Source organism: Aquarana catesbeiana, linkage group LG11, assembly GCF_042186555.1.
Source record: "Aquarana catesbeiana isolate 2022-GZ linkage group LG11, ASM4218655v1, whole genome shotgun sequence".
Lineage (NCBI taxonomy): Eukaryota > Metazoa > Chordata > Amphibia > Anura > Ranidae > Aquarana > Aquarana catesbeiana.
Window position 1 is genome coordinate 114,237,765 of NC_133334.1, and position 144,179 is coordinate 114,381,943.

The following is a 144,179-nucleotide window of genomic DNA, read 5'->3' on the forward strand; positions in this document are numbered from 1 at the left end:
ACAGCAAAACAAATGTCACAGGGGTGATAACCCTTCCCTATGTTTTCCAAAAAGCTTAAAAAAGATTTTTTGGCTGGAGCTAAACACGTTAAAAATGTACCCGTTAAAAATTACAAACAGATTCTACTTAACAACAAACCTACAGTCCCTGTCTTGTTTGCACCGCCTGTATACTGCTGTTCAGAGTATATAGGGCCTGGTGGCCCCACACCTTTCCTTATTTTAATTTGGGTGCGGGGTTCCCCTTAATATCCATACAAGACCCATAGGGGCTGGTAATGGTCTGGGGGGTACCCATGCCGTTTGTCTCACTGATTTTCATCCATATTGCCAGGACCCGACATTACATTAAACCCGCAAGCAGTTTTAAATGAGATTTTTTCCTTTAAAAATGACATTTTGTGCAGGGACTGTTCTAAACACGGGAAACACGCGCCATTTTACAGGCATACTACAGACACACCCCAGGTACGATATTTAAAGGAATATTTCACTTTATTTTTTTTTACTTTAAGCATTATTAAAATCACTGCTCCCGAAAAAACGGCCGTTTTTAAAAGTTTTTTTTGCATCGATACAAGTCCCTTGGGGTAGGACCCGGGTCCCCAAACCCTTTTTAGGACAATACCATGCAAATTAGCCTTTAAAATGAGCACTTTTGATTTCGAATGTTCGAGTCCCATAGACGTCAATGGGGTTCTAACATTCGTGCGAATTTTCGGTCCGTTCGCAGGTTCTGGTGCGAACCGAACCGGGGGGTGTTCGGCTCATCCCTAATGACCACAAAAGAGGTAGGTATAGTGTGTTTGGTTTTGGCAAAGTAAGCTGATAGAGTATTGGTATCGGTTGACTTAGCGGTTGGGGGGAGGGGGGGTTCCAAATGAGTTTGGGACCCAAAAAAAAGCCTCTGGCCAGAATTTAAGGACACAAATAACATTTTTACACATTTTAGGGGGTGTTTAGGGTAAATCACTACAATGGAGCTCACAAAATACATTGTTAAGTGACTAGGCAAGGTGGATATGGGCCCAGGAGAGCATGCTGGGGAGGTAAGTGAAGGCAAATATGCATGAAGGACAAAAAAAAAAAAACTTTAAAAATTCCAGCATGCATGAGGACAAAGGGGACATTCACAGCATATTGCAATCATGGTAATTAGGGAATGATGAAAGAAATACAATATATTATCAAACATTAAATACAATAAAATGTGATGTTAAAGGATAAATCTTACCTCAATATAGTCCTTCTGCAGGACCTGGATGATGGCAGAACAGATCTCTGGGATAATGATCCCCAGAGCCTGGGGGGAGATGCCTGTTGAGAACTTGAGGTCCTGCAGGCTTCTCCCCATCGCCAAGTACCTCAGGGTGGCGACTAACCTCTGCTCTGGAGTGATGGCTTGCCTCATGCAGGTGTCCTGCCTGCTGATATAAGGGGTCAGAAAAGCCAACAAACGGTGAAATACGGGGTTCGTCATCCAGAGAAAAATCCTGAAATCATCAGGATTATTCTCACGGATCTCACAGAGCAAAGGCACGTGACAGAATTGGTCACGGTGGAGCAACCAATTCTTGGTCCATGAACTCCTCCCCACCCTGTTCATGGACTGGGCTTGTGTCAAGGTAAGAATCCCAACACCAAGCCCCCGCACAGCACGAACTCTACGATGAGTACGTACAGGCAACATGGCTTCAAAGCGGTCGGCTGGTCAGAACGAAGTAACAGAACACACTGAAGAACAGCAAGGCCTGTGAAGAGCGACCTGAAAATCAGTAACGAGCGGACAAGAACACACTGAATAAACCAATGGGAACTTACTGCATGCACTGAAGACCAGATACAAACCCACAGCAGAAAAATGATCTGAAAATCACGAGTCTGAAAAAGCGCGAATCGCCTCTCACCAAACTTTTACAAACACGAGATTAGCAAAAGGAGCCCAAAGGGTGGGGCGCTTGGTATTGAACTGCCCTTTTATAGTCTCGTCGTACGTGGTGTACGTCACCGCGTTCTTGATGTTTGGAAATTCAGACAACTTTGTGCGACCGTGTGTATGCAAGACAAGTTTGAGCCAATATCCGTCAGAAAAAATCTAATGGATTTTGTTGTCGGAATGTCCGATTAATGTCCGATCGTGTGTACAGGGCATTAATGTACAAGTCCCTGTTCTTTCCCGAATATAGCTGAACACTTGATATTTTCTCTTCCTGAAGCTATCCTATGTGAAATCTTCATCTGCCTGTGGGCAAGAAATGGCAAATGACCGCGAGAGCACCAATAGCCTCCGTGCGGCCACGGGGATAAGAAATCAGATCTTGATCCTGTATGGAGGACATGTCACAAGCACAGAGTGGTCTCTCCCCCACTATTGAACAGTAAGGTGTGGAGGGATAGGAAAAAGTCACACGACTGCTGTATTATTACTTTAAAAAAAAAATAAAATAAAAAACTAGAGTAAAATACTAAAATCTATGCACCGATATTCTTAAGCTGCCATCAAATGCTAATATTCAGAAAGTTGGTCTAAAAATGTATATTCACTTTAAGATATCAAAATTCATCAACAAAATCCATGACCTTTTCACCGAAGGGCTCCATACGAGAGCCATCAGCAGTAGCTATTAGTATGGAAGTTTGGGCTAAACAAAGGTTTGTTTGTTTGTTTTCTGTGGAGCGTCTAATTAACTGAAAGAACATTAGTAGCAGAGAAAGTAGGACGGGAAGCTGCTTGGGATAAAAGGTAAAATACAATAAATGTGTGCTCAGATCTAGAGCAGGCATACGATTGTCAGCAGTCATTGGCTGCGAAGGATCTTTTCAACTAAATCACAGAGAGACGGCGGAAAACTGCCACTTATCTGGGATTTATTTTGATATCTAACCCTCCCATAGAATGTAATATATTATCGCTTATTTGGCCTTAGATGTGGTGGCTGCATCACTTTTTTTTTTAAAAAAAGGGTTAGTTCACCTTTACAAAAAAACTGCCTATGCAGGTAAGGAGTATCTGAAGATAGAAGCAAACTGTGCAGCTTTGACCAAAATTGAAAATGATCACATTTGTCATTTTCTGTTCCAGAGGAAGTAAACCACTGCCTCTTTTTTTTCTTTTTCCTGACCTGCAGAATAAAGGCATACTAGCACATTATGTGAAACTTACCTGCAAACGAAGCCCTCGTTGTCACTGCTGGAGGCCGTGTCCATCTTCGCCCGTCTTCCTTCCGGGTCCATGAAGCATGGTCGAAAAACTCTCAGAGGTGGCATCATTCCATCCTGCCTTGCTGCTAGGATTTTGCTAAGATACTCCCAGCCAATTCAAACCCCCTTGCACGTACTCCTTGTCTCCTGCGACAGAGGACATAGTGGACCACACGTGTGCTGGGGTTCGACAGCTCGCACCTGTGATGGTGGGGGTGAGCAGCAATGGCTATGATTATCTTAGATATGTCCTAGCAGGCTAGCAACAAGACAGGATGGGGGGTGTCATCCCTGGTTGTTTTCCAGCCAGGTTTCAGGAGGTACATAAATAGGCTACACCTGTAGCTAGAGCACTTTAGTCAAAGCTGATTTGTTTTTCCCTTCCCCTTACCTACATAGGCAGTTTTTGGTAAAAGTGAACTAATCCTTTAGGGCTTTTTTCCCCCTTTATTTTCACCTGGAGATCCTGCCAGTAACACACTTTTTGTTCTAGGGTGACAACGCTCACTTGTTATACTGTATCTATGGAGGGGCAATGTTGTCATGTTAAGCTCCTCTTCTAATTTGGACTGCTAGCACCTCCCCGTCTCCTCATCTCTATTGCATAGGCAGTGAGGTTTGTGTAGTTAAAGAGGAAGTAAACTTCCATGGATTGTTTTTATCTATAGGTAAGCCTATAATAAGACTTACCTATAGATGCTGTAAATATCTCCTAAATGTGCACCGTTTAGGAGATATTTACTGTATATGCAGTGGATGATGTCATTGGCGCATGCGCTCTGAAGGAATGGCCACGTGTGCCGTTTCTTCATAGCCCTTTGCCGTGACCAGTGGCTCCTGCACGCATGCGAGGGAGTGACGTGTCGCTGCTCCGGCCAGTCACACAGCCGGAATCCGCGGACCCTGGAAGGAAGATGGGTGAAGATGGATGCGGCCTCCAGCGGTGACAACGCAAGCTTCGTTTGCAGGTAAGTTTCACATAATGTGCTAGTATGCTATGCATACTAGCACATTATGCCTTTACTTTGCGGGTCAGGAAAAAGAAAAGAAAAAGAGGCAGTGGTTTTCTTCCTCTTTAACAGAAAATAGCTAGTGCAGCCAGCACATTTAAGGACTGGTAAGCTGTAATGTTTTATTTTTGTCCTTGGGTTTAGATATACTCTAATCTCTCTACACTTGTGGTGGACAAATCTGTACATATATCAGGGTGACAAGTCCTCCTGCTGTACAGAATATTCTGGCCAATAGGCATACCTCCCAACATTTTGAGATAGGAATGAGGGACACCTACAAGCAAAGGTATGTAGGCATAGGACATGCCCCCTGCCACACCCCCTTAAAGGAGAATTAACCCCCCAAAAAAGGTTAATCAAATCCACAAGGGCTTTTTTTTACCACTACTATTCCTTGTTATTGGCTTTTAAAATTTACAAATGCAGCAATTTAGAATTTGGATGAAAGGTTTAGCACTGGGAAACACTTTTTGAAAGATAAATAGTGCATTTTATATATAATTATATAGATCAGACCAAAATGAGGGACAAATGAGGAGGAAAGAGGGACAGAGAGGGACAGAGAGACAGTTGGAAGCTATGCAATAGGACATATTCCAGCAATGCTTTCTACAGGGGTTGTTCTATATAAAACTAACATTTCTAAATAGGCTGTTGGAAAGGCAAGCAGGACGCAGAAAAATGTGGATGGTCACTGCATGTCACCAGGAACTACAAGTGACAAAACTTTTGAAGTAAGTCACCAAAAGTTTCCAGATATTCACCTGAAACGAACTGACACAATTACAGTTTGTGCGGATCAATATGCTCAACTGTTTCAGAATATGCTCTGCATGTAATTAAGAGGTCTTAGGGTGAACCCTGTACTCCATGTAAGGTTCACATTTTTAGTATGACTCCTCCCTATTATATGTGGTGTACACACTTACATACTGTGCCTGGTATTGTTACAATGTAAACAAATAGTTTAGTTTACTTTTTTTTTTACTTTATTGAAAGGTCACACATAACATTTCCTTCAATCCTTTGTACCTCAGCCACTGCAACTTGGTGACCAGCGATGACACTGCCTGGTGCAGCATGTCTACAACCTTAAAGTATAACTAAAGGCAAAACTTTATTTTTTTTAGTTTTGGATAGAGTGAAGAGGGATTAAAACACCTGTCAGTTTTTATCACCCGTGTCCATTCAGGTTCATGTTCAGGTCCTTTTTTTTTTTTTTTTTTTAAATGGAACAAGGCTGGTGAACATGGTGTGGGAAACGCATGCTTCATGTTCAAAATGCACTACAGTTGCAATCTGCAGCAGGTATCAATGTCAACTTAAAGTGTTACTACACCCAGGACCCTGCATTCACTATATCTGGTCTCCCACCTAACACAGAACATGGAAATGCAATTATTTTAGTAAATATAAACTACTAAATACCTTTTCTCATCTGCAGTATATACCAGTCTTGTGACATCTATCAGTGTCTGGTTAAAGCTTGTAGAAGGAGTTTTCTTTCTCCTGTCTGTCTGTCTGATGAGGCTGCAGGACCCCTGACCTTCTGTTTGGACAGTGCTGATTGGCCTTGTGCTGATCACATGTACTTTCCAATAAAATAAAAAAACTCTCCAGCAATACACACCAAACTGAGCAAAGTGCCCCCAAGGCTCTGTACTGTCGGGAGATGGATTGGGGACAGTAAAAGAAGGGGAGGATGAGAGAAGACAGGATCAAACAGCCTTTTTTACACAGTGCAGAGGATTAACCCCTCAGAGCCCCAGCGGTTATAACAAGCATGCTTTCCTGCATATACAGACCAGTGGCGGCGGGTGGTATATTTTTTTGGGGGGCAAACAATGCACCCACAGACACCCCCCCCCCCCCGGTGGGTCAGTCGGTGCCAGTCGGGTTACCAGCCTTGTGCTAACCCCATCTATGGCGCGGGCAGCGCTGCCCTCTGGGCGACAGACGGCTTCCCCTGCGTCTCCTCCTTGGCATCATTACGGCCGTGCGTCTCCTCCCTCCTCATCCTAGGCCAATAGGATCGCTTCTCCTTTCGGACACTCAGGAAATGGGTCTCAAGACCACTCAAGAATGGCCTGGAGGAGAATCAGTGTGACCATAGCGAATATTCATTTGCTATTGTCACACAAGTGGGTCGGCCTGGGGCGCAGTGCTCTGTGCTCCCTGAGTCCACCCTTTTTTGAAGCCTATAAGGGCCTCAGGCTCTAATCACATGCTTCAAAAGAAATAAAAAACCCCAATGGAATCCATGCCCCCTAAGGCACATGCAGGGTGCTGAGCGCATGGATAGGGCCCCCGTGCCCTGCATTATGGGCAGCCACTGATACTAAACACACAACAGAAAAGTCAGTCTGTAACACTTTAATGACACCCAAAATGAGGGGTTGCAAATGTAGTACCTTGTACCAGATCCTGTAATTTTATAAAGCATGTACTACTTTTGGTGTGGTCCAGCGTGATTTCAGCCCATTCAAATGAATGGGCTGAAATTGCATTGCACCCCGATTGCAGGTTCATGGTGTTAACCTGGTCCGACAGCAATTAAAACTTTTGTCTTTGGGTATACTTCGAAAAATGATGTGTAAATAATGTGCTGCCTTAAATAAAATATATAATCTTGATGAATCCTGCCAAGCTGCTGTGTGCAAAAACATTTTAAAAGTTATACTTTAATATCTTTATATTTAATACATTATATCAGAATACATTTACGTGCAATACATCAATCAATAAATGTTATTAATGATAATTCTTTCAGTTAATATTATGTTGAGGTTGTAGTAGTTTCTGTCTCGTGTCCTGGAAAGTTTCTGTTGTCTTATCTCTGCCTGCCTTCTCTTCTTATGCTGCTTTGATGCTTTTGGTTTACAGGACCTTTCCCCCCAGACCTTTTCACAGTGCCCCCTCACCCTCCTCCACTCCCATCCATCCTCCTGCACACATTGTTGTCCCCCCACACAAATACAACCTCACACACTCACATCTTTTCTGATTGGTCACCAACTTCTTTTTAAATCCTGGGTGTCCCTGGTAACCACAAGCCCCCTCTTACAAAGTGATGCCCACCCACCACTCTGAGTAACAAGTGGCACGCTAGACAGCCGAGCTGAATAAAACTCAAGTTTGCACGCTGATTTCAGATAGACGACTTATTCCCTGACTAGGTAAGTAAAGACATTCAGCATGATATTTCCTTTAAATGTGGGTTTAGGGGTTTAGTACTTTCCTCCGTTGGCAGCTTTTTTTCTTTTGCACTGCTAAAAGATAGCTAAAGACTGTCAAGTGTCTTCGTGGGCTCTACAGGTATGCTGGGAAGTGTAGTACCACAAGAACTGCCGAACCACTGAGTTCCTCCTAATCATATATAGTGGAAAGTACAATAATACATAGCCTTCCTCATGTGCCCTCTCTGTGGTGATTGGTTCATATGGGTACTTCGCTCTTTAAAAAGTAATACATTTTAGTAATTCATTTTTTTTAGTTTTGAATAGACTAGAATAGTTAATCACACCCATCTAAATCTGATAACCCATCTAACATTCCCCTCTGCCCAGATATTAACAATGCTTCTGTCCAAAGGTAACCCCTGTGCTCCTTCATCTAGTGTGGAGGCACTCTAATAAAGGAGGTGTGTTACTGGTCAGATCACCAGGTAAAAATAGAGGTAAAAAAAGCCTAAAAAAAAAAAAAAAAAAAAAATTTATATAGCCACCATACCTAATGATTGGTAAGCTGCGATATATTATATTTTTGGTTTGGGGTTTAATACTGCTTTACCTCTAAACTGATAACCTATACATGTGTTTAAAGCGCTGCCTATAGCGAAATCTGAGTATTGTAATTTTTTATGATTTTATGTGAGCATGCATTTTTTAAGGCTTGACATGTTTGAGATATATTTTCAATGCAACTTCATTTTTTTATGCTTTACCAAAAAATTGGATATGCTATTGTTTCTTTGCAATAAAATGTTATTGTTTGATAAATAGCTACACAAACATCGTGCTATATAAAAAATTGTAACTGCCACCATTTTATTCTCCACAGTCTCTGCTTTCAGGAAATATACAATTGTATGGTGTTTAAAGTCGTTTTTAGCAAAAAAAAAAAAAAAATACAGATTTTAACATATGTGTATAATATGTAAAAAATTGCCCCGATAGGCAAGTGGTTAAAGTGTGCTAATGTGAAACTTTTCATTTGTTGGACAGTGCGATCTGTTGGTTTCTAAAAGGTAGCTTCTGCAACACAGGGTTTGACTGTAAACAAGGACTCTGATTGGTTGCCATGGTAACATTTTTTTTTTCTTGTGCGCATTCCTTTTAAGAATGAGACCTAAACCAACCTGACTTCAGTAATTGAAAAGTAAATGGTTGCTATGGGTGACAACTCTTGGCACAGTTTAGCACGTCTAATACGTATGTTTGTTGGTTTATTACAAATGAACTCTCTATAGGTGGCCCGTCTATGAGAGTAGTGTGGGAGTTGCACTTAGTCATTGGAAGCGCTGTGACCTTTACAATCAGTGTTGTGGAATGTTTTCTTTTAAACCCTGAAAGTTGCATTGTTGGAGGAACTTGATTTCCGGGACTTCTGTAGATGCTGAATATGCAGAGTTCACCAAACTGGTCTTTTTTCTTTTTAAATAACAGACCTGTTCTTTTTGGCTCTACACCCTCCCCAATAAACCAGCTTTACCTCTTACATACTTTTAACACTTTAAGTGATCTGTAAATGTGTATTCCAATGCACATTTATTATTTCATTAATGTGGATACATTTTTCAGGAGGTGGACTATGCCAAGCCCACCCTGACCCACATACACTCACCATCACAGCACTCCCCCACCACACCTGCTTGTCATAGCCATCATAGAACAGCCAGTGGTTCCATATTGGGGAGCATGTTACCTCCTCCCATCATGCTTAGCAGCCAATCATGAGGCACCAACATTACCACATTATGGAGGGGGTGATGTCATCAGTTTCAAAGCCAGTCAACAACAATGTATTGCAACAGCTGCATCGGAGAAAGGGGGGGCGGGGTAAGGAAACTCTGTGAAGGCAAGTATAGCTAGGTTAAGTAACGGGCCTTCAATGGCCAAAGTAACAGGGGCTCTTTAACTTTGGTTAGGCGCGGAAGGGTTAGAACTTCTGTCAGGTTTATATTATCATCTGTGTCCTTATTGGGGAGATTTCCCCTTACTTGTTCCAGTGAAACCTATTTTAGGGACAGAAAGTAGGAGAAATATCTCCAAGAGGTAGACAGACAATAAAAACCTGACAAAGGTCCTCAATCTCTGTGTCCCCATAGGAGAGATGTCCACTTATTTCCTGTCCCAATGGGGCCACAGTGCCAATGAGGCAAATTGCCGTTTGGCGCCAATCTGCCTATTTAGGTCAGCTACACTCTCTGCTTGGTGCTGCCTAATCAACAGCTCTTCCGTGCATTCTTCCTATTTCCTGTGCCTGTGCCTTGATCTCCTGACAAACCCGGCTTGCTTCTTGGACTCCTCTGAACTCTGCCCGCACCTGACCTCTGGCCTGTTTTCACTACTCTTTTGCCTGCTCCACTGTACCTCGTTGCCTGCCTGTTGCCGAACCCAGCCTGTATCCGGACCTCCCTGCTCAGCTCCCATCTGCCTGTGTTCCAGCTCTCATCTTGCTGCCCTAGGACTGTCTACCTACCAGCATTTGGACTCTATTACCAGGCTCCCATACCACTCCGCACTCCTGTGCCTCCTGTATACTCTACCAGGGGGCCGCGAGTCGGACACGTAAGAGAGCCTACCCTCTGCCCTAGTGGACTCGCTGGTCAGGTACGTAGTAGTCTGATACACTCATGAAGATTCTGTGGGGCATTAAGACCGGAGTGTCCACACCAGTAAAAATTGCTGCCTCGGGTGGCATCCGCCCTTAGCATGGCCCTGGGAACAACAATAAATGAGGAGTGAACACCAATAAGCCGCTGTACTGCCAGACATCTCAAGTCTCCTGCGAGGTGCGGGAGACTCCCGCATTTCTGCGGCAGCTCCCGTACACCCGCAAGTGCCTCCCGATCTCCCGGGAATGATCGGTGCAGGGAACAGCTATGAAGACAGACTCTGTCCCTGCAGACATCTCTGCAAACAACTTCCGCTCCTAGCATTCCCATCAACACTAAACAATCTGTCCTTGTAATTAGGGCTCTGGCTGGCGGACATTTTGTGGTGGACCAAATTGCATTGATTTTAACGGGAGAATTCTCAAACGCTAGAGAACAAACGTTCTTCTTGTATTGAGTCTCCTTACAGCACAGGACGAAAAAAATAAATAAAATATGTGTGTGTGTGTGTATATAATATATATATATATATATATATATATATATATATATATATATATATATATGTGTATATATATATATATATATATATACACACACACATAATATATATATATATATATATATAATATATATATATATATATATATAAATTATATAAAAAAAAATTATAACAATGTTTTTTAAAGTGTAAAAAAAAAAAAAAAAAAATACTACTGACACCACTCCCCCCTGCCCTACCAACACTGTCCACTGCCCCAACCCTCTCCCCCCAAAAAGCATTGTGAAAAAAAAAAAATAAGAAACAAAATTAAATTGTAAAAAAATCAATTATTCAAAATAAAAAACTACTTACACCATCCACTGCCACATACCACCCACCCCCTTCCCTAGAAGCACTGTGGAAAAATATTAAAAAGGTGAGTTAAAAAATATTTTGCCGCGGGCGGGGGGGGATGGGGGGAGGGGTGTTGCGGGCATGAGGCGCCACCTCCCTGTAATGAGTTTACCACCTTCCTGAAATGAGTTTTTGCAGGTTGGGATGTCTGTACTGCCCATAGGTGAATGATACTATCTAATAATATCTAATGGAGATGGTTAGTTATGAGTGACATGGGGAGTGAATGAAGGATGTAAGGAGAGCTCCATTCATCTCTGGGATGAACATAGAATGTCTGCACACAAAACTCAGCTCAGACCTATAAAAGTGTATAGCAGTGGTTCTCAACTCCTGTCCTCAGGACCCACCAACAGGCCAGATTTTAAGTATTACCTTGGGGAGAATACTGCAATCACTGAGCAGCAAACGATATCACCTGTGATGTATTTCAGTTATCTTGCAAACCTGGCCTGTTAATGGGTCCTGAGGACAGTAGTTGAGAACCACTGGTGTATAGGAATACAGAACTGCATTGCAGCAATGATGTGACCAACAACCCTCATTACCATAGAGGTGAACAGCCTGTGCATCAAGAAGTGCTCTGTGTTCAATATTAGCTAATAAGAAGCTACATGGCAGCATCCACCCAAAGCTGAAACACATTTCCCATCAGTTTTCTGTTGTGTTCATATTCTAGCACAGCTTGAGCTTAGCAGTTCCCAGCACATGCCATAGTCAGCTACATCAGAAGAATTGCACAAGACCCCGAATACGAATCAATCAGATCCTTGACCCCTTCTGCCTCGGCCTCATTTTAAAAAGTTATGAACACTTGGAAGCAAGGAAGATCAGCCAATCACAGCGGTCACCTGATCCAGCCGGCTACCTGCCTCACTGGCTACCGGTCACTAGCAGGGACCAGGAACTGCTTTTCAGAGCATGGTCTCTGTGCTGGGAACACGCAATGAGCGCACTCTCGGCACAGAAACATCAGCTGCCCAGTGAAGTATATGAGCGGTGTGTGGATGTTAATACCCGCCTTTTGTCCCCACACAATTGTGTTAGCCAGTCGTAAAGGTGTTAAACTGGGTGCATCTTTTTTTTTTTCTTAAAATAATAAGTATGTTATACTTAGCTGCTCTGAACCTCCTCTTCTGGGGTCCAACACTAGAACTGTCTGCTCATTCTCTTCTCTGAGTGTCCCCATTGCAAGCTGTGTGCTATGGGGGCACTCATGCAGGCTCACTCCAGAGCCAGGCTGTGTGTATCTACTAACACACACAGCACGGCTCCGCCCCTGTTCCTTCCTCACAGTATTTAATTAACAGCAGCAGTAGCCAATGGCTCCCACTGCTGCCTTTGTGAGAGCAGCACTGCTGCCGACAAGCACAGTGCTAGATTGAGGCTGGGTTCACACAATTGGGAATTGAGATGTTTCCCTGCATCCAATTCACATGTCAGGACTGGAGATTGTGACTGGCTCTCAACGGACGGCTTCGGACTGAATTGCACAGGAGTCCTGTCCGTCTTCTGGTCTGTTTCAGGTCCAAATTCAGCCCAAAATTTGGACCGAAATCGAACCTGAAACGGTAAACAGGGACGCACCAGACCCCTGCTGTCAGCCGCTCTGTATGGCAGTGTGAACCAAACCTGAAAGAGCAGTGAGGTAAGTATTCAAGGGGGGCTGATCATTCCTTTTTGTCTTAAACCTTAAACTAAAACTAAAGGCAAAACTTTGGAGTGGAGAAGGGTTAGAACCCCTGTCAGTTTTTATTGCTGCCTGTGCCCCGTTAAGGAGATTTACCCTCTCTATTTGTCCTTTTTATCATTATCGTTGAAAAGTGTCACCAGAAAAGTAATAGAGGGGAAATCTTTTAAAGGGGGCACTAGTTCTGGTGGTCTGGGGGTCCCCAAGGAATTCCCTTAATTTGCAGGGATTTCTCCTCACTTCCTGTTTGGCTATGAGACAGAAAGTAAAGGAAAATCTCGGCAATCGGACACAAATGGTGAAAAAAAAAATTTGACCGGTTGTATAACTAGGGTTGCCACCTCATCCTTTTAAAACTGAACACATATGGATTACACAGGTCCTGAGGCTTAATTAACCGCTTAAGGACCAGCCACCACAGTTGTACTGTGGCATGTTGGCCCCCCTGCGCAAATCGCCATCATTATATGTCAGCCGCTTTAAGAGGGGCCTGCGGTGCGACAACGGAGCCAATGCACGTGCCTGGTGGCCGCAATATCTGCTGGGCACCCACGATAGCTTCTAAGAGAGACAGAACGGAGATCTGTCAATGTAAAACAGACAGATCTCCGTTCTGTCAGGAGAAAGGAGACAGATCTGCTGTTCATACTGATTATGAACAGCGATTGGTCTCCTCCTCCAGGCAGTCCCATCCCCCCACAGTTAGAAGCACTCCCTAGGACACACATTTAACCCCTTGATCGCCCCCTAGTGTTAACCCCTTCCATGCCAATGACAATTACACAGTAATCAGTGGCTATTTTTAGCTCTGCTCGTTGTATAAATGTCAATGGTCCCAAAAAAGTGTCCAATATGTCTGCCGCACTGTCGCAGTCCCGCAAAAAAAAACAAAAACGCAGATCACCGCCATTACCAGTAGAAAAAAAATGAATAATAAAATTGCCATAAATCTATACCCTATTTTGTAGACACTATAACTTTCGTGCAAACCAATCAATATATGCTTATTGTGATTTTTTTAACAAAAATATGTAGAAGAATACATATCGGCCTAAACTGAGGAAGAAATGTGTTATTTTTTTAGTTTTTTGGGGGGATATTTAATAGAGAAAGTAAAAAATATTGTTTTTTTTTTTCAAAATTGTAGTTCTTTTTATGTTTATAGCAAAAAAATAAAAACCACATAGGTGATCAAACACCACCAAAAGAAAGCTCTATTTGTGGTAAAAAAAGAACATACATTTTGTTTGGCTACAGCATCGCACAACATCGCAATTGTCAGTTAAAGGAACGCAGTGCTGTATCGAAAAAAATGGCCTGGTCATTAAGGGGGCAAATCCTTCCGGTCCTTAAGTGGTTAATGCAGATAAGGCACCAAGTGAGTTTAATTACCACCTTAATCAGCCGCAGAACCTGTGTAATTATTATGTGTTCAGGTTTTAAAGGGATGAGGTGGCAACCCCAGCTATAACCCTCCCTTGCTCTATCCAAAATGGAAAAAAAAAAAAAGTTTTGCCCATAGCTTACTTTAATGTAAAGAATGCATTAAGGTAAAAAAATGTTATGCCTTTAAAACAGAAGGCTTTAAAATGCCTTTAAAACAGAAACGTGTATACTCACCTTTCTGTAATTTTCCTTTCCTGGTGCATCTTCATGGCAGCATGCACATGGGTTGCGACTCTGCCCTCACAACCTGATAGGACTGGTTAACTATAAATCAAAGACAGGCATTCTCTGTAACTCTCACCATTTGGGTGGGTATCTGTGTGCTGCCATGAAGATGCACCAGGAAAGGAAAATTACTGAAAGGTGAGTATATAATTTTCAGTTTTCTTGGTGCATCATGGCAGCATACACATGGGAACTAACTCGTCATATAGGAGGGTGCAAGAAAAATGTTGTAATCATCAGTAGTGTAAGTATGTACCATGAATTTCCCAAATTTTACGGTTGTGAGGTGGGTCCACCTATTAAAGTGTAATGAAAGTGTCCTGAGAGGACCATATTGCTGACTTGCAAATAGCCTTAGGAGACTCAGCGCTGAGCTGTCCACAGAGCTGGCACTGCCCTAGTTAATGTGCTGTTAAGCCCTCCGAAACAGGAAGGCCTTGTAAAGAGTAGGCTTTTTTAGTTGTCTTAACAATCTAGGAGGTGACTGAACGTGTTGATGCTGACTGACCCTGCCTTAAGCCACGCTGGAACCAAGTACAGATTTCAGCTTTCCTGCATGAAAAGGTAGCTGCCAAGTAGGTCACCAGTATTAGCTCAACATCCAGGGGATGTGGTTCTCACTCAACCAAGACAGTAAATTGACTTACTGGTTAAATTGGAAGGAGAAAGACACGCCATGGATAAAGGCAGTCTGGAGTTTTAGGACTATTCTTTCCTTGAGTACAAAGCCTGCAGTTCTGACACCCATTTTCACAGAGGTTGTAGCAACCAGAAATATGGTCTTTAGAGATAGATTGCAGAATGAAGCCAATTCTGTAGGATAGAAATGAGGCCTTGATAGAAATGAGAGCCATAAGCAAGTTCCACATAGGGAACAATAGTTTCCTGGGAGGTCTATAACTTCATGCAAGCCTTTTAAGAATTGCATTACTAAAGGGTTAAGGACGCCTTAAACTCTTGTAATTGCAGACAAGGCTGAACTTTGAGCTTTAAACATATTTGAACCTAGGCCGCTGATCAGCCCCAGTTGTAAGAACTGTAGAATCTTGGCTGGTTTAGGTGATAAAGAACTCCAGGCTTTTCCTGTGTGAGATCTGCTTAATTTTCCCATACTGTATTCTTTGGTAAGTCTTATTCATGAAGACCTCTCTGGTTTGACACAAGGTAGGCACTACCTGCACTGAGCATGCTTGACTTGGTAGCCACAGCCTCTCAACTTCCATGCCATCAAAAGTAGTCTCTTGGAGCTGGATGGCAAAATTGTCCATGAGAGAGCAGATCTGTCATCACTGGAAGTGTCAGTAGTGATTCAATGCTTAAGAGTATGAGAGAGGCACTAGAGCAGTGGTTCTCAACCTTTCTAGTGCCGTGACCCCTTGATAAAATTTCCCAAGTTGTGGGGACCCCTAACAGTAAAATTATTTTCGTTGGTCGCGTTTGCTGGCACAGTGGCGGCGTTTGCTGGCACAGTGCTGACAATTGATGGGCACAGTGGCTGCACAGTGGGACGTTTGCTGGCACAGTGGCGACAATTTATGGGCACAGTGGCTGCGCTTGGCACAGTGGCAACAATTAAAGGGCACAGTGGCTGCGTTTGCTGGCACAGGTGGCGACGTTTGCTGGCACAGTAGCGACAATTTATGGGCACAGTGGTTGCGTTTGGCACAGTGGCAACAATTAAAGGGCACAGTGGCTGCGTTTGATGGCACAGTGGCTGCGTTTGATGGCACAGTGGCTGCGTTTGATGGCACAGTGATGACAATTGACGAGCACAGTGGCTGCATTTGATGGCACAGTGGCGGCATTTGCTGGCACAGTGGTGACAATTGATGGGCACAATGGCTGCATTTGATGGCACAGTGGCGGTGTTGCTGGCAGTGGTGACAATTGATGGGCACAATGGCTGCATTTGATGGCACAGTGGCGGTGTTGCTGGCAGTGGTGACAATTGATGGGCACAGTGGCTGTGTTTGATGGCACAGTGGCGACAATTGATGGGCACAGTGGCTGCACAGCGGCAACGTTTGCTGGCACAGTGGCGACAATTGATGGGCACAGTGGCTGCGTTTGGCACAGTGGCAACAATTAAAGGGCACAGTTCCTGCGTTTAATGGCACAGTGGCGACAATTGATGAGCACAGTGGCTGCATTTGATGGCACAGTGGCGGCGTTTGCTGGCAGAGTGGCGACAATTGATGGGCCCAGTGGCGACAATTGATGGGCACAGTGGCTGCACAGTGGCGACGTTTGCTGGCACAGTAGCGACAATTGATGGGCACAGTGGCTGCATTTGATGGCACAGTGGCGGCGTTTGCTGGCACAGTGGCGGCAATTGATGGGCACAGTGGCGACAATTGATGGGCACAGTGGCGACAATTGATGGGCACAGTGGCTGCGTTTGCTGGCACAGTGGCGACAATTGATGAGTACAGTGGCTGCATTTGATGGCACAGTGGCGGCGTTTGCTGGCACAGTGGCGACAATTGATGGGCACAGTGGCTGCACAGTGGCAATGTTTGCTGGCACAGTGGCGACAATTGATGGCACAGTGGCGACAATTAATGGGCACAGTGGCTGCACAGTGGCGACGTTTGCTGGCACAGTGGCGACAATTGATGGGCACAGTGGCTGTGTTTGGCACAGTGGCAACAATTAAAGGGCACAGTGGCTGCGTTTGATGGCACAGTGGCGACAATTGATGGGCACAGTGGCTGCATTTAAAGGCACAGTTGCAGCGTTTTAATGGGGGTTTTTATTTTCAGATTTTTTCAGTTTGTTTGCGCCCCCACCACTTATTTATATATAAACGTCCCGGTTGGTTCCTCAAAAGTGGTTATTCCGTGCCAGTGCTAGATACACAAAGTGTATAGCACCCAAACATGTATCTAGCACTGGCACGGAATAAACACTTTTGAGGAACCAACTGAGACATTATATATATATATATATATATATATATATATATATATATATATACACATATACGTTTATATATATATAAATGTTAAGTAACATAATGAAAAAAATGTTATCTTGTCAGCTTTTCCTGTGTGTCTGACTTACCAGATGTCACAGTGACACAGGTGTTCTTCTTCAGGTAGTCGTTGCCTCCCTCTTGGTACACTCATCCACAGCAAGCGGACTTCGGTGGGTGTAACAAGATGTCCGCTTGCCGACTTCTAAGTCTAAGCATTACTGTGGACGAGAGTACCAAGATGGCGGCGACGGAACGTCACTTCCGTGCAGTCTCTCCTCTGCAGGAAGTGACATCTCGCTGGCCGAGACGGACGGACTCCGGCAGTAACTTCGGGTCCGTCTCGGCCAGCATCTCAGGCAGCATCTCGGCCAGCATCCGCGACCCCCTGGAGAATCGGCAATCGACCCCCCAGGGGGTCGCGACCCCCAGGTTGAGAACCGATGCACTAGAGCCTCCTAAGCCAAAAATGGTATATTTGCAATTATTGAGACAGGAAGCTCCAATGACAGCCTAAGAATTCTACCCTTCCACTGCTGTCTAGGCACAGTACAAATCTTGCTCCTCTTTCTAAAAAGGAGTGAATGACAGAAGTGCTTTGAACACTACTCTCAGTTCAAGAGCATTCAATACTAGGCCTCACAAGCATAACATCCCATGACCTTCAGCAGCCTGCTCTTTGAAATGCATCCGCCAACCTTTCTAGCTGGGGTCTGATGTGATAATGTTCCATCTGAAAACAACTGATCAGTTACGAAGAACCAAGGATACTCCGGCACTGTTCTGCTGGGAGAGACTTCACTCCCAAAGCACCTTTGGCTTTCTCTATCAGAGGACGGATATTCCCTTGTGGAAGTTCTACTGAACTTTTCTCATCGCTATTGCAGACAGTAAGACCTTTGTGAATGCCCTGGGGGTGATGTACAGACCGAAGGGGAGGCACTCAAACTGGTAGAGGAATTGAGGATGAATTTGGACAAGTAGGTGTCTGATAAACCTACAGAGCAATCCAGTCTTCCAGATTTATGAATAATATAATTGATTGGAGGTTTTCCATCTTGCACGACTCCAACTTCCTATGCTTTGTCGAGTTTTTTTTTTTTCTTTCAACTTTAGCACTGGGCACAGATTACCTGATTTTTATTTTTTATTTTTTTGTTAGGAACAGAGGTGAACCGAATCATCTCCTCTGGCCTGGAGACCACTCTGATAGGAAGTTATGACACGTACTCAAAACATGCAATTCTCAGAGTGATCTGACGATTTATTTCCGGACTTCAACTTATATAAGCAAAATGACATCACAATAAAGGTCCAACCCTTCTTACATTAATATATGGTAAAGATACAGACATACAGGCTGTTCTAAAACAAGCAAAGATAGAACATTACTGAGTACATGCAGAAAACAATATGACACCCTAATAACTCATATAGACACAAATAACAGGAAAAGGCTAGCACATCATTTTGGGGAAATCATATATTTTACAGAAACATGAAACTTAACTTCTCATAAACATCACGTATACATATTTATTCTAAAATGGATACACAGTTTTACAAGGGTGTACAGCTAAAATGGTGGACAGCAAGCTAAAATATCACTTCACACAATTGTTCTTTTTTTTATTTTTTAAATTTAATCAAGCTACAAACTGGACCAGATTTTTTTACTTTTCCATCAACTTTGGTAGCCTGGCTGACTGGAAGAGATTGAAAGGTGGACTTCCCACTTGTCAATGTTATATGATTGTTATGCTCGTTGAATTATGCCCTGCATGGGTGAACGTTTGTCATGTAATACTTTTTCAATGAAAATTATTGTACCAGAAGGTGGACCTCCTTTAAACTTCCACCAATGTCATGCCAATATAGCTGATGTGGCCCACTGATCCTGAATATTTTCCATCCAGGTGTGTGCGCAAAGCTTCATACAGGCAACCCCTTGGATTATATGCACCCTTAAAAGGACTTCCGCTGTTCTCCCAAGACAGGTGTCTTAGATCTTTAAGACTTCAATAATGAAGATTGGGTACTTCTCCAGTTCGTTTACTAATCTTTTCCCAGTCCGTAGGATTTTGCCTCCTGATATCTACTTGGGAGCCACCTGTACGCTGGACCTTTTTGAGTTTTCTGTTTTTTGTCAGATGATATTCGCCCTGACCTGCTAGTGGTCACCCTTGAGATGGCTGTATCCTGTCTACTTCCAAATAGATTGGATTCGTTGTGTGGTGTCTTCCACCATTTTTTTTGGCAGGATCCGCCAACCATGGCCTCAGCCATAATGTACTCCTTGCCGTGACCGTGGGGAACATCGCTCTTGAAAAACATCAATTGACGTCTGACACATCCACCACACAGTATGCCACCAATTTCAGCTCTTACAAAGCTGTTACCACCTTGTCTCTTCACTTCTTCCAGAAGGGCTTATTTAAAGGGTTACTCCACTTTTTTTTTCATCTGCAGGGCTGCAATTTTCTGTAAAATGCAATGAAACATGACTATATGGAGGTGCGCTCTACACAAAATGTACAGAACACCCCCCTGAAAAATAATTTCCTGCTTGTATGACTAGCTCACTGATTTTTACCAGAAGTCTGCACCAAGATAAAAGTCAGATTTTTGGCATCCGCTGCAATAAAAGTTATTTGATAAAATACTCCCAATAGGGAATCACGTCTAAAGGATTGCAGACCCTGCCACTTTCCTTAGAGTCCTGGTGACGCAGCTGGTTAATAATTATAAAACCACTCCCATTAGATTCACTCAGCACATGGGTTGGTTATTGCTGGTCTGGCGATACCTGCAGATGCTACAGTATGTAGAAGCACTTCAGATCTAGATCTAATTTTCGGACTAGAACCTCCTTGAATGTGACGGCAAAGTGACATGTCTTGACAGCTACATTAATGATGCATCCACCATCAGAGGAGACTGCAGCAGGTTGACCTTTAGCTTTTTCAGGATATACAGTTTTGACAACCTGTTTATATGGGCATTTTTCTCTGACTCCTTAAATTCTTCCTGGATTAACTCCTCCAGTTGTTCAGTGAAGGAAATGAGTACTTTCTGACCTTGTGGAGAGTTTCATCCACTTCACCCCAGGCAACTGCGTCCTTAGCTGCCCTGGCAAAAAAGACTCTACTGGGCAATCTTCAAGTATTGTGGCCCCTTTAACGCTTTCTTCCCATTCCAATTTGGACATCACCTACTGGCTCTGGTTGGAAGTGCTAGGCATTTCATGCACTGTAGCTTGTCAAGCAATGACTTTCCACCACGAATGCAGCAACCATTAGGGCTGGTAACCTGTGGTTTTTGTAAACGGGGAGCAAAAATAATGAGAGGTGAGATGATGACATAGATCAACTTTGCCTGGGTGTCTGCGCTTGGTGACTGTTCTGGCTTTTAGCAGGCTCCCTCCATCTTGAGGTCCTTGTAGGGCTGTATAGTGCTTGTTCCAGGCAGATTTGACATACTAGCTTGGCCGGCAATGACTTTCCACCACAACTGCAGTGATTATTAGGGCTTAAGGATGAGCTCAGGCGTGTTCAGACAATCCACGTGCAGAGCCCGCCAGAAAGTCGGCACTGCGCTGCGCTAATCACAGGCGGTGAGACATTTCCCCATCTCTGCAGCCGCGCATCGGGACAATGTCTCACTGAGATGATGTGGAATCCTCCGCTCAAAGAGGGGCTTAAACCAGAGTGCTTGTGTCTCATTACCTCCAGGAAGAGAAGAGCCCCAGGTGCTGGCTAAATGCTGATGCAAGTAGAAGAGAACAAGAAGACCTGGACAGCCGCACACCGGAATGGATAAATCCGCCTTTTTATTCAAAATACAGGATTGTGGGGTGGTACAAAAGTAGCTGACGCGTTTCGCACTTACACCAAGTGCTTGCTCATAGATTGACAATAGACATTGATAGACAATGTCTCACTGCCTGTGATTAGCGCAGCGCAGTGCCGACTTCATGGCGGGCTCTGCACATGAAGGAGCTCATCCTTATTAGGGCTGGTAACTTGTGATTTTATTTAACCGCTTGCCGACCGCCTCACGCAGATATACTGCGGCAGAAGGGCTCGTACCTGTATGTTGCCCTTTAAGAGGCGGCGCGTGCCAAGCTCCGTGGGTCGGGTCGCGGGGATACCCAATATCGCCTCACGGGGAGGAAGAACGGAGAGATGCTGATGTAAACAGCATCTCCCTGTTCTGCCTAGTGACAGTGTCACTCGATCTCTGCTCCCTGTCATCGGAGCAGAGATCAGTGACGTCACACACACAGACCATTCCCCTGACAGTTAGAAACACGCTCCAGGACACACTTAACCCCTACACTGCCACCTAGTGGTTAACCCCTTCACTGCCAGTGTCATTTACACAGGAATCAGTTCATTTTTTATAGCACTGATTGCTGTATAAATGATAATGGTCCCAAAAATGTGTCAAAAATGTCCGATGTGTCTGCCATAATGTTGCAGTCATGTTAAAAATCGCTGCTCGCCGACATTAAAAAAAAAAAAAATTATTAATAATAATGCCATAAAACTATCCTCATTATGGAATTTGCTACATTACTATTGTACTTGGATGAATATATCCTGCTGTCTACTGATTACCAGCTTGATTGTCCGCCAGATGTACTTTTCTTGCGATTTAAAAAACTTTTGTATCTATATATATTTGTAACTAATAAAAACTGTTATTTGAAAAAAAAAAAAAACTATCCCCTATTTTGAAAACGCTATAACTTTTGCACAAACCGATCAACAATTGCTTATTGCGATTTTTTTTACCAAAAATATGTAGAAGAATACGTATCGGCTTAAACTGAGGGAAAAAATTGCTTTTTTTATATATTTTTGGGGGATATTTATTATAGCAAAAAGTAAAAAATAATGCGTCTTTTTCAAAATTGTCGCTCTATTTTTGTTTATAGCGCAAAAAATAAAAAACGCAGAGGCGATCAAATACCACCATAAGAAAACTCTATTTGTGGGAAAAAAAGGACGTCGATTTTGTTTGGGAGCCTAGTTGCACGACCGCGCAATTGTCAGTTAAAGCGACGCAGTGCCGAATCGCAAAAAGTGCTCTGGTCAGGAAGGGGGTAAATTCTTCCAGGGCTGAAGTGGTTGAACAGGGAGCAATGATAATGAGGGGTGAAATGATGACTTTAATCAACATTGCCTGGATGTCTGTTCTTAGATGGTGACTTGTCTTGACCTTCAGAAGGCTCCCTCCATCTTGTGGTCCCTAAAGGACTATAGATATTGGTTCTCTTTTTCTCAATCTTCACTACTTACCTAATCCCTGTACCTTAAAAGCAATGGGTGGTCTGACTGAGCAGCGTTCCCCATAGAAACAGAGCAAAGCAGCAGACTGAAATTAAAAACAGCATACGGCTAAGTCTCCACTATTGCGACCCAAAAGTCGCACGATTTTGCCACAAATTTTATGCGACTTGAAGCAATGCCTGTGTATTCTTGAGGTCTATGGACACAGATATGAATGGTACTCATTGGAAATAATGGGGTATGGCTTGTCATGCGACTTTGCAGTGACAAGTCACACTAGTGGAAACTGAGCCCAACACAAGCATTGAGAAGGAGATAGGAACAGCCCAGGTGAATGCCATAAAAAAGGGAAAACATATCTGCAAAATTGGAAATGGCAAACGCCCATAACACAGAGAAAAGAATTAAAAAGAATATGGAAAGCAAAGGGAAACACTGTCACTTACTTCAAAGCTTGTTTAAAGCTTTCTTTGACAAGCCTGCACCACCAGAATGGTGGTAGCTCAATTAGAGACTGTAGAGGAAGGACTTCCACCCAGGAGAGGCTGAACCTGGCTGGGGTGACAAACGGTAAGGCATACCTTGCAATTCCGGTCCTAATCAGGTGAGGGAAAAAAGGAGAATGCCGTAAGCTGGGTCTGTCTTTGATTTATAGTTAACCAGTCCTATCAGTTGTGGGGGTGGAGTCACAACCCATGTGTATGCTGCCATGAAGATGCACCAGGAAAACGACTTTAAGGGCCTACTGACACGGTTATGTGTTGCAGCATGCTAAATGGATATGTTCAGCTTCCCCATAATAAAAACAGTGTCTATTCCTATCTGTATCTCAGTGTGGCAGAACAATTTTAAAAATACATGCCCCGTATTTCTGCATTTTAGTGGGTTGGATGTCTCATAGAAGTCAATGACAACACATCACAATGCATATTACACATGTGTTATGTAGGTTTTTTCAACTGCTGTTAGCGCTATACAACAAAAATCCACAGCGACGGCAATACATGTCAATGCACAAAGGAAACACACCTGCATGCATAACAGCACACCTGCCTAGTGTTAAAAAACACACCTCTACGAAATATGCATATGCAGTGGCGAAAATAATAATTTGATCCCCTGCAGATTTTGTAAGTTTGCACACTTACAAAGAAATGAAGGGTCTATCATTTTTATCATAGGTATATTTTAAATGATAGAGACAAAATATCAACCAAAAATCCTGAAAAACCACGATACAAATATTATAAATTGAGTTGCAGTTCAAAGAAAATAAGTACTATATTTGATCCCCTATCAACAAACAATAATTTTGGCTCCTACATTATGTGCTCATGTAGTACACAGATTAGTCCTGTCAATTTAAGAAGGTGCTCCTAATGACAACTCATTATGTGTATAAAAGACACCTGTCCACAGAATTGCTTTCTTCCATTTAAACCTCACCATCATGGGCCTGACCACAGAGCTGTCAAAGGACGTCAGGGACAAGATTGTAGACCTGCACAAGGCTGGCATGGGCTACAAAACCATTATATATAATTTAATTATTCTGCACTTACCAAACTGATAATGTGATCAATATTGTATGTAATACAATATTATATGTGATACAAAAAAAGGTGAAAAAAAGTATGTGTATGTGAATGCTGCTACCTCCAAGAAGTAAATGCTCAATTCACAAACCTATAAAGAAAAAAAGAAGATTGCGCAAACCTTAAACACATTATTGAATAATCTTACAAAACACATAACCATGTGAGTGAATCGGTCAATGTGAATCAATTAATATTGTGTTAAAAAGTCCCAAACACATAGTGAAGTAATAATGAATGCAACTTTCGATGCAGCACTTAAAAATCTGCAATGGCAACTAGTCAGTATTTTATATCCCAGCGGAGAAGTAAGCCAGATGGCCTCTTACCGGACAGGATGGGCCCCAAATTATAGGGATCAAGCTCACCTGATATGCACGGTAACCAGCTGTGATTTTCCACCTAGTCCGCTTCAAGCACTACCCACTCTCCTCCACCTCAGACAACGAGACCTTTAGTAAGTTTCCAACCTTCCAGTCACTCTGCCTGATGCTCCTCCAGTAAGTATAATAGATTTGGAAAAAAAGGAACTTCATGGTGCAGTAAAACGTGGTAGTTTATTCCAAAATTTTGCATAAGCACAGCAAAGAAATATGGTGCAAAACACAGCCGCAAGATTTCAGACTGCCAGCTGGTGCGTGGTGACGTCACAAGGTTCTCTCAAACCGACGCGTTTCCCTGTAACAAGCATCGATAGGGTTTACAAAACCATTAGCAAGAAGCTTGGTGAGAAGGAGACAATAGTTGGAGCGATTATTTGCAAATGGAAGAAATACAAAATAACCATCAATCGCCCTTGGTCTGGAGCTCCATACAAGATTTTGCCTCATGGGATAAGGATGATCATGAGAAAAGTAAGGGATCAGCCCAGAACTACACGGGAGGAGCTTGTGAATGATCTCAAGGCAGTTGGGATCACAGTCACCAAACAAACTATTGGCAACACAATACACCACCATGAATTGAAATCCTGCAGCGCCCACAAGGCCCCCCTTCTCAAGAAGGCCCGTCTGAAGTTTGCCAATAAACATCTAAATGATTGGGAGACAGTGCTGTGTCAGATGAAACCAAAATTGAGCTCTTTGGCATTAATTCGGCTCGCTGTGTTTGGATGAAGATAAATGCTGACTATGACCCTAAGAACACCATCCCTACAGTCAAGCACGGAGGTGGAAGCATTATGCTTTGGTGCTGTTTCTCTACTAAAGGTACAGGTCGGCTTTTCTGCATTGAAGGGCCATATATTATAAAATCTTGGATGAGAATCTTCTTCCCTCAGCCAGAACACTGAAAATGAAAACAATATAATGCCAGCGCTAAACATAAAAACCAATCACTAAAAGTTCACTAAGTCCATTTAAGAGTCCATGTGGTAGATGAACGCCTGTCAATTAGCAGGCTTAGGGTGGACACATACACAAATGGCAAGCTCTTCTCTGTAGTGAAGCCAACACTGGGAAAATACATAAAAAGGAAATAGAAGAGAGCCTCTAAGTGTAATATTTATTGATACATAAAATGATCCATGAAATCAAATGTTTCCAGGATCTCTTCAGGATGCACCCGAGCCCCAGCGCGGTGCAGGGTCACCGCCCCCCCCCAGACTGGGGAGCTCCCCGTGGGCCCCGACAGCCTCCACATTCTCTCACTCCAGTTCTTCCACCCGACAACTCCTCCCCAACTGGGCTGACCCCAGGCATTTTAAGGAGGCCTGCCCCCTGCCAATCCAAGTTGGCAGGGGGCAAGGCTCCTTAAGATACCCTAGGCAGCTCCACCTCTCTTCCCCTCCTCTCCTTTCAGCACTTTCTAGAAGGAAAAGGGAGGTGACAGAGAAGTGACGCTGCTTGTGAGTCATCAGCTGCTACCCTGCGTCACTCCCAGCCCAGAATGAAAACAAACAGGCCTAGCAACCAGCTAGACCTGCCTAAATTTACCTACACAACCAGAGAAAAAACCTCACTCTAGAACCTCACTACCTAGAGGGTGCTACATATGTATGGCTCCAGTGTACACATAGATATGTGCGTGCTTATCATGCTTTTTATCATATCGATACCGTAGATGGATCCAGGCCATTTCTTAATATATTAAATATGATTTGTCATTTTAGCCTCCTCACATACTAATATCCTTTTTAGGCTCAGTTACATTCCACTATTACTCCAATTACTCCATAATTAACTGCCATCCTCAGCACGCACATACTTGCGTTACACCATACTTTATATTCAGTTTTTTGCCATTATCTACTGTTCATTCTATTATTTTAGCCATCAGAATCCTGTCTTGAACAAACCAATAGTGTTAAGTCTCATAAATAGTTAATTACACGGCAGTGTTATTTAGTGTATTTAAATCCGCCTCTCCCCCATCCCTGTATCGCTTGAGAAAGGAGCACGCTTGCTCTGAGACTTGCACATGCTCTGAAACGCGTTGTGGTTCCCCTTCACTCTAGTGATGTCACACACCTGCTGGTGCTGCGTTCCAAGCCGCTCTGTGTCCACCTACATCCGGAAACAACTCGGACTTGCCGGCTCTCATCCCAACCATCTCCTTGCCATACCGCGTCTGATTACCATCTTGTATCAGAAGCGCTGGAAATACATTTCCCTGATTGTCACCTTAGATGAGCCTTTTACCTTCCTAATCCATGTGAGTGTCCATTTTATGGATCATTTTATGTATCAATAAATATTACACTTATAGACGCTCTTCTGTTTCCTTTTTAGAACACTGAAGATGGGTCGTGGATGGGTCTTCCAGCATGACTATGACAAAAAACGTTGACAACGCCAAGGCAACAAAGGAGTGGCTCAGGAAAAAGCACATTAAGGTCAAGGAGTGGCCTAGCCAGTCTCCAGACCTTAATCCTATAGAAATTATATAGAGGAAGCTGAAACTTTGTCATTGTGATTGAATCTCAAGTGATTGTGATGTCTCAACACATGACAGCACTTTGAACTCAATAGGCCAAAATCAGTGGTGGACGCTCATAAGGGGTGCAGGGGTACCGCCCCCCTAATTCATGCGCCCGGGACCTAATTGCCAGAATCATGGATTTAATTTTTTTTTTTTAAGCACATGATTAGAGCCTGAAGCTTCTAATTGACTTAAAAAAGGGTGGGCTCGGGACGCAGAGCACTGCACCCCGAGCCCACCCGCTTGTGTGACATTAGCGAATTAATATGTTATAATGTCTTCCTGCTTCTCCTTCCGGCCAATGAGGAAGTGGGTCCTGAGACCCGATTGGCCGGGAGGAGATGCGTCCACCTGGGCTTGGGAGGAAATGCAGGGGGAAGCCACCGAAGCCACGACCTGGATGGGGTGAGTGCAGGGCTGGTGGGCGACAGACAAAGGGCGAGCAAAGTGGAGATCAAGAGTTTTTTTAGAGTGCACAACTTTGTAGCAATAAATCTATGAACAAAAGTAGAACTAAAGGTAACACTTTTATTTTTTTTTCATTTTGGATAGAACAATGGAGGTTTACAGCCCCTGTTGAGTTTATTTTTGCCATCTGTGTCCCATTGGGAAGACTTTCCTTGACTTCCTGTCCCATAGACAAAATATTAAGTGAGGGGGAATATCTGGTTGTTGTCACCAGAAATAGTTTCCCTTTTGGAAGATTTCCTCTTGATCACTGTTCTGGTGACAACCGAAAATGTAAGATTTGGTATCACATTCACTCTAGGTGATCATGGTAAACAGAACAAACATAGAGGGTGAATCTCCCCAACAGAGGCACAGATATAGCAATAAAAACCGGACGGGGGTCTAGTCTCTCTCTCCATTTTATCCAAAACTAAAGAAAAAAAAAAGTTTTGCTTTTACTTCTACTTTATTGGATCCATGTATTTCCAGACCACGGAATAGGTTCTCAGCTATGCTGCAAGTCTCTCTGGCCATAACTTTCATAAGGATCATTCGGTGAGTTTGCTTAGGGAAATCCTGGTAGTAGTTGTACCTGGAGATGAAGGGTTAACACACCTCTGCTCTCCAGAGAATGACATCACCCTCCAGATGACACCTGGCCCCGCCCACACCTGCACACAGAGGCTCCGAGCTGAGGAAGTGCTAAGGTGACAGGGCTGTAGTAGGGTGGGTGTGGTCAGGAGGCCGGGGCTGGCCAATCCGAGCTTCGAGAGATGATGCAGGCAGGTTGCTTCCTGGCTCATTCCAAGGTATTGCAGGGTGGGGGAAGGATCAGCTGATCTGTACTGCTAGACCGAGGAGCTGGAGTGACATTAGGACAGAGATCAGCCGGGATCTACACACAGACACTCAGCACAGGTATGAATATCGCCTCCACATACTATGGAGGGGAAGGGTGACCACTGACTTTATCTCTAAACTTATACTAAGCTGGCAGACTCAGTAACCTTGCAGTGACAGGAGCTGATTGTGATTGGTGAGCCTGGCATGATTCTGCAGTACAGCAGGTGACAGTACAGTCAGTATATATATAATATATACTGTACACCGTGATTGTGTTCACTTATAGAGACCTTGTCATTTGGCTGTACTGCTGTACAGTAAGGTGGGGTGTCGTCATAGTACAGAGTAAATGTCACCATCAATGTTCTCTGAAATGTAGAGGTCACAGCTGACACTGTAGGTTTATAGATTCTGATCTGGATAATACAAAGTCTGGGTTCTGGAAGATTTGTAGGCTTATTGTGACATGTTTGGGATTTGTAGTTTTCAACCAGAACCAGGTGTAAATATTTGGAGTTGCCTTAGACAGTCATAGGGGAGGTGAGATATTATTACTGCTAGAAGGGGAAGCTGCAGGCAGAGGAAGCCAGGAGCAGCTGCATGTATTGTTGGTGAGAGGCAGCCAGGAGCAGCTGCATGTATTGTTGGTGAGAGGCAGCCAGGAGCAGCTGCATGTATTGTTGGTGAGAGGCAGGTAGTATGAGGCAGAGGCAGCCAGGGGTTAGCTGCAGGTAGAGCAAGCCAGAGGCAGCTGCAAGTAGTGCGAACCAGAGGAAGCCAGGGGTAGCCACAGATAATGTGAGACAGTGGTAGCCAGGGGAAGATGAAGGTAGTGTGGGCCAGATTAAGCCAAGAACAGCCACAGATTGTATGAGCTGGAGGCAGCCAGCAATAGCTGCAAGTAATGTGAGCTGGAGGAAGCCAGGAACAACTGCAGGTAGAACAAGCCAGGAGCAGTTGCAGGTAGTGTGAACTGAAGGCAGCCAGGAGTAGTTGCAGGTAATGCAAAGCCAGAGACCCGCAGATGTCAGATCCTGGAGAGCGTGTGTCCCCCCCCCCCCCCCCCCAAGCAGTTTGGTTACTTTGTAATGATGTGGGTTTGTATCAGGATTATTTCCTATGGACTCTCTATCTATATACTGTACTGTATATTTTACACATCTATAGTGGTTTCCTATGGCTTGCTCTGCTCTAGCACTTGTATGTTGCAATACATTGCTGGATACAAATATGAGAAAAGTCCTCTAACCATAACATATGGATCTCCTTCTGACTCCTGGGTATTGTAAAGGCTGCAGCTTCCACACTAAATAATTCCTCATCGGTATTCTGTTCCTTCTTGCTCTGACAGGTTGTAACTTTACAACAGCTGGTGATCAGGGGCCGTCTTAGCCAATTGTATATCATTGGGCTCTGTAGAGTGAATGGTGACATCTAATATGCTTACAGGATAGCCTGTGTGATCAGGGTCTACTGCCCAGGGCAATCCAAGGGATTCCTCTAAAAAGAGATATGAGACAACAACGTGATCTGATATGAAGTTGTAGGTGTGGAATTCCCATCAATGCTATGGCTGCTAATATAGATATATCATGTAGCTGAACTCCACACTAGAACAAAACTCTAAGGTCACTATGTACTGGTTTTCTTTTTATAGAAATAAAGGGGCACATTCAAGCTATACCCAATGTATCATACATGCTGGGACCTGTAGTTCTTCTCCTTCTGAAGAGATCTGGCCCAAAAATGCAGTTATTAAAATGTGTATGCATGGAAATATATGCACATTTTACAGCCAAACTCCAGCTGAGGCTTGATTCACATTGTGTTTTTTTGTGTTTTAGCATGTGGTAAAGCTCGCTAAATGCACTTGAGTTAATGTGTTGACATGCTTGTGTGTGTGTGGTGTGTTTTTTTTTTTTTTGGGCCACTTTTGAGTGATTCAGTCCAGGGGCCATGGTGGCAGGCCTCTGGTGGTAGGCCATAAAGCCTATTTTGTTTAGATTTGTGTAGAATGGTGGCGGTTATACTGTATTGTTAGCTGTCTTCCTGTTGTGGAGATTTCGCTTAATTTCCTGTCCAGGTGAAAAAGCAGAAAGTGAGGACATCGCACAAAAAGACAGCAGTAAAAACCTAGAAGAGCCTTTCACATTTCCCAACTTTTCTTACCACAGGTATTGTGCATGCAGCCCTGATGCCCACCCTAGGGATGCCACCTTTTCTTCAAGCCAAACACTTTAGCAGCCTAGGACACCTTTGGCTGCCCCAGGAGAGTAGTACAGCAGTGTGCATAGCGTTCTGCAGCGAGCAGTGGGTGTGGCCAAATTGCTCTTGCTGACATCATCACCCTGCCATCTATTAATGCCAGACAGCTGCCCGCAGCTCCAGAATGGCAACAGATTTGTGTGTGATTATCTTGGTTACTTGGAGAGCCACAGCCTGGTCTAAAGCATGTGTCTGGGTTTCAGTCCACTTGAAACCTGGACACATGATTCAAAACCCGGACTGTCCGGGTGAATCCCAGACAGATGGCAACACTAGCCCACCCTGAGGTCCTTTGGTATTGGATGTATGACCCTCAGACCCCAGCAGTCTGTAATGGGAAGCACTGGTCTCTGTTAGCAGCATGTAACATGTTCCCCATGTTGTATGGTCTTCTGCAGTACACCCCCAGCCAAATGTATCCTGTCCTCACTCTCTGACCCTTCTTTCTGACAGTCTTCCTAAGCATGGCATATACTAAACATTATGTGTGGCCCTTTGGTTATATCAGGGGCCACATTTGAGGCCCACTGTAGCTCATACGTTGATAGCCACGGTTGTACAGCTTCTCTTACTTGGTTACTCTTTGTATATTTCCAATATTTTATTTTTTTGTATCTTTTGTTTGTAAATTTTGTAGCAAAATGTCACTATAGAAAGTACACTGATAAAAAAGGAATCTTAAGGCTCCATGCACACTGACTTAAAAATCGCTGCTTGTACAGGAGTGTTGGGTTCTGCCTGTAGAAGCATCTCAATGTTATCCTATGTGTCCATGTACATTAGGATGATTACAGGCATTTTTTGAGCTCAACGTTTAGGGGCAGGAAAAAAACCCTTCTGGTTTGCATTTCTGATTGGAGCTTACTGGCAGAAAAATGTAAAACTTGTCTAAACTTTGTACAAAAAATGCTCAATATGAGCGTTTTTTACTCACAAGAGAACAGACGTTTTTTAAGCCCAGTGTGCATGGAGCCTTTTTTTTTTTGCGAACATGACACCTTACTGTAATGGCCAGTTTTGCATTTGAAATGTATTACCTGTTGTCCATGGATGAGTGTGTCCCTCCTATATTACCCTAGCAAAGACAAAATAATATATTGCTATGATGTTGGATTGAATTTGTTGCATTACGCTGAATAATGAAGAGGACAACCTCACAAACACAGAGCTAACATTTTGTTATGTTACAACCCTATTCCAAAATTCATTAAGTTTGTTTGAAATCTTTGCAAATTTATTAAAAATAAAAAATCCCATGTACCTAAGTATCACAGCCTTTGCTCAATTCTTTGTTGAAGCACCTTTTGGCGCCAATTGCAGCCTCAAGTCTTTGAGTATGATGCTACAAGCTTGGCACACCTATTTTTGGGCCGTTTCTCCCATTCTTCTTTGCAGGACCTCTGATGCTCCATCAGGTTGGATGGGGAGCGTTGGTGCACAGCCATTTTCAGATCTCTCCAGAGATGTTCAATCGAGTTCAAGTCTGGGCCACTCAAGAACATTCACTGAATTGTCCCGTAGTCACTCCTTTTGTTATCTTTGCTGTGTGCTTGGGGTCATTGTCCTGTTGGAATTTTGGAAAATTAATGAATTTAATCCATTTTGGCATAAGGCTGTAACATAACAAAAAAATGAATGAATCCTTGAATCCTTCCCAGATGCACTGTTAAGTCTGATGTCAATGAACCCGGACCCCCAGTGCTACATGAGTACAAAGCCGCTGTGCTCTCTTTAACCGCTTAGCGACCACTCACCGTAGATGTACTGCGGCAGGGCGGCCGCTCTGCGCCAGATCACGTACCTGGTGCATGGTCGGACTGTTCCGGGTCTGGGGCACGTGTGTCCACCGGGACCCGCTGATTTTTCATGAGAAAGGCAGAACAGTAGTCTGGCTTATGTAAACAAGGAAGGCCGCCGTTCTGTGAGAGGGGAATGTGCTGATCTTGTGTTCCTGCTAAGCAGGAACACTGATCTTTACATTCCCTCAGTCAAAGAACCCCCCCCCCCCCCCGCCCCACAGTTAGTGAATACTCTTAGAGCCCTTTCACACTGGGGCGGTTTGCAGGCGCTATTGCGCTAATAATAGCGCCTGCAAACCGACCCGAAAGTGCCGCTGCCTTAATTCCAGTGTGAAAGCCCAGAGGGCTTTCATACTGGAGTGATGCGCTGGCAGGACGATAAAAAAAAAGTCCTGCTAGCAGCATCTTCGGAGCGGTGAAGGAGCGGAGTGTATACCGCTCCTTTACCGCTCCTGCCCATTGAAATCAATGGGACGGCGTGGCTATACCGCCGGCAAAGCGCCTCTGCAGAGGCGCTTTGCGGTGGTTTATAACCATTTCTCGGCCGCTAGCGGGGTGTAAAACCACCCCGCTAGCGGCCGCATACCGACGGTAAAGCGCCGCTTTCAATAGCGGCGCTTTACCGCCGATGCCCGCCCCAGTGTGAAAGGGCTCTTAGGGAACACATTTAACCCTTTGATCGCCCCTGTTAACCCCTTTCCTGCCAGTGTCATTAGTACAGTAACAGTATATATATATATATATATATATATATATATATATTATACATTTTTTTTTTTTTTTTTTGGGAATGTTTTATAGCAGAGCAAAGTACACAATATTGTGTGTGGTGGTTTTTTTTTTGATTGTCTAAATGGTCTTTTTTGTATATAGCGCAGAAAATAAAAACTGCAGAGGTGATCAAATACCACCAAAAGGAAGCTCTATTTGTGGGGGGGGGAAAGGACATAAATTTTATTAGGGTACATCGTCGCATGCCCTGTGCAATTGTCATTAAAGTAAGGCAGTGCCATATTGCAAAAAATGGCCTGGTCATGAAGGGGGGTAAACCTTCCACGGCTGAAGTGGTTAAAATAGAACTAAAAGCAAAACTTTTCTCTAATCTTGGACAGAGTGGAGAGGCATTAGAGCATCTTTTTATTGCTGTCTGTGCCCCCCGTTTGAGAAATTCACCCTCTCTGTTAGTCTTGTTTACTGCCATCATTGAGAGTTAAAGAAAATCTAAAAATTTGGGTTGTCGCCAGAAGAGGAATAAAGGGGAAATCTTCCAATAGGGACACTAGTTCTGGTAACAGCCAGGCATTCCCTCACTTTGGAGGGATCTCACTTCCTGTTGTGAAGTAAAGGTGAAGTACAGGAAGTAAAGGGAAATTTTCACAACGGGACACAGATGGCAAACAAAGCTGACTGGGGTCCTAACCCTCCCATACTCTACCTAAAATGAAAGAGAAAATGTTTTGCCTTTTTCTTTTCAGTTCTACTTTAAGCTGGGTTCACACTATTGCAAATTGGATGCAGGTTTCCCCGCATCCAATTCGCATGTCAGGAGATTGTGACTGGCTCTCAATGGAGCCAGTTCGCACATCTCTGGGGTGGCTGCGGAGTGAATTGTACAGTCCTGTGCGTCTTCTGGTCTGTTTCTGGTCTGAATTCAGCCAAAAATTCGGACCAAAATCAGACCTGAAATGATGACCAGGGACACACAGGACCGCTACTGTCAGCCGCTCCATACGGCAGTGTGAACCCAGCCTAATACTTTCTTCACCTCTGTGGAAGGGACATGTTGGATAATTTTGCATCAATCAGCAGCTATAGCTAATGTCTTGGCGGGGTTTTTTTCCATCCAGTTTGTGTTTAGATGGAGGAATCTGTTAAGGCGGCCATGCATGGATTTTTTTTGATTAACAATGCTTTCTTTATTTTTTATTTTATTTTGGGGGGGGAGGGGGTGAACGGTGTCTGTGTGTGTGTTTTTTTTTTTTTTTTTTTTTTTTTTATTTTATTTACATTTTTATTTTTTTTTACAATTTTTTTTTTTTTTTTTTTTAATTATTTATTGCAATATGTGTTTGGTTTTGTTTTGTTTTGTTTTTTTTTTTTTTTTTTTTTGTTTTTTAATCAGCCCTGTTGGGGGGCTGATATCAGTCTCTTTCTCTGCAGCCTCAGCTGCACTGAGAATGAATGAAGTCAGCGGCTCCTCTCCATTCATAAACTGAGACATCGTAATCACAGGAGATTACAATGTTTCAGTTATGTGAATGGACAGAGTCAGCTGACTCTGTCTATTCACAAAGGAGGACATGGAGGGAGGGGGACGGCAGAGGAAGGGAGGGGGACAGCGGAACAGAGGGGGCATGGAGGATGCGGTGACAGTCAGCAGTGATCGCGTGTGGGGGAGTTACAAGCACCGATCACCGCTGTATGTCACTAAAGCAGCTGAAAGCGGGGGGGGGGGGGGAGAAGCTTGTAACTCCCCCACGTGCCGATCACTGCTGACTTTCAAGGTATCGGGTGAAGCATCGGGAGCATTTGCCCGAGTACAAGTACTTGGGCAAATGCTTGGTATCGGTGCCGATACCGATACTAGTATCGGGACAACCCTAATACAAATTGAAAGTGTTTAGGTTTGACCTCATATTGTATGGTTTTGGTAAATCTACAGAAGAAAATTGTATTTTGTGTGTGTGTGTGTGTGTTTGTGTCTAGCATAACGGGGTATGTGGTTTTATGTTTTATGTCCAATGTTGAAGGCAAACAAAAATTTTTCGAATGAGATTTGTCCAGTCATCAAATCTAAAGAATCTTCCTACAAATGTTTTGTAGAAATATTTTCTGCGAACGTTCATTCGAAAATGACCAATTTAAGCCCCATACACAAGGGCTGAATTTGGCCCATGTGTACAGATCCCTGCCCGACACAAGCCGATCTCTTGACCGGCTTCTCTCAAATGAGCATGCTGGAGAACCAGCAGCCAATTGGCATCCAATCAGTGCTTGCAGCCAATGGCGGCGAGCGCTGACCGGTGTGTTCTGGCAGGAATGGGGAGGCCAGTGACCCTGTCAGAACACAATAGCTCAGTGGGGAGATCGCTGTACTAACATTTGCATAGTTAGTACAGCAAGCTTTTTGTGATCTCCTCTGTGTTTTTGGGGTGTTTTTTTTATTTCAGCTCGCTGGGTTGAATGGAAAAAAAAACTTACTGTGTATACCAGGCATTACACCTTTTATTACCTTACCCATAAATTTAATGAGCATTCACCTTTGCAGTGTGGTGGGTATTTTATTCTTGTGCGGAGGTGGGCTTGTGAAATTAGATAATTTTAGGTCATATAAGCCCTCTATTTCCAGGATAGCAAGGATAGCAATGTAGTTTGTTTAAAAAAAAAAAAAAAAAAATGACGTCCAGCAAATGAAGGTGGAGCTTGGCAGGTGTTTGAACATTGAGAAATGTATCATCTCTTCTCCATTTGTCTGTCTTTAGAGAGGCTGGTAGAGCCAGGCACAGGGTGGAATTCCTGGCATTCCTATGAGCTGGCCTTCCTTCCACAAAGCCCAGGAAGATCCTTCTTTCTTCTTTGTCAGTTGCAGAAAATCTATTTCTATTTCTATTACGTTTGTGATGAATAAGTAGTAGTATCATTTCCTTTTGGTATATTTTTAGGTAGCTTGTTATGTAACATATTTTCTCAGAAGAAAATACTTGAAGTGATTGAGGACATAAATATGGGAGCTGCCATGATGTGATTGATTTTATAGGTACAGGCGCAGGGACTGTCCTCCTGATCCTGGCTTTACTACCTGGTGAGTCACTGACATCTTCAAACGTCTTTTATCCTGCATGCTTGTACTAGGTTGGTGGTGTATCTCTAGGCAGTGCAGCCAGGACCCCGATGACAGCCTTGAAACCTACACCTTTAAATCTCTACATTAGGCCAATAAAAAGACACAAATGACTGCAGCTCTGTGATCATTAAAGCGGAGTTCCCGTCATTTTTTGTGTTTTATTAATTATTTATTACACAAAAAGTGTAGCTGCTGACTTTTAATTAACACACACTTACCTGTCCTATGATCCAGCGATGTGGTCGCCCATACAGAGGAGAACTTTGGCTCAGATCGCCTAGGTGGCCTGAGCAGAAGTGGGAGCGGGTACCTGTCAAAACTATCAATCTATCGCTACTTTGAAAGCCAAATCTCTGAGTACAGAGCCTTGAGAGAAATTCAGACATTTCCACAGTCTAATTAAGAAAATCCATTCTGACATATTACCGAAGAATTGGTTATAATATATTATCAGTTTTGGCTAAGATGCGTTTATAAATGTCTTATCTGTAATAATGCTAATTGGAATTATACTGTTAATATCCTGCAGATGTCTATGTAACAGTGTTATTATGGCCATGGTACCCATATGTTTCTGCATGTGAACTATAATATGTACCGCCTGTAAAAGTTTTAGAAATTTGCAAACCAAAATCAGTTTTAATTAAAACCTATATGCGTCCAAGATATTTTATAACATAGATAATTTTATGTGAGATGACCTTTTGTGTATCAAAAAATCTACTCATACAACCATTTTTATTGCCTTACCTTAAGTTCAGTGAATTATTGAATTTTATTTATTTTTTTTATCTTCAACAAAAGAGAATACTTGCCAAATTTTCACATCACTCTCAAATACAGATCACATACATTTTCCCCCTTTTTTTTTTTTTTTTATATCAGGACCACTTACTGTAAGTATTTTGGACAGATTTGTACACCTCTATATATGTACATATGGATGTGTATATACAGTATCTCACAAAAGTGAGTACACCCCTCACATTTTAGTAAATATTTTATTATATCTTTTCATGTGACAACACTGAAGAAATTACACTTTGCTACAATGTAAAGTAGTGAGTGTACAGCTTGTATAACAGTGTAAATTTGCTGTCCCCTCAAAATAACTCAACACACAGCCATTAATGTCTAAACCGCTGGCAACAAAAGTGAGTACACCCCTAAGTGAAAATGTACAAATTGGGGCCCAATTAGCCATTTTCCCTCCCCGGTGTCATGTGACTTGTTACAAGGTCGCAGGTGTTTTAAATTTGGTGTTATCGCTCTCATTCCCTCATACTGGTCACTGAAAGTTCAACATGGCACCTCATGGCAAAGAACTCTCTGAGGATCTGAAAAAAGAATTGTTGCTCTACATAAAGATGGCCTAGGCTATAGGAAGATTGCCACGACCCTGAAACTGAGCTGCAGCATGATGGCCAAGACCATAAAGCAGTTTAACAGGACAGGTTCCACTCAGAACCGGACTCGTCACGGTCGACCAAAAAAGTTGGGTGCACGTGCACAGCGTCATATCCAGAGGTTTTCTTTGGGAAATAGACATATGAGTGGTGCCAGTATTGCTGCAGAGGTTGAAGAGGTAGGGGTGAGCCTGTCAGTGCTCAGACCATACGCGACACACTGTATCAAATTGATCTGCATGGCTGTCGTCCCAGAAGGAAGCCTCTTCTAAAGGTGATGCACAAGAAATCCCACAAACAGTTTGCTGAAGACAAGCAGACTAAGGACATGGATTACTGGAATCATGTCCTGTGGTCTGATGAGAGCAAGATAAACTTATTTGGTTCAGATGGTGTCAAGCATGTGTGGCGGCAACCAGGTGAGGTGTACAAAGACAAAGTGTGACTTGACCACAGTCAAGCATGGTGGCGGGAGTGTCATGGTCTGTGGCTGCATGAGTGCTGCTGGCACTGGGGAGCTACAAATCATTGAGAGAACCATGAATACCAACGTGTACTGTGACATACTGATGCAGAGCATGATCCCCTCTCTTCGGAGACTGGGCCGAAAGGCAGTATTCCAACATAACGACCCCAAACACACGTCCACTGCCTTGCTAAAGAAGCTGAGGGTAAAGGTGATGGACTGGCCAAGCATGTCTCCAGACCTAAACCCTATATTATATATATATATATATATTCACTCTTTGTTATATTGCAGCCATTTGCTAAAATCATATAAGTTTAATTTTTTTTCCTCATTAATGTACATACAGCACCCCATATTGACAGAAAAACACAGAATTGTTAACATTTTTGCAGATTTATTAAAAAAGAATAACTGAAATATCACATGGTCCTAAGTATTCAGACCCTTTGCTGTGACACTCATATATTTAACTCAGGTGCTGTCCATTTCTTCTCATCATCCTTGAGATGGTTCTACGCCTTCATTTGAGTCCAGCTGTGTTTGATTATACTGATTGGACTTGATTAGGAAAGCCACACACCTGTCTGTATAAGACCTTACAGCTCACAGTGCATATCAGAGCAAATGAGGATCATGAGGTCAAAGGAACTGCCTGAAGAGCTCAGAGACAGAATTGTGGCAAGGCACAGATCTGGCCAAGGTTACAAAAAATATCTGCTGCACTTAAGGTTCCTAAGAGCACAGTAGCCACCTTAATCCTTTAATGGAAGACGTTTAGGATGACCAGAACCCTTCCTAGAGCTGGCCGTCTGGCCAAACTGAGCTATCGAGGGAGAAGAGCCTTGGTGAGGGAGGTAAAGAAGAACCCAAAGATAACTGTGGCTGAGCTCCAGAGATGCAGTTGGGAGATGGGAGAAAGTTGTAGAAAGTCAACCATCACTGCAGCCCTCCACCAGTCGGGGCTTTATGGCAGAGTGGGAAGCCTCTCCTCAGTGCAAGACACATTAAAGCCCGCATGTAGTTTGGTAAAAAAACACCTGAAGGACTCCAAGATGGTGAGAAATAAGATTCTCTGGTCTGATGAGACCAAGATAGAACTTTTTGGCCTTAATTCTAAGCGGTATGTGTGGAGAAAACCAGGCACTGCTCATCACCTGTCCAATACAGTCCCAACAATGAAGCATGGTGGTGGCAGCATCATGCTGTGGGAGTGTTTTTCAGCTGCAGGGACAGGACGACTGGTTGCAATCGAGGGAAAGATGAAAGCGGCCAAGTACAGGGATATCCTGGACGAAAACCTTCTCCAGAGTGCTCAGGACCTCAGCCTGGGCCGAAGGTTTACCTTCCAACAGACAATGACCCTAAGCACACAGCTAAAATAACGAAGGAGTTGCTTCACAACAACTCCGTGACTGTTTTTGAATGGCCCAGCCAGAGCCCTGACTTAAACCCAATTGAGCATCTCTGGAGAGACCTAAAAATGGCTGTCCACCAACGTTTACCATCCAACCTGACAGAACTGGAGAGGATCTGCAAGGAGGAATGGCAGAGGATCCCCAAATCCAGGTGTGAAAAACTTGTTGTATCTTTCCCAAAAAGACTCATGGCTGTATTAGATCAAAAGGGAGCTTCTACTAAATACTGAGCAAAGGGTCTGAATACTTAGGACCATGTGATATTTCTTTTTTAATAAATCTGCAAAAATGTCAACAATTTGTGTTTTTCTGTCAATATGGGGTGCTGTGTGTACATTAATGGGGAAAAAATGAACTTAAAGAGGAGTTCCAGTCAAAAAAAAAAAATATAAAAAAATAAAATAAAAGTCAGCAGCTACAAATACTGCAGCTGCTGACTTTTAATTGGACACATTCCTGTCCCTGGGTCCAGCGATGCGGGGGATCGAAGCCCCGCTCGTCTCCCCCTCCGTTCGGCAGCGCTGACATTGCAACTGTGGGCGCCGGGCTGTGGCTTCACAGCCTGGCACCCACTGCGCATGTGCGAGCGGCGTCGAGCGCCGTGATTGGCCGCTCAGTCACCTGGGACCTGTAATGGGTCCCAGATGATTGACAGGAGGGAGGGAGCAGAGCTGAGCCCTTCCTGTGCTGAGGGGGAAGTGATGTCACCAGCCCAGGCACGGGAAGAGGCAGCCTACGAGGGACCCCCTAGCAACAGGCATTTAGAGGTGAGTTAAAAAAAAAAAAAAAATATCCAATGGATATATCCAACGGGAGCGGTTGCCTGTGAGTTATGGGTCCTGGTCGCAGAAACCGTCCAGGGCCAATCACGCCATGAGTGATTACATGCATGTTGCTGTTATTGGCTGTGGGAACTGTCAGCTTCCCAATGCTTTCAATGGGGCTGCCTCCTGCTTGGAATCACTGCTGGATACAGCAATAACGCATGATATTCACATGTCCAAGACTTATCAACCTCATTACAATCTTTCACTATGTACACTTGGTCACAACTGATGATGGCTGTCAGGAAACCTCTTCCTGCATGATGAATAGCTAGTTATTATGGACATCGGACATGTTCTGTGGAATACTTAAATGAAAACTATTCCATGCATGATAATTGCAGCGATAAAAATATAATTATTTCCATTCTGATGAGGGCTGCAAAAACAATAGAAATGCTGAAAGGTTCTAAAAGCTTTTCAACACCGTTGTATTGCAGCACCATGCTCTTATAGGCCAGTTTAATTAGATTTTTATTTCAGCAAAACGTAAGGTCTGCTTATTAGATTGGGGCCCCCTCACCCTGTAAAAATCACGATAGTTTATAACGGGGTCTCCAAACTACAGCCGTGGACCTGGCTGCAAGATTTTTATCCAGCCCACAACATGGGTCATTGGCCTCTAACGTGTCTCCCACGTGGTTTTCAGGTCAGCCTATAGTCTCCATTACTCCCAAGATCCACAATCTCCCTCCCACAGACTCCAGTGCAGATTCCCCCTAAATTCCCTGCCATTATAGTGTTGTTGGTTGCTAGGACAGCCGGCATCCTAACAACCAATCATTTGTTTTGCCCCAGCATTTGCAGGAGGACAATCCTTCCTCTGTCCAGACCTGCTGCTACAGCCATGCTCCCAGGTTCTACAGACTTCAATATAAGCTGTGTGTGAAATAAAGGTGGACTTTGATGTAAGGGATAGTGGGTTAAATGGGGACACCTTGCAGTAAGGAGGACTCTGATGGGCACACTGATTGAAAAGGTGTAATTTGATGAGGACTGTGATGTAAGGGGGGACTCTGGGCTCAAGATTTTTGGAATTTCTTTACTTTATTTTGCTGAAGGTTGTTGTGTTTTTTTTTTTTTTTTTTTTTTTCCTCTGGTGCGTCTCCCAGGGAATGACTACCCCCAAATCTCATGAGCAGACATTCCAGCCCAGTGTAAGAGCATCTTCATAAAATATTTTACTTACAAATTCAATTTTGCCCATATAAAACTTTTTTACAGGGGAAGAGTCCCTAATTTAATTGGTGCACTTTGCAGAGATAACAGCCTCCATGTTTTTCCCATAAGAGGCTTTAGATATAAGTTTGTACTAAATAAGCAGGTGCTGTCATCTGTGAACCAGTGCTATTACTAAGGAACAAGGTGTTGCCCCAGTGGCCCAGCCTGCATCAGTATGGGGCTGGTGCTGCCTTTATATATCTTCATTTAGAAGGTAGACACTGACCTTAGGATAAAACCAGGGAGGCTGCGCTGAGCAAGAGTATCGGAGAATGTGTAGACTGTACTGCCCTTATAGCTAGATCAACTCTTTTTTACTGTGGTCTTGTGCTTTATGGTAGTAACATACAGGCTGGTAAAGCAGAAATATTTTATGTTGTTCAAAATGCACCTATATCATCTGACTTTTAAGTTTATCTGAAGTACTAATTTAGTGAGCCATTAGAGTAAGAGATACTGAACACCTGTTAAGGGGTCATTGCAAACAAAGACAAATATGACCAAGAGCCACATGGGGTCAACAACCATTGATTGGGATGATATTGTTTGCTGTCCAGATATTTAGGAACTACAGATCCCAGCATGCCCTCTTAGTAGCCAAAACTCATTTTTTTTTTTTTTTTTTGTAGCTTTCCATCTTTTAGCTATCGTTTGCTAACACTTTTATAGTGTGTGTGTGGTTTTTGTTTTTTTTTTTTTGTTTTTTTTTTATACCAGATACAAATATATAATAATGTTATGGAGTGGGTGATCCAATAAATTATGCTATCAGCAAATTGCTTGTAATATATTTACTTTAGTATTTGGACTTTATTGGTAGTAAAATGGGGAAAAAAATGTCACTCCCCTGGACGCTTGGCTTTCATCAATCCTCTTTTTCCTGTAGTCACACCTGCAGATCAAAGTGGTGACTCCCTTTATGGGGCGAGCAGGCAGCCTCCTTGCCTTTCATCATGATCTGCTCTGATGCACTGAATGAAGCTCTCTACTTACAGGTGCACCCGGGATCTCCATTCCTCCTCCGGCCACAATACACACCTCACTTTTGTATTGGCTTTTGTCTTCTGAGTGTTTAATGTACAATAGCCCTTCTTGTTATAAATAAAGCTCTGTTTGTCTAAAATGCCTTCATTTTTATCTGGCACTGCCAGAGAGCAGAAGCCTGTGTGTCCTTGATAACAGGATGGGTTATGTAGGAAACAAAAGGCCAGATTGACAACAAATCACATAACACAAAGAACTGACTGCAGAATACAATATGGAGAACGTTGAATTACTGCTATTGGGCTACAAAAGCTTTTCCCAAAATACATTTTTATGTGTTCCTTGTAAGTGATGAATTTAAGTATGGCCTTGTGCACATGAGCGTCTTGGGCTATACAAGGTAAAATGTGGGTGTATTTTTCTATTCAAGAGCCATAGGTGCCGCATAAAGCCACCTAAAGAAGTCAAGGGCAGTACATGGGTATACGCTGGTACTTCTAGTAACACACCCTTGTTACAGACATACACCCCTAGACACAGACAGTCTGCATCCAGGATCATACATCCATACACATGCACGTATTTATAAAAGTGCCAGCGTATCCCCATGTATAGCTGCGTAAAGCCATTCATCTCTATAGGCAGCTTTACTCTGGACTTATAGTTCCCTGGTGGGGGAAAAATTCACTTGCATTTCACATTGTGTGGCTCCAGGTACCCATGTGCATGAGTCCTATATGCAAACCAGATGACTAAAATCTCAAACAAGCTTATCATTTGCAGCTTTCTTTAAAATACTTGGTGATGCTGCCATGAAGGTCCTTGTTCAGGAATTTCCTGTTATTGGATGCAGTGGCAGCCACTCCATTAGGGGCGCCACCCCCCATATCCATGCGCCCGGCCCCTAATCTTCATGCAAGGCGCCAGGCGCATGGATTTCAATCACATTATTTTTTGGGGGTTTTTTTTGGGGTTTTTTGTTGGAAGCACGATTAAAGCCTAAGATGGGCCCACCCAGTTGTGTGACATTCGCGAATTTAATATTTGCTAATGCCTTCCTGCTTCTCCTCCTAACACCCAATTGGCTGGGAGGAGACAGTTGACATATATATTAGCGCAACCAATTATTATTATTATTTTTTTTTTTTTTCCCTGGGAGGAGAAGCAACCACTGGGACTCCGGAGGAGAGGGGGGTGGGGAGGAGGAGGACAGGCGAGGCATCCTCTTCACTACTCCCAGCACTAGGATCCCACCCCTCCCCGTCCTCAGAGCCCACAGCCAGGACTTCCGCTGCCACTTCTCCTGCCTGTCAGTGCGCTGCTGTGTGGCCCTTGCCACTCTGACCCTGCACCACCCCAGGAGGAAACCCGGTGCAAGAGGAGGCATTGCTTTGAATATCAAAAATGAATTAATTTTGTGCTTTTGGTTTGTGGTGCTCAGATGCAAATCTGCTTTAATTTTCTGGTATGCAGCATACTGGCTCCCAATCAGAAGCCTGGACTGAGAGCCCTCCATGAGTGCTCTTTCAGGGTGCTGTGAGGTTGTCAGCACACAACCCCATACTACCGTGGATGCATAAGTGCATCAGTTGGGCATTCAGGTCCACCTTTCCTGCCATTGCATATATGCAATCTACTTTTTTTGAAGTGAGACCTCTCACTTCAGTTTTTTTCAGTGGTTTGTCCCCCAGGGAACAGGTACATGTAGTCATTTTGTCCCTTGTTCCTACATGCTTTGTAAGCCTGTTTACAAGGTCAGACAGGACCCACCCCCCTTAACCTTGGCCATCCAACAATCTAGCTAGCAGTTTAGCTCCACAGTAGATTTCCCCACACTACACAATGGGGATGGAGGAATCTCTGCTGCTCGCTATTGTATTCAGACAGTCGTTTCTCCCACGGCTGTCAGAATATCCGAACAGTGACTGGATCTTATTGGCTGCAGGTGCTTTTTGGTTGACCACTTTCTGCCTGGTTCTTTTTGATTTTTTTAGATTGCAGCCTGTCGAGGTGGGTGGTACCAACAAGGCCACTTGTGGCTCACATTTTGGCTGATTTAGTACTAAACTTTAAATTGGTATTATATTATTTTTCTGGCCGTGTATGGCTAGCATATAAGGCTCTAATATTAGAAAGTGGTTGGGACTTTAAATTAAACCATGACCTGATGTGGTCATGCGTTTCCATCCCTGTACTAGTCTAAGAGAAAAGGGTGGGACTTTAAATGAATTGCGTGAATGCTCAGAAACAAAATCGATGAACAACTAGGAAAATTTATTCAATTCATAAAAATATAACATGCATAAAATAAAAATATATCAATCATAAATGGAAAGAAATATTGGCAATAATAGCAGCAATTATACATGATTATATGAATACAACAATTCTCCATGGTACACCAATTGGATATTAATACACAACCATATAATAAAAGGTATACAAAAAAGCCTCCAAAAGGTTCCAAATAAAAATTAGAAATGCATGACGCAGTATATATAATATACTTATTTTTGTTCCTTGCTCCAGAAAGCATCTTCCACTCCATTCCTCTTTTACCAGTTGTGCGCCCACTCCTCTCCAACAATACAATGCAGGACCAGCGAATATGCCATGTTCAATGGACTGAAGAGTTAGGAGCCAAGACACAGGTGTCCTTAGCTTGTGTTTTTCTCAGACTGTAAAAAAAGCTCAACCCCAGCATTTACTTCAGAGGATAATAGATTGGTATCGTGCTTTCTTTAATTTATCTAAAAGTGTTCAAAGACGGTTTATAAATGAATCATTGTCACTCGTCTCTTTGCCGTACAAATGCTGTTTGATCCTTTTGTGGAACTTGCAGTTTATGAACCTGTTCAAGGTAGCTTTGAATATAATTTTTTGCTTAATGTTTTCTTGGAATTGTTTTCCCTAACTAAGTAAAATGAATATTTATTATGTAATTTAGGTGTAGAAAGCCGAACTAAACCTGTGAAAAAATCTTTTATCTCTGGCTAGATATAATAATGTCATTACTCATACATTACATCTGGTAAATGCACATTTTAGTTACCTCTAACCATCGCCTTGTCCTTTATTCATGTATGCTGACTAAGGCTCGATTCACACCTATGCATGTTGCTTTTGAGCGTTTTTGGAGGTTTTTTTTTTTCATGCTTGGCACGTTTTTGAGCCGCGTTTTTGCCGCGTTTTTGCCGCGATTTGCGTTTTGCGTTTTTTTTTTTTTCATTTTTTTTTACAGTCTTAAAAAAAAATTACAAAAAAAAAAAAAATAAAAAAAAAAACGGCAAAAACGCACCAAAAACGCTGCAAAAATGGTGCACTTGCGTTTTTGATGCTTGTCCATTGAAAACCATTACATGCAAAACGCTGCTTTTTGCATGAAAAAAAGTCCCCGACCCTTTCCAAAAACGCAGAGATACAAAAAAGCATTGATGTGAACATGTTCCATAGGAACCCATGTTAAAAAATTCCCGTGCATTTCTGCAAAATGCAAAATGCATCAAAAAACGCGCTAGTGTGAATGGGGCCTAATTGGCAATAGGTATACATATCTCAGTTAGGAGAAGGGGGCGGTTCAGTGATCTTCCAAGCTCCATTTTTCTTATCAGCCTACTGTGTATTTTGTAAAGGTGAAATCAAATTTTTATGCACTGTGTAATACGTTGTGATCGAGAGATCAGTCCCTATTGACAGTTGTCACTTTTCAGCTATACAATATTAAACGGAAGCTATAATGGTTTTAGGTAATTGTAAAATGTAATACTATTATTTAATATCTGTATTTTTTACTCTATGTATACTATATTTGTTGTAGGGGGGAATTTTTTTTTTTTTTTCATACCTAACAAAGGGTTCCCAGAGCACTAGGGGTTAGACAGAGCGACAGGAGTAATAGCCTGCCTTGTAGCTGGCTTTATCTGATTGAAAATAGAAACTGAACCTTCGGATAAGGGATTAATCACTAGGATGCATTATCGCTGCGTAACATTCAGCTGTGTGTAAATTTCACTTTTAAACAACTGAGGTTTGTAAACAGGATTTTTTTCATCAAGTTGTAACTAAATCATGGAAAAAATAAAAAGGAACAAAGTATGTCAACTACTGGTTAAAAAAAACCTGTGCTATGTGACAGGGGCTCCCTAATTTTATAGCGCTTGCTAAACAGAATTCCATATGTATTTTTAAATGTGTATTTAGCTGCTAAAGATTGGAAGTGTATGGGTTAAAGCAGAACACTAGGAACACTGCAGCAAGTTTGGCACTAGGGAGGCACCCAAACGTGCCCATTCCAGTTGGGTCCCGCGGCGGGCTGTATGCATCTAAAGAGTCGCACAGCACTGGAAAGCCATGCTCCCTCTCTCCTTGCAGAAGTTTGACTGATGGCAGCAGGCACCTAGGTGTCAGCTGTGAAACCAGGAAGTGAGAGGAGGGAGTCTGGAGCAGACAGTGATGACATTGAGCCAGGTAAGTGTTAAGGGATGGTGGAGGGGTAGGACGGGTAATGGGGTTTTCCTTTTTTTTTTTTTTTTTTTTTTTAACTTTTATTGCAGGGAATTTTAAGGAAAAAACCTTTAGACCTAAGTACTGGTTTACCAGAATGTGTGACCCTCTGTGTATCGGTACACTCCAGCTATAATCCAACTTATTTATAGTTTGTAAGCCTATAAAGTCTGGTACGGCAGGATACAAAAAAAATATGCGTTTCACACTATAGCTCACGCCTAAGGCATTATTCACACTATAGTGTACACCTGTGCGAGGGCCGCGTTTGCCCACACAGGGATGCCCAGGCAGTCCCATTGATTGGAATGCAGCAGCTTGATGTAAAATTGGCAGCAATGGCTGGCTGTGTCTCTGCAGGTGCTGCTTCCCAATTAAAATGAATGAGACCTGGAGCAGTATTCCGTTTATGCATATAGACTCGACTGTGTTGTTGCAAGTGCACTAATATGGCTACAATCGCCTTAAACCGGAATTACAAAAGCATTATCCAACTTTTATGTATTTTTATTTAATGTATATCTATCTTCCCTTTTTTTTTTTTTTTTGACACATATTTGATGCTATTTACCAACTTGTATGTATTTTCGCATTATTTGTTTTGTTCACAGCAATAAATGCACATTATATTTAAGATACTGTGTTTTTGGATATGATAGCGCTGCACAGTTTGTTTATGATTCTCTTTGGCACACATTTGGGATTGTGATTAGCGTCAGCGGCTTTTTTTAGTTTTGTAGCCCCAACATTGAGTAGTGGTGCATAGGTTTATTTTGTTATCATCATCCTCATATCTATTAAATATATAGCCACCATATGTCTTCAGAAGTACATGAATATAGTCCTGTTTTCTGAAACAGTTTTATTGTTTTGGTTATAGATCTTTATTGTGTATACAAAACCTTCCTCCTGGTTTGTATATATTCTCAGGTTGAACGGTATCTTCTCTGAGAACTGTGGTCAAATATGGATGTTGTATACTCCAGAGAGATCTGAAAAAACTTGTTGGAACATGGAAGTATGAAGATCAGTTTGGTCTCTGGACCCACACCTGGGTGGGGCACATTAGAGACCTACGGATCCGTTCTGGTCTCCAAATCCATGACTGTGTGGGGCCTAGGAAATATCTTTGCCCACACGGGTGAATTGCAGTATTTATAGTCTTTCTACAAATTTATTAACCTCTGCAGTAAAACGGTGCAAGCACACCACATGGTGCTATAAATATGAATTTTGGTTACAATTAAATCCAAATTGACTATAGATGTCTTATTTGTTTGACCTTTTTGAATGATTTTCCCTGACCAAATGCTGTGCCTTTTAACACATTTTGAAAATTGGTAGTACAGTAAAACTTTGGATTGCGAACATAATTTGTTCTGGAAACATGCTTGTAATACAAAGCACTCGTATATCAAAGCAAATTTTCCCATAAGAAATTATGGAAACGCAGATGATTCGTTCCACAACCATTTATTCATAAGTCCTTCCGTTTTTTTATAGTCCCATATAAAAAGATTATAGCAATGTGACACAATGCAGGGTTGTTGTAACCATAAAATGTCCATCCACTAATGGCAGCCTCCATAAGGGGATTAGAAGCAAAATCTGTTTTATTCATCAACCATGTGAGTTGCTAAATGTAACCATATTGCTACGTTTCGAGGCACCTCTTCTCTTTTTATATTCAGTTGTGACGTGACGCTACTTGTATATCAAGACATCGCTCGTTTATCAAGTCAAAAGTTATAAAAAAAAAATGTTGCTTGTCTTGCAAAACACTCTCAGACCAAGTTACTCTCAATCCAAGGTTTTACTGTATTGGGTATCTTTCCTTGAATGTTCTATACATAATATTCTTTCTGTACACCTTGGATGTCCTATTCTCTTTTTAAGGGTCCTTTTAAGAAGGGCGGTCCACCCGGCGGACCCTGTTTTGCTCCGCTGAGCAGGAGGATGACCGGTCCATCTCGGCTCACTGTGCAGAGGCAGACTGGTCAGAGCCCCACTCTCCTCTGTGGGGAGATCGGATGAAAATGGACCGCCTGTCAGTTTTCATCCAATCCACCAGACGGATGGAAATAGGGTCACCATCTGTATGGATTTGGCAGATCGGATAAGATAGTAGTGGGTGTCGATGGACACGCCACCGCTGACATCTGCTGCCCCATGAAGGTGAATGGAGTGTCTGATCAGGTCCGCCTGAAAAACTAACAGGTGGACCTGATCAGAAAGCCCGTATGAAAGGGCCCTAACTCTTTGGGCCTGTTACTATGAACATTTAGCATTTTTTTGAAAGGTTGCCAAAATCTTTAGACCTAAGCAATTGTTTCATCAGTCGGGATGGATAACACACAGTGCTTTGAAAATCTCCAGCATGCAGCATTTTCTGAATAAACATTTTCAACTTCCATTGTAGTTACCGGACCTGCAAAAATTAAGTTTGCTTAGAAAGATGATATTAGGAAAGAGACTGACACCCCCCCCCCCCCAAAAAAAAGTGGCAGTCGTACTTGTAGTTCTGCATATTACAGATTCCTAAAACACTCAATGCAAGCCTTTCCTCTATTTTAAAGCTCATGATATGGTCCCAAATTGAGTACTGCTTTTGAAATTCTCTTAACATCCAAACAAAACAAAACAAAAAACAGAAAAACTTTTTCATTATGCTTGTAAATGGCAATATAAAACCGCTAGTATATGCTTGGTGTGTTCAAGTTTTGTGGGCATGATGTGGCTCTTTAAAACTTGGCTGGTTATTGGGTATGCTGATTGAGAGCTTATCATGTGTATGTGTGTTTCTGTAGTACATACATGTCATGTAAGCTAAAAGTCCTTGGACTTTTGTAATGTTTTGTGCTCACCAATGGGGAATGTACAGAACAAACATTGGTAGACTGGTTGTGCTTGCTCTGTGTGCTATTTAAAGTATCGAGCAATGGATGAAATATAATAAGGAAGTGCACCGAGAAGGGTTGGAATAATGCAGCAACAATAGCAAGCAATGTGACTTTGTTGGTTAGACAACAAATTCTGGTAGGATATATGGTGCAGGGGAGGTCTCAGAATCTTGATCTGGGTCTGCTGTGGGCCCCACCAATGGACTTCTAGTGAACCTGAATGGCCATACATGGATTGAAGTTCAGCTGAATTTCGATTCATGGATGGCCAGCTTAAATTAGCACCCAGATTTTTTTCTTCTATGTGCAACTGATATCTAGACATGTGAAAATTTATTTTTAGTTTCATCTATGTGTTTTTGTTTGTTTTTTCGGGGCATCTGTTATGATCGCAATTCGTAAATTCAAAAAAAAAAAAAAAAAAATTTGAAAGAATAACTAACAATATCTAACTATTTAAATGATTAGGTATTGGAATTTCCTTTCAAATTTGGCTGTTGGTGAACATAACGAATACAAATTTATCTGAAGTTAGAAATTATCCCAAATAACGAATGTCACATCTGAACAACTGGAACGGAACAAATTAAATAATAATTTTTTATTATTATTAATTAGTTACGTTCCATTCGTTATTCCGAATAATTCGTAACTTTGGATAAATTCGTATCCGTTACGTTCACTGACAGCCAAATTTAAAAGGAAATTCCAATACCTATAATTTTAATAGTTATTATTTCAGATTTTCGAGTTTCCGAATTTACAAATATTCGGAAAAATTTGTGAAACAGGTTTTCTGTGTTACAGCCTTTTTTTCTTGCACTGGGATTATTATTTTGGGTTCATAAGGGAGATGCATCGGGGTTCACATAGAGGTCTTTGAGTATCATTTCCTTCTATTTCTGATAGCCAGCAGTTAACTGGAGCCCCTTTCTCGGGAAGCTGGACCCCAACAGGGAGTATCAAACCATTTAAAGGCTATGTAATAGGATTAGGGAAATCGATACTGGTAACGCAGGAAGTAGTGAACCTGATAAAAGTGACAGCGGTGGATCTATTTGAAAATTTGAATTTTTGAGCAGCATTAGGTTGTCTATATTGATTGGCAGCCTATTTGTTCCCATTTGATTTCTGAAAACTAGTAAACAATTGCGTGGTTAAAGTTCTCCTAATTTTCACAAAATTGCATAGTGTATGTAAAGAACTGGCATATTCAACTAAATGAAAAATATTTTAATTGCATATAGGTTATGCAAAGGAGAAAATAAACACTATTTCACATACTATATTTTACTTGCAGTGAAAATTGGTACAATATTTGTATCTTACTTTTGGAAGAAAAAAGCCTGAAAATAATTAAATCCATTTTGAATGGGACTCCCTGGTATTATAACATGGGTATGCAGAGTGCTGTATGTGCTTTATCTAATATGTTTTCTGAAGGTGCTACTAGTACAGTAGCACCATTCATGTCTTGCTGAATTAATAGTTTTCCCTATAGTCACTGGGAATAACATTGTAACATTGTCTCCCCCCCCCCCCCCCCCCCCAAACAAAAGACCCTTTTAGTGTCAGGTACAAGATGAGAGATAGAGGCAGTGCTTGGCAGAGGGAGAGGACTGGGAAAATGGGGGAGGGGGATAAAGAAATGCCAGGTTATGTGAAACAAGCAGAAAGAAACCTCAAGAGCAACAAATATGACAGCAGAACATGTTTTTTTGTTTTTTTTTTTTTTTGTTGTTTTTGTTTTTCCTTTTACAAGTGTTTTTTTTTAGGTTGTTTTTTTTTTTTTTTTTTTTTTTTTTTTTTAATGCTGCCTAAAGTATGACAGGATTAGAACACCTGTCATGTTTTTATGTCTGTCTGTCCCCTTTTAGGGTGATTCACCCTCTCTATTTGTACTGTTATCAACAAAAGTGAAAGAAGATCACAAATTTTGGGTTGTCGCCAGAACAGGAACAGAGGGTAAATCTTCCAGTGACTCCCTCTCTGTGGAGGGATTTCCTGTTTTGATTGTGGGATTAGAAGTGAAAGGAAATTTCCCAATGGGTCATTATAAATTAATAAATTAACAGGAGATATAACCCTCCCTTACTCTATCCAAAATTAAACAAAGTTCTACTTTTAATATTATTCTATTTCTACTTTAAGGTTTCCTTACTAGATTGATGGATAGATCTCCCAAAAGCTTGTCCTAGACGAGTGCAAATAAAGAAAACGTACAGTACTCATTGGAAGGTTTGTGGATCTGTTAAAGAGGAAGTAAACCCTGATGGGTTTTACTTCCTCTTTTGCTCGCTGCAAAGCCTGCAAGTGAAAAGCATAATGGGCTAGTATGCATTGCATACTAGCCCATTATGTGCCACTTGCCTGCAAAAGAATCCAACGATGTCCCCTGTGTAGGCAGCGTCCATCTTCTGGCCCCTCTTCCTTCCGGGCCACGGACTCCGGCTCTGTGATTCGCCGGAGCAGTATGACGTCACTCCCACACATGCGCACGGGAGCCGCGGCACTTAGTTTCGTTTCTTCCCCGCGCATGCGCCGTTGGAATTTTTGGCGGACTACAAGTGAAATATCTCCTAAACGGCGCATGTTTAGGAGATATTTCCACTACCTATTATTCAGGCTTACCTATAGGGAGAAGTCCAAAAAGTGGGTTTACAACCACTTTAAGGTGCTCATAGGTATAGCTACCTTCCAGGTTAAAGTGTTACTAAACCCACAACAGTAAAATCAGTCTGTATATGCAGTAAAGCATGCTTGTTATACTCACTGTGGAACCTAAGGGGTTAATCCTTTGCATTGTGTAAGAAGGCTGTTAGATCCTGTATGCACAGATTCTCCCTACCTTCCACTGCCCCCTCATAATTTCCCAATAACACAGAGCCTATAGAGTCAGGCTGCACATGCTCAGTTTGGTGTGTATTGCTAGAGGGTTTTTTTTTTTTTTCCTTTGGGAGAATGCATGTGGTCAGCACAGGGCCAATTGGCTCTGTCCAGACAGAGGTTCATTGCTCCTGCAGTTTCATAGGACAGTCAGAAAACGTCTCCTACAAGCTTTAACTAGTGCTTGGCTGGACACTGGTATTGGTCCCAAGACGGTTCTAACTGCTGATGAGAAAAGGTTTTTAGCAGTTTTTTTTTCTTTCAATAATATAATTGCATTTCTGTGTACTGTGGAAGACCAGATATATTGAATTCAGGGTCCTGGGTTTAGTAACACTCTAAAGTTAACCTGTACATCATTTTAAACAATGAAAAGTCTTACTTGAGAACAGACCGTATAAGATGCCTGCTATTGCATTACATTTATTAGGGAGAAAAGCTTCTTCTGGTCACCTCTCATATTTATGGGGCTTGGCTTTCCCAAACTTTCACGCTAAGCCCTGTACACTGCCATTCCACTTCCCAATGGAATATCAACAGTTGGCAGGCATGGTGCCATCATTAAACAGAAGAATGAAAGTTGGTGGCACTTACAAATAGTCAGGCCCCAATTACAAATTGAAATGAAAATGTAGGGGATTTAAAAAAAAAAAAAAAAAGGTTTGCAGTTAATAGCGGGCATCATGTCTTGTCTGGGTTTAGCCAGAAAGTTTAAAAGTTAACATGAAACCAAAACTAAACGTACATCTAACGTGAAAAATATCTAAGGAATGGTAAGTGTAATGGTCACCACATACATCTGACTTTACAATTTCTTTAAAATTTAATAAAACTATCTAATACGAGGACCTACCTAAATCATGTAATCCTCTTGTATCCAATCAGGCATGCCCTTGTACTATATAAATGTTGGTGAATTGCAGCATGTGTGGTGGGCTTAACACAAGCTGCCCATACACTGACCACAATTCAGCTGGTTCAACAGGGAGCAGTCACATTTCGATCGTGTGTGTGGCCATCCCAGCTCTACAGAAGTCAAATGTTTGATCGACTTTAGTCAAAGGGACAGGTTGGATCACTTTTCTAGTTCAGTGTCTGTGGCAACTGATCTTTGTATTCGGACAGCTCCAGGTTCTGTTGTCAGAATGCAATTTCCTGGCAGGGGGATTCCTCCATCCACCTTGTGTGTGGGTGTGGGTGTGTGGGTGGGTGTGGGTGTGGTGTGTTTTTTTTTTTTTTTTTTTTTGTCTGCTGGCTGAAAAACAAAAGTTCAATATAAGGCCAGCTATTCTGATATTTATTACCTCTTTTATGGAAATCACAGTACTCCTTTGACATCATTTCGGGAAGGCGAGCACCATCTTTAAACCTCTAAACCTTCAAGACCCAGTTATAAAACAGCTGTAAGTCCTTGGCATAGAGAACAGGATCACTTTAAATTATATTGGTTCCTTCAGGTTTAAACAACAGGTTGTATCTAGAATTCCTGTGACAACAGATATATTACTGGGTCACCACCATTTAACCTCAATGCAATTCGCACATACACACATAATTCTTGGGTATAGGTGTTAAGGTCTGTGTCCATAGTTCAAGGACAGAACACTCTTTTTAGATAGTCGCAACATATTTTCTGATTTCCAACATCTATACAGGATGTTTTCTGAAACCAGCTTTATGGTCTAGTAGTTCAGTTAGTTTTGTTGACATTTAAAAAAAAAAATTAATATATCCTTGTAACCACCTTCCTTCTTTTTTTTTTTTTTTTTTTTTTTTTAAATACTTTTTTTGCATTTCACATTCTACCTCCATCTGTGTTTGTATTACTTTCACTAAAGTCTTTCTTGGTCACCATCCCGTTAGCTCAGGGAACCTGTTATTTGAGATGAGAAATGTCACAGGATATTACAATAGAGTGAAAGCCTAATCCGGACAAGTATCGGCCTCATTAAAATAACAATACCATTCCCATAGCTGGTCTTGCTGAGAAAATCTCTTTGGTTTAGGGGGCTGTTTTTGTTTTTTTATTATAGACCATCACAGATCATATACTGACTAAGCATAGAAAAGTCACATTGTTGGGGAAACCTTTTGTGCCCTTACCACCGTCTAGATGTTTTTGACACCTAAACAGTTTGGGGTTGCGATGGAAGCATGACTCACTGCACAGTTAATCCATCTTCAGGCTTACTATTCAGTGTTGCAAGTATTTAGGAGTGCAAATGAGGCTGAAGCTAATTTCTAGATACAAATATTACAAACCACTTTTTTCATGCTTAATTAAAATTGTGCAATGTTCAGGCATTTTTAAGGTTTCTTTAGCTGTTTTAGTCGAGGGCAGGTACAAGGATACATGGGGTAAATATACCCCCTTATCTCATCAGTTTAGTTGCCTGAAAATGCATTGTTAATGTGTTGGTGTTCTGTTCCAGGAAAGACTATGGGAGTTAAAGTGTATCTAAACCTAAAAACACAAAGTTACAATATTAGTGTACCAGCCCTTAGATGAGTATGCTGCACTATTTTTCAGGCTGTTTCCCTTTATTTTCACCTGGTAATCTCGTGAATAACACCTTTCCTGTACTATAGTGGCTACTTCACTGAATTCATGGAGGAAGCCATGATTTCCACCCAGGTTGGACTTTAAACATGTCTGCCTTTTTTGCTCATCTCCAGGATCTTTTAGGGTGATGGGATTAGTAGTTTTACACAAGAAAGATACAATATTTTTTGCTTCCAGCTTATCTCATACGAAGTGGCAAGGATGCTGCATCTCTGGCAAGATCAACTGGTATTTTCTGTACTTGTTGAAAACGTTCTTAGTCTGAACACTTAAAACTAAAGCAGTCACCATGTCTAAGGAATTGTAAGTTACAGTATATTTTGTTTTGTTTTTGGGTTTGGTTATCCTTTAAAAAAATAGGTGAGCCTTCCCTTAAAGACATGTCTTGTAAAAGTGGTACATACCAAGAAGTACTTCCTCCGTTGAGCCTTATTTTCATGCATTTCCATGGTGCCGAGGGCCAATGGGCTGAAACAGTACCAGTGCATCAAATGCCACTCTTTAGGTGGCAGTATGTTTGCTGAACTGCTGTATAGAGTAGAATTTACCCAAAGTTGCTTCCTCCTTTTTTGGGGCTCATTTCTTAAACTGATTTCACCATAAGTAACAAGTCCTTCGCTCCCTTGTATATGAACACCTGTCATTTATAGCTGCAGTGCCAAGTGAATTCAGTGGGCGATTGGGTGACAATTCCATGCAGATCCAGAACCAAGGTTTTGGTTGCTCTAACCCCATGTCATTTTTGGTATGTTACACCAGAATTACAGGTATAATCTAGAACGCTCACCACGTAGGTGTAGCTAAACCAAGTGGTGTGAATAGATTTTTATGTGTGTGTGTGTAGATAGATAGAGATAGAGAGAGATATATATATATATATATATATATATATATATCTATCTATCTATCTCTCTATCTCTCTATCTCTCTATCTCTATCTATCTCATGCTTTACCTGCCAAAAGAAAACCCCAATACGATGGTAATAAACCCAGTGGTACTGCTGTCTGCCTAAGGACTACCAGTCTGCATCACCTTCCTGGAACTCGCATCCTTCTATAAGTCCCACCTGTTTACTTTCCATAATGTAAGCCCATCTAACTAGTTTACCTTTCTATTCCTCGACATACATAGCAGGCCATACCAGTGCAAAGCCTGATTTTCAGCCTATAGCTCTTGTGCGCCAACTCCATATGATAGGAGATTTAATGTGTCAAAAATGATTGATGGGGTTAAGTGAATAAAAGAAAATCCTTAAAGTAATTTTCATGGGAGTTTCAACCTCCAGAGTGACAGTATGCATTATTTGGCAATGGGAAAATCTTCTTTTGTGGATTACCCCGTGCCTGTGGGATATTTTGACATGCCATCTGTTTTTAGTCAAATGTAATCTTTGTGTGTACCAAAGAACTGACAATCTATGAGAAATATTTAAATCTTGCTTTTTTGCTGCCAAAATTCAGGTTACACCCTCTGGCACTATAATAAAAGAACTACTGTCTTGAGATGGAAGGGCTGGGCTATTCTGCCTGCAGCCCCATTATGATAACCTAGATCTGTCTACCTGCAGAAATCGCAAGGCCAGGAGAATGTATTTTATAAACGTCCCAAACCTGCATGGTATTTTATCTAAACCCACAGGGAAGAAAGTCAGTTGAACAGGTTCTTCACATACAATGGGCGTTCAAGTCAAACTGGGACTTTTGAGTTTATGTATTAAAAGAACAAATTTAAAGGAGTGGAAACTACATTTATTTTTTTCGACATAGTCCCCTGTTACATTTATACCCTTATCCCAGCATTTAACTAATGCCTGGAAAGATTCGGCATGGAAAGATTTGTCAGTATGCCTGAACCATCCTAGGACAGGCTGCTTCACTTCATCATCAGTGCTGAAATGCTGACCTCTGAGGAAGTCTTTTGAGGGGTCCAAACAAGTGGAAAGCACTCCGAGCGATGTCCGGGCTGTAAAGGGGATGTGGCCGGAGTTAAATGACATGCCCAGGTTTCGTCACATTTAACAATGCGATCCAGAAAATTCTGGTTCTCCCTATCGAAAGGCTTTTTCAATGCAGTGCAGACTTCATCTCTTCTGTGTTGGTCAAAAGTGGAAATTTTGTCTTGGTACCCAGCGTGCGCTAACGTTAAGAAAATGCCAATGTTTGTGAATAATTATGTTCACCGTTCCCACAGAAAGATTAGTCTCTTGTGCAATTTCATGACAGGTAATGCGTCGATTATCCAGGATCAGGCGGAATGTGCACAGGAATGACTGCTATGGGCTGAGAACCACCATGGCCGGGATCGTCACTGACAGACGTACAGCCATCTTTGAAACGTGTACACCATTCAAATGTCTTACTGTGGCTGAGCTTCACATCACCATACCGTGCTTAAAGTATTCTGTAGATATCCGTGGGTTTTATGCCTTTGTTCACAAGGAACTTCATCACTACATGCTGTTCCATGCATGTACTAACACTGTTGTCTGCCATCTTGATTAACGGTCTCTGGACTGGCCTGCAACTGGAACGCTGCCTATAAGTAATGGGATACATTTGCCACTTACTACTGCGTGTAGTACCACCATGCTAGTATCCCTTTTTATACCTGTAAAATTAAAAGTCCTGGTTTGACCTGACCACTCCTCCTAAACTGTGACTTTTAATTATCTCTTGATCAGCCAAAGACTGCAGCATAGTATAGAAATGTGGCCAAGGGTAATATGGCAAAGATGACTAGGTTGTGTTGTTACTGGCCATTTTCTTGATTGCTGTTTAGTGAATAACTTGTGTGACTGAAGCCTGAAATCTTATTTATGTAATCCCTTTTCCACACTTTCAAAATAACTTTCCAGCAGGACTCTAGAAAAAAATCCTCATATTAGGAGTCATTTGCTGACTCTACATTGAAAGAACACGTCAGACTTTGACAGGTGGAGAGATATCTGTCTGTAGCGCCTTACAATTTAAAGCAGTTCATGCCCAGTTTAAAGTGGACTTTTCTCCCTTTTCACTAAAAATCACATCAGCAGGTTTCCATTTATTAGTTACAAAGGAATTCCAGATATGTATTTTTTTCATACATAGTTGCATTGGTCCAGCCTGTACCAATGTAATTATGTATAGAATATATATGGCTGATGCCCCTGAAAGATGGAAATCATTGAAGTGTCAGCAGGCCAACTGCTTGGTGAGGCCCCCAGAACCAAGTGGAGATCACTGGAGTAGTGGTGTCTACTCCAGTATCTTCCAGGGGCATTGGCCAGGTAGAGTGTGTGTGTGTGTGTGTGTGTGTGTGTGTGTGTGTGTACACATAGTCATACTGGTCCAAACCGGACCAATGTAACCGTTTATAAAATATCTATAGCAGGAGTTCTTCTTATTTAAGCATTAGTTACTGTTTTTCCCACTTCCTGATCGATTGAGGAACTGGTGATGTACCCGGGGCTTCACAGATGCATCCTGGGAAGGCTACGTCACTAGTGCCTCTCCCCTCAGATGATCCAGGGAGTAAATGGAGATGGATTCATCTGCCCTTAGTAAAAATGGCCACCGTGAGAAGAATAGGGAGGACTAGAAAAATAAGGAATGCAAAGAATAAAAATCCTGCAATTATCTATAGGTATATGCTTGTAGATTTGCTATTTATTTTATTTTTTAATTCAAATTTTATTTTTGAACACAATCTGTTTCTGTAGGACAGATGAGCTAGTTAAAGGTAGAAAACTGGTATTGCTCAAAACAGTTACTCTCAACCATAGGAGAGTTTTTGGAGGTTTTTTTGCACATTTTTCACACAGAGGATCATAATGGTAATCAATATTGCAAATACCAGATTTCATCGCTACTAAGCGAAAGTAGTGCATCACATCTACCCATCAGGACCATATAGCAAATTGCCCTTACTTAAAGAAGAAATGTAGGTATGGATATTTTTACATAGCTATATTGGTCCAGCTTTGATCAATGTAACTATATATACCATACCTGGCCGATGCCCCTGGAATCTGGAAATCAGTATAGTAGACACTGCTACTCCAGTGATCTCCACTAGCTTTCAGGTCCCATGCCGAGTGGCTGCCCTGTTGCATTCTGAATGGAGAAGGCTGGCTGCTTGGTATGAACACCATTCACAGATTGCTTTGAATTAATTGAGAAATTACAAAGCATTCTCTGATTGGAAATAATGGAGAGTTGGGGTGGTGACGTCAATGTTGCCAGTGGCAGCACCTGTTCTGTAGCATCTTACAAGCTCTGGTGGGTATCCGACAGACTGACAGGCTTATAAAGTTTTACATTACTTAACGTAGCCACACAAAAATTGGTGGATTTCCCTCCAATCCACGCTAACAGCATGGTTCAAGGAATCTTCACTGTTGACAAGTGCATACAGGCACCTGCAGCACCCAGGCTGTCGAACAAAGACTTCTTCTGATAGGATGCAGTTATTGATAGGCCATTCATTTTTCCACCCAGCTCAGTTGATTTTTAACTCTACTTTGGTCCAGACAGGTGGTGCTTGCAGGGCACCCACTGCTCGAATTTCATCTGAATCAGTGGTAGATGGATGAAATTCTAGTTGTCTATGGTCAAAATCAGCTATAGTTGCAGGTAAGGCCTCACGCACACTGGGCTCTTTTGATTGCCTTTGACCTGACAGTCATCGAGAAAAGACAGCTGGCAACTCCATAGTCCTCACCTGAGCTGGTCATTGAAATGAACACTCAAGTGCTAAACACTCCCAGCATTTTCTCCTGAATGCGTTCATATTTCTGCCCCTAAATGCCCCTGTCTCTAAACGCCTATTTGTGCATAGATAGATAGATAGATAGATATTATAGGCTAACATAAAGGGGTGTTTGGGGGCAGAATTTTTTTTTTTTTTTTTTTCAAAACACCTGTAAAACGGATATTTGACAGCTGCAGTGTGCATGAGGCCTAACGGCATGCAACCAACAAATCCTCTAAAATCTCTGCCTAAACATTCTTCATAAATACAAAGTTAAAACAAACTACCATTTTAAGAGGTTTATTATCTAGTTTTTACGTTTAATGTCTATTTTTTTTTTTTTCCATACTGGATTCCAGCTCTGTTAGTTCTGAGAGACCTATGAGTCTCCCAGAACTTGTGCATAGAAGTGTGAGAGAGGGAGGAGGACTGCAAGGTGCCCAGGAATGTTAATTATCTGCCCTGAGGTTATCACTAGGTGGCTGATGATAAAAGGAAATGATCATAACTTTTAACTCCTTCCTGACGCTAGTGAATACTGTGTGCTTCATATTAATAACTGCATGTATTGTTTCCTTCATTGAAGGATGTTCAGAAGTTCTAAGGTAGATGGCAATATAAAATGATGACTCTAGCATTAATAACCAGTCTTGTATGTATTTTTACCGGATGTGCGCACCTACTGGATGATGCGTGTTGGGTCCCATCTTCAAAGAAGTACAGCTGATTTCCCCTTAAGGGATATGTACAGTAAGCCTGACCATAAACTTCCCGTAGTTGGTCCCTTTTGGTATGTTAAGTATATAATTTGAAAGCGTTTTATTATATCTGTTTAGTAAAAAAAATAAATACCAGTCGAGCTTGGCAGAAAGCTTGTAAGCTTTTAACTACCTGTGCTCCCTGCTTGTGCTGACTGCCATTAGTTGCATTAATTGCGATCTCTGGGGACTACAGAACCGCTCCCGTCTGTTATAGAGCATATGAGCAGGGCGGGGTAGTTCTATCTCTTTTCTGCTCCCCTGACACAGTGCAGTGAGTGAATTTTGCCTTCCTAGGACTGCTTGCACATTACTGATAAATGAACCCATGTAGTCCCGGTTCACGTAGGTGCGCTCTGCAATTCGCACTGCAGTGAAATCACATGCGATGTCCTTGTGATGTGATTTCAGCCATACAGATAGTATGGCTGAATTTGCATTCCATTCGGACCAAACTCACACAGGACCCTTTTTTTGGTCTGCACCAGAATCGGTTTGCATGTGTGTTCACACCCATGTGGTCCGATTCATGTCCAAACTGTCAGTTCGCAGTGCCATATGCGTGCTGAAATGGGGGTGTCATTAACATTGTATTGACACTCCCAGCAGTTCGCATATGGCAGTGTGAACTGCCGTGCGAGTCGGGTGCAATGTGGGAACCCGCAGTGTTCCCGCATCGCACCTATGTGAACAGGCCCGTAGTAAAGAATAGCGGCACACTGAAGTGCATGCGCCTTCTCTACTCTTTCATTAACACGGCATAACAGGAAACCGCAGGAATAAAGACCTCTTCTACATGTGTCATGCACACAGGTGTTTATTCATAATCTGTGATGACTCTGATTACATGCCTGTGTGCGCGAAATGCGAATGCCAATTTTGTGAAAGAATAAATCCATCCATTTCATTTTGTGTATTTGTCAGTGTCGAGCTGAACAGGCATCTGTTAATTAAGGCTAGGTTCACACTGCCACGATATTTAAACCACCTTTCACCCTGGGTTTAAACAGATGCCATGTGGGGACCAGCACGATTACAGCGCTGGTTGCCGCATCGCTCCTCTCCAGCAGGTAGTTCACACTGCCTTGTGCGAACAAAGTTAATGACACCCCCAGTTTAGTTCACAGATCGCAGTGCTAACTGTGAACTCGCACATGAATCGGATCGCACCCGATGCGATCCAATTCTAGTGCGGGGAAGAACAAGTCCCTGCACTATTTTCTGTGCAAATCCAATGCGAGTTCAGTCATACAACTGTATGGCTGAACTTGCATTGCTCAGAGATCGCATGTGATCGGCACCTGCAGTGTGGGTGCGAATCACATGCGATCTCTAAGATCGCGCTAGTGTGAACCCAGGCCTAGTGTGATTTATGTAGTGCAACTTGGATGCTACTTTGAAGTAGTTTGCTTATTCTGTGTGGCCAAAATCATGCTGGATTTTCAACAAAATAGTACAGGAACCTTTTCCAAAACTATGCCGTGCTGAGTTGCATTGATGTGAATGTGCACCATTTTAAAACAATGTGATTTCCATTGTCATGTGATTCTATACGACTCAAGTCAAATGCAACAGGCGTGGCCACAAGCATTGATGCTGGCAGGTGAATCTACACAGAATAGCAATCCTGTGCATGCCAATGTCAATGCCTGGGCTTCTTAGTTAAATGTAGCTTGCTGAAGCACCATCACGGAACATTCACCACCTGGGGGATTGTAGTGAAGTGATCTCCTCTCAGAAAAAAGCCTTAAAATAGAAGTATGGCTGTCAAAAAAAAAAAAACATACTCACTCACCTAGGTGGATGCTGCGTCTGTCCCCCGCTGGCTCTGTAGTGAGAACTGAGCAATCAAACACCATTATTGCTTAGTTCCCCCCCTCAGCTCTGAGCAGAGATCCGGGACTGTCAGTCACCGACTCTCTGCTCTGCCCCTGCAGTGCTCACTGGAGTGCTGGGCTGTGGAGGGGGCTGGCTCAGGCTCTCTGCGGATCACTGTGAGGCAGCGCCAGCTGCAAGTACAGGCTTCTGGGTGGATCTTGACCATATGGCTGGGATCTTTTCAGAGCTTGGATCGGCTCTGTGACCTCAGCTGACAGAGTTCAATCCGCTTTCTCCTGAAAAAGGATCATAGGAGTGCAGAACGAACTGTACTTTGGTGATCCATAGGAGAAGTGTAGCCAAATAAGCTTTGACTATACTTCTCCTTTTTAAGTGAGACATCTAAGCTAATGGTAAGACTATTATTATTATTATTATTATTATACAGGATTTATATAGCACCAACAGTTTACGCAGCGCTTTACAATATAAAAGGGAGACAATACAGTTATATTACAATAAAATACAAGAGGATTAAGAGGGCTCTGCTCAGAAGAGCTTACAATCTTTACCCCGCTTTCACTAGTGTGCCCATCAAGCCTTTTTTGAGATGTCAGGCGGTGTCCCCACTGCAAGGGATCATTTTCAAGTTTCCTGGAGTTTCGGCTTTAAAGTGGACTCCAGCCTAATCCAGGGATATCCATTATATGGCCCATATGTGCACCCTTTCCCATGTGAAATCAATGGGACTTCTAAATCTGGTGAGTGGCTACAGGAAAAATTGACTGTCGAACCGTCCTCCTCTCCGGCCCCATACTGTCCTTTTCCTAGTGAGGTTTTAAATATCCAGTCAGACTTTGATTGGTTGCAGTGGTCAGCACAGACCCTCTTCCTTTAGGAGCTTTGAAAAATGATTTGTGTATATGAAACTGGTAGTTCTGAACTTTTTCTCACTGGAGGAATTTAAGTTTCGAAGATCATTTTTCTTTTGCTTGCAACACCTGATCTGCAAGTTTGAAATGAAGGATTGTCACATGGACAGCATTTGAAATTGTGTGAAGGATACTATAAAGATAACGGCTGCTTTGACTCTCTTGTACAACCTGTCTGGCAGGCAGCCTCTTGTGAAGAGTTAATAACACATGAGCTCACAATTGGAGTCTTATCTATCTTCAGATTTCCTACTCCACAAAGTCCAGGAGAATAAGATAACAGTCTGAACACAAGGTTCTTGTGTGTGGGCGATTGTGTTGGACTGTTACCTAGAGTTGAGTATAGTAGGGAGTGCAGGAGGGTGCTTCATCTCTCATCAAGTGTTTGATTTATTTATTCAGATTGGAGGAGGGTAGATTCCCCTCCTACACACCACTGCACCTGAACTTGGCAAACGCTATAGTTTCATTGTAAGCTGTGCCAGTCCTAACTGCCAGCCCTCCTTTGTTTCCATTGAACAGGTAATGGAGGAGTTAGATTTCCTAATCGCACGACCGACCAGCTAAGATAATGAAATTTATGCAATTGCTCATATACTATGGCTGTATGTACCTAAAACATATGGTACTATGAAGGTTTTGGCTTTAAACGTCATCTTCTTAGAGCACCAAAATGGCTAACTTAGCCAACATGTGGATGTAGGAAATGAAAGCTGTAAAAACGCTCTAACGTCAAACGCCTAAAAACACAAATGCTCAAAAATGCGGCTCACCAGCGTTTTTTTTAAAGTTTTTGATCCACTGAAAAAAAAAAAATCTAAAAAACACTATTGCAAAATGTTGAAAAACTCACTGCAAAGCTACTGGCATTTTTATGAAGTTAATATAACATCCATTTAGATGTATTCTTATGATCCTTGTCCACAAGGATCATTTTACTGAATACACCTTGACTAAATGTCAATATCTCTTGTGTGGTTACATGGCTAAAGCTCAGACCTCTTGCTGGTTTCAAACACCAGGATGCATTTCACCTGAATTGAACTTTTGCAGTGATGAGTGTTGGGATATTTTTCCCTAGGCGATTCTGCTGGTTGCAAGGGTAGTCCGTTGGGAATGTTCCATTTTGCATGTTCACACATCATGCTGCAGGACCGGTATTCTGAGTGCTACCTCTCAATTGAAGCTGGACCTTGCACCTTGCTTGTCTAACAAGTAAAACCAGCAGCAACAGAGTAACCACTAATCAAAACCCCTCAGTGACCTGAGTTTTTTTTTTACAATGGTAGGACAATGCCTTGAGGTCACTTAGCTCCATTACTTACTAATTCTTGGTTTGCCTAATAGCATGATATGGTGTTTTTACAGACAGAGTTGACACTTATCCCCACAGGCTTATTTTAAGGAAACCTGCACACAAGAGAAATGTAGGGACTGCCATTTTTTAACCTCCTTTAAAAAAAAAAATACTAGTTGGCCAGCTTCAATAATTTGAAGTACTGACCTGGAACAGGCATGCTGATTAAAAAGCTGGTGTAAAGTCAATACTTTGCATTTGTTGAGGGTCCATGACTTGGAAAGTTTCAAAGCCATTGGACCAGAATGGCAGCCAGGCAACAAGTATTTCCAGAAGGAGAGATCTACAATGGTAGTTTTAATATTTTTCAGAGTACAGGTTTCCATTTTAGACCCCAACTGCAGGAATTAGAAATAAAGCTACCCTTGCAATGCCCTCCCCCTGCACTGCGTTGGTTAAATCAGTGGTTGTCAACTTATGAGCTAAAGGCATACTCAAATGTGGCCCCTAACCTCACCAAACAGCTGCACATGATGTTTAATACATGTAATGCTTGAGAAGACTATCAGCTGTAGAAGACCATACAAAACTGGGAACATGTTACACAAGGCTAGTAGTGATCAATGCAGTTACCCTGATCATTGTTCCCAGTACAGACTGCTGAGGTCCAAGGGTCAAACATTGAATACCAAGGGGCCACAGGTTGGGCACCAGGGGGATAAATTCTTATGTCTAGGTGGTACAGAAACAGGCATTGTCACTTTCCCTATCTCCACCCTAGGTTCCCTCTTCTTCCTGAAGCTCTGTTCAGTGAGTGGTCTCTCTGCATATTCACATACAGTGCAGGGCTAATAACCCTGCATTGTATGTAATGTGGGCGAGCATGCATGGACCGGTGACACCGAAGGGACCTCCCGTCACAATATTAAAAACAATCCTGTGTCCTGCTCCTGCCTGCAGACTCCTGGGATATCCCCAACCAATATCCCAGGAGAGTGTAGGAACCGGGAAACAGTGTCTGAAGGGCAGACCTGGCAGGAGCCAGCTACAAGAATTAGGAACAGACATTCAGCTTCCAGTGACATAAGATGGGACAATAATGATGGTGGACAGGTGAGTATTTTCTGTAGAAAATTCAGCAGGAATGATGAAAAATTGGGTCTTTCTTTCTTTCTTTCTTTCTTTCTTTCTTTCTTTCTTTCTTTCTTTCTTTCTTTCTTTCTTTCTTTCTTTCTTTCTTTCTTTCTTTCTTTCTTTCTTTCTTTCTTTCTTTCTTTCTTTCTTTCTTTCTTTCTTTCTTTCTTTCTTTCTTTCTTTCTTTCTTTCTTTCTTTCTTTCTTTCTTTCTTTCTTTCTTTCTTTCTTTCTTTCTTTCTTTCTTTCTTTCTTTCTTTCTTTCTTTCTTTCTTTCTTTCTTTCTTTCCTCTGCCCTTATTTATTTTATTTATTACAGGTACTTTTATAACACCATCAATTTACGCAGCACTTTACATATATATTATACATTCACATCAGTCCCTGCCCTCAAGGAGCTTACAATCTAAGATCCCTAACTCACATTCATACAAAATAGGGCTAACCCATGCAGGCACAGGGAGAACATGCAAACTCCAGGCAGGTAGTGTTGTGGTTGTGATTTAAACCAGTGACCCCAGTGCTATTTGGCAGAAGTGCTAGCCACTGTGCTGTCCTTATGTCTTGACCTCCAACTTGATCCGATACTGATCAAGGGGTCGATTGTGACCGACGCCTGTTGCATCTCTTTTGCTTTGTATCTTTGTTTGTCTCCTCTTAGGAACGTACACACAGTGTTGCTTTTTTTGATGGAAGATTGTAATCTTTTTATTTTCATGTGAAAATTCAGAGCTGTGTGTTTGATTTTGGATCTATGCCACGTTCTTAATAAAAAGTTATTCTTTAAAGAGAAAAGGGGATTTTGAATAATGAAAAATAAGCTAGGGAGGCTCTTTAATGTATCTTATCAATGAATGTTAAATGTGTATTGTAACCCAAAAATGAAAATGTAATATATTGCAGCATGCCAGTCCTTAGATGTGATGAATACATACATACTTTTTTTTTTTTTTCCCTTATTTTCACCTAGTGGTCTTTTCCTGTACTAGAGTGACTACACTGACTGCATTGTAGTACTGTTGTCACTGTAGGTTGCTCTTCTAGTTTGAACCTCAGAAATCCTCTCCCTTTTCACATGGGGGCAGGGGGTACTTTAACAGAAAAGAACTGAGAAAATTAATTACTTTTTTTGAGATTTTAGTTCCATGCACAGAAAGTGACAAGGACCCCGATTTCTGATCATTTGGTATTTTTCTGTACCGTACTTGCAAAAAATGTACTGGGCCTTAAAAAGAAAAGGCATATAACTAAGACATCTACAGACTGGTAAACTGCAGTTTATTTGTTTTTATTCTTGGGTTTAGATAAACTTTTTTTATGTCACTTATTTAGTGGATGATTAAACACATAGCTGCAAGTTTATTACATCTTGTCACTCAAGGTTGTTTTACATAAAATTGGGAAAGGTTCATAAGATTTTTTTATTTTATTTTTTTCCAAGTAAGCGCTAACGAGCAGGGCCCTTTGATTCCTCCTGTATTAAATTAAAATTAAATTATATTGTAATTGTACTGTCTGTCCTTATGTTGTAAAGCGCTGTTTAAACAGTTGCCGCTGTATAAATCATGTATACTAATAATAATGGGCTATAAGAAGTTCCATCCATGAGAAGTTCCGGAGCATTGTGTAATGCTGGCCTAAAATACACTATATTGTCAAAAGTTTTGGGACGCCTGCCTTTACACGCACATGAACTCTAATGGCATCCCAGTCATATGCCCCGTACACACGGTCGGATTTTCCGACGGAAAATGTGTGATAGGACCTTGTTGTCGGAAATTCCGACCGTGTGTGGGCTCCATCACACACTTTTTCCATCGGATTTTCCAACGCACAAAGTTTGAGAGCAGGATATAAAATTTTCCCACAACAAAATCCGTTGTCGGAATTTCCGATCGTGTGTACACAAATCCGATGCACAAGGTGCCACACATGCTCAGAATAAATTAAGAGATGAAAGCTATTGGCTACTGCCCCGTTTATAGTCCCGACGTATGCGTTTTACGTCACCGCATTCAGAATGATCAGATTTTCCGACAACTTTGTGTGACCGTGTGTATGCAAGACAAGTTTGAGCCAACATCCGTCGGAAAAAATCCTAGGATTTTGTTGTCGGAATGTCCGATCAATGTCCGACCGTGTGTACGGGGCATTAGTCCGTAGGGTTCAATATTGAGTTGGCCCACCCTTTGCAGCTGTAACAGCTTCAACTCTTCTGGGAAGGCTGTCCACAAGGTTTAGGAGTGTGTCTATGGGAATGTTTGACCATTCTTCCAGAAACGCATTTGTGAGGCCAGGCACTGCTGTTGGATGAGAAGGCCTGACGCGCAGTCTCCTCTCTAATTTATCCCAAAGGTGTTCTAGCGGGTTGAGGTCAGGACTCTGTGCAGGCCAGTCAAGTTCCTTCACCCCAAACTCACTCATCCATGTCTTTTTTGGACCTTGCTTTCGAGCACTGGTGCGCAGTCATGTTAGAACAGGAAGGGGTCATCCCCAAACTGTTCCCACAAAGTTGGGAGCATGAAATTGTCCAAAATGTCTTGGTATGCTGACGCCTTAAGAGTTCCCTTCACTGAAACAAAGGGGCCAAGCCCAACCCCTGAAAAACAGCCCCACAACATAATCCCCCTCCACCAAATGATTTGGACCTGTGCACAAAGGTAGGTCCATAAAAAAACATGGATGAGCGATTTTGGGGTGGAGGAACTAGACTGGCCTGCACAGAGTCCTGACCTCAACCCGATAGAACACCTTTTGGGATGAATTAGAGCGGAGACTGCGAGCCAGGCCTTTTCATCCAACATCAGTGTCTGACCTCACATATGCGCTTCTGGAAGAATGGTCAAACATTCCCATAGACACACTCCTAAACCTTGTGGACAACCTTCCCAGAAGAGTTGGTATAGCTGCAAAGGGTGGGCCAACTCAATATTGATGGACTAAGACTGGGATGTCATTAAAGTTCATTCATATAAAGGCAGGCGTCACAATACTTTTGACAAAATAGTCGTATTTCTGTTTTACATGTTTTGACCTTTTCTATAGACAGATCTGATATGCATACAAACCTCCTTTTGTTCATTAAATAATGTCTAAATTACGTTCAGAAGTAGCTTCATTAGTATTTGCTGAGCAAAGTGTAGAATTTGTGTCCTCATTACTGAATATCTGAACAAGACTTCCAAGGCTTGTAAGTGTCACAGGAACAAATTAGTACTGATTAATTTTGCAATTAAAGTCCATTAAGAGGAAGGAAATCTTTTTGGTATTTAGGACATTACCAGTTGTTTAGAGAACACAACAAGGATATAAACACACAAGATATAAGCCAGTTCCATAACATCAATCAAGAAAAGTAATGGACTATATCAGATACACCTCTAAGCTGTTCACAAACATCATCAATGAATTTCTTTCTTTGTATGGACACACTAAACAGTTTACATTAGAGATGGTGTCTCTGCTAAATGGATACATTTAAATACAATATCTCTTTTAAGCCATTGTCTTAAGGGCTCACGCACACAGGACGTTTTTACAGCTGCTGTTGGGAGCGTCTGATGTTTTTTTAAACTGCCTCTAAATGCCCCTCCATGTTAGCCTATGTGTCGATACACACAAAAACTTTCCCCATCTGGGAGCCGGACAGACATGAAGGGTGGAATGGAGGGAGCTCTCCTCCTCTTCTTGCTGTGACCCAGAAAGCAATGTGTGTGACGTCACTTCTGGGTCAGCCTCTCAATGTCCCCGGCTAGCATAGCCAGGAAGCAATGTTTTGCAAAGCGATCTGCATTGCAAAACATTCAGTGGAGCCCAGAGAAGGCTTGCAGGGTCTGCATGTTTCATTACAGAGAACCTGTCACCTACAAATCATCTCATAAGGGCCTTTTTGTCCCCCATGTGATGAAAAAGTACATACCCCCCCCCCAATAAAATTTTGAGGACCCAACATATATGAACCTAAAAGCATGTGTCGTGCGCGTAAAAACATTGCTTGCAATACGCGTTGCATATAGCCGTGCACGCCGGCATGAAAGCAATAATTCTAGCACCAGACCTCCTTCGTAACACTAAACCGATGACCTATAGGGGGCTTTTGAAGTGTCGTCTATAGAAAATATAGGGTACTGAAGTTTGTCGCCATTTCACGGGAACATATAAATTTAAGGTTTGACATGTTGGGTAGTTATTTCCGCGTCTCTTTTTATATTTTACCAAAAATGAGGGTAGTTTATTGCATTTGTTTGCCCTAAAATTCACTTTAGTGTATTTAATGTTTGGGGGTTTTATGTCATCTTCAGGCCTACAATGATTTTTTAAATGTGTGCAAAAAAAAAAGCAAAAAATGGCTCTGGCAGCGAAAAAGGTTAAGGGCAACATGTGCAGAACTAAAAAAAAAAAAGAAAATGCAGATGGATTGCCCACAAATTTCCAGTCTGACCAATAGAGTTTTTGTTGCGGAGGTGGCGTTCCTGCAGATATTTGTGCTCCATAGTAGTGTTATCAGAGTGTATGCATTTATTCCCTGTGATTATTTTAAGTAGGAAATCCAATTCTAAACACAGCAGATAAATACAATAATATATCAGATAGAGATAATGCTGACACACATTGTTCTATGTGAGGCCATTGTGTATGGCGATACTGTCAATGGGGATTCACCTACAGAGTGATACCTGAGAAGCTTCCCATTGTAATGCACAGGGAAGGAGAAAGTCTCTGGGAGTAGGTGAAAGTTAATTGTTTCTCTATTGTTCCTCAATGGACCCCAGTGAGACACCTGCCTTGCCAGGACTCACATCGTGCCCTAGTTGGAACCTGGTAGTTTTCTTTATTGCTGATCTACCAAATGATCGGGTAACACCAGCTGGTCCCATTGTCCCCAGTTAACCATTTCTGTGACTCTGTAGATGCCATTGGCAGCTCCTTTTTCCACTCAACCGGGTTGGTCCACAGTTTGGTAGTAATACAATATGCAGCTTTTAGAGGCACATAAATGAAGAAACTAGAATAATTAATAAGGTGTGGACACTTTTTTGATATTACAAGCTGTACTCAGGAAGTACATCCAAATTTTCCTTAAATCGGCCAATAAAACAAAGCTGATGTTCAGCCCTGTTTACACAATCCTTTTAAACACCATTAACTAGAAAGGGTTGACTTATTTTATGAGGGATTTACTGAAGGTGTATTTCTTCTTCCTTTTTTGTTTTGTTTTAAATAGGTGTTATCTTGTATGTTTGCTAATGGTCTACTAGAAGACAACAAATGGCTATAAATGGGATCATGTAGGCTACCATTGTGTTTCTCTGATGGATTGTGACCAAGCACACCACTGCACCCTATATAAAATCTTTTGCAGACATTTTACTCTTAGGAGAGTAACCTGGAAGTACATTTTAGAATGAAATGTGTCCTCCAAGTTGTCCCCTAAAATCCACTTTACAGGTTTAAGAATTCTGTAGCTTTTTTTTTTTTTTTTTTTTTTTTTTTTTCCCATAAGATTTTTTTATTCAAAGTAAAGGAGGCCAAGCATAATATAATGTAATACAGAAACCATGTTAAATGGTGAAAGATGTATTTCATTATCTGGCAATTTTTTTATATGAGACTGAAGATATTTGGTAATTGTAAAATGAATTGTGCAATTATTATTATTATTATTATATAGGATTTATATAGCACCAACAGTTTACACAGCGCTTTACAATATAATAGGCAGACAGTACAGTTCCAAAACTTAAAATACAAGAGGGTTAAGAGGGGCCCTGCTTTTAAGAGTTTACAATTTAATAGAGCAAGAAGTAGTGTAAATTGATTATTTGCTGTATAATCTGAAGCCAGTCTACTGTATTTGGATACTATTCAGTACACTGGTATTCCCTAGTAGTTTTTGGCACAAGGTTTTCAGTGCTGGAAATATAACCTGACCCTACATGCTCTGATCACCAATCTTAAAGAGACCCTGTCACTAAACTAAAAAAGTATTTAAATGTTTGCAGTGATTATCATTCTATACATTTTTATTTTTATTGACTTGAATTTGCTCAGAAAACTTGGCTAATCGATTCCTTTGCAAGACCATTGCCCTTTTTTGCACGAAATGACCCCATGAAGTGTCTTCATTTCTCTGTGCTGGTCCAGCTCCCCTATCCTTCCCTTCATCTCTCTACATAGTGTTCAATGTAGTTGCTGGGGGAGTGTGTCACTTGAGTTGGCTGGGTCAACAGACATCACATCTTATATGGTGGCACCCAGCCAATCTCAGGGCTTTGGGTTGTCTACACTTAGGAGACTTTTACTGGTAAATAACATGCATGAAATTAATTAAATGGACATTTTATTCTTCTTATTGATGTGTTTTGTTTTTTTTTTTAAATGGAAGGCCTGGCAACAAGGTCTGTTAACCGTGCCACATTTTACCTTTTTATCGTTAATTTTAACCTTCACCTCAGCACCTTACATTCTGGAATTACAAAAGCATTGGCACAAAATACAGTCCTTTGCTAAACATAGTAGGGCCTAATTATTCCAAAGTTGAACCAAGAGTCATTTTCACCATCTCAAATGAAGGGGCATTGCCCTGCTATTTTGTTCCTACCATAGTAGGTTTAAGCTGTTTTGCTGGGCAGCAGTGAATATTTGTAGCTTTTCTGCTGTGGTTGGGGATAGATTGGTCTGTCAGCACTTGGAGAATGTACCTGTTCATACTTGGTCTATTTGCTTTTGATTTTTGGATTCGATAATGACTCACGATCCAGATAAAATCTGTAAATAATTGTAGAAGTGAGCCTCTTAAGACTGCATTTGTTTGTTAATGACTAAACTGCTTAGCGTAAAGTAGCATAAACTATAACCTAAGTAAATGATGATCATGTTGCTTATTTAAAGAGTCAGCCCACGCACAGTAGATGTTAAGTAGTGTTTGGTAGATACCGGCATGTTGAATCACTCAATGATTTTATTTTTTTTTGCATGCGTCATCCAATGGTGTGAAGTTTGCCTATGACTTCCTAGGTCTGCTGACTTGTCAGTGCCATTTAAAGGGTAGCTTAAGCCAGCCATAGATGGCTCAAATCCCAGCCGGTTCAGCAGAAACTGGCTTCGTCTGCACCACCCGGCTTAACGGAAGTCAGTCGAAAAATGACTGATCCAGGTAGAAAATCCTATTGGATGTAGCCACTTTTCAGGTATTCAGGCAGCCATGGGTTCTGAAAGGTTTAGTTAAATAGTACATCATTCAATCAAAAGCTGCCCATACATTATTCAATTTTCTTCAATGTCCTTTAGATTTACCTTCAACTATGTAGTGCAAGCACCTGCCTGATTGAATACAAGTTGAAAGTGTTTAGGTTTGATATCATATTATATGGTTTTAGTAAATCTAAAGGAAAGTGGTACAAGAAAATTGAACAATGGCCAGCCAAAGTCTATGTAGGTCTATACATCAGACCAAAAAGAGGGACAGCATTGGGTCCGAAGTGAAACCATTCCTACACATGAGGGATGGTTGGGAAAGCGTTACTAAAACTGGAGAGTGCAAAATCTGGTGCAGGTGTTCATAGAAACCAAACAGCTTCCATATTTTACTGTCAAAACCTAATTGAACAAGCTGAGGTTAGAAGGTGATTGACTACCATGCACAGTTGCACCAGATTCTGAGTGTTCCAGTTTTTGTAAGCGGAACCAGCAACCGTGGTGAGAAAGAAATAAAATCAGAAACAAAACAATGATGTAAAGATAGATAAATATATGTCCATGAGTACCTTTCAGCTGTCTTGGATATGTGATGCTTTATTTGCAGAAGTGCACCTGACCACCCTGTGTAGGCTTTTGGATTCTAGAGATACATACAGCAAAGTGTGTGTATATGTATTTTTTTTTATGTGTGTGTGTGTGTGTGTGTGTGTGTGTGTGTGTGTGTGTGTGTATATGTAAGTATTTTCTCTCTCCAAAGGCATGCTGGTAGGTAGATTACTACTAAAATGTGCTGCACTACATAATAAATCCATTGTATCTTGAAAACCAAATATACCAAAAGTAACTGATCCAAATGTGAAAAATGTAAAAATCATCAAAAGTTAATTCACCAATAACCAGATTTGATTAATTTTTTTTTTTTCACATTTGGGTCACTTATTTTTGGTGTATTTGCTTTTCGAGATGCGATGGATTTATTAATGTAGCGTAGCATATTTTAGTATTTTATCTTTAAGTTTTTTTGTTGTATTTTTCTGCATGTGGGAACCCATTTAGTGATTTTGTAGCAACATTAGAACAACTTGTAAGTATTTCAAGCACATATCTCACAGGCTGAGATGATTTCATTCTTACCTTTTCCATCTGCCCCAACAGCAGATAATGCTCATTGAGTCCCCAGGGATAAAAGTGCTAAAGAAATCTAAAATAAAAAATATTGTATTTGTTCTATTTAATACTGTGTGCCCTGTGTTTGTCACGTCTCTTATGCTTGGTGGTTTCACAAGTGACACACTTTGAAGGTCCTGGTATAGTAGCAGTAGCTGAGTGCTGTCACCCTATTGTCTTTCTCCGGCCAGTAGTATCCTCTTTGTACAGACCAGGTTCTACAAGTCCAGCAGCCACTCCCGCTTACACTGAAACTGGGGGGGGTTAGAGGGGGAGATGAGGGTGGGGGCTTCATAAATCTGAGCTTCAGAAAAGAACACATTAAATCCATGTACATACAGGACAGAAGCCCATATAACCTTGTCCACCAAGCTGAGGAACTCTTTATTCTCCTGAACTTAGGAATGTTTTTTTTCATCTAAACTTTGTTCTTAGCTGATCTTGGTTGACTTTTTATGTTTTCTGGAAATCTGTCAGTCCCAGCTGGTCGGGTCAATGTGAGTAACTGTTGCTGTATCATAAAACAGGTGACTCACCCTTACCAAATATCCCAGGAATCTTTGCAGAGCAAGGTACGTATTCTCAGACTATCCCCAGCTAATACTTTGTTCCAGTAACTAGTTTCGGTAAATGTGTTCTGTATAATTATTAACACGAAACACTTATTTTTAACAAAGTGCTTTTTTGTGGTTACATTATCTTAATTGCTTTTTTTTTTTTTTGTGTAATTTTGTTTTTTTTTTTTGGGGGGGGGGGGGGGGAGCAGTTAGATTATTTTAAATGTTTTTTGTGGCGTGGTTTTATTTTTTGTAGTAATTTAAATTTTTTTTTTTTTTTTTTTTTTCATTCTTTCCTTCGGACTACTCCTTGGGGGGGTGTATGTATGTATGTATGTATGTATGTATGGTATCGGTCCCTGGAGGCTTCTGGCTGCTGAGGAACTATACACCCCAGCATTCCTTACAAGACTTTGTCTGCCAGGGTGTGCGGGACTCTGTACTTCTGTAGTGTGCCAACACACTAGGGTTGACTCAAACTGGAGAGTGCAAATCTGGTGCAGCTCTGCATAGAAACCAGTTTTTTTTTTTTTTTTTGTCAAAGTTTAATTGAACAAGCTGAAGTTAGAAGCTGATTGGTTACCATGCACACCTGCACCAGATTTTGCACTCTCCAGTCTTGGTAAATAAAGCACACTATGCATCATAAACGATTGCTAAATCGCATAACTTTTACCCTGTTTTGTCCTTTGCTGCATCTTAAAACTGTATAAAACTAAAAATGTAATAAATTGCAGCTGACCAATTATTAGATGTGTTGGCCGTATTGGTTTTCTTTTTTGATAGGTGCCCCCCCCCCCCCCTCCCTCCTGTGATTGAAATTGGTGATCTGACAAGTAACACCCCTCCAGTATTAGAGTACCCCCACTTTGGGTGAATGAGCACCTTTTGGACAGTGGCATTGTCAGTCTGGGGGGAGGGGAGTGTTAGATGTACTAGCAGATTTAGATACACTAACACATTGAAGCCAAACTTCAGCTGATACTTTACAGTCAGCTACAGCGAACTGTTTTTATTTTATTTTTTATTGTGATAAAAGGTTTACATGTACAGATTAAAGCTGATCATTGTAAGTACCCCTATCAGTGTTAAATGGTTTGTCTTACTCATGTAAACTGGTACATCTGGAGGGGACTTGTTCTTTTGAAAAACAGACTTACTGGCTGGAACAGCCTAAAAAGAAATTGAATGTAGTCGTCACATCTAAGCATTGGTAAGCTGCAATATAATAAATGTTTGCTCTGAGGTTTAAAGTGGTTAAAAAAGCCTCAAGGTTTTTCACCTTAATGCAAAGGTGAAAAAACTTCTGTGCTGCAGTTTCCCCCACAGACCCCCCCCCCCCTTTCTTTTCTTACCTGAACCCGATTCGGTGATGTGCACAAGCGCTCCAGCCGCTGTCCCTCTCCTCATTGGATAGATTGATGGCAGCGGGAGCTATAGGCTCCCACTGCTGGCAATCAAATCCAGTGACACAGTATCAGGGGAACCGAGTCCCGCTGTCTGTGTCAATGGATGCAGCAGCGGGACTCGATGGTGAGGCGGCACGGGGGCCCCACAGAGAAAGCGGCTTTCCGTGGGGGTACCCAATGAAGAGGAGGGGCCTAGAGCACCGGCGGGGCTCCCCAGAAGAAGAGGATCGGGCTGCTCTGTGCAAAACAATTGCACAGAGCAGCTAAGTATAGACATGTTTGTTATTTTTATAAAAAAAAAAAACAAAAAAAAAAAACACGAGGGTTTACAGCCTCTTTGATACTGCTTTAAAGTGGCTGGTCTCCTGCAGCTTCTTTATCCACTTCCTCTCTACATGCATGCACAACGGTGATGCTTGCATGGCATTTCTGAGGGTGGATTACCTGATGGTGATATTGGACCCATGCCTGTGTAATGTGTATTGAAATGGCCACTTGTAATCTTCACTGGGAGCTAGGGTGACAACACAGGAGATCAGTTATGAGATGGGGACAGATTGTTGCCTGAACAAAGACCTTCATGGCAGGATCACCAGGTATTATTTACATGGGAGGCTGCAGGTTTAACATGATTAAAAAATAGTTTTGAAATGACATCAAAGCTAATGTGAGAGTTTGATTATGCTTAGATATGTTTGGGAAATGAAGAGCTTATTCAGGTTTGACAGGTATTCTTGTGAATGAAAGTACAAGTGTAGAATTTACAGGTGTAGAAAACCTTTACAGAAGCACATATTAAAGTCCTGTATTGATTTCACAACAATTACTGTCCAATGTCTTTTCAGCCAATGAGTGCCTCCGACACTCAACCAGTTACAGTACATCAATACAATACAATACAATACAATGTATTAATAAATTACACACACAGTTCTGCAACCTTTTGGGCTTTATTATTCTAGTAGACAGCAATTTTAACTGTACTGGCTGCATTTCTTACATTTCTTCTTCCAGCTATTTATTTATTATTTTAATTATTGGTTTATTTTTTATTTTTTTTGTTTTGGGTAGATTTTAGGATTACAACTGGCAGCATGTCTTTATTACTGTCTGATCCCACTGGAGAGATCTTGTCTCGCTTTTTATCTCTGATACCATGACAAGAAATTAAGGAATGGGGGAGCAGACCGCAATAAATGCACATAACATAGAAACCTTTCCCATCTACTAAAGTGCTTTTTGTTCTGGATGGATTTCCCATTATTGCCGGTCCCTCTGACCTCCTACCCCCAGTGGGTAGACAGACGGTAATACAAAACTAATAGAGGTTGTAACCCTTTCCCACGCCATTCAAAGCAAAACAAATGTCTGGTGCTGGGCTTTAAATGCTTAGTAGAAAAGTGCAGGGTTTTGACTGTAAAGTGCAAAATTATATATTCAACAAAAATTTTTGTAAATGGCCATGGGATTTTTTTTCTTTAAAGGTGCACAGATTTTTTTTTTTTTGTTATTATAAACGCAATACAAATCCTCATAGTAAAATTAGTGTGTGGTTTTTAACTGTGAACTATTCATATTCTGTTTTCAATCTTTTGTCTTATGACTCTTCAAAGTACCAATTACATCCGAAATGGGTGCATCATGAATCTCTACAAAACACAAATCTAAAAGTTTTTATGAATTTTTCTTCTTATAATTTTCTTTTTTTTTTTTTTTTTTTTTTTTTTTGTTATAAAAAAAAACAAACAAAACCTATGGGTATTTACAAATATGTTTGTCGAAGAACAGTATTAGGAGATGCAGGTACATAATTTCAAATACCAGATCACTTGATATATGTTAAAACTATATATATATATATATATATATATATAATTTTTTCTTTTATCATTCCAACTAAGATAACTTTTACTTGCCTTTTTTATTTTCACAATTAATGAACTACATTTGCCATAAGACCCCTTTCACACTGAGGCGTTTTTCAGGCGCTTTTGGGCTAAAAATAGCACCTGTAAAGCGCCTGAAAAATGGCTCCCCTGCAGTCTCAGTGTGAAAGCCTGAGTGCTTTCACACTGAGGCGATGCGCTGGCAGGACGTTAAAAAAATTCCTGCAAGCAGCACCTTTGGATACACCACTCCTAAACTGCCCTTGCCCATTGAAATGAATGGGCAGCGGCAGCAAAGCGCTGCTGCATCTGCGCTTTGCGGGTCCTTTTAACCCTTTTTCAGACGCTAGTGGGGGTTAAAAGTGCCCCGCTAGCGACTGAAAACCTCAGCAAAAAGGACAGTAAAGCGCTGCTAAAAATAGCGGCATTTTACCGTCAACACCCGCCCGCTCCCGTGTGAAAGCAGCCTAGTTCTGAATTACATGGTCATTCGGGGCATTTGGTCCAGAAAGCTACACTTTTTTTTTTTTTTGTATTTCATCAAGGTTCTAAAATATTCCTTTTTAGCTACCTGTTAGATTCAGAGCTGTAAGCATTAACATGGTTGTAAACCTCAGACATGAAATCTGAACAAAGAATATCCCTTTATAGCAAGGGTCTTTAAACTACGGCCCTCCAGTTGTTCAAGAACTACAATTCCCACCATGCCTAGCCATATCTGTGAATGTCAGTGTTTTACAAGGCCTCATGGGATGTGTAGTTCCGCAACAGCTGGAGGGCCGTAGTTTGAGGATCCCTGCTCTATAGTGTGTACTTGTCTCAATTAGGAGCACAAAGTGCCATTTCTGTCTGCTGCTTCATTCCTCTATCAGAATGAGTCACTTCTGACAAGTTTTCCTGACACCAAAAATGGTGAATGGGGAGGGACCTCCAGCTGAATGATGTCTCAGCTCTGTTCCTGTGTGCTGTGCGAAGTGGGGCGTGTCTCTTCCCTCTAATTTGCACTTAGAGCTCTCTTCACTGAGCTCTGCAGAGTGTAACCTCATCTCTCCGCTCTCTGTTTTCTGACAGCTCAGACAAGCTTTAGTAATTTTGGACTTTTGAACAGATGTAGAAAAGAGAAAATGCAGATAAACAGGTACAACTTTGCTTCATCTCTGTGTATCACCTGAGGCCAGTCACTTCACTGGGTATATGTAAGTGTTTACAATCGCTTTAAGCACTTGCATTTTGGCAGAACACAGCAACACTTTCGAGATGTGCTGGGTTAACAATCAAAGTCTCTTGTGTCCCAACAAACCTGTCCTGGGACATGCAACAACAACACAGTAACTCAAGTCAGGGTGTGCTAAAAAATAATAGAGCATTAACTACTTTTATTCCACAAACCACAACACACGCTATTGCGTAGCTGGGTGCTGCACTGTGAAAAACCCATGTCCCTAGACAGGAGCATTGAGATGTCATAGACTGAATAGTAACGCAGCTCACCAGCACACCTTACCTGCATTGCTGTGCACTGCTAACATGCATGTACATTAGCGCAACGCTAAGGTTTCAATGGAACCCAAAACTGCCTTAGAAGTTTAAAAGAGAGAGTGGAAAATGCGCAGTACAAACTTCAAGAAGCAGATCTTTACACCCAACATGCGAGGAGCTCTCTGGAATAGGTATAGTGCATTGAAACCTGCTCGGATGAGGGTAAATTAAGTGAGCTTTAAAACATTACCACAGGTGCAGTGTTTGCTGATTAGTATTAGCAGTCCACATATTTGTTTTCATGAATCCTTTTTAGTGGCATGAGGCTATACACACTGATATTGTGATACCTACATTCATCCTTGATTTTATCAATGTTCATCACTGAAATCCGCTACATTTCATGACGTGTGATGTGGATAATATGAGTCAGTCATAGAATTTGCTTTCCACGTGCCTTGACTGTGAGAGATGTATAATGGCTGACAAATGACTGTTATTATATTTGTACAATGGGTTCCCTCTGAAGAGGCACTTTCTTACTAGAGACAAGTAGTCTGAAAAGAGGAAGCAAATGTTCTCTCTAAAGGCTACTTGGTCATCTGGATTTGTTTGTTGTGACATGAGTATTTGAAGGATCATCACTCATGTTATTAGACCAATCCATCCTTTTCTTTCTGGCTGGGTTTCTACAATAGTCTACAAAGCTACCCATAAAACACTGCTACCTAAATTCATCCAACACAATTTTTCAATTGTCTTACATATTGAATGTCGCAGTTGATGATCACTGTAATCCAGCCTTTCTCAACCAGTGTTCCGTTTAACCCCAGGGGTCCTCAAGAGGTTGGTAGAGTTTTCATTGAGATCTAAGCTATTTCTACCTCCCAAATATACAAGCACTGACACTGGTGATCTTTTTGGCTATCTGCTAGGTGGGAAATTCATTCTACTGACCAGCAATGAAAGAAACATTTGTCCCACTGACCACCACACTAAAGCTGGCCATAGATGGTTTGAAACTCAGCCGGTTCAGCAGGAACCAGCCAAAATTTGAACCATGTATGCGCAGGCTGAATGTACCCAAGTTGATTGATCAATCAACTTGGGTACAACCAGCCTGTTGGATTTTACATGCAATTATTGCTAGCGGCTGATCACTGTCTTCTCCCAGTGGGGATAGCTTCTTCCCATCAGGAGAACACAGCAGCTCCACAGAAGGGATTCCTCCATCAACACTGGCTGTGTTGATGGGGGAATCGAGTGTCTTCGGCCTGCTTAATGTTCAATGAGCTGTAGATGGCTATAGCAATTCTTAGCAGGGGTTTCCTGAAACCTGACAGTTATTTCATGGGTTCTTCATTGTTAAAAAGGTTAAGAGGATGCTATAGCCAGTATAACTGAGGCATCATTACTCACAAGTGTCAGAAGCCTCAAATGTGTAGACAATTTTTAGGTAAGGGGTTTTGTTGCTCATGCCCCATCTAACCTGGGGCATGAATGGGGTTATACTCTGTGCCAATAACCGCTCTAATTGAATTCTGTTCAAGGTGTTCATAACAGAATTCCTGAAGTGTATCTGAAACTTTTTCAGTTGTGGATAGAGTAGGAAAATCAACCCCTTCAGGTATTTTTTGATTGTGTTTTTGCTGGTTAAATTCACCCTCTCTATTTGTCAACAGAACAGAAATTGAAGAGAAATTCTAAATTGTGAGCCACCACTAAATCGGGAATAGAGGAAAAAAAATCTTCCAGCTAGGATAATTTTTAGGTAGCTGTGTAGTAAAGAAATTCAGTAACTTTTGGGAGATTTCCAATAACTTCCTGATGTACCTATGGGAAAGTAAAGGGAAATCTCCCCAGATGGCAAAAAAAAAAAAAAAAAAACTAAAACAAAACAGACTTTGTGTTAGATCTACTGTGCTGCATGGGCATTGAATGTCTCCATATACATGGTTCTTCGTCTCCTCCCTGAAAAAACTGACTCTAATTGAAGGTTCTTGTAGGCCCCATTCACACTAGCGAATGGGGCCATTTGCGATTAGATGCAGGAGACCCAGCAGGGGTTCCCCGCGATTTAGCTGCAAATGAAAAGCCCCAATGAAAAAATGGGAGGCTGACTGCTCCCGCACCTATTTGTAGCTGCTTGCTCAAGCATCGATTACTTGTGAATGATTGGCCCTGGATGGAAGCTCCATTGAGTTCCACGGGGCTTCCTGCCCGCAGTTTAATCATAGGGAAACCCCCTCTGGATGCCCTGCATCTAATCTCAAACTGTCCCATTCGCAAGTGTGAATGGGGTCTAGATACACGATTACTCACAGTACTTATGCTGTGCTATGGCAAAAGTTGGGTAGGGTGCTTTACATATGACCTCTTTAGTGCACTATTTTTGTGGAAACAGGTAGAGTCTAAGAAAATGATCTACAAACTTTAACATCTGCAATCTTAATTCCTCGTACATGTTCCTGAACTTGGGCGTGTCTTCAGTGCCTCCATGTTTGCAGCATATGATCATTTGGTTAATGAGTCATGAAGATAATAATAGAACAGCATTGAGTAGGCTGATTTCATGTAGTTTTTGTCCAGGCATCAAGTTTTTTTGTATGGATTTGGATCTTGCTACATCAGTTTTTTTCTTTTTGGTTTTTGTTTTTTTTTATGTTGACATCCGCTAGATTCATAATGTTTAACTAGCTGTCTCTGCATTCTTCACATTGTTTAGTCATATGACCTCAATGATAATTTTGTGTTGCGAGAAATTAATTATGTCCTTGCCTTCACAAGTAAGAATAGCTTTACTCCTTCATATAGTAATAGAGAGAGGGAGATTCTGAGAAATACCTGTAAACCGCGTGGTCTTCATCCATCTTTTGATAACCTTTACTTGGTATCTATATTACTGGGCTGTCACATTTTGATTTCACCTGCACTGTTGCTGTATGAGAAATCAGTGATTGTAGGTCCTAATTCCAAGAAAATAAAGTAATGCAAGGGAATCCTCCTACATTGCTATAGAGTAACAATTTGCATATGGGGTCCAGTGGCAAACTCCAAAAGAGATCAAATACAATTTTATAATGTTTGAGGTCAGATACAGACTGTGTGTGGTCATGGTAAATGGAATAGTTGAAGTTGCCTACAGGAAAAAACAATTGAATCTTGGGTCAGAGTACCTGTGATGATTGGGTTGGGCATGGACAAAGGTCTTTGGCAAACATTTCAGAGTGACAAAATCGCAGCTGCGGCATAATATTCTAACCATAAACCTCAGCGGGCGTTTAGATGATCCAACCAACAAATGATGGTTCCACCAAAAGGCGCTCTGAAATCTCGCAATGGCTAAATCGTAACACAAGCGCTAAATCTAGCTTGACCATTTCAGAGAATGATTGGTTATAGATATATGTGCCTACACACAGACTGGAAGATCTTGGTTTGATGTGGCTGAAATCTATTGAATCAGGCAAGGACTGTGCCATGTTTATGGGTAAAAATGTGTATTTATAGCACACTATTGTTAAAGTAGGACTTCATTTATAGATAATCCTTTAGTTCTGCAAGCAGCCTTTCAATTTGACTAAATAAAAAGGAAAAAACGGAATCGTCTACAATGCACATGGTAATCATTTACAGAATGTGATTTTACAGCGTATATATATATATATATATATATATATATATATATATATATATATATATATATATATATATATATATATATATATCCAGTTGCTGTAAATAAACTTGTAGGAATAGTGCTTGCTAGAACATGCTAAGGAAGGGAAATAAAAATGTGTGTGGTATATTGTGACACGCATGATCTATGACGTGGTGAAAATACCATAAGCAAACAGGTGACTTTAAAATGAAGCATTTGATGAATGTGGTATGACTTCCATTACTATGTGGCTCCCGTTGTGACTCCATTGAGTGAGATATGCTGTGCAATTATGGATATAAATATCCCATAGCTTGATTTGCATGTTACATCTTGGATTTTTTCAATCTGACTCATGACTTGAGTCTCTGCATTTCTGGGCAGGTCTTCCTTCCAACCTGCCTCTTTCTGTACTGTGCCCATGCCATTCTGTTTATAAACACAATTCACCATCAATCACACTGCTGACAGCGCACCTTTAATTCTGCTGCTTTGAGACTATTGCAGTAATGATGTTTTCTATTTGGGTATATCCACCTTACCATAAAGACTTAATAACAATCGCGGTCCTAAGGCCGTCCATACACAGTTCGAATGCTGAACCAGCTGAGATTTGAGCCGTTAATAGGCGGGCTGAATGTACCAAGTTGATCGACCAACTTGGGCACAACCAGATTGTCAGATTCTCTTGCAAGATAATAGCAAATCCCCCACCGGGTTTAAGATATAGCGCCCTGTCTGACCTGTAAGAAAATAAAATGTATAAGATAATTCTGTAGCAATACCAAATCCATGCAATTCAGTGAAAGTGTCTCCAAGAAATTTTATGAAATAGTATGAAATCAGACACGTATACATACTTTACATTGGACATTAATCAGCTCAAATTCTGCTATAGCGTTATTTCTTTGAATAATGATATAGCGTCTTCTCCCTGTTATCACGAGCAGTAGCAATAATTACTGTCCGCTCCTGGTGGGGACGGCTTTCTGACCCCAACCCCCCCGCTGGGAGAAGACAATGAGGGATTCCTGCATCAACACTGTCTATGTTGATTGGAGAAGATTTCTTTTCTGCGGCCAGCCATTTACTTTGTGTATGGCTGGCCTAAAACCTATTTCAGGGGAAAATGCAAAACTATCCTTACAGTGGGATTCCCCCTGCACTGCAAAAGTTAGGTGCTTTTTATTGTCTAGGGTAACAGTAAATGCAGTTTTACTTGCCTTACCCCCTTGCTGCCGCAGTTGCCCCCCACTCTGCATTTCCAGTCCCTTGAAGCTGCTTCTCTTTGGTGCTCCGTGGGTAGCAAGCGCTCTTACACCATCATGTAAAATGAAGGATCACCGGTGCTGCACTGTAAGTGAGGATTCTAAGGGCCTGTCCACAACTCAAAAAAGTTATCCCCTGCAGTGAGGTTTTGCAAAGCAAACCGAAAAAAAGAGAATGCAATCCAGTGTTGAGAACAAAAGATTTAGTACTATGCAATGTCTATATGTCTATATGTATATGTATATGTAAATGTAAATGTCAACCTTTTGTAAACGGCAACCAATACCGCATTTATTGCATTTTACACTTAAAGATATGAGGGCAGAACTTCAAAATATGGAACACCTGGCAACTATGCCAGGAAGAGAGCCGAGGCAGATACAGTTAATGAGTCAAGGAAGATTTGGGCATCATGTAGGGGGGCAGGGTAAAAGGAATAAAAACTGGGTGAATTTGGGGGTGAGTTGAAATGGCTGGAGGTGGTTAATATGTAAGCACTGTGATAAGCTCACGGTACAGAAGAGGAGACTGTATAACTGTGTGTAGGAAATTACCATGCGCAGTAAATTAAAGCTGGAGTTCATCTTAATTATGAGTAGCAGTTTAGCCTGTGCAGCCAACCACAGCTCTAGTTTTACTTGTTCAGACTTCCTTTATTTGGTCCTCATTCATTTTTCATCTGTACAAAAAATGTATTCTGGAAGGGGTAATCACATTTTTTTTTTTTTTATTCAATTTTATACACCTTTACATTATTATTACATTGTGTCGATTCCAGTTTTTATAATGTTGGGTCTTATTAATATATTATATTAATATTGCTTCTAGGAAAATACCTGGCAAACTGTGATGAGGAGAAACTAAGCCAGAGACTTCCACATCAAACAGCCTTTCCAACACTGCCTGTGCCTTATCTGAAGCATGGAGTTGAAAGTCTGGGTGGATGGAGTACAGAGAGTCGTATGTGGAGTGACAGAGAAAACATCCTGTCAAGACGTGGTCATTGCACTGGCCCAGGCCATAGGTGAGCGAACATGGTGTTATTGACACCTAGAGACACGGACATAGCTTGGTGTCTTAATGCCCATGTGAACAAGTCTATTACATTACTAGCCACACAGGTTGATTTGAACAGATATATCAACAACCAGAACACATCATAAGGTCACTACATAACTTCTTGAACATCCTTTTTATTTTAAATCCATCTGCAACTACACTAAAGCTGCCATACACTCATATACATACTTCCAAAGGAATTCTTCTATCCATGCTAGATCCACAGCGTGGATGGACGATTGTCCCACCGTAAACTATTGTATTCTGACAGCTGGAATTACCAACTGTCAGAATACCCAAACAGTGCCTACATTTAGTTGGGTGCAGGTGTGTTTGGTTGAAAATTTTCCGCCTGGCTCCTTTTAACAAAAGTTGATTAAAAAAAAAAAAATCAACTTTTGTTGATCTGTGTGTTGCTAACCACTGCCCACAGAATGAGTTTTGACCGAATTAGGAGGAATCTGCTTAAGCCAATGCACCGTTTAAAATTCAATGTTCTTATGTAAAGTAGTATTCAATGAAATAACGCTATAGCAGAATTTTAGCCACTCTCACTGAATTGCATGATTTGGTATTACTACAGAATTGCCTTATATATTTCTTTTCTTACAGGTCAGACAGGGCGCTATGTCTTAATCCAGACACTACGGGACAAGGAGAGACAACTTCTGCCCCATGAGAGACCTTTGGAATTCTTGTCCAAGAGTGGACAATACGCCAATGATGTCCATTTCATATTGAAACGCACAGGGCCCAGCTTAGCTGAACGCCCATCCTCAGACAGTGGTCCACTTCCTCCAGAGAGAACTTTTGCAAGGTCCAGCTTGCCTCTTAATCCTAAAGTACACAGTACGGAGGTCACAAGGTCGAAGGAACCAAAAAAATCATTGACTTTTAATTTAGGACCTATGAGTTCAAGTGACCTTTTGCTAAAACACAGGCAGAAGCAACAAAATGGTACAGTAGCAAAAGACAGTTCCCCTAGGCAAACAAGCAAGGATGATATATTTAAACTGGTGTTACAACAACAAGAACAGTTGAAGGCATTTGAAATGCAAAACGTCGCTTTAGGCAAGGACCTCCAGACATGGGAACGAGGCAGGGTTGGTGGACCCCATGAGGAGGATGAGGACGAAGTGGCTTTCTTGGAGAGACTTATTCGCAGAAATGAATCAGAACTTGGAGAGGAAATGTTTTGGATGGATGAACTGGAGAGAGAAAGAGCTGATGAGCATAAAAGGCAGGAGAAAATGAAAAACTTAAGAACCACGATGGAAGATTACACCTTGAAAATCAAAGAGTTGAGTGAAAGGACTGAGGCTTTAGAGAAGGAAATCCAGAAAGAGGCCTCAAAAAGACTTTCTGGGCAACCCAGCCCAGCTGAAATTGAGGAAATGGTGACTAAAATGAAAAAGGAAATGGAAACAAAGATTGATCAGAGCCAACAATTGGAGACTAATTTGTCCAATGTGGGAAGGGCCTGCGAGGAAGCCAAAAGAATCCTTGAGGTAGGCTCGCTCACCTGTAGAACAAGGCTTGGATTATGTATGTAAAGACAAGAGTCTGTTTAATCCAAAGCTGCTGCTTTAAGCTTTTTCTAATAGACACCGGCGGACCTTTCAAGTCTTATGTCTCAGGTTTGTCGTAGAGTGGCTCTTTTTCAAAGTATGAAACCATACAGTATTAAGTAAGACTGGATCCTTGTAACAAATGAATATGTAAAATGGAATGCACCTTTCTATCCAGCCTAATGTTCTGCTCAATACTGTTTTAATCTGTCAGTTCAAGGTCAACAAGAAGTACTCCTTGCTGTGCTGATAATTTTAAGGGTGCATACCACTGGACTTATTTTGTAGAGCAAGGCAATATTTCTAGAAGTGCCACCAGTTTACAATAAACTACATACATAACTAGCGCTGAATAGCATGAGTGCATTGGTTGCAGTAGTTCTAGAAGGCTCATACTGTGATTCAGCAACCAATATAATAGATCGGCCAAAACTTTTATTTTGCACAAGTCTCAACAGCATATTTAGTGTCCCATGTTTTTTAGTATAGTGCTTAAAACAGACCTTGCACTAAAAATGCACCTAGGTGAGGGTGACCTCATGCTCCTTTCAGTGAGATCCCAGTGAATGCACTATGCTAGAGCTTGACATAATGCCCTGCAGTATGGGGATAGGCAAGTATAGTTTATTACTTTTATTTTTTAAATTTAAAGCCGTGTTTTAGCATGGGAGAGGGAAAAGTAAAAAAAGGGTATCTTGCCTGTCGTGCAAGGTCCGCTTTAAAACAATCCAAGGCCATGTATGAAGCAAGACAGGACTGGCAGAAAAATCAATATTGAGTTTAATGTTCAACACATTACACAGATCCGACTCCATAAAAACCGTTTAACACTCAAAATGAAAGTCAGTATTATCGCTTACACAAAATATATCTGCTGCATAATGTACAATAAAAACAGGTGGAACAATAACACCAAGAAATATGCCTTCATTTAGCTGTTCCAGTATACACTCTGGTGTGACTTGGAATTTTCTTCTGTACACAGATCAGAATCAATTCAAAATCACCTTGGTTTACCTTATCAGTTTAAACATTTTGTTATGTTTTCTATTCTGTTTTTCTATTGTGAATAAAATATGGGTTTATGAGATTTGCAAATCCATTGCATTCTGTTTTTATGTAGATGTAGTACTACCACCGCAGAAGCTGCTGATGATGCTGGGTCTTCTACTTGTTCTGTGGCCCCAGCTGGAGCCTCCTGGCACCCCATAGTACCTCGGCTGGAAATTCCCAGCCGTCACACAGGAATAGCACACACAGGTTGTTGTAAAAAAAAAAGTTTGTACTGGCAAACCAAAGTAGACAAGCAACACAGTAAATCAGTAGTTAACCTTTTAACACATAAGAAACCAGTGTGGTACTATGCAGTCATCCCAGGTACCTCTATGATTAAACTCCATATGTACTGTAGTACTAAGCAAAAACCATAGCCCTCCAATGGAGAAATTATGCCTCAAGTGACCGAAATGGGCTAACAATAAATGCAACAGACGAATTCACTTGAGGACTCTCGGACTAACGGGACTAGATTTAGGCTTAAGAGTTTGACACACTACCCTCAACCCAACTCTGCCACCAGGTAGGCCACAATATCTGGACAGTTCTGGATGTTGGCTTCTGCTAGCTTAGGTGGGGCCCTTTAACATTGGCTTGCATAAACTGTGGTGTTTTGTGGGATGGAAAGTTTAAGGACATGTAGAGAACAGGTTACCTTCAGCCAGTGGGTAGCAGCAGGAAAATGTAGGTACGTGCAAGGAGTTGGGAATGCACTTTGAACAGGGAATTTGGAGGGGTTAAGTTTAGATTTCTGTGAAGCACTTGCAGTATAAAAAGGGGCACAAACGGAGTCGGCAGTCTGGGATGATAGTAACTATGGAAGTTGTCTGACCTTTGGGGGTTCTATGCTTCCAGTGGGAAGGGGCAGCAATATAGTACTTTTGCTTCCTCTTGGCAGAACCAGACGAACGTAGGGAGAAGATATCCCCTGGGTCTGATTTGCAAAAGGGAGTCACTTGTTAGTTAAAGCTGTTTAGGTCCAAGACCCTCTCACCCTATCCTGTTTTTGCAGTCTCTGGATGCTGGAATGGTGGAGGGCCCCCTTCCTTAGCAATGCAGCAGAAGCGGTTCGGACAGGTGCAACTTCTGGCAGTTCTGGATAATGATAGCCCCACCTCAGATTTTCTCAGTAGCCCGGCAGGCAGCTTGACAGCCTGTTCTTCGAACTCTGGTTTGGCCCTGTTGAATGCAGTCCAGCCCGGCCTGCTCTAACTCAACACAGCACAGCTCTCCCTTCCACCTCTCCAGTTGGCTTCTTCCCAGGCTTTTGTTTTATCTCTCCCCGTCCCTCCCCTTTTTGCTGGTAATTATGGGCCCTGTAGCTGGGACCCCAGTTTAACTGTACCTGATCCTTTTTCGAGACTACATTTCCCAGATTAATCTGGATGAATTTTATTAGAGTTATGACCAAGAAAAACTGTGACTACTGCCATCTTGTTGGCAGTGTTTGCATTCCCAGTAACAATGTCCAGTGTTACACAGATTTTACACAGGGGCCCAACTTTTTTGGATTTGGAGTTGTATTTATATGAGGAGGAGTACTGTGGAAACACCACCATCTTCTGATTGCCCAGTCCCCACTGCCAATTAAAGGTCCCATGAGTTTACAGTACACGTTTCAGACTCTTGGTAGTAGCCTACAGAAAAATAAAGGTTTTCAATAGGTAAATATCCATATATTTTCCATAAATATCCACAGCCACTGACTGCATTACCTACACAATAAACTGAACCATAGATTTGCATTTTTGGCTGAATTCATGCATAGTGTGGTGGCAGGCATTTTACTGCAATGTAAAGCGCCTGTTACTGCAAGGACACACAGAAAGCAACTATTTTCTATGTGCCCCATTCACACTGCAATATAGAGCTGCACTAAAATGGAGACGTGCTCCATTTTATCGCAGTGCATTGTACAGAATCGCATGACACTGTACAGCGACATGAATGAAGTGTACATGAATGAAGCTTTGTACAACAAAAAAAAAATAAAAAATGAATGAATCATGTACCACACTGCCCCCAATGCAGTAGGGAATGGACCGCTGCCGGAGAGGTAAAGTGATCCAGCAGCTGTCTGTTGTGAGCCGGTCCTTAAAGTGTGTTTAAGTGTGTTTGTGTGTGTGTGTTACTGATCAGCCATAATATTATGACCACTGACCTGTAAAGTAAATAACGTTGATTATCTCATTACAATAGCATCTGAAAATGGATGGAATATATTAGGCAGCAAGTGAACATGCTGTCCCTGAAGACTATGGGGGTTATTTACTAAAGGCAAATCCACTGTGCACTTCCAAGGGCACTTGGAAGTGCAGTCACTGTAGATCTAAGGGGGGCATGCAAGGAAAATTAGCATTTTTGCTTGCACATGATTGGATGATAAAATCAGCAGAGATTCCCCTCATTTCAGATCTTCCCCTCAGATCTACAGCAACTGCACTTCCAAGTGGTGCAGAGTGCATGTGCCTTTAGTAAATCAACCGCCATGTGTTGAAAGCAGAAAAATGGGCAAGTGTAAGGGTTTGAGACTTTAACAAGGACCAAATTATAATGGCTAGACAATTAGGTCAGAGCAACTCTAAAACTGCAGCTCTTGTGGTATGTTCCTGGACTGCAGTGGTCAGGACCTGCCAAAAGTGATCCAAGGAAGGAAAACCAGAGAACAGACGACAGGGTCATGGACAACCAAGGCTCTTGCTGATGCACATGGGGAGCGAAGACTGGTCCATGTAGTCCGATACAATAGAAGAGCTACTGTAGCTCAGATTGCTGAAAAGGTTATTGCTGGTTCCAATAGAAAGGTGTCAGAACACACAGTGCTTCACAATTTTTTGCATATGGAGCTGCTTGGCTGCAGACTGGTCAGGGTGAACTGTGTCCATAGCCAAAAGTGCCTACAATGGGCATGCGTGCATCAGAACTGAACCACGGAGCAATGGAAGAAGGTGGTCTAGTCTGATGAATACAGGAATGGTTTAAGGAACATGACAAGTAGTTTGGGGTGTTAACTTGGTCTCCAAATTCTCCAGAATCCAACTGAGCATCTGTGGGATGTGCTGGAAACTAAGATGATCCATGGAGACCCCGCCTTTCAACTTACAGGACTTATAGGCTCTACTACTGATGGCTTGATGCCGGATACCACAGTATATCTTCAGAGGTCTAGAGGAGTCTGTGGCTCAACTGGTTATGGTGGGTGGCCATCATGTTATGGCTGATCTCTGTGTGTGTGTGTGTGTGTGTGTGTGTGTGTGTGTGTGTGTGTGTATATATTAAATAATAATCAGCCATGCCTTGTTAGGGCCATAAAAGTCAGTATGTTGACATAGTTGATATTTTAGCTGTACAACATGACGCAAAAACATACTGCTTCCCTTTGAAAAGGATTTAGATGTATCCTTTACTGATGATTACCCTTTTTTTTTTTTTTTTTTTGTTTTCTTTTTTGGAGGGAGGGTGATCTATTTATTTATTCAGCTAGAGAACCTGGAGCTTTTTCCACTCTTGCTTGTTGAATAATACTATACTATACTTTTAAATTTTCGTGAAGAAGTAAATTAGACAATGGTGGTCAGTCAGTCACTGTACATGTACCTGGAAAATTCCCCTGCAGTGAATGTTTGGTGAATGTCAGAGTCACTGCTTTATTCTGCTTTATAAATACGCTCCATGCGTAAAATTTTATATATAAGCTGATTTTTATTTATTTTATTTTTTTGGTCTCCTGATTTCCCACAACCCAGCATGACCACTTGTCCCTCAAACCTTTTTTTTGCGAACTCTGATAATCATGCAATACAATGCTCAACAATTACACTACTACAACTAATTTTTAACAAACTAACCCTTTACATTAAATAAAATGTGCTGGCTTTATAATACTAAAAACAAATAAACCAGCTATTTGCACTCCTCCATACAATGTAAAATTTAAATGGTACTTCCATTTTATACATTCATGGCTCACTAGTGCCATCTAGTGGAATATTTATAAACTACAAAAGATATATACTTCGATATATTTTGCTGTCTCAAGACTTTTTCATAATGTCCTCTGTTGCCATACTACATACACACTGGGGTTGATTTACTAAAACTGGAGAGTGCAAAATGGGGTGCAGCTGTGCATGGTAGCCAATCGGCTTCTAAGTTCAGCTTGTCCAATTAAGCCTTGACAACGAAGCTTGGAAGCTGATTGGTTTCTATTAAGGATGAGCTCCGGCCTGTATGCACACCCCACGTGCAGAGCCCTCCAGGAAGTCGGCACTGTGCTGGGCTAATCACAGGCAGTGAGACCTTCCCGATCTCTGCAGCCGCGCCTCGGGACAATGTTTCACTGCCTGTAATCAGCGCAGTGCCGACTTCATGGCGGGCTCTGCACATGGGGTGTGCGAACACGCTGGAGCTCATCCTTAGTTTCATTGCAGAGCTACACCAGATTTTTGCACTCTCCAGTTTTATTAAATCGGCCCCACTGTCTTCTGTATTTGGTTTCTTCATTTTTCTGCCATATTTGATTACTTTTTGTATAGTAGTATCTGATAAAGGGTTTTAATGCCTAAAATGGACTTAAAACTGTCATGATAATGATTTGCTATACAAACAATATTTTCAACAACAAGAGCTGGGAATAACGGTCACATACCTACAAATAAAATGTGTTATAGGGAGCAAAGCATGCATTAAAGCTTGATGAATTGAACCTAACAGTTTGCATGAATTCAAGTTTGAATTTTAGTTGAACTGTAGTTTCTGCTTTTTGGATTGCAACATTGTGTGTGTGTGTGTGTATAAAATTTTATTGGCTTCGGCCTATCATGGTTTGTCACTAAAACATCTTAAATCCTGATTTTGGTCATTTTTGGGCTTGCCTGTATGATGCATAAAGTAAGTGGGGCATCCCAGCATCACCTACTGGTAGGATCCAAGATGGCAACAAAAGGAAAGGGGTGGATTACAGAAATATATGTCGTTCGTACTGAACGATTAGACTGGGCTCTCTGTGTTCATCTCAAGACTTAAAGTATATGTAAACCCCTACCTTGTAAAACAACCCATTCAGTTTAAAATAGGAATGAAAAACATTTGTGTGTGTGTATAATATAAAAAAAATGTATACATACTTTTTTTTTTTTTCTTTCTTTCTTTTTTAAGAAAGTGATCACATAACCTATGTTCTCAGCTGCATAAGGGGTTTAGAAAGCTGAGGGTAGAGAAACAGCAGTATATTGATCTTGCCAGTGAATGGCTGTGCAAAAAGGGGGGGGGGTGTCAGCACAAGTCTGATCTTTGGAGGACAGGCACTCTGGAAGCACCAACAGAAAACTGACCTTGTTGGGATGGATGTGCTCTCATGCCTAACATGGTCAAATTGAAATAGGAGAGCAGGAAGATTAGCAGGATCACCAGGTATTTCACACAAATTGAGCAATATAAGGAGAACCGTATACTTTTTAACACAATTTTATGGTACAACAGGTACATATCAGGAATTGGAACTGTTGGGGGGTAAAATATTCTTTAATTTTCTATTTTAGCTGAAGTATACATTATCTGAAACAAAGTTCAAAAAGAATTGGCAAACTCTTAACGTGGGATTTTCAGGAAGGCTCAAAATTTTGGAAATATAAGTGGGACCCCTTTGTGTAATAAGAGAGGGCCCCTGTCTCCTGCAGCTTGTACAGGGTAGAGAACTGCAGTTACAGATTAAATCTACTGTAAAAAAAAATGGTTTTCTTTCTAAACTGTTTTGTATAGGCAAATCTTCTTCCCTTTTTTTTATTTATTTATTTATTTTAAGCTTTGGATACAGTATGGAAGGGTTAAATTCCCTTCTATTTTTTATCCTCTGGTATCTGAATACCATTGTGTAAATTGGCTACTATGCACAGCTGTACCAGATTCTGTGTGCACCAATTTTAGTAAATCTCCCTCTGTGTCTGGATGTAAAGAACATGCTTGACAATCCCACAGACTCTCTTCATGGCTTTCATTAGTTCTGCATTTAAGTGCACAATTAAAGTAATGATCTTAATAATATAATTATGCACTTCAGTGAGAAAGTATTGAATTCTCTCCACAGGTCAAAACCCAGGAACTCGAGGAGCTCAACAAGGACCTCAGACAGTGTAACCTTCAGCAATTCATTCAGCAGACAGGATCCATCGTCACCAATGGGCAGCTACGGCCAAATGAAGATGCCCTAAATGAACAAAGCATCTCACTATGGGAAATACAGCATAGAAGTTTAGGTATGAATGCTGGTCTTGTTCTACCTAACCCTTCTTTTTTTTTTTTTTTTTTTTTTTAACGCTTGATATCTTGTCCATAGAGTAAACCTGGTGCAGAATTGTTCACAAGGTCGTTGCAAATGACAAGGGGGGCACTCTTTGCAGTTGAAGAAAAAAGTTTGACCTCTATATGTGGAAAGGTGGCTTTAGAATGAGAGCTGTGGAATAGACTGTCAGCACAAGGTCACTTTTGTATATACAAGCATTAAAGGGGCAATATTCTTACCTTTTCTGGTTGAAGTCCTGCTTCCCGTGCCACCTGCAGTGGTTCCTCCCACCAGTTTTTAGATCATGTAGTGACTTAAGAGCTGCAAAAAGATATCCTTGTGGTTGGTGGAGGCAGGTATTGAATACTTCCAGAAAGTGTGGAGTACTTCTAGTGTCCAGGAAGCCGTTATTAACAAATGGATTGCCTGAAAGTTAAGTATATTGCCTCTTTCATTACAGCTATGCTTGTATATACAAAGTCACCCTATGCTGGCAGGGTCACCCAACAGCCACCAGTTCTAGACATCTCTGTTGGTGCACAAAATATACCTGGCTAATAATATTTATAAGAAATAACACCATAGGTGATTGATCTAGGTGTATTCAATTGCCTTATGGAAATCGGAAAGGTGTGTTTTTTTTTTTTTTTGTTTTTGTTTTTTTTGTTTTGTCTTTTTGGGTTTTTTTTGTTTTTTTTGTTTTTTTTTTTTTAACCTTTTTTTGGAGCAAAATAAATCATGCTTTATAAATATATGTCCATCATTGTGATTCTCTTCTTTGACAGTCCAGTCACATGTTTGGGATGGGAAAGAGACCTGTAAGTAAAAAATGGAACATCAGCAGAAAAGCTCAGGTCCCCTCCCCTGTGCTATGGGGTATAGCTAAATACATCTTAGATCTGGATGGACAAAAATACAAGTCCTTTTGGCAGCTAAATGTGTTTTCATCTGTGTATTTAGCTGTTTGCCTGGAGTTTAGCTTTAGGCCCCTTTCACACTGGGGCGGTTTGCAGGCGTTATTGCGCTAAAAATACCACCTGCAAACCGCCCCAGCCCGAGGGCTTTCACACTGAAGCGATGCACTGACAGGAGAAGAAAAAATCTCCTGCAAGCCGCATCTTTGGAGCGGTGTATTCACCGCTCCTAAACCGCTCCTGCCCATTGAAATCAATGGGACAGCGTGGCTATACCGCGGCAATACCGCGGCTATAGCCGCACTATACGAGTGGTTTTAACCCTTTGTCGGCCGCCAGCGGGGGGGGGGGTAAAACCGCACCGCTAGTGGCCGAATACCGCGGTAAAACAGCGCTAAAAATAGCGCTGTTTTACCACCGACGCCCCCTACCGCCCCAGTGTGAAAGCAGCCTTACTCTTCTGGGAAAAGGGGGAAATAATCCTAATTTAAGGGTAAAATCCAGCACTTGAGAACATAAAGGCAGAGCAGCCAAATCGGTAGATGGGTTTTATCAATTATTTAAATTTTATTATGTTTTTTATGATGCTGAGTGTAACTATATTGGGGTGGTTCTGAAGGACCATAACTTTTTATAATTGAATTGTAAAATAAAAATTCGCTCTCTTATTGAATTGTTGCCTCACCTTCAGTACAAAGCCTTTTAAAGTCCTTATTTTGGAAATGGCTTTTTATAATTTTTCTTTCCAAAGTATATTTTTGGGATGTGGCATTGTACGTTTGTTCTCCAAGATATAGTAAAATACTTTTCTTTCTACTATACAGCCTTGTGATCAATGTTTGAGGCTATGGTGAAATGTATTGGTACTTAAAGTGGTTGTAAAGGTAAACAAAAATTACAGCCAGCCCCTCTGTTCTATTAATCTACCCTACATAGTGTAAGACCCTTTTCAAACTGAGCCATCCCGGGCGTCAGCAGTAAAATGGTGCTATTTTTAGCAGCGCTATTCGGACGCTAGTGGGCGGTTTAACCCCCACTAGTGGCCCAAAAAAGAGTTAAAGCCGCCCGCAAAACGCCGCTACAGCAGCGCTTTGCCGGCAGTATGGCGGCGCTGCCCCATTGTTTTAAATGGGCAGGAGCGGTGGAGGAGCAGTGTATTCACCGCTCCTACACCACTGCAAAGAAGCTGCTGGCAGGATTTTTTGTGATGCCCTGCCAGCGCAGCGCCCCAGTGTGAAAGCACTCGGGCTTTCACACTGGGTTTGCAGCTGAGGCTTTGTTCGGGCGGTATGCAGGTGCTATTTTTAGCGATGTGGCGCCTGAAAAACGCCTCCAGTGTGAAAGTGGTCTAAGTGTGTGTATAACATGGTGCCTGTAAATGCCTTTTATCTTCCATCTTTTCTGGCCGGTCATGTGACCTCCGGCCACTCTATTCCTCTGATCTACAGGCTACAGCAGGAGCTGAGAACCCCCTCTGTCAGCTGGGGAGGTCACATGACTGCTGTGCTGGCTGCTCAGCCCCTCCCACTGTAGCCCTTAGATGGGGGAGGAGAGCAGCCGATGGTCATGTGACCGGCCAGAATAATTAGAAGATAAGGTATTTACAGGCATTGTTTAAAAAAAAAAAAAAAAATTTACAGTGTAGGGTAGATTAATAGAACAGAGGGGCTGGCAGTAATATGTCTTTACTTTTACTGCCAGCTATTAATAGTGCCAGGAGGGGGGGCAGAGAGGGGGAGACACACACACACACACACACACACACACACGAACTGATGGGCAGGGAGGGAGGGGGAGAGAGGAGAGCAGCGGATGATGGTGGCACATAAACTGACCACTGTAATCAGGGCTCAGAAGCCATGCTTACTGTGGTCAGCACACAGAGGGGGACACAGAAATAGGCAGGATAAACCAGGTTTTTTACAGCTTAGAAATGGGCAAATAGGACCGCACAAGCACTGTACTGTTTAATCTGCTATTAGGGAACAGGAGCTCTTTCTCTTCCTTCCTTTTTTTTATGGTTACAACCACTTTAAAGTAGGGATGGCTGAGGCTCACACCAACCAACAACTACTATCAGAATTGCAAGTTAGAGCCTTTAAAGGGCATCTGTAATAAACAAGTTACCTTTGTTAGAGGATCATCCTTTGACTCCCCAAGTATGCAGTGGATTCAAGGCAGTGCAGCTGAACCACATGGGAGCAGAGTAGGATCATTATCACTTTGCAACCTCTGACCTAGAGTAATAGTTGGAACATATGTCACAATTATGGGGACAGGGGGCTACGGATGGTAAATGGGATCGCAGGGGTGCTTTATGAAAGTACGGGCTCTTTACCACATATACTCTTAAGTCATACAATCCAATTATTTTGGCCTTAGAGCACCTCTGAAAGCGACTGGTTGAAGATTTCTATGAAGTTAATCGTATAAGACTTATTTCTTTTACACAGAAAACAGCATGATGCAGTCTTTTAAATCAGACATGATTATCATCATTGCCTGGCTCATACACTTCAGTGAAGGAGGTTATTTAAGGATACATTATACAACATAACTAAATTTACTGTATTATATTAGAGTGCTCTATTCAGTCAGGGTCTTATTTGTGTAAGAGCTGGTTCACATCAGTGCGGTTCTTTGCATTGTAGGTGCATTACCATTGAACTCTATAGAACAGTGATGGCAAACCTTAGCACCCCAGATGTTTTGGAACTACATTTCCATAGTACATAGTAGGTGAGGTCCATCAAGTCCAACCTATGTGTGTGATTATGTCAGTATTACATTGTATATCCCTGTATGCTGTGGTTGTTCAGGTGCTTATCTAATAGTTTTGTGAAACCTATCAATGCCCCCCCCCCCCGCTAAGATCACGGCCTGTGGAAGGGAATTCCACATCCTTGCCACTCTTACAGAAAAGAACCCTCTACGAAGTTGAAGGTTAAGCCTGTTTTCTTCTAATTTTAAGGAGTGGCCACACGTCTTTTTAAACCAATTTAGCCCCGGAAGATTTGGCTGCTCAATGACCAGGCTATTTTTTGCGATTCTGCGCTGCGTCGCTTTAAATGACAATTGCGCGGTCTTGCGACGCTGTACCCAAATAAAATATGTCCTTTTTTCCCACAAATAGAGCTTTCTTTTGGTGGTATTTGATCATCTCTGCGGTTTTTATTGTTTGCGCTATAAACAAAAAAAGCGACAATTTTGAAAAAACACAATATTTTGTACTTTTTTGCTATAACGAATATCCCCAATTTTTTTTAAAAAAGCTAATTTTTACCTCAGTTTAGGCCGATATGTATTCTTCTACATATTTTTGGAAATAAAATTAGCAATAAGCGTATATTGATTGGTTTGCGCAAAAGTTATAGCGTCTACAAAATAGGGGATAGATTTATGGTGGCGATCTGCGATTTTTATCGGGACTGCGACATTATGACGAACACATCGGACACATTTTTAAAACCATTGACAATTGTACAGCGATCATTGCTATAAAAATGCACTGATTACTGTCTAAATGTTACTGACAGGGAAGGGGTTAACACTAGGGGGTGATCAAGGGGGTTAACTGTGTTCCCTGACTGTGTATTCTAACTGGGGGGGGGGGGGGGACTGACTATAGAAGATGACAGATCATGGTTCCTAGCTATAAGGAACTCACGATCTGCATCTCCTCTCCTCCCAGAACAGGGATTTGTGTGTTTACACACACACACGCCCCTGTTCTGCCTCTCATGCTTGCGATCATTAGCAGCTGGCTGTCATCGTGACTGCCGGGCACAAGCGTCGGCAACCCCGCAATGCAGCGCCTGCTATCCTGCTTAAAGGAGATGACGTACAGCTACGACGGTTCGCGGGATCGTGCCGACCTGCCGCAGTATGACAGCGGCTGGTCGGCAAGTGGTTAAACTCCCTTCTGCAAAAAAGTTTTATTCCTATTGTGGGGTCACCAGTATGGTATTTATAAATTGAAATCATATCCCTCTCAAGCGTCTCTTCTCCCCTCTCAAGCGTCTCTTCAGAGAGAATAAGTTCAGTGCTCGCAACCTTTCCTCATAACTAATGTCCTCCAGACCCTTTATTAGCTTTGTTGCCCTTCTCTGTACTTGCTCCATTTCCAGTACATCCTTCCTGAGGACTGGTGCGCAGAACTGGATAGCATACTCCAGGTGAGGCCGGACCAGAGTCTTGTAGAGCGGGAGAATTATTTTATCTCTGGAGTTGATCCCCTTTTTAATGCATGCCAATATTCTGTTTGCTTTGTTAGCAGCAGCTTGGCATTGCATGCCATTGCTGAGCCTATCATCTACTAGGACCCCAGGTCATTTTCCATCCTAGATTCCCCAGAGGTTCTCCCCCCAGTGTATAGATTGCATTCATATTTTTGCCACCCAAATGCATTATTTTACATTTTTCTACATTAAACCTCATTTGCCATTGTGTAGCTGTGCATCATGGGAAATGTAGTTCCAAAACATCTGGGGTGCCAAGGTTTGCCATCACTGCTATAGAACATGCCTATCGATGAAAGCCAATCAAAGATGCAGCATGCAGAACTTTTTTTTTTTTTAATGCACCGCACCTAAAACAAACCTAAAAAACACAAATGTGATTGCGACCTAAAGATATACAATTACATCAATGACATTCAAGCCCAAATGGAGCCAAACTTTTTCATTTTGTTTTAGATAGAGTTGGAGAATCCTTGTCTCTCCAATGGTAAAAATGAAAGTAAGGCAATCTCTTTTGTGGTATAGTGGGGAAGGATTAGAGCCTGCCAGGTTTTTAATGCCATCTGTGAGGTTTTGCTGCCTGGCCCTCAGCCCTCAGGACAAGAACTGTGGAAAAATCTTCTTACCAGAAATGCAGACTGCAGTAAAATCTGGTCAATTCCCATTAACCGAAAACTAAAGCAAATGTTGGCTTTAGTTGGGTTTAAAGTGTTTTAATAGTTAAACCCTTTTTGAAACTTTGGATAGAGTCAGAAAGGGGTTTAAGTTCCTTTCAATTTATGTTTTTCTCTGTATTCAGTTGGGAAGATTTCCTGTAATTTCCTCCCATGGAGACACTATCGGCAATGTGAGGAAATCCACATCTTAGATGTCACAGGAAAAGGTGTCCCTTTTGGAAGATGTGCCCTCATCTTTTTTGTTTTTGTGATTAACTGTCCAATTTATGATTACCTATAACTGTTTGTCCCAGTGGTCACCAGGGACATAGACAACAATAAAAACCTGACAGGGGTTCAAACGCCTCCATACTGTGTACAAAACTAAAAAAAAAAAAAAAAAAAAAAAAATGTTTTGGCTATATGTATACTTTTTACCTTTCCAAGTTAAAAATTGTTTACCTAATATAAACTGACATTTATTCAAATAAACTGTTGATATAATAGGATACATACTATGCATCACTATAGACAAAAATGCACAACAAAATGTGCTGAACAATTCTGCCAGTTCAGATATCTAGAAGCTGCCTGGTTTTTCCCAGTTCTCCAGATCTAATAAGGCTGTATAGACCATAGTGATATTCTGATTAAGAATTATTCTTTTTTTAACAGGGCCCACTGAATCTTTAACACGACTCCCCGGCAATCATCTGATGGGTCATCCTCGGAATTTACAGAACTCCCTGCTCTCTGGTCGGAACCCTGAGGGTGTGTATGTGTGACTCCTCGCTCTGCGCACTCTGCTTCTTGCTCTCCTGGTGGTGGGTGCTTTATGCATGTATAATCAGATTGCTTTCTTGTCTGAAGACTCATGATGAAACAAATGCGTATTGCTGGGCCTGCATAGAGGGAGTGCAGCATTGCTTCTTGTGAGAACATAAAAATGAGGAACCTGGATCCTCTGTATTGTATAAAGGCTTAAAAAAAAACAACCCTACCTTGTTTACATATTTGACTGCTAGCACATGTACCTTCCAATGTGTGCGCCATCCTTGGGACATTGTTGCCCAGAAAATCAAATCCTTGTCATATATTGTATAGGCCATACCTGCAATTTATTATTATTCTACAGGATTTACATAGCGCCAACAGCAGTGGCGCCGCAGAGTTAAGCTGCCGCCCGAGTAAATGCGAGTGATCTGACTGGGGGGAGGGGGGTGATGCGGCTGATCCGACCAACCGGGGAAGGGGTGGCGGGCCTGGACCAGTAGCACCAGTTGCCCCTGGCCAACAGTTTGTGCAGCAGCAGCCTTTTACAACATGAGGACAGACAGTACAGTTGCATTTAAATTCAATACATTAGAGATTATAATCTATTTATTTTACCATTTCACCCTGGACATGACATGTATTTCAAGCAGGTGGAAACTATATATATTTATATACAGATTCCCTTCCTAAAGCAGAATTAAATGTGGTCGTAAAAAATGGCCACCGGAGCTTTATGCCATAATGTACTGGTATGCACCTCATATTAGCACATTATTGCCAGACTTGCCATGCCAAGCAATCCCCTCCAGCGATGCAATGCTGGCGCTGTCAGCTGTCACAGGCGCTTTCACCTTCTCCTGTACCTCCTTCAGGGTTCAGACTCTTTGGCCGTTTGATTGGCCAGGCTGTGATGACGCCATGTCCATGCATGCACACATAATTTGCATTATCACTGCAGCATCACCACAGAATGGTGCCGTAAATCTATTCTGAGCTGTGCATGCACAGCTCAGTGTACATTAATGCAGACAGGCAGGAAGAAGCAGTTATGACAGAAGAAGATAATGGGGTCTCTTCTGTTAAAAAAAAAACCTACCTGTCAACGTTATTATTATTATTTTTTTTTTTTTAAGTTTTTTAAATTTTAAACCCACCTTAAAGGAAACTTCTACATATAGGATATGTAGACTGTCAATGTTGTTGCTGATCTCCCCTTCTAAAAGTACCATTTGCCTGGCTGTCATGCTGATCTAATGACTTTACTTTCTGACTAATTGACCTGGAGCAAGTATGCAGAACAGGAGTGCTGACTTTCTAATCTCCATGATTGTCAGGAACTAAGAGTATCAAAGCCAGCGACGGCCAGACGTCTAGTATTTTTAGAAAGAACTCTGCTGTCTGCATTTGTATTTCTATAAGGGTTTCATTCTATATTTCAAATATGTGGTGAGCTGGCTTCAATCCTAGACCCATTCCCACTACAGAAACATGAAGCATGCCAGACTAGTGCACAGTATAATATGGGATTGTCTTTAAATGACACTTAATTGGATCAGTGGCATGGATGCATGCTCTTCATCATGAGTCTGTTGCAGATGTACTGTATTCTTTATTTGATTTACCTGTGTCTTGCATGAATTCAACACAAGCAAATCATTGTTTTTCTGCGAGTGTGTGGAAATGAAGGAAAATGATTTGTTTTGGACATCTGGTAAAATTGACCTCTGCTCAAAACTTAAAATAGCAACTCTGTTTAGCAGTGTCTCTATATTATCCACATAAGTCCCCCACTTATGGATAATCACCTTTACTGTGCTCCCCCACTATTCTGTTCTCTTGGGGAGTCCTACACCTAATCCCTGTGTAAACTCCATGCTGGACAGTGTTTGCCCATTTGGCATTTGGCCACTTGGGTCTAAGGCAGTGTTTCTCAACTCCAGTCCTCAAGACGCCCCAACAGGTCATGTTTTCAGGATTTCCCTCAGATGAATCGGCTGTGGTAATTACTAAGGCAGTAAAACTGATCAAATCACCTGTGTAAAATAATAGCCTGAAAACATGACCTGTTGGGGCACCTTGGGGACTAGAGGTGAGAAACACTGGTCTAAGCACTGTATTGTGGGAGAAAGGGGAAGCAATCACATGCTTCCTGGGTAATTTTCAGCATTTTTAAAGCCAAGTACAGCAGCGCAAAAGCACAGTAAATGTGAGTATCAGCAGGTAAGAAGTGCCTCATGAAGACAACCTGTCATTTTTTTCCGGGATAGTCAAAGTGACAGATTCTTTTGACTTCCTAGGGCTGTTTGGCTGCTGTGGCTATTAGGCCCCATGTACACTGCTGCTGCTAAATGGACGTTCAGAGGCAGTTGGACACTTTTTTCAACTGCCCCTGTACTCTTTCAATGTTATCTTATGTGTACATGTACACAGGTTCGTTTACTGTCGTTTTTAGGCAGTTGCGTTTTTATAGGCCTTTTTTTTTTTTAAGGCAAAAAAAGTTTAGAGTTTAGACGCTGACGTTTCAGACGCCAAACGTGGCTAAACGCAGTAACCCGCGTTTCGTTTATAGGCGTTTTTGGCCATTTAAAAAAAAATTATTATTTTTTTTATTTTATAAACGCTTCTAAACGAAAACGCGGCAAAACGGACGTTCTAAACGTGGGTTACTATCTGTCAAGTTAAATCGTTAAGGGGAGGTTGTAAAAACATCCCGTGTACATGAAGCCTTAGGGGCCCACTCTCCTTGTTGGAATATTAATCTTTTATAAAATTCAACAAGAGCAGGAGGAACATGGAAAGGTGGTAGAACATCCACAATGGCTAGGTCCACAGGAACAGAGTCAAGAATTATGGCAGTTACTGCAGATTTCACTTTTGGATACATTCCAAGACGTAAAAAAAAGGGGATGAATTAGCCCACTAAGCTCCATTTATAACTAAAATGAAATTTTTGAGCGGTCTGTACTATTACTGATCATTTATTGCACTGGAATCCTTCATGCTGCAATTCTGGTAATTGTTTTCCAGGTGCCCCTGTTTCCCATCTTAAAAATTTGGCGGTATGTGTCACAATTGACTTCTTTAGCCTCAGAAAATGATCTTCTTACCATAACACAAGGCAAGCTTTCTTCACTTTGCTTTGTGTAAGCTGAACCATCAGTATGGTTTGGTGGAGGAGCATAGATACATAATTCATAAGGATCATGGCTACTGTGCTCCAAATAGTCTGCTCTTCAGTGAAGACATGTTTGGCAACAGTCCATGTGTTCTAGGTACAGCCTCAAGTATTGTCTAGGAAAATATGAATTCCTAGAAATGTCCCTGGATTTAAATAAAGCCATCTCCTACACATTTCAGGATGTTGTGGGGTTTTTTTTTTTTTTGCTTCGCTTCAGCAACTTCTAATAATTTTAAAATATACTTAAAATAAATAAATAAAAAGACCAGAGATCTTGTTTAATCTCAGCTAGGACGGGGGGTGATTGGGTGCCATGCTATCTACACTGACCACCCACCTAATATTGAGCATGGCCCCCTTTTTACTAAAACAGCCCTGACCCATTGAGGCATAGACACCAAAGTAACATCCACATGAATGGCAGGACCCAAGGTTTCCCACCAGAACATTGCCCAAGTCATCACACTGCCTCTGCCAACTTGCCTTCTTATACCGCATCCTGGTGCCATCTCTTCCCCAGGTCTCCATAGTCCAGTTTTGATGTTCATGTGACCATTGTAGAAGCTTTTAGCTGTGGACATGGGTCACTATGGGCTTCACAGCCCCATACACAACAAACTGCTATGCTCATTTTTTTTCTCCTTCTACCACATCAACTTCATGGACAACATGTTCACTTGCTTCCTAATATATCCCACCAATTTTCAGATGCCGTTGTAATGAGTAATTCACTTTACCTGTCAGTGGTCATAATGTTATGGCTGATCGGTGTATACCACTGTAGCCTTAATGTAACAATCATCGTAAAAACTTCAGTGATTTCCTACCTCAGCTGCTGTCATTATTATCTTTTGGGCCTATTGCCTTCAAAAGGGATTCTCTTACTCAAAGATATTCCAGAGTGATCAGTAATGGAGGGAGGTCACTGGAAGGGATCACGCTTATCATATTGGGCCACAGAGGTACATGTGGTCTCACCCACACGCTGCCTCTTGCTTCCCTCTGCTAAAATGAAATTACTAGATTTGGGTAGAGGTCTTCCTCAAATTTACCAAGATAAGACCAGTATGTCACATGTAAAATTAGAGTCGTGTCTCATTTTAATTTCTCGTCATGAGCTGTTGCAGCATTGCACAATTCCCTGTGGCCTAAATTCCTAAAGGGCTGCTTCTCTTTTTTTTTTTTTTTTTTTTTTATTTTACCTATGTTGTTTACACTTGGTAGCGCAGCTGCTTGATACTGTGTAAGATGTATCTGGGTGCCCCAGACGAATGGATGTGTACCTAACATATATCATTTGGATCACACTTTTATCTTTCACAATTACCATAGTTTGCCACGGAGATGTAAGGGAGATTTAACGCTATAAAGTGCTGCAAGCAGCTGATTTTTACAATGCCTTTAAAAAACATCCACTAACATCCACATTTTCGGGTCAAGCTTTTGAGGTGCACTGCCTTCTTTAAGCAGTACTAATACAGAAAGTTTTAGCAGAATGCTAAAGCGGAGTTCCACCCAAAAGTGCAACTTCCTCTCATTTGTCTCCTCCCCCTCTTCGGTGCCACATTTGGCACCTTTCGGGGGGGGGGGGGGTGTGGACAGGATACCTGTCTTTGACAAGTATCCTGTTTCCACTTCCGGGAGCCACGGCCGCGGCTATTGACGGCACCGCTCGGCTCCCTCCTCCTCCCCCTGTCGTTGGGCCAGTAGGAGAGAGGAGCAGAGCCTCGCGCATGCACAGTAGGGTTCCCGGCGTGAAGCCGTAAGGCTACACTGCCGGGTTCCCTTATCCACAATGACAGCGGCAGCACCCGACAGCTGATGGAAACATCAGCTGCGGTGCCGACATCACTGGACTCCAGGACAGGTAACTTTCCTATTATTAAAAGTCAGCAGCTGCAGTATGTGTAGCTGCTGGCCTTTAATTTTTGCAGCAGTGGGCGGACCTCCGCTTTTAGCAAGACAAAAAGTCGGAGGCGAGAGTGGTCCTAAAACCGAGGTACACATTTAGTCCATTATCCTTTGTGTCAGATAGCATTAACATTCTTAGTTGAAAAGTTTTCCTTTTCCTGAGTAGTTTTGAAGTTCCTTTTAAGGCTCTGTTCACACTAGTGTGATGTTAGATGCGATTTGAGTCACACAGAATCGCATGACAATGGAAATCATTGTTTTCTTGGTGCCTGTTTGCAATGCAACTCAGCATGGTGCGATTTTGGAAAAGGTTCCAGTACTACTTTGGTTTTATCCCAGCATGATTTTGGCCACATAGAATATGCATCACATAATCACACTGAAATTCGGATCACATTGCAGCAGTGTGAATTGAACAAGCTGAAGTTTGAAGCAGATTGGCTACAATGCACAACTGCACCAGATTTTGCACTCTCCAGTGTTAGTAAATCAATCCCATGTATGGGAACATAGCCACCCTCGTATGCTCACTCCCAACACAACCTACCATTACACCTGCCCATGCAGCCATCGCTGGCACGTAAAAACCAGAGTAGACCATCTATAGTGACGAGGATAGAAGCGCGCATCGCTCCAGTTTATAACAAATGCTGCCCAACTTAGACTTGTGTTTTTTTGCTTGTCCTCAGCGGCACAAAGCTTGAGGGAAGTATCAGCATTAATACATTAACAAGTGCTCCATGGGAAATGTTGTACTCGGAAATTTGAAATTTTTCTGCCACTCCTCATGAAGTCTGTGGGGACAAATATGCCCAAATCTGCCTTAAAATACTCCCCTGTACTTTTCTGAGTGGTAGGTGGTAATTGTCAGCTGCCTGAGTGCTCAGGTGTGAACAAGCACCATTTAAATCAGTAGGGTCTTTAATGTTGACTGTTTTTGTAGCTTCAAGCTACAAAGAGGTCAGGTGTGAATGGGGCCTTGGTGTACACACAATCTCAAAAATCCTTGGTAGCTGTACTACCCTGACATAGATAGATAGTTGGATTGATTAGTTCATTAGATCAAAGGTGTCCAAACTTTATAAACAAAGGGCCAGTTTACTGTCCCACAGTCTTCAGGAGGGGCCAGACTGTGGCCAGTAAGAGTAGAAAATTCCCCAGTGTCAATGAGAGCAGACAATGTCTCAGACTTGGTGATCAGTAGTAGAAGGAGCGAAAGAAATGGTGCTTCACTGGTGGAAGGAATAGGGGCTGGTATGAGTGGTAGGAAAAGGGCTACAGTTTGGAGACCACTAAATTGGAGGGTGCCCCTAAGTATCCTTATATGAGATACTTTTGGGGGGGGGGGGCGGAGAACAGCAATCCTATGGAATATAAATAAAAAAAAACTCTAGGTACATATTTGTTCTTGTACGCAAAATGTTTATTTGCTGAAAATATGTAATTGGGGGGGGGGGGGGGGACATTTCAAAACGTATTTATCACGGATACTAAAATCGGGCCATGGTTTGATGCATGACCTAAATGTCTTATACATTGCTGAATGTGAGTATTGCTATTAATCCCAGGTTTTTTATCTCTTGCAGTTCTGCCTTCTGGAGACACGTCCTGGACATAAAAGAATGACATCAACCAGCAACCAACCTTGTTACGTTTGAGACATTGCAACTGTATAAATGGAATTACATTTTTATGTAAAAATATATATATAACTAACTATATAAATATGTGTGTATATAGCAGTTTATAATATTTTGTATTATAAATTTTCTTTTTATACCTGTATATAACTTGGAAGTTTAAAATGTGCACAAATTAGGGGTGGGAATGTTTATTTTCAATTAAATAAAGCTGTTTAATATGTATGTATTCTATGACAGATGAAATACAGTTTTCATATATATTGAAAAAATATTAAATAAAAACATTTGTACTGTGTAATGGTTTGGAGGGTGTTTTGTTTTTTTTGTTTTTTTTGTTTTTTTTTTTTTAGGATTTTTTTTTTCATTTGTACAGGACCTCTCTCAAAGGGAATTAAAACCTAGATGCCCAGACCGAATTTGACATCAGTATGTACATATTAACTAGATAACTCTATTTCCTACCAAAATATCTGTAAATGTTATTTACAGATGTAAAAGGCTTTTATCGGTACAGTATTGGGATACATTCCATGCTTATGTTTTGTTTATTATCTGACAAATTGACCAAAATGCTTTACTAGAGTGGTAATGGGTTTTAACCCCTGCCATGTTTTTTTTACCGTTTTCTGGCTTTGCTTTACAGCAGTTCATGGTAATGCTTAGCACATTGTGTGGTGGGTTGTAGTGCCATTTATTTAGAACAGCACTATAGCACACAACTACAACTTTTTTTTTTGTCTAGTGCAGTGCAAAGTCAGTCAAATCTAAATTAAAGCAGAACTTTACCCATAACAACTTGATAAAAAATGTTCTTTTAGCAAGGAACATAAATTCCACAAGAATAATTAGGCTACTGAAATTGGTGTGTGCTGTAAATGTCCTCTAGCATTGTTCCTGTTTCTTCTTGCTGGAGGCTGCCATTTTGCGGAAGCCAACAGCCCCCGAGCAGCAGTAAATCTTTAGGCTGCCAACTGATCGGCCTCTACATTTGCGGCACAGTGTTTAAGAATTGAGAGCAACTGAGCATGTGCAGAGCAGGATCGGAGGGTGTTTTAGTGTATTTTAAACTTAAATGTTTTACATAGCTATACCTGCAAAAGGGGCCAGCCTGAAGTGATCTAGCAGGACATCAATTTCTAACTTCCATGGCACTAATGTAAGTACATGCCACAGGAGAACAAAGAGTGGGAAGGGGACTGCGACAGGCCAATCTCTATTCACATGGTTTTACTGGCACCACATCCCTTCGTACATGACACTGAAAAATAATGAATCCCTAACAAAAAATAAAATGAATTCTACTTTAAGGGTACCACACCACAAGTTAAAACATTTTAAAATACAAATACATTTTAAAAAGTTTAAAATAGAAAATATCCTTAACACATAGGTGGTGGTTATAATAGAATTGCACTTGCATACTGTATATGAACAGATCCCCAGCAGGTATGATGGAGTAGTACATACAAAAGCCTCTGACGTGTTTCGCAGGGACAGCCCGCTTCCTCAGGGAAAACTGGCTAGGAATTCTGTCAGAAGTATTAAGAATACATGTAGCCTGAATCAGGAAAGTGGAACTGCAACCATTGAATATCAGGAAAAACCCACCACACCTTTAAGATGTATGAAAATTATACGAGGGTGAATAGATACATACCCTTAAATTTAATTGCTGGAATAAAGGTTTAAGGGGTCAGTAAAGAGTGTCTCCATATTGTAGTTTTTGGTCCAAAATTAGAGTCGGCATTGGCGTTTCACCAAATATGTGATGCCTGGGCGCTTATGCCACAGAAGTCTGAGACAGGTGCTCGCTATCAAAGCAACTATGTCCTTGCTTGATGAGGTGTCAGCAGCCATTGCACCAAGGGTGAGTGTATTGTCCGACATCTTAGCTAGCATTGCAGGGCATCTAGAAAGCTGGGACAGGTACGATGTACTTTGTTCCATCAGGAACAAAATTTATTTAAAAAAAAAAAAAAAGGATAATTCTTCTTTAATCCAACGCAGTTCTTAGATGTCAAAAAGCAGTTAGCTGCCTGCAGTTGTTAGTAAAGTATCACCAATGTGGCAAGCCCTTATGTCAGTGTCCCCACTGGACAGATTCACCCTTACCATCACTCCTGGTGACTACTGTCTCCAGTACAAAAAAGAGAAAAAAAAACAGATGGGTAAGCTTGTTCTGGTGACACCTCTAAGAAGGATATCCCCTTGCTTTTAGTGATAATTTCACTTCCAGCTATGTCTCTTGGACAGTAAGTGAAGAAAAATGTTCCCAACAAGCCAAAAAAAAAAAAAGACTTGCTACTCTAGCAAAAACGTAGTTTTTGTTTTCTCTAAACCTATAACCTGGATCAGTACAATAGGATACAATAATGCAACTGCTGAATTTCGATCCATCTATGGCCAGTTTACATAGCTGTGCAGAAGTAGGAAAGAGTCACCTAATATCTCTAAGTTGTGTGAAAGAAATCCATGCAGCATTTAATTTTTACCTAAAATGTTGTAGTGGTGAACATGGGGGAAAAAAAATACAAGGGATTATTCCCAAGCTATACTGCCTCCCAGTGCCTGAAAATTAGCTGCTTACTTAAAGCCGAGGTCTACCCACCGCTGCAAAAATTAAAAGCCAGCAGCTGCACATACTGCAGTTGCTGACTTTTAATAATCGGACACTTACCTGTCCTGAAGTAAAGCGATGTCGGCACCGCAGCTGTTTCCATCAGCTTTCGGGTGCATGCCGCCTCCATTGCAAGTAAGGGAACCCGGCAGTGTAGCCTTTCGGCTTCACGCTGGTAACCCTACTGTGCATGTGGGAGGCTCTGCTCCTCTCTCCTACTGGCCCGGTAACAGGGGGAGGAGGAGGGAGAAGAGGGAGCCCCAGCCGTGACATCAACACCTGCGGCTGAAGCTCCCAGAAGTGAGGAAAACATATCTGTGAAAGATAGGTATGCTGTCCCCCCTCGCCCCCCCCCCCCCCCCCCACCCCCGAAGATGCCAAATGTGGCACAGGAGGGGGGAAGGAGTACAATGAGCTTTAAAGCGGTTGTATACCCTGCTTTCACATTTTCACCTACAGCTAAGCCTATAATAAAGCTTACCTGTAGGTAAAATGAGCATCTCCTAAATCTGTACGGTTTAGGAGATATTCACCTTGCATGCAGCTGCTGACGTCAGCGGCGCATGCGCTCCTGAAGGTCCAGGGGATGCTGCCGGAAAGAGGACTCTCGCGCGCATGGGCGGAATGACATCATCGCAGCTCCAGCCACTCACAGCGCCGGAGCCGCGAACCCGGAAGAAACACAGAGGGAACATGTCAGCTCCCTCATCGCTGACTGGGCGCCGGTACAGGGGCTTCATTCTAAGGTATGTATTTCATAATGAGCTAGTACGTGGTGCATACTAGCTCATTATGCCTTTGCCTTACAGGGTTTTGGGGTTTTTTTTTGTGTGTGTACAACTGCTTTAAATAAGGTGCGAGATCCACTTTTTATGCGGCCCTCGTTCTCGCTAAAAGGCAGCAAGGGCAATAAAACAAAATTACCTGTATATATAAAAATGTATATACACACACCCTTTTCCTCCGACTTCTGTGGTGCAGGCTGTGAGGTCATACTTCTGCTGTTATGCTCCCAAGGAATGGTGAGTTCTCCAAAGCTTGCAAGAAGACCCTGTAGCAACATGTTGGGAGCATTTACTCCATGAGATTTGGACCACTTGGCACTACATTACCCAGATCTGTCAGGAGGGTGACTTCACCCTCACCTAGAAACTGGATGTGAGGGCACGGGAAAGGTAAGTATATTAACTTCCCCTCCTATATTTATTTATTTTATTATTTTCGAAAATAGGAAGTGGGGGACACATTTAAAAGGAGACTTTGCTATGTCATGTACTTAATCATAAGGGTGCGCTTACCGGAAAAGGTGGACCCCTTAATTACAGGGGGTCAGACAGGCCTGGGTAAATGTAATGTAGGTCTCTAGCTGACGAGTGCTTTTGTTATTTGCCGCGCCATTGAGCGCTTTTACTACTATTTCGTTTGGTTATATCGAATTTTTATATCGAATAAATTTTATACGGATTACACTTAGAGTTTTTCTCTATTCTTGGGGATTGCTGCTTTCCATCTTGCACTGAAGGTTACGGACCCATCCCAGGACAACTGATGACCGACCATCGCAGATGAGATCCAGTGCAGCTGCTCACTATACATTTACCCAGGCCTGTCTGACCCCCTGTAATTAAGGGGTCCACCTTTTCCGGTAAGCGCACCCTTATGATTAAGTACATGACATCTGACACGGTACAAAAAGGGACCAGCCTGCCTGTGACAAGAGGAATTGATTATATGTTTTGCCATATGGACTTATAATTTTCCTTACCTGTTTGCGCTGCACTTGCATTTGTTTAGTAACCACCAAAATATTAAAGGCAGTGGTGACGTCACACCTTCTGTCATGTGTCTGTACTCAGGCATTATGGGGAATGAAGGGGTCACTTGCTTCCCATACCCGGATATACTGGATATTTTGCACCAGTTGCAATGGAGAAGGAGGTGCAGAAGATCTTCTAAACTATTTTAGCATATCATGATCCATCATATTTTGGGGCTGTTGTCCTGATACAGTAGGGTGAGTGAGTGAAAACTGGTCATTCTTGGGCTGTAATTATGAACACCCATCTCTCTCTCCATTACTAGAGATGAGCAAACAGTTTTAGCCAAGCAAAAGTTCGGCCCAAATTTCGCCTGTTCACCCATTTGGCGAACATCTGAATTTGCGGGTAGCTTGCGTGATGTTCGCCAAACAATGCCCTGTGTGCTTCACAATGCATTCTAGGGCCCTAACTGGATGAAGCCTTGCACCTGACCAGTTTTGACAATTAGCACTGTCAGAGCCCTGATTAGACAAAGTGATGATTACTTTCTCCAATCACGGCTCAGTACTCATAGTTCCACCGCACACTATAAAAGGTAACTTCCCATAGAAATCTCTTATGTGTTGGAGTGGAGATGGATAGAGTAGGGCTCATTTTGTTTACTTGTTGTACTCCGCCATGTGTATGGGTGTAATATTTTTTTTTTACATAGGGGATAAAAGACTCGGAGGACACCCCTCATCCGAGGAGACAACAGACCCCCCACCTCAGGAAGAAGTGGAGACCCACCAAAGACAACAGCAGGAGGAGGAAGGAGATGTGGTGGAAATTGTCACCACAACAGGTGAGTGTCTGCGACCACAGGCTCAAGTAAGAGATGGATGCCGGCATATTTATAATACATGGTGTGTTTTTGTTTCTATCTTTTTAGGTGATCGTGATGTTGTGGATCCAGATCATTTCACCTCTGAAATTGCGCAGATCCTGATCGGGGAGATCATGGGGTGTAATAGGGACTTGGAAAACATCCAGAAAAACATCAATGATATTCAAAAAAAAAATGAAGAACATCATTGATGTTTTAGGGAGAGTTTAAAACCCCTCCAAATCCCTTCCCTTTTTTGTGCTTTTTGGGCTCCAAAAATTTCAAACATTTTTTGACATATTCTCGAAAAGCCAAATTTTGAAGATGCACACAGTGTGTCAACATGTGCTATCTGCCATCACGGGAGATCAATGGATGCGTTTTGAGGGTGCAACCCCTTCCTCAATAAAGTAGATGGGAGGAAGGGGTTGCACCCCAAAAACACGTCCCTTGATCCCCATGCTGGCAGCTAGCACATGTTGACATTCACCAATTTGTGTGCATCTTCAAAATTTGGCTTTTCCAGGGGTGACTCACCCCATCTGAACGCAATATCAAACACAGTTTATAAATACTCATGTCTGATATTGCCTTCAATTTCTTGAAAAGTTGAACTTTGTAAGTTCAAGATTTGTGTCTTTCTTGTTGGTTTTAAACATGCCTGTTTAATCTTAAATGGACATTTCTACTTTTAGTAATGTGACCCCAAAAATTGTTATACAACAAACATGTTGGTTTGTTTTAAAAACGTTTTCTAAATGCACATGTGATTGTGCTGGTATTAAAAAGATTGATACTCAAGAATTTGTGGATTATTGTTTCAACGCTCCAAAAATTTTGTTGTGCTCAAATTGGTGTTTTCTGTGACAATGGGGGTTATTTCCTAAGGGAAAATCCACTTTGCACTACAAGTGCAGTTTCAAGTGCACTTGTAGTGCATAGTGTCTTTGCCTTTAGTAAATAACACACAACAGTGCTTTGTAATGTTACACAATCACAACATTTTCAGGACTCACCACATTTCTGTCAGGGTCAGTTAAAAGAAACACAAGCAGTAAATGTCACCAAAGATTTTAGTAGTTCAAATGATTTTTTTATTTTAAAAATGTTTCAGACATTGGCATATTGATGGCCCCCCTACCCGCAAAGTAATCAAGGTATCTTAGACAGACCTCATGGGCACTCGGGGGGGGGGGGGGGGGGCAAGCCAGGAGGGGCACTTTCAAGCGCCGTTTGGGTTGGTTCATTATGAATTCCGGCCTCAGGCCCAACTGAGCCAGCATAGTTGTCAGAATTTAATTTAGTTGTGTAGAACACAGCACGCCAGGATAATATGATTCAGTTTGTACTCCGCCATGTATATGGGTGTAAGAAATAGTCGGAACCAGCTGGCCATGATTCTAAATGTGTTCTCCACCACTCTTCTGGCTCTGGCCAGCCGGTAATTAAAAACCCTCTGGTCCAGGGTGAGGGTCCTCAGGGTCCTTATCGGGAATGGCTGCATAAGATGGTCCCCCAGCAAACGCTTCATCAGCAATGAAGACGAATGGGAGTCCTTCCACATTGTCTTCTGGAGGTGGTAAGTCCAAGCTGCCATTCTGGAGACGCCTGCAGAACTCCGTCTGGGCGATGACTCCACCATCGGACATCCGGCCATTCTTCCCCACGTCCACATACAGGAACTCGTAAGTAGCCGACACCACTGCCAACATCACAATACTATTGAACCCCTTATAATTATAGTATGACCCCGAGTTGGGTGGTGGGACGATGTGGACGGGTTTCCCATCAATTGCCTCTCCGCAGTTAGGAAAGTCCCACCGCTGGGCAAAGTGGGAGGCCACAGTCTGCCATTCCTGTGGGTTGGAAGGAAACTGTGGAGTCAAACAAGAAAAAAAAATTAATCATTTTGCACCTAAACAGGGAAAGCAGATTAGACACAAACATTCTTGGCCAACATCAGTATAACATTTATTTTAGGGAGTTTGGAAAGACCAAGGTACAAGGTCCACCTATCAGATTCCCCCTCCCCCCCACCCTCTCATGGGCCATTTCTAACATTTTGGGGGGGGGGGGCTCTTGGACAGGTAACCCTCTCCACTTCATTGAGAGATGAATGCCTAAATAATGTGTATTACTTTGGCCAGCCCCTCCTTACACTATTGACAGCCCACTGGACAGGTAAGAAGTGTCATAATACAAAGATATAAATACACACTGTACACATTTTAGCACATTTGGACATTCTGCTATTACCGATCAAGATAATAATAGTATACAAAAACTTGAAACAGTACCATTTGAAAGTATACAGGCAGGCCCTTGCACTACATGCTTTGGGGAATTCCTCCATACATCTGACCACAAAAGAGATGGGTATAGTGTGTATGGGTTTGGCAAAGTCAGCAGATAGATGATTGAGGATAGATGGAGAATTGGTATCAGCTGACTTAGCAGTTGGGGGAAGGGAGGGTTCCAAATGATTTGTGGACCCAAAAAAAAAGCCTCAAGCACTCTGCCAGAATTTAAATCACATTTTACACATTTTAGGGGGTATTTAGGGTAACGCACTACTATGGAGCTGATAAAATACATTGTTAAGTGACTACATGAGGTGAATATAGGGCCAGGAGATCATGCTGGGGAGGTAAGTGAAGGCAAATATGTATGAAGGAGAAAAAAATTAATTACATAAAAATCCATCATGCATGAGGACAAAGGTGACATTCACAGCATATTACAATCATGGCAATTAGGGAATGAGGAAAGAAATACAATACATTATCAAACATTAAATACAATAAAATGTGATATTAAAGAATAAAAATCTTACCTTAATATACTCCTTCTGCAGGACCTGAATGATGGCAGAACAGGTCTCTGGGATAATGATCCCCAGAGCCTGGGGGGAGATGCCCGTCGAAAACTTGAGGTCCTGCAGGCTTCCCCCCGTTGCCAAGTACCGCAGGGTGGCAATGAGCCTCTGCTCCGGAGTGATGGCTTGCCTCATGCAGGTATCCTGCCTGCTGATATAGGGGGTCAGCAAAGCCAACAAATGGTGAAATACGGGGTCCATCATCCGGAGAAAGTTCCTGAAATCGTCAGGATTATTCTCACGGATCTCACGGAGCAAAGGCATGTGACAGAACTGGTCACGCTGGAGCAACCAATTCTTGGTCCATGAACTCCTCCCCACCCTGTTCATGGATTGGACTTGTGTCAAGGTCAGGACCCCAACACCAAGCCCCGGCACAGCATGAACTCTACGAGGAGTACGTATACGCAACATGGCTAGAAAACGATCGGCTGCTCAGAACGAAGTAACAGAATGCACTGAAGAACAGCAAGGCCTGTGAAGAGCGACCTGAAAAACAGCAATGAGCAGACAAGATCGCACAGAAAATTCCAATACGAACTGACTGCAGGCACTGAAGAGCAGATACAAACCCACAAGCACAAACTGAACAGCAGAAAACGATCTGAAAACCACGAGTCTGAAAAAGCGCGAAACAGCCCTTTTCTAGTCTCGTCGTACGTGGTGTACGTGACCGCGTTCTTGGCGATCGGAAATTCCAACAACTTTGTGCGACCGTGTGTATGCAAAACAAGTTTGAGCCAACATCCGTCGGAAAAAATCCATGGATTTTGTTGTCGGAATGTCCGATCAATGTCCGATCGTGTGTACGGGGCATTAGTGTAGAGTGTTAGTATAGTGCAGGGATATGCAATTAGCGGACCTCCAGCTGTTTCAAAACTACAAGTCCCATCATGCCTCTACCCCTCGCTGTCATGCTTGTGGCTGTCAGAGTCTTGCTATGCCTCATGGGACTTGTAGTTCTACAACAGCTGGAGGTCTGCTAATTGCATATTCCTGGTATAGTGTGTCAGTTTAGTGCAGTGTTTAACACATTACATTACATTTAGTGCTGTATACAGTTTTTCTTTGTTTTGTTTTTTGGTTGCAGTGTGTGTGTTTTTTTTTTTGTCCCCTGCCTGCCCCCCTTTTTTTTTTTAAATCGTCAGCCGCAATTTTTCTGACTGACACACTGGTGTTTCCCCCCTTAGACGTGGTCCATCCTCAGGGCACATTTGTCTCTGTTTAGTGATGTTGCCCCTGCTATCCAGCCACAGCATGTAGAGGAGGTGGTGGACTGGCTTACTAAACCATCCTCATCCTCCTCATCCTTTATGACCCAACCTGGCCTACAGAGAGAGAACACTGATAAACAACAAATGGCAGTCATGTTCCCCCAGCCGCAGCATATTGCCAAGTTGGCTCTAATGATGATTAGTATGGAGGTGATGCTGATGATGAGGTCACTGATGCAACTTGGGTGCCGAATAGAGCAGAGGAGGAAAGTGAGGGGGAAAAACAACCAGTGGCGGCCTGTGCATTAAGGGCACATGGGCATCGCCCCCTCTATCCTCGCCTCTATATGCATAATGGATAGATTCATGCATTGCATGAATCTATCCATGGTCGCCGCTGCCACCCCCTATTCAGGCATCCTGCCCCTTTTCGGATGCCGGGCACCTGAATTACAGCGGCGGGGGTGTTTTTTTTAAGCACCTGATTAGAGTCATATGCTCTAATAGGCTTCAAAATAGGGTGGATTCGGAGCGCAGAGCATTGCGCTTGGAGTCCACCCAGATGTGTTAGAAAAGCAAATTAATATTTGCTTTTCTAACACGGAATCGCCTCTTCGCGGGTCTGTTACCTGTTTCCCGATTGGCTGAAAGGTTAGGTGATTCTATAGGACACCTAGGAGGAGGGGAGGAGATGCATGGCAGAGGCCGCCGTGATCGCAGAAGGCCACGGAGGGCGCTGCAAGATGCCTGCTGCAGCCTATCCCCCTGCCTGATGTGCCTGCCGATCGGGTAAGTGCTGGTGGACCAGCAAACGGGGGGGGGGATGGGGGTGGCTGCCACTGGAAAGCCACCACTGGAAACAGCTATAATGAGGCAGGATGTCTTCCAGAGGCAGGCATCATGAAAAAATAGAGAACAGCCACCCTATTCCATGAGATTGTGGAGCTGTTAGCTGTGTGGGCATTTTTTAGCACATGTGCAGCCGAAGGCACTGTTGCAATTTGCAATCTGCGCCGCAAGCAGATCGAGCAACAAAAACACCAACCACTTGGGTACCACATGCTTGACAAGGCATTTAACCTCTCACCACTCAGCCCATTGGCAAGAGCACCTGAAAGCCACACACAAGACACCTCTCATGTCTAACGCTGCTTATAGCTCATGACCTCTCAGCAGCCTCCACTGACAGGGATGATGGTATAGCAAAGAGTATCACAGGTCCTTGCAACACGTCTACTAGCAGCACACCACCAGCTTTAGAGTATAGCAGGCACATTTCTCTGCCACATCTGCTGCAGAGCAAAAAAAAAAATACACTCCCTGCCACGCACATGCCCAGTGTCTAAATTCCAGCTTGTCCAAATTGCTGGCTTTACACTGCTGTACCATAAAGGCAGGTTCCCAGAGGCCATTTCTTTTCACGTAAGGCCATTTCAGCTCTGTACCATGATGTGGAAGGCAGTGTTTTGGCATTGTTTGGCAAAGCAGTCAGCCGCAAGGTCCACCTTACTGCTGACTCATGGTCCAGCAAGCATGGACTAGGATGATAAATTTAGTTCACAGCACACTGGGTAATTCTGCTTGCAACTAGGAAGGATGTAGGACAGGGCTCAGTGCTGGAACTTGTTTTACAACACCATCTCTATACATCTGGTGGTGATGATGCGAGATCTGCAAGCTCCATCCCCTTCTCTGCCAGATTGTCCTATGAACCAATAGTACCCCCCAAGGGCTTAAGGGCCCATTAAACGTGTCAGGCTAAAAGATGTCATTCAGTGCTTCTGCTGGTCTGTCTAGGGGACAAGAGCCACACCTGAGCAAAGATTCTTTCAGCTCTGCAGTGGCAGGCCCATAGGTGGTTCACGCCACAGAAGCTTAAGCCAGGAATGGTGGTGTGCAATAATGATACTAACCTTCTGTCTGCTCTTGCACAATGAAAGTTGACACGTGTGCCATACATGGCACATGTCCTCAATTTGGTGGTGCAGTATTTCTTAAACAGGTAACCAGGTTTGCAAGAATGCAGGCCATATGAGTCTGTAGCCATTTCAGGCGGTCATACACACCCAGTGTTCGGTTGGCTGACATTCAGCAGGAAACCACCGGGTACTCCAGTTTCCTCCCACACCCCAAAGACATGCTGGTAAGTTAATTGGCTTCTGTCCAAAATTGGCCCTAGTAGATGAATGTGAGTTGGGGACCTTGCATTGTGGGCTCCTTGAGGGTAGGGACCGATGAGAGTGTGCGATGTATGTGTGGAGCACTGCGTAAAATTGACAGCGCTATTTGGGTACCTTAAATAAATAATGATATAATAAATGAGCAACTTAATGAGACACAATGTACAGGGATAGGGACAATTGTAGACACTCACTCAGGTTGAACTGGATGGACTGGTATCTTTATTCAACCTTACTATGTAACTATATCTAACTATGTAACTTCCCGTCCTCTCAAGGCCCGTTTTATGCAAACACCATTCTTCCTACACCACAGAACACACAAGAGGAGAGGGAGGAGGATGAGGGGGGATTATGGCAGTTTTGGAGGCATTGAAGCAGAGGAAGACATACGTCAAACCTTAAGAGATAGTTTTCAGGCTCCATAAACCTTGGGAGTAGTACGTGGCTGGAAGGAGGCAGTTCCAGATACTGTAATCCTCAGTGACCCCGAGGACTTCTCTTGCCTCCGTAAACTTGCGGTGCATGGGCTCCCTTATTCTTCAAAGCCTGCGAAAGGACCCGAGAATTCGTTGGTGTTGCCACAACTCTGTAAGCCCTCACAGTTACTCTTGGTGGGCGCAGGAACAGGCCCTGCTGTGAAATATTAGATCAAGAATAGTAATTACATGCCCTTGTTGAACAGGGTCAGAAAAATTGGGCCTTTGGTGGTGGACAGTGTGGTGGTGTTGCCACCACACTGTAAGGCCCCACAGTTACTCTTGGTGGGCTCGGGAACGGGCCCTGCTGTGAAATATTAGATCAAGAATTGTAATTGTATGCCCCTGCTAAATAGGGGCTGAAAAATTGGGCCTAAGGCACTGGTGCTGGTGCCACAACACTGCAACCCCTGACAGATACTCTAGTTGGAGCGCAGGAATGAGCCCTGCTGCAAAGTATTGCATCAAAAATTGTAATTACACGCCCCTGTTAAACAAGAGCTGAAAAATTTGGCCTTAGGCACTGGTGCTGGTGCCACAACACTGCAACCCCTCACAGATACTCTAGTTGGAGCACAGGAATGAGCCCTGCTGCAAACTATTGCATCAAAAATTGTAATTACACGCCCCTGTTAAACAGGGGCTGAAAAACTGGGCCTTAGGCACTGGTGCTGGTGCCACAACACTGCAACCCCTGACAGATACTCTAGTTGGAGAGCAGGAATGAGCCCTGCTGCAAAGTATTGCATCAAAAATTGTAATTACACGCCCCTGTTAAACAAGGGCTGAAAAATTTGGCCTTAGGCACTGGTGCTGGTGCCACAACACTGCAACCCCTCACAGATACTCTAGTTGGAGCACAGGAATGAGCCCTGCTGCAAAGTATTGCATCAAAAATTGTAATTACACGCCCCTGTTAAACAGGGGCAGAAAAATGTTCTTACTAGCTATCAGAATGAACATTGAGGAGGAAGAGGATAGTCACTCAGCATAACAGGATAGTCACTCAGCATCAGCATAGGCCGTCTTGAAGGGATCTCACATTAAAAAAAAATTTATTCGGTTACATTAGCATCAGGTGCTTGGTAGCTGGTGATCCAAGACTAATTCATTTTTATGAAGGTCAGCTGATCGACCGATTCGGTGGACAGGCGCACCCTGTGATCGGTTACAAAGCCTCCAGCAGCACTGAATGTGCATTCCGAAAGAACGCTGGATGCAGGACAGGCCAGTAGTTCAATTGCATACTGTGCAAGCTCTGGCCAGTGATCCATCCTCAAGACCCAGTAACCCAGAGGATTTTCGGTGGGAAAGGTGTCCAAGTCTGATCTTGCCCCTAGGTATTCCTGCACCATGTGAATCAGACGCTGGCGATGGTTGCTGGAACCGATCATACTTTGGGGCTGTGGACTAAAAAATTGTCTGAACGCATCGGTCAGGTGGCCACCTTCTCCACCGCTCCTTCTGTGACTGACCGAAGCCTCAGCAACACGTTGTCCAGGAGGACCAGGAAATTGTAACCTCCCAGGCTCTGGAAACGCGTTGCACAAACCTTTCTGCAAGGCCCCCCGAAGATGTTTCATCCCCTGCTCCCTCTGCGACGGCAAGATAAGGTCTGCAACCTTACCCTTGTAACGTGGATCAAGGAGGGTTGCCAGCCAGTAATGATCCCTCTCCTTGATACCACGAATACAAGGATCCTTCCGCAGGCTTTGCTAGATCAAGGAGGCCATGCGGCATAGGTTTGCTGAGGTATTCATTCTGGAGTCCTCTGGGTCACTAAGGATGACATGATCCGCAGCCACCTCCTCCCAGCCACGTACAAGTCCATGGGTTTCTTCAGACTGTAAATGATCCCTTGAAGACTGCTGCTGATGCTGAGTGCTAGGCTCCACCTCCATGCTGACACAATCCTCCTCCTCTTCCTGTGTGATCAGCGGGCATGCAGGAACACTGTCTGGATAAAGGGGGCCTTGAGAGGTAAGGAAGTCCTCCTCTTCCTGCCTCTGTTCTGCCTCAAGTGCCCTGTCCAATATTCCACGCAGAGTGTGCTCCAACAGGTGGATGAGAGGGACAGTGTCACTGATGCATGCACTGTCACTGCTCGCCATCCTCGTTGCCTCCTGAAATGGTGACAGGACAGTGCATGCATCCCTGATCATGGCCCACTGATGTGGGGAAAAAACAAGCTCCCCTGACCCTGTCCTGGTGCCATAGTCGCTCAGGTACTCATTGATGGTCCTCGTGCAGCAGCTGTAGCATGGCCAACGTTGAGTTCCACCTCGTGGGCATGTCACAGATTAGGTGGTTCTTGGGCAGGTTAAATTCCTTTTGGAGGTCAGCCAGCCGAGCACTGGCATTATATGACCGGTGGAAATGCACACAGATTTTCCTGGCCTGCCTCAGGACATCCTGTAAGCCCAGATACCTTCCCAAGAACCACTGCACCACCAAGTTAAGAACGCGAGCCAAACAGGGCACATGGGTCAATTGTCCCTGTCGGAGGGTGGAGAGGGGGTTGGTGCCATTGTCGCAAACCACCATTCCTGGCTTAAGCTGGCGTGGCATAAACCACCTCTGAGCCTGCCCCTGCAGAGCTGACAGAATCTCTGCCCCAGTGTGGCTCCTGTCCCACAAGCACACCAGCTCAAGCACCGCATGGCATCTTTTTGCCTGCATGCTTGTGTAGCCCCTTAAACACCTGGTTCCGAGGACAAATCAGCACAGGAAGAGGCCATGGAGGAAGAAGAAGAGGAGGGGGTGGAGGAGAGAGGTGTGGCAGAATCACCACTAGTAGAATTTTGGAGGCGTGGTGGCAGAACAACCTCCAACACTACTGCACCCTGTCCTGCATCCTTCCCAGCTGCCAGCAGAGTCACCCAGTGCGCAGTGAAAGATAGGTAACGTCCCTGTCCATGCCTGCTGGACCATGAGTCAGTGGTAATATGCACCTTACCGCTGACCTCCCTGTCCAGCGAGGCATGGACATTGACTTCCACATGCTGGCAGAGAGCCGGAATCGTCTTCCGTGAAAAAAAATGGCTTTTGGGAACCCGCCACTGAGGTACCGCACATTCCACAAACTCACGGAAGGGGGCAGAGTCTACCAACTGAAAAGGCAGCAGTTGAAGTGCTAGCAATTTAGCCAAGCTAGCATTCAACCGCTGGGCATGTGGATGGCTGGGAGCGAACTTCTTTCGCTGGTGGAGCAACTGAGGTAGGGTGAATTGGATGTTGGTGTACCGATAGCAGATTGCCCGCAAGTACTTGGCAGTGACACACCTAATTCTACACCTTCATTCCTCTCAGTGCAGGTTTCTGAGAGGACTGAAGGTATAGTGGGGTTGGAGATCCCAGCTGATGAGGAGGAGCAAGGAGAGGTCCGCCTTGTTCTTTGGTGTAAGTCTTTTAGGTAGCGTTGCCAACGGGCTGCATGGGAGCTCGACATATGTCTGATTAAGCATGTGATGCCCAAGCGTTTGCTGTCTAGTCCACACTTGATACGCTTCAGACATATGTTGCAAATAGCAACGGTGCGATCTGTTGCACACATCTCCAAAAATGCCCACACCAAAGAACTTTTGGAATAATGCGCGGAGTCACCAGCGCCCTGCACTTGCAGAGCTCTGCAGTGTGATGCAGTCAGTTGGCTGCTCTTAAGCTGGCCCCTGGAGGGCATCCTGCCTCCTCTCTCCTATCAGGCACCGACGTAGAGTCAGTGAGCTCATCATCCCCTCCCTCCTCATCACTGGAGCAAACATGGCAGTATGCTGCAGCTGGGGGAACATGACTGCCAGTTTGTTGTCCTTCTTGGACAGCCCCTCTCTCTGGGCTCATGTTACTACCTTCCTCAAGCTGGGTACCATCATCGGAGCCTTCAGAACACTGCGCATCCTCCTACAGCAGGTACCCGATACTGTGGTCGAACAGTTCGGGGAACTCCTCCAGTGGGGCTAGGGAAGGAGTAACTGATGATGACCTTGAGTCCAAGGAATAGGCCGCTTTGGCACCTGCATTGGCAGCCAAGGTAGCCTGGGTGACAGAGGATGAGGAGGATGAGGACGGCTTGGTCATCCACTCTACCAACTCTTCGGCATGTTGTGGCTCAACATGGCCAGCTGCTGAGAAAAAGGACAAGCATGCCCTACGGCCACGTGCTGATGAGGATGCACCGTGTCCACGACCAGCACTGTTGCCTCTAGACACAGAGCCTGCTTGCCCTCTTTTATTGGCCTGTGACTGTCTGCCTCTCCTTGTTGGCCTTCCAGACATACTGTCTTTGATGTATTGGAATAAGTACACAAGGAATGGCGTGCAGTGAGATGTAGCTGCACAAAGCTGGGATGTATATATATATATACTGATTATACTGCAGCTAGCTGAATCACCTGCCTGCCTGCCTGTAGTATTATTAGGAAGAAAACAACAGGAATTGTCTGCAGTGAGCTTTAGCTGCACACTGTGCCCAGTATACAGTACACTAATATACTGCAACGAGCTGAATCAACTGCCTGCCTGTGGTATTATTAGGAAGAGAACACCAGCAATTGCCTGCAGTTAGCTTTAGTTGCACACGGTGCACAGGATACAGTACACTGCCTGAGAATACTGCAGCTGCCTGCCTGTTGTATTATTAGAAAGAGAACACCAGCAGTTGTCTGCAGGTAGCTTTAGTTGCACACTGTGCACAGGATACAGTACACTGACTGAAAATACTGCAGCTGCCTGCCTGTGGTATTATTAGGAAGAGAACACCAGCAATTGTCTGCAGTTAGCTTTAGTTGCACACTGTGCACAGGATACAGTACACTGACTGAAAATACTGCAGCTGCCTGCCTGTGGTATTATTAGGAAGAGAACACCAGCAATTGTCTGCAGTTAGCTTTAGTTGCACACTGTGCACAGTATACAGTACACTGACTGAAATAACTGCGGCTGCCTGCCTGTGGTATTATTAGGAAGAGAACATCAGCAATTGTCTGTAGTTAGCTTTAGTTGCACACTGTACACAGGATACAGTGCACTGACTGAAAATACTGAAGCTGCCTGCCTGTGGTATTATTAGGAAGAGAACACCAGCAACTGTCTGCAGTTAGCTTTAGTTGCACACTGTGCACAGGATACAGTACACTGACTGAAAATACTGCAGCTGCCTGCCTATAAATATATTAGGAAGAGAATATCAGGAACGGATCTAGCTAAACTGAATACAGTGTGTATATATATATATATATATATATATATATATATATATATATATATATATATATAGTATATATATATATATATATATATACACACAACACCTGGGATGCATATATATACTAAATAAACTGACTGCAGCTAACTGACTCGCCTACCTGCTCTATCTAACTCAAATGACATGACACTGTCTCTCTCTCTCAGCACGACGGAACACACTACACAAGGCTGACTTTCAGGTGTCCTTATATAGTGTGGGGCGTGTACTAAATCCCCTGAGGCATAATTGGCCAAAGGCAGGGTGGCTCTCCGTTCTTACCGCGCTGTGATTGGCCAAAGCATGCGGGTCATATTGCATGCTTGGCCAATCATCAGCCAGCAATGCCGCAGTGAATTATGGGCCGTGACTCGCCACTCGAATTCGGCGCTAATGGCCCATAATGTTCGTAATTTGACGAACGCTCGAACGGCCAATGTTCAAGTCGAACTTACATTCGACTCGAACTCGAAGCTCATCCCTACTTCTGAGGTGTCAAATGTGGGAGAATCAGCTGTTCCAATCTTAAGATTGATGGTGCAATTTCTCGCTGAATGATCGCTCCACATTTATGTACCCTTAACTGAGTGTTTGGGTTCACTAAAGCCTCCTCAAGCTGTGCATGCCTTTTCCTGTCCATTCATTGCTGGAAAAGCTTTTTTGTGTCTGAGAGGATAACCCAGATAAGCATTTTTTTCCCACCTAAAAAGTTTTCACACTTTATCCTATGGTGGAGGAAATTCACTAAGTAGGGTATACCAGCAATTAACGCTGCTATATCCTCTGTGAATAAGTTTGACTTGTCCGGCAGACAATGCTCAAATGCTTAGGGATCCAACGGATAAAAAGGTGGAATTCCTATTGAAAAAAAAAAAACACTTTTTTTTTCCCTGGCAGATTGAGTATCTCAGCCTTTGCTGACAGTAATTGCTTAATCATTGAGAGACCAGTTTAAAGAGGTGTTCAAGGTTATCCTGCTCAGGCCCAGGAAGCAGCTTTATGTTTGCAATAGTTACTATGAGAGATTCTATCCTTCAGGCCTTGCGCCCTTCGCTAAACGCCTTGTAAGAAGCTCCTGGCTAGTCTTCCTTTTTGCCATGAAACAGCTATCAGGGGATGTTTTGGATAATACATCCAAAGAAATTCTAGTGGAAAGCACCTCTTTTGCCATTTAAGAAAAAGAGTAAATGTATTTTCATTTTAAAGCTCCTTCTACTGTGCCAGAGGCATCAGCCTCCAAGCAGTCATGGCGGCTTCCACCCCCAGGATCAATCGAATAGGGGGAATTCTTCTGCAGTTCTCAAGGATCTGGCAGGAAGAGTGTCGAGAAGAATGGGGGACTTCCTCAGTAGCTCCAGGGTACAAGCTGGAGTTCCAAGAGTTCCCGTCTCCTCGTTTTCTCAGATCAAACGTTTCTAAGGATCCAGAGAAAAAGAAAAAAGTGATCATGGGGGTCCCTATGTAAGAACAGAGGTTGGAGTTTGATCCAAACCTCTTTTTTTCACGGTGCCAAATCTGAATGGACATTCTGGATCTCAAAAATCTAAATTCAATTCCTGAATATAACCACTATTTTTTCGTATGGAGTCAATCCAAATCAGTTATCTCCATCCTACGAGGAGAACTTCTGGCGTCTATCGACATCAAAGATGCATACCTCCATATACCTATTTCCTTGCTCACTAGTAATATCTACTTTTCAAGGCAGAAAATCTTCATTTTGTGCGTAGCTCTGCTTTCTGGTCCAGCTACTGCACCTTGAGTGTTTACAAAGGTTCTGGCCCCTCTTCTAGCCAGATTAAGGGCCCAAGGTATAATGATTATGGTTTACCTAGTCGATCTGTTCTTGATAGACCAGTCGGTAGCCCGCTCAGACCAAAGTATGGTCACCACATTCAACTACCTGGAATATCTAGGTCGGATTTCAAACCTAGGAGAAATCTTCTTTAAAACATGAAGAAGGCTAAAATACTTGGGTCCGATCATAGGTACACCCAGAAATGGGTATTCTTACCCCAGGCAAAGATCAGCGCCATAAAGGAACTGATTTAGGTGGTCGAAGCAAGAGGAATTTCTTCTATTCAACTTTGCATGAGGTTGTTGGGAAAGATGGTGGCTTCATTCGAGGCTGTTCCTTATGCTCAGTTTCATTCGAGACTGCTGCAAAACAGTATCATCAGCTTGGAACAAAGGATTCAAGCTCTACATTCCCAATGTGTCTGACTCCAAAGCCTACAGCCACATCACCCTGATAGCGCCCGATCTCGTCTGATCTTGGAGGCTTAGCAGGGTCGGGCCTGGTTAGTACCCAGATGAGAGACTACCTGGAAATATCAGGTGCTGTAGGCTGGGTGCGCCGGACCTTAGTTTATGGTTAATCCAAAAATCAACTAAGAGGAAAATCCTTCCTTCAGTTACCTAGGAAGTGGTAACAACATATGCCAACCTTTTTTGTTCAGGTTGGGGAACAGTCCTGGAAGAGGCAAGATAAGTGGCCCAGATCAGAAATGGCCTTGCCCATTAACATTTTAGAAATTCAGGCAGTGCTCTTGGTCCTGAGGGCCTGAATGTTCAGTTTACGGTATTGTCCTGCCAGGATTCAATCCGACAATGCCACAGCAGTGGCCTATATTAATCACCAAGGGGGCACAAGAAGTTGTGCGGCCCAGAAAAAGGTGAATCATATCCTATCTTGGGCAGAAAACAATGTACTTTGCCTATTGGCAGTCTTCATTCTAGGAATAAAAAATTGGCAGATGGACTACTTGAGTCGCCAGCAGTTGCTCCTGAGAGAATGGTTCCTTCACCCCAATATCTTCCTGTCAATATGTAAAAAATGGGGGATCCCAGACATAGATCTGTTTGCATCCAGGTTCAACAAAGAAATCAACAACTTTGTGTCAAGAACAAAGGATCTGCTAGCATGCAGAACAGATGCCTTGCTATTCCCGTGGAATCGGTTCTCACTGATTTATGCATTCCCTCCTATTCTGCCTGCGTCCACGACTTCTTTGCAGGATCAAGCAGGAAGGGAAGTCGTTGTTTCTTGTGGCCCCCAGCGGGGCCCAGGAAATCCTGGTATACAGAGATCGTAAAGATGGCAGAAGGGGACCCAAGGACCCTAACATCTCGGCCAGACCTTCTCTTGCAAGGTCCATCCTACTTTACAAATGCTAAATTAAACGGTCTGGCTATTGAGACCCACACTCTGAAGAAGCGTGGGCTGTCAGGTTCAGTAGTTTCTACCTTGGTTAATGCAAGTGAACCAGCCTCTATTATTATGGAGTCTGGGAAACATCTGAAACCAGGAGTTGCACCCCAGGAAATAGGTCAAAGGTAGAATCCTTGACTTTCTGCAGATGGGGTGAAAAATAAGGCTGGCCTTGAGTGCTTTCTAAGGATAGGTCTCAGCCTTATCAGTATTATTTCAATGACCACTTGCTTCGCATTCTTTGGTTCATAACTTTATTCAGGGGGTAACATGGCTTAATCTCCAGTTAGGTAAGCCCTGAACCCTTGGGACTTGAATTTCGTTTTGTCGGCATTAGAAAACAGCCTTTTTTGGGGCCGATACAACATATACCCTGGGTCCGTTTTTGACAAGGAAACTATTTTTTCTGGTAACCATATCTGCTGCAAGAAGGGTATCAGAATTGGCTGCTCTTTCTTATAATGAGCCATATTTTTATTGTTCACAAGGATAAGGTAGTATTGCGTCCTCATCCTAACTCTTTAACGAAGGTAATATCAGGTTTTTATCTAAACCAGGATATTGTTCTACCTTCATTTTTCCACAACCCTGTTCTATGGAAGGAAAATCACTACATTCTCTTGATGTGGTGAAAACAGTCAAAGTCTACTTAAAGTGGATGTAAACCCCAATTTTTTTTTTTTTTTTTATATATATATCATACTGTAGAGTATAAGATTTGCTATCATTTGAGCCCAGTCTTGCCACACAGAGTTAATCCATCTCCGACCAATCCCCTTTTATTGTTCAGTGAGACAATTCTTGACAAACTGAGAAAAACTTTGTCAAATACTCCCCCTTGCTGTGAGTGACAGGTGATTTACATCTCATGCATTAGCCTAAGAGACATGCAGTATTTTTAAATTCCCTCCCCCACTCCTTTCTTCAGCAGCTCTGCAAGGATTGGCTGTTCCACACCTCACCGTGATTTGGCATGCTGAAGTCATGTGGTTACTTTCCTGTCTTTTCACTGGATGTTAGAGATCATAGCAGAAGTTCAGTGTCAGAAATACACAGAGAAAATGCATATTGACAAGGGGAGTGTAGAGGTGGGCGGGGAGTCTACTGACATCACGACTCCACCCACCGAGCTCCAGACAACAGACCCACCCACAGAATATGCAGTTTTTCAGGTCTAATAACAGACAGAGGGGAGACATTTGACAGGTAAAGATACATGCAGGAGACATGTATATCCTTATAGATAACCCCTATGGCAGTAGTTTAGAAAGGATGACATTGGGTTTACATCCACTTTAAAGGCGACTGCTCAGATTCGGAAAACTGATGTTTTGTTCTTATTGCCTGAAGGTCCTAAAAAAGGACAGGCAGCATCAAAATCTACTATTTCTGAATGGATTCGACAAGTAATCGATCAAGCTTATGGTTTAAGAGGTAGTTCTACCCTCTCAAATCAAAGCTCACTCCTCTAGGGCTGTTAGTGCTTCATGGGCATCACCAAGCCTCCATGGCTCAATTCTGCAAGGCCGCAACTTGGTCTTCAAGCCATACATTTACCAGATTCTATCTGGTGGATGTAAAAAAGACATGAAGATGTCACCTTTGGGCACAGTGTACTGCAGGCAACAGTGTAAATCCTCTGATCTCATGGTGCCCTACTTTGGTTGTGTCTCCCTCCCCTCAGTTGGCATTGCTCTGGGACATCCCACATAGTAATTACTATGGCTCTGTGTCCCGTGATGTACCATTAAAGAAAATAAGATTTTTCTAACAGCTTACCTGTAAAATTCTTTAGTTTTGAAGTACATCACGGGACACAGAGGTCCCACCCTCTTTTAGTATACACGCGTATTGCTTTGCTACAAAACTGAGATACTCCCAGTAATGGGAGTAACTTCCTGTTTAGGGTGTGCCAGTGTCTAGCACCTGAAGGTGGACTATAACCCACATAGTAATTACTATGGCTCTGTGTCCTGTGATGTACTTCAAAAGAAAAGGATTTTACAGGTAAGCTGTTATAAAAATCCTATTTTTTCTGCAGCAGGTTCTATACAAGGTACAGATGTGCCACTTTACAGGCAGTCTAAGAGGATCCACCTCCCGCACTATATTTAAAAGGAATTTGTCATTTTTATTGTTTCAATTTAAACATCATTAAAATCACTGTTCCTTTAAAAACAATCTTTTTTTGAAAGTTTTTTTTTGCATTGGTATATGTCCCCTAGGGCAGTACCCAGGTTCCTATACCCTTTTTTTATGGCCAATAACTTGTATATAAGCCTTCAAAATGGGGGCTTTTGATTTTTGCTGTTCAGGTAACATAGACTTCAATAGGGTTCGTTGTTCAGGTCCGAACTTTTGCAATGTTCCAGAGTTCTGGCATGAACCAAACCAAGGGGTGTTCGGCCAATCTCTATCCATTACATAGGGAGGAGATAATTTGTAGTTCACAGATGACAGCTTGGTAAACTGATAGCATTGTTTGAAAAATCTGTTCAGTTTAAGGAAGTTACAAGTAAATATGACAAGATCAACAGGTATTTTCTATACCTGCAGAAACATAGTTAATCTAAAAAATTTGAATGCAGCCATCACATCTAAGGCCTGGTTCCCACCTATGCAAGTTGCAGTTTACATATTGCAGGTGCATTTTTCGTTTTTCAATACATGCTTTTAATCCATTGAAGTCTATGTAACCAAAAAACTGAAAAAAGTCCCTGGCCATTTCCATAAAATGCACAGATGGGAACGTGACCCATAGGAAACCATGTTAAATGGACTGTAGTGTATTTCTGCAAAACTGAAACTGCACTAAAAAATGCATAGGTATGAACCAGGCCTTAGCACATGTTACATATGCTGCACTATTCCACTGCTCCTGGCACTTTAAGAGGATCCAAATCTTGCGAGGCAGAGGTGGACTTTCAGATCATGTGACCACTGTGATTAGCTGTCACATGATCGGCAGAACCCAATTACATTTGTAGCACCCTGATGTTTAGGTAGGGTGGCTAGTAAATTTATCTGCCAATTGATAGGGGGTCAATTGACTTCACCCTAATTCTGGAATAGCTGCACTTCTTTCACTAGATGGCCGGGTATCTGGTGGTATTAGATAAGACAAGGGCATTGCAAGGACAGATTAGGAATGAATGGGGTGTTTCAGCCAGTGGGCAGGGATTTTCTTGGGTCCCTTGGCCTGCTGGGAGAGCCTATTTATTTGGGTGGCGTCAGGTGATCGGGGTTCGGTGCCACCTGGACGGCTGTCTGGCCGGACGTGTGTCGTGTTGCCCCGGCTGCTAGGCCAGAGACCTGAGGCCTATCCCGGGGACATGTGGCTGCTAGGTTGTCTGAGGACCTATCCGGAAGCAAGAGAGCAGCGTAGATTTGGGACAGCGGCTTGCAGTCCAACCAGAAGTAACGGTTCTGCCGGACGGAGAACCTGTTGTGGTCGGAGGTAGAGGGGAAACTGTTGCCACTAAGGGACCATCCACCTTATTATCAGAGACCACTGTGAGTAGCTGAAGCAAGTAGCAGAGCAGTATTCTCACCAACCAGGGACCGTGAAGAATTGGGAAACTTAAGCAGATGTCAAGCCAGGGACCCAGCCAGTGGAGGTGATGCTTGTAGAGCATTATTGTGTGCCAAGCCAGGGACCAAGCAGTCCAGTGGGATGACGCTTGAAGGGTATCTGTGAGTGCCAAGCTAGGGAGACAGCAGGGACACGGGGGTGACGCTTGACGAAGATACTGAGTAAGAAGATTGGAAGAGCTCAGGGGATCCAATGACAGTGGATCAGCAAGTCTAAGTGATAGACTGGGAGCTCAGTTGAGTGAAGATCTACAATAGGAGATTGTAGAAGAAGTGAAGGAGTTCATTACAACCTTTGTTAGAAACTGTTTCAAGATTGCGGTCCTATGCAGATGTGGTGTCTAGCTGGATGCCTTTCCCTGCATGGCTGTCTGCCTATAGAAGTCTGCGATGAACATTACATCTACTTAAGGGTGTCCTTGCCCCAACCCTCTCTCCCACAGTTTAGTTTAAGAGACAATAAATCTCTTTGCATTCAAGAAGTGTCTGGCGCCCATCAAGCTACTTTGCATTACACCCTCCATATCTTGTAACCTACTCTACACAGAAGGATGTCGGCTGTCCCTAACCCTGGAGGTCACCATTACTCAGGGGCCCCCGGACTTGGCTACACATTTATGCATTGGGGGGCAATCTGTGACATCTTAGTTACTGTTCTGGAAATGCACGGTTAGCATTTTTTAAGTACAGAAAAGCCGTTCCCAATGCCCACATAAATGCAGCTGCTCAGCATTATAAAAACAATATAAAAACAGTTTGCTGTGCTTAGTGTTAAGTTCTTATACACACATATACATCTGATATAATCCCTATAGGTGATTATATAAAGTGCTCGTGCTTAAATGACGTATCTATGTGCAGATGTGCTCAGACTGGATGCCCCACATGGATGTGCACTCACCCCTAGATGTTGACCACCTATCTCTAGTATGGTCTCTCAAAGAGGAAGTAAACCCTGATGGGTTTACTTCCTCTTTGTTTCCCTGCAAAGGTAAAGCATAATGGGCTACTATGCATCGCATAGTAGCCCATTATGTGTCACTTACCTGATACAGGAGCCTGCGATGTCACCGCTGTCCCCTCTGCTACAGAGCGTCCATCTTCTTTCCGGGTATCGTGGCTCCAGCGCTGTGATTGGCCTTAGCCGCGATGACGTCACTCCCGCGTATGCGCACAGGAGCCGCAACTAACGGCATATCGCCGTTAGCAGCGGCATGCTCAGTGCGCCTGGGCGCCGCTGTCTACGGCACATGTGCCGTAGACAGCGGTGCCTGTCTTTTTGCAAATATCTCCTAAACCGTGTAGGTTTAGGATATATTTCTTGGACCTACAGGTAGGCCTTAATCTAGGCTTACCTATAGGTCAAAGTGATCTGTAAGGGTTTACAACCACTTTAAGCGTGTGGGGATACCTCTGTAGAAGTCTGTTGACTGACGTCTCATGCAGAGAAAAACCTCATACAGATGGATGGAAATGACAAAAGAAGGTCCTTATTGCACAATGCCATTACAAACAAGTTTATTTGGTAAAAAGACATTAAAATATTTCCACTCAGACCCATTCCATTCCACTCTGTTCTACTCTATCTAATCTCTCATTTCTCTCCTCCCCCCCCCCCCACCGCTTTTTCTTTTTTTTTTTTTTTTTGTTAAGTTTATGTTCATGTTTTTGGGTTTTTCTGCTCCATCATTTTAGACGATGATTCGGCCACACCATAATGATGGAGGGAGGGGTGGGGGTGGGGGTGGGCTTTTCGGTTTTGAGGGGTGCTATCAGGAGACAAGGAAGCCTCTTAGGTCATAATATAACCCTTCTTAGTGGGTTTGGTTATAACTTATGTGATAAGAGCTACCAAGTACTATGTATATTGCATCCCTGTTTCAACAACTTTCTGATGAATACTTGGGCATAATGTTCTGTATTCTGTATGCTGTTTTGAAAAGGTAATAAAAACTATTGGAACAAAAATATTTCCACTCACATTTAAAAGTGCCTATAGTACTCGCACCTGGCGTGTTTAAGAGGTGATTAAATTATTGGGTAATCGGCCCATTCATGGAAGACACCGCTCACGGCGTTCGGCTCGATTCCTGGGTGTTTTCTATGGGCGGAAGTGTGTCGCGACGATGCGGTAAAACCTTGAAACGTTTCAGCCAATCGCAGAGCCATCATCAGGAAGTTCTGCTCAGCATAGCAGCCCACCCAACCACTGGCCACATACACTATATTACCAAAAGTATTGGGACACCTGCCTTTACACGCACATGAACTTTAACCACATGCCGACCGGGCCATAGCCAAAAGACGGCTACAGCGCGGTCAGCTTATCCTGGGAGGGCGTCCATGGAATCCTGCTCTTGCGCGCCCCCTGGGTCGCGCACCCGAGAACATCCGTGACCACCATATCCAGAGGACCCGGCGCATCACGGTAAACGGCCGCTGATCGCAGCCGTTTGCCATGTGATTGCTCTGTCAAATGACGGAGCGATCACATGTAAACAAACTGGCGTCATGTCATGACGCCGGTTCCTCCCTCCCTCTCTGTAACGATCAGTACAGTGTGAGAGGAGAGGTGGAGGGATTGGATGGCAGCAGCGCTGTGGGCTGCATGTGTAGTGCCTACAGCGCTGCTCAGTGACAAATACAGTCACGTCCAACCATCCATCCATCCATGCTCCGCCATCCCTCCATGTTCTAATGCTCTGCACTACTCTGCAATACTCTGCTCTACCCTGCAATACCCCACAATACTCTGCAATACTCTGCAATACCCTGCAATACTTTGTAATACCCCGCACTACCCTGCAATATCCCGCAATACTCTGTAATAACCTGCAATACCCTGCAATACTCTGCAATGCCCCGTAATACTCTGAAATACCCTGCCATACTCTGCAATACCTCGCAATACTCTGTACTACTCTGCACTACTCCGCAATTCCCCGCAATACTCTGCAATACCCTGCAATACTCTGCAATACCCCGCAATACTCTGCATTACCCTGCAATACCCAGCCATACTCTGCACTACTCCGCAACACCCTGCAATACTCTGCAATACCCTGCACTACTCCGCAATACTCTGCAATACCCTGCCATACCCAGTCATACTCCGCAATACCCAGCTATACTCTGCAATACCTAGCCATAATCTGCCATACCCAGTCATACTCGGCGATACCCTGCAATACCCAGCCATACCCAGCCATACTCTGCCGTACTCGGCCTCTGTCTGTGGCCAGGCTGTGGAAGTCTCACACATATGGTATCGCCGTACTCAGGAGGAGTAGGAGAATCTATTTTGGGGTGTCATTTTTGGTATGTAAATGTTATGTGTTAGAAATATTGTATAAATGGACAACTTTGTGTTAAAAAAATGTGTTTTAACCACTTCGCACCCGCCGTCATATGACGTCCTTGACTTTGTGCGGGGATATCTGAATGATGCCTGCAGCTACAGGCATCATTCAGATATCAGCTTTTTCAGCCAGCAATTCCCTACACCATAAGAATGATCATAGAGGCTGTTCCACTGCTTGATCGTTCTTATGGGAGGCGAGAGGGTACATCCCCCCTTCCCGCCGCCCTCCGGTGCTGCTACCAACTCACCGCTACAATCGAAGCCAGGATCGTTTTTTGGTTTTTTTTATTTCAGGCTTCCCAGCCTAGAGGTGAGCTGTGGGGTCTTATTGACCCCATATCTCACTGTAAAGAGGACCTGTCATGCCATATTCCTATTACAAGGGATGTTTACATTCCTTGTAATAGGAATAAAAGTGATCAAAACATTTTTTTTTGGAAAAAAGTGTCAAACTAAAATAAATAAAGTAAATTGAACAATAAAAAGAAAAAAACATTTTTTTAAATTGCCCCTGTCTGTGTGCTCGCATGCAGAAGCGAATGCACACGTAAGTCCCGCCCACATATGAAAACGGTGTTCAAACCACACATGTGAGGTATCGGTGCAAACGTTAGAGCGAGAGCAGAAATTTTAGCCCTAGACCTCCTCTGTAACTCAAAATATGTAACCAGTAAAAAATTTTAAAGCGTCGCCTATGGGGATTTTTAAGTAGCGAAGTTTGGCGCCATTCCACGAGCTTGTGCAATTTTGAAGGGTGACATGTTAGGTATCTATTTACTCTGCGTAAATTCATCTTTCACATTATGCAAAAACATTGGGCCAACTTTACTGTTTCGTTTTTTTTTAAAGCACAAAACTGTTTTTTTTCCCAAAAAAAGCGTTCAAAAAATTGCTGCACAAATACCGTGTGAGATAAAAAGTTGCAACAACCGCCATTGTATTCTCTAGCGTCTTTGCTAAAAAAAAACATATATATAATGTTTTGGGGTTCTATGTAAATTTTCTAGCAAATAAATGATGATTTTTACATGTAGGAGAGAAATGTCAGAATTGGCCTGGGTGCTCCCTGCATGTTGGGCCTCTGTATGTGGCCAGGCTGTGTAAAAGTCTCACACATGTGGTATTGCCATACTCGGGAGTAGTAGCAGAAAATGTTTTGGGGTGTAATTTGTGGTATGCATATGCTGTGAGTGAGAAATAACCTGCTAATATGACAATTTTGTGAAAAAGAAAAAAAAAAATCTTGATTTTGCAAAGAATTGTGGGAAAAAATGACAACTTCAAAAAACTCACCATGCATCTTTCTAAATACCTCGGAATGTCTTCTTTCCAAAAAGGGGTCATTTGGGGGGTATTTGTACTTTTCTAGCATGTTAGGGTCTCAAGAAATTAGATAGGACGTCAGCATTTCACCTGTGATCAATTTTTAGTTATTGGCACCATAGCTTTTGGACTCTATAACTTTTACAAAGACCAAATAATATACACCAATTTGTACTTATTTTTACCAAAGATATGTAGCAGTATAAATTGTGGCCAAAATTTACGAAGAAAAATTACTAAATTTGCTAAATTTTATAACAGAAACAAAGAAAATTTCATTTTTTTACCGAATTTTCAGTCTTTTTTCTTTTATAGCGCAAAAAATAAAAAACCCAACGGTGATTAAATACCACCAAAAGAAAGCTCTATTTGTGTGAAAAAAAGGACAAAAATTTCATATGGGTACAGTGTTGCATGACTGAGTAATTGTCATTCAAATTGTGAGAGCACGGAAAGCTGAAAATTGGTCTGGTTAGGAAGGGGGTTTAAGTGCCCAGTTGTCAAGTGGTTAATGGCATTCCAGTCTAAGGCTCCATTCACACTAGCGCGTTTTTTGATGCATTTTGCATTTTGCAGAAATGCATGGGAATTTTTTAACATGGGTTCCTATGGAACATGTTCACATCAATGCTTTTTTGTATCTCTGCGTTTTTGGAAAGGGTCGGGGACTTTTTTTCATGCAAAAAGCAGCGTTTTGCATGTAATGGATTTCAATGGACAAGCATCAAAAACGCAAGTGCACCGTTTTTGCAGCGTTTTTGCAGCGTTTTTGGTGCGTTTTTGCCGTTTTTTTTTTTTTTTTTTTATTTTTTTTTTTTTTTTGTAATTTTTTTTTAAGACTGTAAAAAAAAATGAAAAAAAAAAAAACCGCAAAACGCAAATCGCGGCAAAAACGCGTCAAAAACGCCGCAAAAACGCTACAAAAACGCTGCTCAAAAACGTGCCAAGCATGAAAAAAAAACCTCCAAAAACGCTCAAAAGCAACATGCATAGGTGTGAATCGAGCCTTAGTCCATAGGGTTCAATATTGAGTTGGCCCACCCTTTGCAGCTATAACAGTTTCTCTTCTGGGAAGGCTGTCCACAAGGTTTAGGAGTGTGTCTATGGGAACATTTGACCATTCTTCCAGAAACGCACATGTGAGGTCAGGCACTGTTGTTGGACGAGAAGGCCTGACTCGCAGTCTCCGCTCTAATTCATCCCAAAGGTGTTCTATCGGGTTGAGGTTAGGACAGGCCAGTCAAGTTCCTCCACCCCAAACTCGCTCATCCATGTCTTTATGGACCTGTTATAGCTGCAAAGGGTGGGCCAACTCAATATTGAACCCTACGGACTAAGACTGGGATGCCATTAAAACTCAGGTGCATGTAAAGGCAGGCGTGACAGTACTTTTGGTAATATAGTATATACGCATACAGCTGGTGGGAACAGGTTACAGTTTGAAAGGAACAGTACAACAGCTCCATTGCACTTCTAACAATGCTTTGTCATTTTCCCAAAGTAGTTTAAAATTGTTGATTAAATGCCTTTATTTTGGTGCTTTATGTAGTCATGTAACCTCAGTTTCATGTCTTTCTTTGTGAGTAGGGACTTTCAGAGGGCTCTGTTGTATAAGCAGGAAAGAGAGAAGATGTGCTGTGTCCTAAAAACTACAGTGACTAAGAAGGGGAAACCGCTAACAATGCTGAGGCATTCTCAATGTAAATGACAGGTAGATAGCATTATCAGTCTGACACCAGAATTGGCTACTGGAAACATCACCAGGTTTGCCCAAATCAATAGCAAAGGCCTTGAAACCTCAGCATAATATTTTATGATTTGTTCTGGACCATGCAGAGAGATTTCCATCTCTGGCTGTAGCTCCACTTTAATTGTCCTTGGTTTAGATAATCTGTAAAGCAGGGGTAGGCAATCTGGGGCCCTCCAGCTGTTGCAGAACTATAAGTCCCATTATTCCTCTGGGAGTAATTGTAACTGCCAGCCTTGCAATGCCTCATGGGAAATGTAGTTCCACAACAGCTGGAGGGCCCCAGGTGGCCGGCCCCTGCTGTAAAGTGAACTTGTGCCCATATTATGCACATCAGATTATTTACATATATGGAACAAATATAAAAGAGTGTTCAGGCTAGGTTCAAACTTGAGCTTCCCACGCTTGTACATACCTCCCAACTTTTTGAGATAGAAGCGAGGGACACCTATTAGCAAAAGTATGGAGGCATAGGACACAGCCCCCTGCCACGCCCTTTAAAGGAGAATTATGCAAAAAAAAAAAAAGTTAGTTAAACCCGAAGATGCTGTTTTTTACCACTATCATTACTTTATACTTGCTTTTGGCATTTACAAATGCAGCAATTTAGAAATTGGATGAAGGGTTTAGCACTGGGAAACACTTTTTGAATGCTAAATAGTGCGTTTTATATACACAACTATATAGATCAGACCAGAATGAGGGACAAATAATGAAGAATGAGGGACAGAGGGACATTGTTCCAAATCAGGGACAGTTGGGAGCTATGCTTGTATACACATTTTTAGGCTTGAGCGTTTTTGTTTTAACCAATTGAAAGCTAGTTATTAGAAGCAAGAAAACAACACTTGACTATGACTAAAGATGCTTGTACTTTTTTTTTTTTTTTTTGCTTTAAGCGACAAGACATTCCGCTATGAACAGGCTCCATGGGATACAATAGGAATCCTCATCTCAAGCATTGAACTGCTTCTAGAAGAGTGATTCAAATTGCTTAGATGTCTACGGGGGTTAAAACAGGCCCTCACTTCCATATCCATAGGCATTATAAAGAAATTACTTTGCATTACATGCACTTTTCTTTTCTGTTCCATCAAAATCTTGGCAGGTTACCAGTGCTCTAATGTAAACAGCCAGCAGGGGTTTCCAAGTTGTAAGCCCCCATTCACACAGTGCAAATGTGTTGTCTATTTGTCAATGTGCAGCAAACCATACATTTATATCAATGCAACACGGTGCAGTGAGATTTTTGAAAAAGTGCTTCTTTTGGTGCTACAAAGTTTGTTTTTGGCCCTATAGACTTCAATGGGAATACATAAAATATGCAAATATGTTTTTGGTGCAGTTTAGTGCACATCTAGTCTCTTCCTCCTAGAAAAAATGTTGTCACATCAGATATTGCTAGTTATTGGCCAAAATAAATTTGCAGGAAGCATGAAACCACATCAAAATCATAAACTCACAACAAAAACGCACCAACAGAAAGGTGATTATGCAGCGTGACCCTAGGCCTAGAATGGACTGATCCAACTCTAGAGTCTTTGTTGTGATCTTTTCACCTGAAGGTGTCGGCCCCTAACCCAGGTTCTATGAATATCCAGTCTGTGTCCTGTACTGTACAATTAGGATTGGTATTTTGTTAAACATTTTACTGAATTATATGTAACATCCAACTATATAGAAACTGAAAACAGAAGAGAATTTATGCAGAGGTCACACTGAGCAGATGAAAGTCACATTACTGTATGCTTGGTTCCCTGCCAAGATGATTACCAGCATATGATTTTACTGAAAAGAACTATAGGATAAAACCCTATAAAATGTACTAGAGAAGGGACGTGGAGATTGGGTCTGAATGTTAATCTCTAACAGTAAGTTGACTTCCTATGGTGTATGCTTGCTCTGGGTTAGTTAGTACTGAAGCCAGAGTAAGCCACGCAACTAGTAGTTTGAGGTCAGTCCTCATATTCACACGTGATTTAACAAACCAGGACACTGGGCATGCTAAACATGAACCAATAAAAAAATATATATACATTTATTTTCAAAGTACACAGAGCATGTGATATATCCTGTCCTTCTGCTCCCCTTCCCTTCCCTTCCCTTGCCAATAATTCTCAGCTCCTAAAATAAAAAGCTGGTACCTGCTGTGTAGCTCCTACAGTGAGCAAAAGGCCAACATGGTGCAGGCAAAAAGAGAGATGCAAGGTAACATTTTTTTACTTTTGTATCTACTCTGTTTATTCCATCTATAGAGGGTTGAACTTCAATCTACATATATCAGTTAAAGCAACCCGACATGTTAAAATCGTGTTTTTTTTTTTTAACCACTTCAGGTCCGCCCTATAGCAGTTTTACTGTTACAGGGCAGTACAGGAAGTCCCAGAGTTACGAACACAATAGGGACTGTAGGTTTGTTCGCTAGTCGAAGTTGTTCGTAAGTTGCAACACTGCTTTTGTAAGTGTAACTTCTGGTCGGAACACTGCATTCGTAAGTGTAACGTCCACCTGTACATTGATGTGGGATGTTCCGGGCGCTTGTTATGTTATCTGGGGCTCTTCTGGCCATGCAGTACATGTAGTACTGCAGTATGGAATGTGTCCAGAGGTATCCAGGACCAGCGTGGAGCACAAGTGGCCGGCATTTGAGGCTGTTCGTAACTTGGGGACTACCTGTTCACCAGATCACGTACATATGTGTGATCTGATACTTCCAGGTAGGGGGCACGCATGCGGAAGCTGATCAGAGGGTGTACGGTAGCCAATGTCCTCCTGCACCCGCCGATCGTTGGGCAGAGGTGCAGAAGGAATAGAATCTCTTTCCCTAAGAAAAGCACCTAACAGTATCAGTGGCAGCCGATGGAATTTTTTTTTTTGGGGGGGGTGGCGAACAGTATGCCACAAGGCCCCCCCCATGTAGGTTGGACGGTCGGTAGCACTTACCCCATCACCGGCGGCTTCCCCTGCTCGGCGGCAGCCTCCCTTTCTCCTGCTCTCCAAGGGTCATCACAACGACGGCTTCCGTTTCTCCCCTCCTCTGCGGCCAATCGGGAGTCCTCTCTTTTTGGCCATTCAGAAAATGGGTCTCACACCCGCTTTTGATTGGCCGGATTGAGGATTAGTGTTCACTCGCTGTTGTAACACACCTGTTTTGAAGCCTATTAGAGCCTCTGGCTCTAATCAGGTGCTTGAAAAAAAAAAACCTGGCCGCTGTAATTCATGCACCCGGCACCCTGAAGGGGCCGGACGCATGAATAGCGGGTGGTCTCAGCGGCCATGGATAGATTTATGCTATGCATGAATCTATACATTGCATATAGGGGGTGGCCTGGAGAGAGGGGGTGGGGCCCCTAATGGACAGGCCGCCATTGAACAGTATAAATACTGGTTAGGTGCAGGTAAACCTTTAATCGCTCCCGATGTTAACCCCTTCCCAGGCAGTGTCATTAGTACAGTGACAGTGCATATTTTTAGCACTGATCACTGCATTAGTGTCACTGGTCCTCAAAAAGTCTGCCACAATATCGCAGTCCCGCTGGAAGTTTCTGATCGCTGCCATTACTAGTAAATGAATACAAATATCCCAAATAACTTTTGCGCAAACCAATCACTATATGCTTGTTAGGATTTTTTTTTTTTTTTTAGAATGTAACAGAATACATATGGGCCTAAATTTATGAAGAAATTTGATTATTTTCAAATTTTTTTTTTATTGAAAGGGTTTTATAGCAGAAAGTCAAAAATACATTTTTTTTTTTCCAAAATGGTCGGTCTTTGTTTATAGCGCAAAAAATAAAAAACACAGAGATGATCAAATACCACCAAAAGAAAGCTCTATTTGTGGGGGGAAAAAAAGAACATACATTTTATTTGGGAAAAGCGTTGCATGGTGGTCACCAGACGACTACGCGACCATCTAAAGGAGCATGTATACAACATAAAGAGAGGCTTCAAAAAGCATAATTTATCAGCACATTTCAGAAAATTCCATCAAAGGGATGTTAGTTTACTAACATTTACTGGGATTGGTGTAGTCAACCCACACAGGAGAGGAAGTAATAGGAAAAGGGAGGTTTCTAAAATGGAAACCCCTTGGGTCTATATTGATACTCTTTTTTCCCAGAGGACTAAACGTAAAATTGGATATCAATTGCTTTCTGGACAATCCTTAGATTGGCCCCTTGAAGGGAAAAGTTTTTTTTTCCTGTTCTTTTGTTACCTTAACAATATGGTGTGCAATTTTATGTGAGATTATGTATAGAATGTATATTTTTATATATTTTAACTACTTCAATACTGGGCATTTTCACCCCCTTCCTGCCCAGGCCAATTTTCAGTTTTCAGCGCTGTTGCAATTTGAATGACAATTCTCAGGCATGCAACATTGTACCCAAATAAATTTATCATTTTTTCCCCACAAATAGAGCTTTCTTTTGGTGGTATTTGATCACCCCTGCATTTTTTATTTCTTGCGCTATAAACAAAAGAAGAGTGACAAGTTTGAAAGAAAAAAAAAAAAAAAAAAAAAACACAATATTTTTTACTTTTTGCTATAATAAATATCCCAATTTTTTTTAAAAAATAAATTTTTTCCTTAGTTTAGGCCGATATGTATTCTTCTACATATTTTTGGTAAAAAATAAATCCCAATAAGCGTATATTGATTGGTTTGCGCAAAAGTTATAGTGTCTACAAAACAGGGGATAGATTTATGGCATTTTTATTTATTTATTTATTTTTTTACTAGTAATGGCGGTGATCTGCGATTTTTATCGTGACTGTGACATTGCGGCGGACATATCGGACACTTTTGACCCTATTTAGGGACCACATTTATACAGCAATCAGTGCACTGTAAAAATGCACTGATTACTGTATAAATGTCACTGGTAGGGAAGGGGTTAACACTAGGGAGATCAAGGTGTTAACTGTGTTACCTAGGGATTGATTCTAACTATAGAGGGAGGGGACTCACAAGGGGAGGAGACCGATACGTGTTCTTCTGTACTGGGAACACACGATCGGTCTCCGCTTCCCTGACAGGATGTGGATCTGTGTGTACACACACAGATCCACGTCCCTGCTCTGTTACCGGCAATCGCGGGTGCCCTGCGGACATCGCGAGCTCCGGGCACGTGCATCGGCTCCGAGTGCCGCAGCGGGCACGCGCACACCCCCTAGACAGCCAGGAAGCCGAGGACATCATATGACGCCCACCCAGGATGAGAGATTCCTCCTGCGGACATCATTTGACTATGGGCAGGGAAGGAAGTGGTTAACCATTCAATTTTTTAGATGGGTGATTGTTATTAACTATGTACCAATACACCCCTCACATTTTTGTAAATAGTTTATTATATCTTTTCATGTGACAACACTGAAGAAATGACACTTTGCTACAATGTAAAGTAGTGAGTGTACAGCTTATATAACAGTGTAAATTTGCTGCCCCCTCAAAATAACGCAACACACAGCTATTAATGTCTAAACCGCTGGCAACAAAAGTGAGTACACCCCTAAGTGAAAATGTCCAGATTGGCTATTTTCCCTCCCTGGTGCCATGTGACTCATTAGTGTTACAAGGTCCCAGGTGTGAATGGGGAGCAGGTGTGTTATATTTGGTGTTATCGCTCTCACTCTCTCATACTGGTCACTGGGAGTTCAAAATGGCACCTCATGGC

General features: G+C 42.4%; 1 protein-coding gene and 1 pseudogene across 3 annotated transcripts; both read left to right on the forward strand.

Annotated features, from left to right (window-relative positions):
* The first annotated feature begins 7,367 nt into the window (after positions 1-7,367).
* On the forward strand, positions 7,368-108,261 carry RASSF7 (Ras association domain family member 7). Of its 3 annotated transcripts, none has more exons than XM_073604909.1 (6): positions 7,368-7,390; positions 85,588-85,783; positions 86,431-87,326; positions 94,528-94,696; positions 101,206-101,301; positions 107,980-108,259. In XM_073604909.1, the coding sequence occupies exons 2-6, from the start codon at positions 85,681-85,683 to the stop codon at positions 108,009-108,011; spliced, it is 1,296 nt and encodes a 431-aa protein (XP_073461010.1). In that variant the 5' UTR covers positions 7,368-7,390; positions 85,588-85,680; the 3' UTR covers positions 108,012-108,259. The 3 variants fall into 3 exon arrangements, with proteins under 3 accessions (XP_073461010.1, XP_073461011.1, XP_073461009.1); XM_073604910.1 differs by lacking the exon at positions 7,368-7,390 and adding an exon at positions 28,308-28,459 and having other exon boundaries at positions 101,206-101,354; positions 107,980-108,261; XM_073604908.1 differs by lacking the exon at positions 7,368-7,390 and adding an exon at positions 28,308-28,459 and having other exon boundaries at positions 107,980-108,258.
* Positions 108,262-127,495: 19,234 nt separating this feature from the next.
* On the forward strand, positions 127,496-127,614 carry LOC141113099 (5S ribosomal RNA; annotated as a pseudogene).
* Positions 127,615-144,179: the final 16,565 nt, after the last annotated feature.

What these genes read in the sequence shown, in the direction of transcription:
- RASSF7 (XM_073604909.1), top strand. Translation starts at nt 85,681, where the DNA reads ATGGAGTTGAAAGTCTGGGTGGATGGAGTACAGAGAGTCGTATGTGGA. An exon ending in TGCACTGGCCCAGGCCATAG is followed by an intron (nt 85,784 to 86,430) that starts GTGAGCGAACAT and finishes CTTTTCTTACAG; the next exon opens with GTCAGACAGGGCGCTATGTC. An exon ending in AAGCCAAAAGAATCCTTGAG is followed by an intron (nt 87,327 to 94,527) that starts GTAGGCTCGCTC and finishes TTCTCTCCACAG; the next exon opens with GTCAAAACCCAGGAACTCGA.